This window comes from Engystomops pustulosus, chromosome 2 (assembly GCF_040894005.1).
Source record: "Engystomops pustulosus chromosome 2, aEngPut4.maternal, whole genome shotgun sequence".
NCBI classification, from domain to species: Eukaryota; Metazoa; Chordata; class Amphibia; order Anura; family Leptodactylidae; genus Engystomops; species Engystomops pustulosus.
This window is the reverse complement of record NC_092412.1, coordinates 152,582,046-152,726,224: the sequence shown is the minus strand read 5'-3', so window position 1 is coordinate 152,726,224 and position 144,179 is coordinate 152,582,046. Positions and strand designations below refer to the sequence as shown.

Here is a 144,179-nt window from a genome sequence, read left to right as displayed (position 1 = left end):
GTTTTATGCAATATGCAAAAACCCCCACCTTTGTATGATGAGGACTCAGCCCGTGAGCCCTCTTCATACATCCCTTATACCTCTGTGCCGTAGAGCTACGGCGCAGAGCGTTAAGGGGTTAATAAAGTGATTTACATATTTAGACCATGTCTTTCACCTGTTAAATTAAGAAACTGCACCTTAAACCACATTAAAACTGATTACAATGCAGTTTTAACGGCAACATGTCCATGCATCCTTAGTGTTCACACGTCAATTCGGATGTGGTTTTAGGTGCAGTTCCTTAAACCCTTAAGGTTGCAGCCAATTTGTAGCTTAAGGCTCAGCCCAATTTTTTGGGGGATTCTGACTTGCGTCGCTTTATGTGGTTATAACTTTTGAACACTGTTACTTATCTAAACAATTCTGAGATTGTTTTTCCCCACATGTTGTACTTCATTTAAGTGGTAAATTTTGGCTGATAAGTTTGATGATTTTTTTGAAAAGTTTGCCATTTTCGAAATCATTGCATTTTCAGGCAGATAGATTTACCACCTAAATAAGTTGCTGCATAACATTTCCCATTTGTCTACTGTACATTTTCAAAATTTTTAAAATGTCTGGATAATTTATTTTGATGTCACGCGGCTTACAAAAAGAATATCGCTTTTCCGGATTTTCAGAATTGACTATTTTGGGGATAAATACAGTTTTGAATGAAATTTTACAAATTTGGCATCAAAACCCCCTATATAAGCTACCCATATTCAGAAACCGCTTTTACGAAGATATTATTATTATTAACCCCTTGAGATCTTCATAGTAATTGAATCAAAATGGAGGTGAAATTTAAAATTTCCAAAGGATAAAAAGAGAAAACCCACCATACAATTTGTTTTATAATTTATCCTGAATACAGAGACCCCCCACATGTGGCCGTGACTTGTTTTATGGGCACACAGCGAGGCACAGAAGGGAAGGAGCGCCCTGCAGCTGCCAGGATTTTAGTTCTCAAATTGGCCCATTTTGTAGGCTATAAAATTTTAGCTTTTGCGATATTGGGGCCACGTGACGCCATTTTTTTTTTTTTTGCGCGATGAGATGCCTTTTCCAGTGTTACCATTTTGGGGTTTGTATTCCCTATTGTTGAAAATTTAGGAACATTTTTTTGAGGGCAAGAGTAAAAAAGCATCAATTCTGTAATGTTTTTTTTACTTTTTTTTGGTGTTCACCATTTAGCCTAATAATCATGTTATCTTTATTCTACAGATATACCATACATGGATATTTTTTCTTAGGTTTTACTAAATTTGTGAAATAAAACCCTAATGTGGGGAAAAATCTTTTTCTTTTTATAGCATTTTTTGTGGGATTGAATAGGTAAAAGTCATAATTTTTGGAGGGTTTATAACAGTTTTTTTTACTGCGTTTATCGTGCGGGTTCAATAATTATTTACTGTTATTCTATGGGTTGTTACGGACGCGGTGATACTATATATGTGAGGTTTGTGTAATGATTTAGACTTTTTTTTTTAGTTATATGTCTCTTTATATGTTTTGGGGCTTTTGGGCATTTTTATTGATTGATTTCTTTCTTTTTTATTGAATAACTTTTTTTTTTACTTTTTCACTTTTTCCACCATGGGACATGAACAAGCATTCATCTGATTGCTTGTTCATGATAATACTCTGCAATACTCATGTATTGCAGGGTATTAGCAGTGTCAGCCTATGCACATGCATAGGCTGGCACTGTGCCAGTAAGATGACGTCATAGATGCCATCTTACCAGCAGTTCTTGCAGGTAACACTGGGGTCCACAGCAATGATCGGCGCACCCCGAAAACGGTTCGGGGGGGGGGGCATCGCGGAGGAAAGACCCCTCAGAAGCATGTTAAATGTCGCGGTCGCGCTGACCGCGGTATTTAACGGGTTAAGCAACCGTGATCGGGTGTTACAGCCAGCACCATGTGTTTCCCGATGCCGGTTTGGCTCAGATCTTGAGCTGAGTCTGCATCGGCTTAGCGTCCGATATATTGGACGCTGAGCACTAAGCGGTTAATGTATCAGGTGAAATACATTATCCCACACTAATTAAAGCCCCTGCACCAGGTTTTGTCTGACTTTGCATGTTGTTTTCAGTGCAAAATGCTTGCAAATGTATTTATAAAGTGTTTACAACACATTTGTGTCGCATCTACACTATAACCAATGCAACACACAATTCTGTATTGACAGCGGCGTTCTGGTGCTTAGTCGCCACATTTATCATGCAGTGTCCAACAGAATTGTGTTGCATGCTGAATTCACACGTTGCCCTCTTCTCACCTTTTGTGATGCGTTTGAAAAAGCATGTGTTAACACAAACGAACTGTGTAAACACACCCTAAGGGTGCTGCCAGGGTCAGACTGGCCCAGCAGGGGGCCAGGGTATCCTCCAGTGGGCCCTGGTCCCAGACGTTATTGTAGTCGTGTCATACGACTAGAAATATATGCGTCCGCTAAGATGCTTGATCACGCTGCACTGTAGAGACAGCAGGCCCCAGACATTGCCATCTGCATCGATGCAGATGACATGTCTGGAGCGGGACTGTCACTTGTCTTTTTGGCGCTGTACTCCTATGACGCAGCCACAGTGAGTCTCACGGCACCAGCACCGTGAGTCTTGCTCTCTCCCTGACCCCGGATGTGCGACGCGTAATGACGGCTCTTCATCCTGGACCCGCAGAGCTGAAGACTAGATGGCATGCAACAAGACTGCTAGGTAAGTTTTTTTTTTTTTTCACCTACAGGTGCAATGTGGAGGCCCAGGGGTCAGTAAAAATAATGGAGGTTGAGGGGGCACTGAATGCATGTATGTATGTATATGTATTAACCCCATTGGGGGTTTATATATATATATACATATATATATGGCCCCCAGAGGGGGTTTATATGAAAAAGGGGGTGCTATATATAAGCAAGGGGCTTAAACTCTCTCTGGGGGGGCCCTTTGCTTATATACAGGTGGTCCCCTACTTAAGAACGCCTGACTTACAGATGACCCCTAGTTACAAACAGACCTTTGTATGTTGGTAATTTACTGTACTTTAGCCTTCGGCTACGATAAACCACCACAATTCATTAATTGCTTGCGCCACAAAGTTACGTCCCACTGAAAAATATAGCACGGTTCTAGCGCTACCCTGGCTCATAACAATCACACTTGAGCTATGAGTAGTAGCTATGGACAGATTTTATTAAATTAAGTCAAATTATTGAATGTTGTACAATTTGCAATGGATGAAATTATAGAAATAGGCATTCTTCTATGCAGGATATTATAAAGCTTCTTGCAAACATGGCTTTCTTTTTCCAATACCTCCACACATGGAATATACAGGTATTGCAGCTTAGCCGTTTGGAAATGAACAGAGCTTGCAATACCAGTTAAAGCTGATATGTCTTTCAGCCCCCAGGCAACCCCTTTAACATTTCTCTGTTTGTATTACTAAATAAAAGAAAAGTTAACTTTGCTATAGTGCAGTGGTCATGACAGTTGTATTTATAAAATGCGCTATAATCCACACGTCCATATGCAGAGGCCTAAAAATAATCATTTAATATTTCCATGTAACAGAAAGTGGGCCCCCAGAGTCAATTTCGGTGATGGGCCTTTGGCACTCCAGTCCGACCCTGGGTGCTGCCACACAAGGCGTTCTTGGACAATTTTTAAACTGACTGACAGATATCTCCACGGAAGTACAGAATAAAAGGGCTCAATTCGTAATTCGTACACACAGGTAGAGAGGTAACACAAACCCTTTACGCCATGCTATACAGTAGCTCGACGCAAATGAGAATCGGATTCGTCACCAAAATCCTGAGTAAATATTCTGTGGTGCTCTGCTTTGTAATGAGGACTGTGTTTCAGTAGTTTGGAGGAATGTGAGACACCCATGTCCAACTCTGATTTTCTAGGTTCAGTTATGGTTGTTCTTAGACGATTATGGGTTCAGCTCCAGGGCTATGGGATGCAATACTACTTTCACCCCATATATTGTTATTTTTGTATTTATTTTTCATCTTGGCTTTGAGTATAGTCTTGCGCCCTTTCACTTTCACTACATACTGAAATGACTCAAAGTTGCATTTTATTGTTTGTCTATCTTTGTTGGGGTTGGGGAGGGAAGTGGGATTCTCCAGCATGGGGATAATAATTGTAAGTCCATATGTATATTTCTACTTTATATGGGAAGGTAATCTCTATACATTTCATTTCTTTCATTTGTATATATTGCGACAATTCTAACTGTTCTGGAATCTGAGGGGTCCTGGAGAAGCATCAAAGAAACATGCAGTATTTACTACTATACTAAGTACCATATACACCGCCACTACCAAATAAAAAGTGGTTATTCTTCATGTAGCAGAAACGTAAAGGATAAGTCAAGACTAAGTACCAAGATGGACGCATTTCTTCAAGCTCTCCAGAGCGACCGCTATAAAGCGACTATATGCATCAGTTCTTCTCCCTAAATGCTTTATATAACTGGGGAGGGTCGTCAAAAACTGCAAAGTCAGAGTCGAAAAGCTTGCAGACTTCTATCCAGATATGAATCTCATAGCATGACTCCTTCGCTACTCCCGGTGGTGTCCTCTCCCTCTGGATAAAGCCTCAGTGACCCTGGTCCCACAAAAGCCTCTTCAGTTACCTCCTCTCCTGAAGGGTACCAGCAGCTACCAATGAGTGGAGACTCCTCTTTTCCAGGATCCCACAATGCAGCCCATACACCAAAATACCATGCGCCTTCTATGGCTCCAGCCTTGTGTCTTGCACCAAGCCCTACTAATTCTACATATTCTGAAAAGCAGCAGCCTCATTTGGTGAAATTACTGGTGAGCTTCTTGCCTTCCCCAGCAATGACCCCTTCTTATCTATACAATGTCCAGCCAGGCAGAATCAGAAACATTCATATAAAGAAATGATTGTAGTCCTCAGAGGATCCCTACAACCAGACCTGGCTTTCCTAGCTCACGAAATAGATGGCTTGATGGAAGAATTAGGTGGTAAAGTGGACCATCTTGAAAACCAGGAACTAACCAACTCATATAACAAACCAATCAATGGTCACTATCAACCTGAGGTTGAGGTGCAAGCAATTAGATTCAAGCTGTCTAGAAGATTGAAGCAGGCTCAACAACATAAAGTTCAAGGGGCCTCCGTTAAATAGTACCCCATTGGAGCTTAAAGCATATATCAACGCCATAATAAAACCTTTCCTATGAGTGGTACCTCCACAAATACTTGTTATTAAGAAAGACCCAAATTGATGATGAAGGAAGTCCCAAGGCACTCCATACAGAGCAATTTTTACTATGTCAAACAAGCCTTAATGTATGCTGCCTGAGCAATGAATCCTCCTTATGTGGATATTCATCTATATGCCAATTTATCCTAAGCAACAATACAAGCAAGGAAATGCTTCACTCCATTAATGACTGTGCAAAGCTGGGATTGCCCATAGGTTGGGATTTCCACAAAACTCCTAGTCCACAAAATAGCAAGGTTCAAGGTTAGAAAAAGAAGAAGCATCTCTTCTACATTCCAAGTTTCTCTTTACCACTTGGACAATGCTTCAAAGAGACCATCCCCAGTGGACTCATAGTGGAAAGTTCAATGTCCTGATAAATGGAGCTGCAAGTTGCAACCTGACTCCAAGTGACTTCCCCATTTATACACTGCAAACAGCCTCAAGAAAACTGCAGGGGTATTAATAAAGGGTACCATAGCATTCAAACAGATTGAAATACAAAAATATGCAAAAGTGGGGTTTATTATTTTAGTGTATGAAATCAACTCAGCTGCCTTCACAGTGGTCACCCTATATAACCCTTATAAATCCCAAGTATGATTTCTTAACAAACTGCTTAGAAAGATCAAGAAACCTAATTCCAGAAAGAGGTCTCTAGACTCCTCAGGAACAAGAAATGGCAAGACACCGACATCAGACCCTTGACTCCACTTGGAAGGGTTATTTGATACTTTTAAATGCTTCCCAGCTTCTCCAAAGAGTGTACCTATTACTCCCCAAGATATAAAACTGTTTACATTTTTTTTCCTTAGTCAGTCTCTCTCTCTCTCAATCTCCTCCACAACTGATCCAGCCTCCAGATCCAAACATTCCCCAACTTTTTCATTTCACTACTGTTCCCCAAGAATTTGTCGTAATAATTCCTTCTTGATGAATGTGATGACTTTAAAAAGGTAGGTAATGCTTTGTGAGAATATTTTTCATTCAATGATAACCCAGATGTTATACTATGGTATGCGCGTAACAAAATGCGCAATACCGAAAGAGGTCACAACTAGATAATACAATATAATATATATGGCTCCTCCAGACGTCACCATAGTCAACCTTGTATGATAAATAGTTCTTCCTTATAGGAAAAATTTTTGGGGAAAAAAAACAACTTGCTACATCTCCTATAACAAACCATCCACACTAATGGCAAGCAGGAAAAAACTAAAAGCAATAAAACTTGTATTCCTTATGTTATTGATCCTAAAGAGCCTAACACTCCAATACTAGAACAGATGGCTTGGCCAACAAATATTACTACTCATTCAAAGACAACTTGCTACCACTATACACAGAGTCTTTAACAAGTTAGCGTTTAACACCTGATATTTTACAAGCTACAGTGGTCACCATCCCCAGGCCAGATAAATCCCCCTATAGCTTGGCCGATTATCAACCTATATCTGTCAGGTTGATATCATTGCTTAAATGTGACACTTAGCTTTATGCTTAAGTGTTAGCCCAAGATATGCTGGAGATTCCTACCTCTCTAGTCCATAATGACCAGGGGAGATTCACCAAAGGTGGTCAATACCTTCTCTGCTTTTAACTTTGGAGGCAGAGAGCGCATTCGACAGAATAACGTGGGAATTCACTTTCTGGTACTTCAAGTAACTTCCAATGAACTCTGATTTGCAGGCCGTATGTTATCAGCTATTAAAGTTTATAGTGTCTTCTCAGCTAGAATCCTGGTAAATTACAACCTGTCAAGACCCTATGCTATAACTAATAGGATAAGTCTAGGTTTCCCCCTTTCACCTCTTTCTTTTCCCTGGTGATGGAGCCTGTTGCAGAAAGGATAAGAACTAATGGTATTCACCTCTGACTTTAGACAACATAAAATTGGTATTTTGCTGATTATAGCCATTCCTATTCAGTCTTAACAAGAGATCTGATATAACGTATATATCCCTTAACAATGGGCACATCAATCTATGCCTTTACTTGGCATAAAACTTCTCACCACCTTGAACAAAATGGCAGAAGTCAATATCCTCTTAGAAACAATTCAAGTCTCCTTTAGATCAATCAATACAAGTTTTTGGGCTGCTACAACCCCATCTCTTGGTCTAGAGATTTCTGGAAATCGGTATTGTCAAATTTGGATGAACGGAACATAGTTCTGTTGACCCCAAACAAACATCATGGGAATATTTTGTAGTTTTGTCAATAGTACAGGTGAGGAAAATTACTGTTTCCTGCTGGTTACAAGAGATATTGTTCCCATCAATAGTCAATAGTTCTCTGATAATGTGTTTGGGAGATTTCAATTAACTGGGCTTGTGCATGAGACCATGTTAGGGGCCAAGTTCACATTCTCAATTGGGAAAAGGATTTTGAAGCCACATTCACTCAGGCCCAAGTGGTCTTATGGACCACCAAGGCTAAAGTGATTTGCAGTGGTGCACATGAAACTGCTTACTGGATGATATTACACACCATCACAATCCCCCAAGGATCTTTCCAGGATCTAAGAAAGAGGTTATAGAGAATGTGGAACAATGGGAGAGATTTATCATGAGGCAGGCTCTTTGCTATATTCCTATGGAATTCTGCTTTTCAGATTTATTTAAGTGGCTTTGGCCCTTTGATGTCTCTGGGATTTTTAAAAAAATAATCGCAAGTAGAGTTAAATAATTGCAACAGCGCATAAGCCAGGAGTGGAGTGGCCTTGTAACTTTTTTGGAATTTAAAAATATATATATATAGCAAATAATAAATATGGATTTGCATGGCCTTGCACTAGCAGGGGTTCTGTTTAAGCCACTATTTATGAAAAGGACCTTGCAATTTTTTTGAACTCTGTGATAAATATCCCTCCATTCTATTTTTCCGTTTTATAGAGATGTGTGGGTGCTTGTTATCTCTGGAACAAATTGCACTTTGTAGTTTAATATTCCATGCACAACTTTCTTGTGAGCTTTGTTTTCATGGTGTTCAATGTGTCTGTGATCCAAATGACAAGTCCCCTTTATTCTTTAGGTTGGTACAATCACATGGTTACCAAATTTATATAGGTATCAATAGATGTAAGAAAAAAAGTTGATCTTTTGTACAAAAAAAAAAGTTGCCATTTTGTCTAATTCAGAGGCCAAGAAATTTTAAATATTTATTTTTTGGATGCAATTTTCCATTGTAGTTCACATATCTGGAAATAATAGAACAGACATTTTTGCATATTTTTATGTGTTCTAGGCAAAGGGTGTTTATTTAAACTTTTTAAAATATTTTTCTTTAATTTTATTTACTATTTCAGATTTCCTAGTCAACATTAAAGGGAATCTATCACCATATTTTTCACAAATATAGTTAGTGGCAGGCTCCCATAGAACCCTATTAACTAGCTCACACTCTTATTTTAGCTTAAATCTCAGGTCCTATAGCCTCCTAACATTAGCAAACTGTACAACATGCATATATCTTATCACATGAAATCACAGCAGCATCCATGTACTTCTAATCCTCTCTATGCCTGGAGGCCTTGATGATTTCATGATATATGCATGGGGTCCAGATTGCTAATGGTAGGAGGCTAAAAGACCTGAGATGTTACCCTGGTCACATGACATTACTGCTGTATTCTGAGAAAGGATGGGGAGTACCTGCTGAATTCAGCCCGAGGAGCCCACACTCACTATAGATATCCCTGGGTACCAGGTAAAATTATAAAAATGATTTATGGGGATCTGTGGGATACAATTTTAAGCTAAAATAAGGGTGTCAGTTAGTTAATAGGACTCTATGGAAACCTGTCACTAGCTTTATTTGTGAATGTGGTGACAGGTTCCCTTTAAACCTGGGGGGTGGGGCTGGTCGCTCATACAATATACTGCAATACTACTGTTGCAATTATTGCATGAGCAATTTTACTGCTGATCTCTAATAGCCAATTAGCTCCCTCTGATGATCACCAATCATCCAACCAAGATGGTGGTATCCACTATCAACACTGTTGGTTGCCTTTGTTGTGTTACACAGCTGACATCCACCTTGTATTGAGAGAGCTTCATCATGAGCTCTCTCCATACATCCCCTGCAGCACCGCAATGCTATAGTACATTGTGGTGCGTGAAGGGGTTAATGGTGTGCAAGTAGTATGCCCATGTCACTATACCATTCACAAAGAGTAGGGCACACCTAACCACACTGTCACACCAGCAGAACCAAAGGATTATCTGGTGACAAAAGTGGCTGATGCATTGCATTCTCCTATGTCTCCAATATAGTTGGCCCGTATCATTTCTGCTGAGTGTAAATGTCACATGAGCCGTGCACCTGTGTGACATCACATGACCATGGACTGCATTTATCTACAGGAAGTAAACAATGAAGCTGCTGCTGCATGGCTGCAGGAATACCACAAGCAGAGATCTAGAAAACTGTGTGAAATTGACACAAAGTATATTGGAAAATGTTATAACTTTTCATTATAAAAACAATATAAATTATTTGCTGGAATGTGCGTGACTTGTCTCTGTATTCCCACCGACAAAAGATGCCAGTGAGCGTTGGTCCAGAGCTTGCAGCGACGGCTTTTGAGGTTACTGCCATTTTCTTCTGCTCCCGTGCTAATCGTGGGAGCAGGACCAGGTCTCCGGCAGCCGCTGACTCTAGGGAGAAGAAAGATGCTGTTTATTACCACTTCTTCACCCCACACAGCACTGAAGTAGTGTAATGCATAGAGACAGAGAGCCAACACTGCCGCCGGCAACACAGAACCAGCGTTCATGTGACTGCTGGGTCAGATCAGACCCAGTCGCCTCCCACTCTAACTGGGGCTCTTACAGATGCTCCAATTACAGGTACAAAATAGAATTGAAAAAATAAGGAAAAAAATCAGAGCATCCCTTGTTCAAGCCACAAAAAAATCAGAGCATCCCTTGTTCAAGCCAAAAAAAAACTTTAAAACACTTTATAAAAACATTTTTTAATAAAAAGAATTAAAGTGAAAGTCCCCTAAACACCAATATTACATATCTAAAAAAAGTACAAAACACGAAATCATGAAAAAAAACATACTTGGTATAGCCGCGTCCATAACAATTTGTACAATAAATCGGTAACATTATTGGAGTTGTTTTGCATACCTTAAGGGGTATAGTTTCTATAATGGGGTAATTTATGGGGTTTTACTTTTATTTTGGCCTCTTAACCCCTTCCCGACATTTGACGTACTATTACTGCATGGCGGGAGGTGCGTTCCCGCAAAATGCAGTAATAGTACGTCAAGCTTCTGGCGTCGGCTCCTGAACGGAGCCGGCGCCAGAAGCTGCGGGTGTCGGCTATATATTATAGCCGACACCTGCCTCTAACACCGATCTCCGATCGCGGGTGTTAACCCCTAACACGCCGCGGTCGCGCTGACCGCGACGTGTCAGCTGCATTTTCGCTGGAATCGGACCCCCCCGCAGCGCTTACCGGGGGGGTCCGCTGCTCCGATCGCAGCCCCGGGACTGCCGGTGCCCGGGGCTGCGCGATCCTCCTGCCGGGAGCCGGGTCCGTGCCTTCTGGCAGGACCCGGCTGTGACACACTGAGCATGCGCAGCATGCTCATTGTGTCACATAATACAGTGTAATACATCTGTATTACACTGTATTAGGTGAAGAATAGCTTGAACAAGTGATCAATGGATCACTTGTTCAAGCTAACCTGTAAAAGTAAAGAAAAAAGGTAAAAAAACACTAATAACACACTTTTGAATAAAAATAATTAATTAAATAAAGTTAAAGTCCCCCTAAACACAAACATTCCCTATACACATCTAATAAAGTGAAAAAACCTGAAAATTTCCAAAATACCCCACATATTTGGTATCGCCGCGTCCGTAACAATCTGTACAATAAGTCAGAAACATTATTGGACCCGTACGGTGAACGCCGTAATAACAAAACGCGAAAAACTCGCCAAAAATGTAAATTTTCATAAAATCCCTTCACAAAAATGTTCCAAAAAGTGATCAAAAAAAAGTTATGTGCACAAAATGGTACCACTGAAAAGGACAACTCAACACGTAAAAAATAAGTCCTAAACTAGCTCTGTCAACAAAAAAATATTAAAGTTATATCTCCGAAAAGATGGCGATGCAAAAACAAAGGAGATTTTCTTTATATTTGTTTTTTTCCTGTAAAATATATAAAAAACTATATAAATGAGGTATCACCGTAATCGTAGTGATCTAGAGAATAAAAATATTATAGTATTTTTAGTGTATGGTGTACGACCCCCAAAATATACAAAAAAAAGGAACCCAAAATTGACAATTTTCTTTTCCTCCATACATTAAAGAGTTAATAAAATCTCATCAAAAAGCTACAGACCCACTAAAATGAAGTATTTGTAAAGTTCATCTCATGTCACAAAAAATACGTCCTTATGTCCTTATGTCCAAATTGCCAAAAAAATAAAGATTGTATAGCCATTATAAAGTGACAATGCATAATCTGCTCTGAATGGCGCAGCTCCCCTTCGATGCCCTGGCGTGTGCCCATACAGCAGGTTACCACCACATATGGGGTATTACTATACACGGGAGAGATTGGGTATCAAATTTTGTGTAGCGTTTTGGTATTTTATCCACTGAGAATTTGTACATTTTATGAAAAACACATTAATTTAGTAAAAAAAATAAAAGAATTTTGTTTTACCCCCTGTAAACCAATTAAAGGGTTAACAAACTTCATAAAAGTTGTTTTACGTACGTTGAGGGGTGTAGTTTCTATAATGGGGTAATTTATGGGGTTTTACAAAGTGGCCTCTCAAAGTGACTTCAAACCTGAGCAGGTCCCTCAATAGCAGGATTTTGCGTTTTTTTATGAAAATGTGAAAAATCGCACCTAACGTTCAAAGCCCCATAACATCCTACAAAAATGAGAGTATGTAAAAAAAACCACGGAGGTATAAAGTAGACATTTGGTAAATGTTAGTTATTATGTTTTCTGGTGTTATGACTCATGTGTGGAAAAAGTAGAACATTTTGAATTTCGAAAATTGAGAATTTTTCCAAATTTTCACCAAATATCTGATTTTCTCATAAATAAATGCAAAACATACAACCAAAATTTTGTAACTAACATGAAGTACAATGTGTCACGAGAAAACAATTTCAAAATCACTTGGATATGTTAAAGCGTTTCGAAGTTATAACCACTTACAGTGACACAGGGCAGATTTGAAAAAATGGGCCGTGTCAGGAAGGTGAAAAGTGGCTTCAGCGTTAAGGGGTTAAAGTGACTTGAAATCTCAGCAGGTCCAAAGTTAAAAAAGTTCAAAGCCCCATAACATCTTGCAAAAATGATAGGATGCATAAAAACTATGTCAACATAAACTAGACATTCGATTAATGTTGGTTATCAAGTTTTTTTTTTCAAAAATCAAGAATTTTTCCAAATATTAGTTTTTTTTTTCATAAATAAACGCAAAACATACCACCAAAATTTTTCATATAAAATGAAGTACAAAGTGTCATGAGAAAACAGTTTCAAAATCACTTAGATATAATGAAGCGTTCCAAAGTTAACTAACCACTTATAGTGACACAGGGCAGATTTGATAATATGGGCTGTGTCAGGAAGGTGAAAGGTGGCTTTGGCGTTAAGGGGTTAATACATTTTCAAAAATTAAACTTTGTACAATGAAAAAGTTTGGCCTTCTTCTGACACTATCTTTTTCATACTTTGTACGGAGCGTTTCAATGTAAAAGTAGCGTTTCAGACATTTGGGCGCTATTTTCAGCCAGAAGGGTTCACTGCCGGAAATAACCATTTTTATATTTTGATTGGGCATTTTGAGATGCGGCAATAGCTAACAGGTTTGTGGTTTTTACTGTTTTTTACGTTTTATATCAGTTCTAGGGAAAGTGGGGGAGATTTTAATTTTTTTTTTTTTAAAGATCCTCTAGGGTACTTCAACCCTATATGGTCTGATCATTCCTACCATATACTGCAATACTACTGTATTGCAGTATGTGGCATTTTGACACAGTCACAGCCACTGACTCATTGCAATGAATCTTCAGAAGCCATGCAGCCTAGGGTCTGACAGAGACCTGAGGCTGTCATGGCAACCGATCGCGTCTCTGTGATGACATCCCAGGGAGTGACAATTGGAACAAAGATGGCAGTGGCGCTGTCTTTTAAATGCTGACATTTGCTCCGGCGGCATTGGAACAATTAATACTCGCCATCGGTGCTAGCTTCGATTGTAAGTATTAGCGGTGGGTGTTTGTTGCAATATGCAGCAAACCCCACCTCTGTATGAAGAGGATGTAGCTCTTTTTTCCTAAACCTTTCATAATGTCCACCCTTACCCCAACCTAAATACACAACATACATTATATACAAAATCACACACCAAAACATGCCAAAACACAAAGCCCAAGTTAGGAGCCTGCAAGCCCTATATCACTATATACAAAAATCTATAGTGCCATACAGTCTATGCCCATTCTGCATAGGAGAGACCAGCCAAGCTATACCAACTGATGGAAGTGACTAGGTTCTACACCTCTAGGTTAAATGGGCAATAAAGCAGGAAGAGCTCCATCCTTTACAGCATGTTTCCTCCCCTCTCCCCCCCCCCCCTGAAGAGGATGTAGCTCTTTTTTCCTAAACCTTTCATAATGTCCACCCTTACCCCAACCTAAATACACAACATACATTATATACAAAATCACACACCAAAACATGCCAAAACACAAAGCCCAAGTTAGGAGCCTGCAAGCCCTATATCACTATATACAAAAATCTATAGTGCCATACAGTCTATGCCCATTCTGCATAGGAGAGACCAGCCAAGCTATACCAACTGATGGAAGTGACTAGGTTCTACACCTCTAGGTTAAATGGGCAATAAAGCAGGAAGAGCTCCATCCTTTACAGCATGTTTCCTCCCCTCTCCCCCCCCCCCCCCCCCCCGTTACAACCTCTATCCTCAGAACTCCTGCACCTTTGATTTGTCCCTCACATACAGCTTTCCATGAAAGCAACACCAAGCTAAGCTACAAAACTTCAAAGGAATCCTTATGCTATTCAAAGTCTTAAACCAACCCCCAGATCCGGACTTGGGTAATCCTTGGCATACACTACCACCGTCAGAGTGGCCTCCATTTGCTGCCTGGTCCATCCTTACTCACACCAATGCACCTCAATCAACCCTCCAGGGGACAATTTGGCAACCCACCAGACCCCACCTCAAAAGAGTTGCCAATCCAGCCATTCACAAGATCTTCAGCCACTATCACTCCCCGTTTTATCTTACTTAGGTTTCTGTTTTGGTTAAAGGCAAACAATCCTTTTTTTTTTTTTGGCAATCCACTTATGCAATACGGTATTGTACTCATCCATGCATTTATAATGGGAGCAACCCAAACTCCCCCCAATTCTCTCTTTGACACCTCTCTTGATGCCTCTGTTGGAATTGTGCACTTTCTTGGCGTTATTCCCTGGCCCCTCAGTTTCTCCCCAGCTGTTTCAACATCATGGGCTTCAGTTGAGCCAAGACCATATTGGTGAAAAAACAAGGACAGTGGCGGCACAGGTGACCACAAAGGTTACACCTCATCCAGGGACAACGTGCAGTGAGATGTCTTATCTACCCAGACAGTGCACACTTTTGCACAGTTTAGTAAGCAGTGAAAAGTGTGGGAATGAAATCCAGGAAGGCTGGTGAAGCAATGTGGGCAATAGTTAGCAGAAACCTTTAACTTCATCATTCCAAACTTATGTTGTTTGTTTTCTTCATGTCTCTATACTGGCCAAGTCATTTCATAATATCATAACAAGAAAGTGATTTGATACATGTAAGAACCAGGGGCTAAACATCTGGCATCAGAAGCTGTGATTTGAAGGGGGCCCACATCTGTCCGGTGGTAGATGGTAGGTCGATGAGGAAGGGAGTGTGTCACTTTGCCTATACACACTCTATGACCTGTCACCTATGCCCTGCATTGAGTGGATGTGCTTTAAGTTAGTATTAAGTTTATAGTTTGTTATAGATGGTCCTCCTGAAATCTGCATTAATTTTTAATCGGGGGGGGGGGCTCCTTAACACTGCATCAATCAATAGGGGGGGGGGGCTGAGGAAAGTGCTGAACTCTGAAAAAAATAATAAGTGAGTGGCTCTCCTGAACCCTGGGGAGATTTGCTCAACTCAGTATTTATTGATATAGAGATGGAGAGCTCCTGAACTTTGTGATAACGTGATACCTGGGTGAATGGGGGAATCTGCTATACTAATAGGGGAGCAGCTCATATGGGGGACACTGGAACTTTGCATTAATAGGGGGGTGTCTGGCTGCTGTTCACTATTTTAATAATGAGGGGTCTGCTATGCTCCCTATTAATTACTGAAGGGGTTGCTGTGCTACATATTATTAAATGTAGGTGTGCTGCTGTTCTAATAATAATAGTGTTAGGGATTTTTATGCAGGGCCCCAACAGCCCTCGTGACTTTTGTAAGGTGAGTCTTAATTAACCCTTTCATGATTGAACATAAAGACCAAGACATACGTCAATCTCTAAGTCAAGATCTTCTATCTTTAATAATCAAAATGGATAATATATAACAGAAGAATCATAAAAGGGGTGTGAATAGTATACTCCAAACCTATTGGTCATCAGCACATTCTGGGAAAAACTATTAATTAATTGTGCTCAGTTCTCAGAGACCTTGTACACAGATATTGTTTATACTAGTGCTGAGAAGAATAAGATAAGTGGCTCCAGAATCATATTATTATGCAGCTTCGAGGACAGACTGGCTTCTCATTAAATGTCAAAGGGTATTAGCTGACAGGCAAGCAAACATGTTACATAAAATGAAGTTTGAATCATGACATTAACTTGACAATGGTCAGGGAACATGGCCGCTGTATCTAAGATGGCGGACAGTAGTCAAGATGGCGTCCGAAACCAGTGCGGCCTCCTTAACAATTCCCCCCTTTGAGCTTTGCTGGCCTGTAACTCCATCCTGAGCGACCTCCTCAAGCTCCAGGTACCCACAGGTAGGCTAAGCCCGTACCTGCTGGACTTATTAACTCTTCACCAGATCCCCTGGAGGCCAGTCACTCAGGGGTTACAGGCCTGCACACTCAAATCACATCACTGAGTTCCCATAGTCCATAGGTTTGTAAACAGGCAGCATCATCCTCCGCTCCGGGCACTTCTCCTGTCGTGGTTCTTACCGCCTGGACGGCCATCTGGGACATGGTGGACTTGATGAGGGGGACCACACAGCACGCCATAAGTGACAAGAGCAAAATCACAATCCCCAACATCACCCCCACTTAAAGGAAACCCTTCCAATCCCCCAACCACAAAGTGAAGGACAAAGTGTCCACCCCAGAGTTTCTCTTGAGGTCCCTGGACAGTCCTTCAATCTTTTCACGAGCATGGGTAATGGATCCATAGGGGCCGATGTCATCCGGGATGTATATGCGACAAGCCACTCCCACCATCTTACAGACTCCTCCCTTCTCAGCAAGGGTCATGTCCAAAGCCATGCGGTTCTGGGAAGCATCTCCGGTATAATTCACAAATCTCTGTTGATTACAATAAAAACAGTTAACCCAACCAACATCTTTGCTCATAGCTATCTGGGGAATAATGGTCTCTAGTCATGGGGAATACCTGTCCATATCTGATTGTGGGCCTTGTACTCATCTGGAACCCCCCCTTGGTGCTCCCACTGTATCCATATAAACGTTGTCATCTAGGTGCTTCTCTCAGACCTCCAGAATCCTTTGGGATTCTCTATCTTTTCTTATGTGTCTGATCAACCTTATCCCTGGGGATCACGAGGAAGGAATGCACAAGTGTTATCACCGTACACTCACCTTCCCAGCCTCTAGGCCTGACCTGACTCTCCAATCCCCACAAATCGAGTACACATCAGACACTGCTAATACAGGGTTACCTGTGCTGTCAATGTTAAAGAAGGTCATTGTCGTGTTGCACTAACCGTAGGTAAAGTCTCCTACCCTGGTGGCATCCTGGTCACCCCTATAGATACAGTGATAGTCATGGTTGGGGTGTCCCTGAGCATACAGTCAGTCAGAAGAGACCAGCTAGCAAGAAGAATAAGTAAGTTTGCAATAGAAAGCGTGGAAGCATGCTGACTTCCCTCTAGCTTCAGTCCTGGTCAGCAGGACTTGGAAAGGACCGTCGTAGCGAGGCTCCAGACTCTCACTCTCTCTCTCTGGTGTCTCTCTTCACCACCACGTAGTCTCCAGGCTTCAGGTTATGCGTCCTGAGGTCTCTGTCTGCATCTGAAAAAGGAATCAGAAACACTTTTGCTGACCTTTTTCAAGGCCTGGCTCAACTGTGTGGCATGTTCCACCTGGTTTCCTGCCATCATCTCTAGGGTCTGTGGGAAGTAGGGGCCTGGTCTGGGTGCACAGCCAAAAAGTACTTCAAAGGAGGACAATCCCATCTTTCTGTTGGGTGTGGTCCTAACTGAATAGTGGGCAGCAGGAAAGCACTCGCACCATGGTTTCCCTGTTTCTTCCATGGCCTCCCGGATCTCTAACTTAAGAGTGCTGTTTAAAGTATCTCAAACGCACCACCAACTTGGGAAGGGTATGGGGTGTGCAGGGCCTGTTCTACACCCAGGAGGGACAAGGTTTCAGGTCTTTACCTGTCCAGTGAAGTGGGTTCTGCGACCGGACTCTATGGTCTCTGGAAGTCCAAACCTGCAGAAAAATCTCACTCACCAACTTCTTTGCCTCAGCTCTGGCAGTAGCCTTGGTAATGGGAGAAGCTTCTGGCCACCCTGGAAAGAGATCAATGCACACAGGCACGTACTCCTACGTACCACTTTTTGGTAGCTGGATAAAATCCATCTGCAGTCTCTGGAAGGGATACAGCAGCTTGGGTGTCACCTTCTGTGGGGTCTGTACCACCTTACCCGGGTTGTGGCGGGCACAGACTATAAAGGCTTTCACTAGTCTAGTGACAGGGGTAGTAATGCCGGGGCAAACCACTGGTGGTTTATGAGCACTAGCATGGCCATTTTGGATGTGTATGTGTCTGTAGGCTACTTGACTTACTGTCGGGTGCAGGGCTCCGGGCAGGCACACCCTATCTCCCAGCATCCAGGTCCCATCGGCATCTAGGCTCCAGCTTTCCTCCACACTCCCTTCACTTCTGACGACTCTCGGGCCACCAGGGACTGGAACACCTGTGGATCAAACTTTTAGCTTAGAAATCACAGCTGAGACTTCAGGACAGTCTCTGGGCTCCATCTGTGCAGCTGCCTTCGCCATCCCGTCAGCCACATACCTGCCCTTGGCTTGTGGAGTTACCAAATTGTGTGTGCTTTTACTTTTATTATCCCCACCTCTTGTGGAAGTAAGAGAGCATCCATGAGCTCTTTAACCAGCGTGCCATGCTTAGAGGGGGTCCCTGCAGAGGTGAGGAAATCTCTAGCCTTCCATATGGGTTCATAGTCGTGTTTAGACCCCAGAACTATACCTTGAGTATAGATGTTCGCCCTTTTACCTTCCACCAGCTGTAGCGCTTCCCTGAGTGCCGTCACTTCACCTCCTGCGCTGACCTGTGTGGAGGGAATGGTTCTGCTTGTACTACCTCATGTGCGCCACTGACCACTGTATATCCAGTGTAGAACCGTCTGTCTTCTCCTGCAGACCTGGAGCCATCTATGAGAAAAAACTCAACATCTGGGTTAATTACCCTTCACACCCCCCCTCTCTGAATCCTGGAAGACTGGTGATAGAACGAAGGATTCAGAGCTGTGCACCTTATGAGTGTATCCTGAGGCATGAGGAGTGCACACTGGAGTCTGAGCTGTCTGGCCTTGGCTCACATGCTTGGGCTGTACTTGGGTGAGGACACTGTGCAAGGTATGTGGGGTTTGCACTGTAACTGAGTGATCTAGGGTCTAGGATAAACTCACTGGCCTTGCTGAGCAGATTGCTGGCTGCAGCTACTGACACATGAGGGGCTCCCCTCACGACTGAGTCTAACCGGGCCTAATAGTGGGCCACTGGGGAGGCCACCACGTTCCTGGGCTAAGACACCTGTGGCTTATATACTCAGTGCAAAATAAAATAAAAGGTCTGGTTCAGTGGCATGTGCCGAAGGCCGGGGCAGACAGGATTTGCCAACATAGGGCTATGGAATGCATCAATTGCCTCCTGACTAAGGGCAAATGGGGAAGAGGCAATTCAGTCAGAAAGGGGCAGCAGACCTTATCCCAGGCCTGCAGGAGCTGGCCAGTCCTAGAAACATGTGAAGAGGCTTAGGGCCTCAGGGCAGGGGCACATTCTGGACTGCCAGCTTTCTTTCCTCTGTCAGATATCTGCCTGTGGCTGAGAAACAGTGGCCTAGGAAGACCACCTTCTCCTGGCAGTACTGGAGTTTGTCTCAGGAAACTTTGCAACCCTTCTGGAACAGAAAACACATAAGGTCAGTACATGCATTCCGGCTAATCTGTAAAAATGGAAGGACAGAAACAGTAGGTCATCCGCATACTGAAAAGGAGAACATCCAGTAAGGGGCTAGTCTGCCAGTCTAGTCCCTGTAGGGCCGTGGGGTATTGGCTGGGTGAGTTTTACCCCCCTTGTGGGAATCTGCATCAGGTATACTGGAATAATGAACTGGTAAAGGCAAATAGGTACTGGCAATCTTCATGTAGGGGCACAGAGAGGAAAAGATTTGCCAAATCAATAACAGTTAATAATATGTCACTCTTAGGGACTGCTGCCAGTTTGGGCTAGGGACCACTGGGCTTCGGTACACTCATTGGCAGCTTAGAGATCATGGACCATGCTACATGTATCCGGCTGTTCTTTCTGAGTCTTTTCTTGACCGGGAATGGGCTAAAATCATCATCGCACTAGCAGGGGAGAGTTCTACATCAGTTCTACAATGAAAGGCACTAACTCTGTTTGGGGGGGCTGTTCTCGCTGACATCCTTGTCCGTAACTACCCCCCCTTGTCTTGCTTTGTGGGGGCCGTCTCCGCCACTCACTACAGTAATGTCTCCTCCCCACCAACGCCCACTTGGGTTGGTCGGTTGAGACTTCCGGAGATGTTGTCAATCTCACTTTGGCGTGGTCTGTGAAACATCCTCTATTCCCTCTGTATGTCAATGTGTCAGAGTCCCTCCACCACATCTCCAGTCCAGTGTTCTGTGCTTCCTATAAAGTTCTGGCCAGACTCCAACGTCTCAATAAAATCCAGGTACACTTAAGATGGTTTTTAATCAAAAAGGAACAAAAGTCAGTCATAGGCTCTGTAATACAGTTGGAGGGCTCATTCTTGGTTAGTCTGTCCATGGGGGTACACAGGAGGACATCACATCATACTGTATCCCTGTTCCACAACCAAATAAATTCCTTCAAGTCTTTTTTAGATTGTCAGGGAGAACTCTAAACGCAGCGATCTACCCCTCCCAAATGTAAATGTTCTCACTAGCGTGTAAACCACGAGATAACAGAACACAGATTCCAAGCAACTCAATATGGAGAAATTCAGTTTTCCGTGAACATCAAGGTCACTATCGTCTCTCTCGTAGATCGGGCAAGGCCTTAGACATGTCAGTTCTTCACAAAACGCAGCTCCAACAGCCCTCACCCTTTTGTTAACCCCTTAAATGCCAGAAAGCAGGTACCGGAGACATTGTAACACTTTTTCATAGTAATTTTTCTCTAATTGTCGGGATCAATAAATTTTAATAATACTCAAACAAACAACATCCCTCACTCCAAGACCCCTAGCAGACACCTCAAGCATGGTCAGCTGTTATCCTACAAACCCCCACAACAGCTTTTATGGCTGCCAACAGCAATCAACTTTCAGAGACTTGAAGGGAATATAACTTAAAATGGCCGCCACTGAAAAATAAACTGACTTAAGATGGCCGCCACTGAAAAATAAACTGACTTAATATGGCCGCCACTGAAGAATGGTAGGGCGTGTCATCTTCTCTAACCACCAGCTACAGGGGTAGAGTCTGGATTACAGGGGCCATTTTTCACTCCAAGGAAAATATAATAAAATCTCTTTTTCTCAAATTCTTTCCACATCAAAAACTTTGAAATGTCCCTTATCGCCAGTCTCTTTCTTCATTGGGCACTCTGAAGGATTCCTGTCACTCTGTCCTGGTCCGTCCGTCAAAGTCAGAGGCTATAAGTGTCTGTTTCCAAATCTGATCAAGTTTTCTCACTTGTACAATCATCAGATCATCTGACACATCCCAAAAAACTTCAAACCTTCAATACTACTTTTCATTTCAACACAAAACTACCAGCCCTTATGTCCGATCATGTCAACTTACACTTTTCCATCAGTCTCTGTGCATCTTTCCCCTTCATGTGGGACACAATCTTCCTTCTTGCCTGCAATGCACTTGGCTCTATTCCAATTCACTACTCATCAAAAGTGTCCATAACCACAATACTGTCAAAGGAACCTGTCCCCACAATCTCAAGAGGGTCTCACAACGGATACCGACACCTCGATTTACTGACCCCAAAGAAACTAGACACCTGAGTCTTCCACAAAGGACCCAAGACTAAGTCACTGCCTGACTGGACTGACGCTAAACTAAGTCACTGCCCTCAGACTACCCTGCAGGTCCACAAGGGACTCTACACTAGATCACTGCCTGACTGGACTGACGCTAGAATAAGTCACTGCCCTCAGACTGACCCTGCAGGTCCACAAGGGACTCTACACTAGATCACTGCCTGACTAGACTGACTCTCAGGTCACTGTCCTCAGACTGACTCTCCAAGTCTCTCTCCTTCAGACTCGACTAGTTCTTAGTCATACGAGACCGCTCAGACTCCCAAAGAAAGTCTGTGGGCAACCCTTAATGATAAAATTGTATCATTGACACTATGACAATCACAACAGAATATCTACCACTTTAGCACTACGGACCCCTAAGGGTTACTCTTCCCTGTCCCACAGCTCCAACCAGATAACACCACAGACTGTCAGACCATCCGTCACTGTCCAGTCTCTGTCCAGTCTCTGTCCAGTCTCTGTCCATCACCTTACAAAGTGGTTCTTTGCCAAAAACTCTGAGCTTAGGTTACAGTGAACAACAGTGGCAAATACATAACACAGAGACAGTCTTACCCGGTCCGTACAAGCAGTGAACCAGAAGTGACATATCAAGGTAGACAAGAAAAATTAATATCTTACCCTGAGAGCGCTCTGGTCAGTTCTGTTCACCAAGCCGGCAGGGACACTACACGGAGGCTGTCTTGGTGCTGTTGTTGCTCACTTCTAAGCCCACCCAGAAAGGACGCCAAATACTGTTAGGGATTTTTATGCAGGGCCCCAACAGCCCTCTTGAGTTTTGTAAGGTGAGTCCTAATTAACCCTTTCATGATTGAACATAAAGACCAAGACATACGTCAATCTCTTAGTCAAGATCTTCTATCTTTAATAATCAAAATGCATAATATATAACAGAAGAATCATCAAAGGGGCGTGAATAGTATACTCCAAACCTATTGGTCATCAGCACATTCTGGGAAAAACAATTAATTAATTGTGCTCAGTTCTCAGAGACCTTGTACACAGATATTGTTTATACTAGTGCTGAGAAGAATAAGATAAGTGGCTCCAGAATCATATTATTATGCAGCTTCGAGGACAGACTGGCTTCTCATTAAATGTCAAAGGGTATTAGCTGACAGGCAAGCAAACATGTTACATAAAATGAAGTTTGAATCATGACATTAACTTGACAATGGTCAGGGAACATGGCCGCTGTATCTAAGATGGCGGACAGTAGTCAAGATGGCGTCCAAAACCAGTGCGACCTCCTTAACAAATAGTAATAATTTATAATTATTATTTTTATTTATATAGCCCATCAAATTCTGTAGCACTTTAAAAATCATAGGGGACATACACATTAGGGGACATATAATAATAAATTACAGAGTACAAACATTCATATGGAACAATAGGAGTGAGGGCCCGAGCTTACATTCTATGAGGATGAATAGTGGTCCAGCCATTCTTTAGAAGGGAACAATGTAGAATAATTTAATAAATAAAAATTCTGCTGCTTGAACCAGCCATCAGCCGCCATCTTATTTACAGGGTCCAAGGTGAAAGTGACTGCAGAAAAGCTTGGAACTTTGTATATATCTGGTGTTTGCCGGATAACAGACGGGTGATAGGACACAGGATGGACTAGTAAAGAGAGTTGACATTTCATGCAGTTAGCGAGCATGATAGGCTTGCCTAAAGAGATGGCTTTTAAGAGCACGCTTGAAACTTTGGAGGGTGGGTATTAGTCTGAAAGTCCAGGGAAGGGCATTCCAGAGAATTGGAGCAACTCGGGAGAAGTCCTGGAGACATCAATGAGAGGTTCGAATTAAGGTAGAGATCGAAGAGCATGAGAAGGGTGATAGATTGAGATGAGAGAAGAGCGATTTGGAGGTGCAGCATTATTCAGAGCTTTGTGGATGAGGGTTATTATTTTAAAGTGAATACGGAGGGAGACAGACAGCCACTGCAGTGATTGGCACAATCTGGAGGCGTCCGTGTAGCGTTTGGTCTGAAATACGAGCCTGGCTGCTGCATTAAGAATAGATTGCAGAGGAGAGAGTTTAGTGAGTGGAAGACCAATTAGTAGGGAGTTACAGTAGTCTAGTCAAGAGCATCAGTGGGAATTCCTTACAATTAAAGAAAATCTACCACCAGTATCAAGGATTGTAAACCAAGCATACTGACATACTGGTATGTGCCCCCTCTGAGAGGATCTGGTTTTCTTTGAGCTTCCTATGTCCTGCTTTTTACAAAAAAAGGCATTTATGCAAATGAATTTGAGGGGCTCGAGGTTCCATATGTGTTAATTATTTGCATAATTTTTAAAGCCTTTATTTCTTAAAAACAAGGACATAAAAACCAAAAAGAAGTATGGATCTTGTCAGAGAGGGCACACACTAGCATGTAAGTTTGCTTGGTTTACAATCCTTAATTCTGGTGGTAGATTTCCTTTAATGAGAGGTTGTGCTGCTTTGGTCCATTTAAGTAGGAGATGCTGTGCTGCATATTAAGGGAAAACTGCCATCAAAATCAAGCATGATTAAAGAGGCACATTTGCTCAAAGCTCCAGGCACTATGACGGCTGTAACCCTCTTATATTTGTTATCCAGGGCCTACTCTTTAAAATCAACTTTTTAAATTATGCTAATGAGTCTGAAGTGCTATGGGGGTGGTATCATAGCCCCTCTGTGCTCTGTTGTCACAGGCTGTGGAGAAGCATATCTCACTTTCCTCCTGTTCCTTCAGCATTTCCTCCCTCTGTGTTTATGAAACTTTCTCTGCCACGAGATTACAGCATGGATAGGGGGATACTGTACTCCTGTACAGTGTAAAAGCCTGTATAGCACAGCACTTCAGGCTTATTAGATTTTAGAAGGAAGGTTTCCATGGATAATAAATATAAAATTACCACATCTATGAGTGTCACTGGTTTATTGTGCTTGATTTTGATGGTAGATTTCCTTTATAATTACTTAGAGGCTGTGCTGATGTAATACATATCAATTGATAGAGAGTGATGTGCTACATTTAATTATTAAGGGGGTCTTTGCTACATTAATGTGGGGTACTGCTGTGATACATAAATGACTGGCGCTACATAGGAATTAATAAAGGAGTACCAATGTTGTACACTAATTAGGGGCCAGGAGAAGTAGTTGTACCCGATGAAGAAGATATTTGAGGGTTGGACCAGGATGAAAATGGACCAGTCTAGCAGAGAGATAGAAGTGATGTCTGTCTGCCTGGTTGCAACCTTGCTGTGTATATAGTTTTGTGTGATATAGCCCCTACTGGTATATATAAAAATATATATATATATATTTATTCATGTGCAATATAATCATAGCTGGCATCATATAAAGTCGAAACTGTATATTTTATAATAGTAGATCCAGGGGCAATTGGAGTTTTAACATTTTTTGCTGTAATGGGACCAAGGATTATCAATAAAGCTTCATTACAGACACCTTACAGCTGATTATTGCAATCTGGGACTATATTAAAGCATTCAGAAAGCTTCACCAGAGGTCAGAGGGGTCTGTCTGTAACTAGGAGTTGTCTGTAAGTCGGGTGTCCTTAAGTAGGGGACCGCCTGTATATGTTTTTAATCTATCATTGTTTTGTAAAGATGTGAAAAAACCTCTGGTTGCTGTGGAATTGATGTACAGGATAAATTATATATGGCTGCTTCTTTTCCGGGTAAGAAGGTTGTATCTCTAGTTCTTTGCCACCACCTAGTGGTAATAGTAATGGATATAATATACTGCCCAATGACCTTTTGAGAATCATTTTGTAGGTGGGTGACCATGTTATAGATGTTAAAGCTGCATAGTTTAAGATTTTTATTGCTTTATGATCTACTGTAACATGCAGGTATGTTGTCTAGTAGCTTCCTCCCCCTGTTAAGGTTATTATTTGATACAGAGAACAGCAGCTCTGTCTCCAGGTAAGATTTATTATATGTTAGTGTTGGCTCACAATGACAATAAAAAAAAATTGATATCCATCATATTCCACAGCACTTTACAGATCATGGGTTACATATACAAACAAAATAAGCCCTTACCGAGTAATAGCTAGATGAAACAATAGGAGTGAGGGCTCTCCTTGCATAAGCTTACAGTTCATGAGATGGAACTGGCTACATGACAAGGCCAACACTGCCTTTTTCTACCAATTAGGTGAAAGAGTAACAAGTGCTCTGGAGGTCCCAACAAGTCAAATGGGAAGAAGCCGAATGTGCTGTGCCACATTGTGTAATGCTAATGTTGTGGAATAGCAGCAAAGTAGCTGACTGGTGAGATACAGGCGGTCCCCTACTTAAGGACACCCGACTTACAGACAACCCATAGTTACAGACGGACCCCTCTGCCCACTGTGACCTCTGATGAAGCTCTCTGGATGCTTTACTATAGTCCCAGACTGCAATGATCAGCTGTAAGATGTCTGTAATGAAGCTTTATTGATAATTCTTGGTCCAATTACACCAAAAATTTTGAAACTCCAATTGTCACTGGGGCAAAAGAAAAAAAATTGTCTAGAACTTCCATTATAAAATATACAGTTTCGACTTACATACAAATTCAACTTAAGAACAAACCTCCAGACCCTATCTTGTATGTAACCCGGGGACTGCCTGTATTGCAAGTTTACCCAATAGCTGCCATAGGACCAGGGCTGGGACAAGACATTTAATGCCTTACATAGAAAAAAATCAACAATGAAGCTAGAAGAAAATTGGTTGTATAAAGTCAGGGTTGTATAATCCCTTAGTGGAGAATCAATGACTATAATTTCCACATGCTTGCAACATGGCCTCAATTGGTGAAGTCTTCATAAAGAGAACTTTTCCTCCCTGACCCTAGTCAATCAGCTAAATCCGTTCCCTACACTGTTCTGTAGAGACGTATCCTCATTGAAACAGTGCCGTCTGCAGTCTAGAATAGATATACTGGATTGGCTTTAATCCCACATTATGTCATTAGGCTTCCTGAAAGTCATACTTGATGGTAAGGGGGCTGCGTTACAAGGTAGCAAAAGAGGTGTGGTTTTCAATGTTCCATCTTGGAAAACCTATTTGCATATTTCCCAGGATCCCCTAGCAGAGCATCAATGGCGATAAATCTACACACGCCCACAAGGTGGCCTTCACTAGAAAAGTATCCATTAGGAGAACTCTTACTATCTGGTACTGTATAGCCTTACACATAACAGAAGCAGGATACAGGGAGGGAGCAGGTAGGAGCAGGAGCAGTCAGGGAGCTCTCCCTTTTATGAAATAACTGCCTCTTGTAGAAAGCGTGCCCATACTTTTGTCTTTCAATAAATTTCCCCAACTCTATTTCATAGGAAAAGATTGGCAATTTGCAATGGGAATGTTGTGTTGTTGTGAGACATGCTAAATGAGCTTAAGAATAAAATCAAGGAATGCAAATATAGTTATAAGATGGCACTTGAGGCTTGCCTGGAGGAACAAGACGTTAGAGCAGTGTGGTCAGGAATGAAGAAAATAACTTTGCAAGATACAAAGTCTAGTGGTGTAAAGGGCAACTGTTGCCTGGCTAAAAAGTTCAACACATTCTTTAAAGGAAATCTACCATGAAAATCCAGCAGGATAAACCTGAATTACCTACTCCTAGATCCAGGCACTGTGACTGTGGTAATATTCTTATATTTTTTTATCCATGGCCTCCTGTCTTCTAAAATTCCACTTTTTAAAATTATGCTAATGATTCTAAGGGGCTACCCTAGCCCCACTGTAATCAGCTTGACAGGCTGTTACACTGTCTCGCCCTTCCCCTTACTATCTCAGCACTTGTGCAGTGAGTAGTTCCAGTTTACTGCATAAGTGCTAAGAGTGCAGGGGAAAGGGTGAGACAGTGTAACAACCTGTAGACGGTGAGCTAAAGAAAAGTATTACAACAGCTGGAGAAAATCTTGAAAACCCAGTTCACTCATTTCTTGAGAATCAAATGAACCGTTTTAGTTGCACATATAATCCATTGTTTCTGTTCTGCGCTAGGCTACTGGTGCTGTATTTCTCTTCTGATCTTTGTTTATGGCATTTTATTTATATACTCGGCTTGGTTATGGATGTGTTTATAAACTGAGCTAAGTTCTGGTGCTTTGTTTAGGAATTAAGATTGGGTCTGGTGCTATAATTATGCACTGATATATTATTATTTCACGGGAGGCACTAATATATTATTTAAGGACCTAAATATTTTAATGAAAGGGAGGTCAATGTATGTGCTACAAATTATTTGGTTATCTATACACCTCTCAGGGAATAGGTGTTGAATAAGCTATAATTCATCTTAAAGCATTGTCTTTAATAAAATTAAAGGAAACCTACCACTTGAAGTGGCAGGTTTCAGATGGAAATACCGAGCACCAGCTCAGGGTGAGCTGGTGCCGGAGCTGATTTTTGTTAGTGTTTTAAACCGCTGTATTTCGGTTTAAAACACTTTTTAAACTATATAGCCGGCGCAGGGAGGTATGCGCTTCCTATGTAGCCGCGCGCACGGTCGCGCGCATGGTAAGCGCCGAGCGCGTACCTCCCTGCGCCGGCTATAAAGTTTAAAAAGTGTTTTCAACCGCGATACAGCGGTTTAAAACACTAACAAAAATAAGCTCCGGCACCAGCTCACGCTGAGCTGGTGCTCGGTATTTCCATCTGAAACCTGCCACTTCAAGTGGTAGGTTTCCTTTAAGAAGAGAGGCACAGTTATGTTATAATTTCATTTTGGGGTGCATTGTATATATTTCAATGACTTCCAACGATGAACACATTTTTTTTAGAGCCACCCTGTTAAACAGGGCCCTGGAAAAAAACTCCAAAAGCAGCTCCATTTTGTGGGTGGGGTTAAGATAAGTGGGTGTGGCCAGACAATGTGGGTGGGCTTATAACCAACAAATTGTTCGTACATATAGAATAAAACATTTAATCCTGCCTTCTATATACAAAATAAAACTACTAAAATACGTTCTCCCATATGCAAGCTAACTTCTATAATACTGCCCCCTATGTACAAGAATATAGCTACTATAATACTGCCCCCTATGTACAAGAATATAACTACTATAATACCGCCCCCTATGTACAAGAATATAACTTCAATAATACTGTCCCCCTATGTACAAGGATATAACTACTATAATACTTCACTCTATGTACAGGAATGTAACTACTATAATACTGCCCCCTATGTACAGGAATATAACTTCTATAATACTGCCCCCTATGTACAAGAATATAACTACTATAATACTGCCCCCTATGTACAGGACTATAACTTCTATAATACTGCCCCCTATGTACAAGAATATAACTACTATAATACTGCCCCCTATGTACAAGAATATATCTACTATAATACTGCCCCCTATGTACAAGAATATAACTACTATAATACTGCCCCCTATGTATAAGAATATAGCTACTATAATACTGCCCCCTATGTACAAGAATATAACTACTATAATACCGCCCCCTATGTACAAGAATATAACTTCAATAATACTGTCCCCCTATGTACAAGGATATAACTACTATAATACTTCACTCTATGTACAGGAATGTAACTACTTTAATACTGCCCCCTATGTACAGGAATATAACTTCTATAATACTGCCCCCTATGTACAAGAATATAACTACTATAATACTGCCCCCTATGTATAGGACTATAACTTCTATAATACTGCCCCCTATGTACAAGAATATAACTACTATAATACTGCCCCCTATGTACAAGAATATATCTACTATAATACTGCCCCCTATGTACAAGAATATAACTACTATAATACTGCCCCCTATGTATAAGAATATAGCTACTATAATACTGCCCCCTATGTACAAGAATATAACTACTATAATACCGCCCCCTATGTACAAGAATATAACTTCAATAATACTGTCCCCCTATGTACAAGGATATAACTACTATAATACTTCACTCTATGTACAGGAATGTAACTACTATAATACTGCCCCCTATGTACAGGAATATAACTTCTATAATACTGCCCCCTATGTACAAGAATATAACTACTATAATACTGCCCCCTATGTACAGGACTATAACTTCTATAATACTGCCCCTTATGTACAAGAATATAACTACTATAATACTGCCCCCTATGTACAAGAATATATCTACTATAATACTGCCCCCTATGTACAAGAATATAACTACTATAATACTGCCCCTATGTACAAGAATATAACTACTATAATACTGCCCCCTATGTACAAGAATATATCTACTATAATACTACATATAAACACAGAAGCGGACATGAAAAAAATCAGTATTTATCATATACAGCTACATGAAAAACACATGAGAGATCCTCACCTATTGCATCCAGTGACATCAGGTGACGTATCCTCGGATTGTACTCGTTCCTTATCTTCTCCATTAGTTCCACCATCACCTTGTCTCTTCCTCCAGGTACACAGCGATCCTGCAAAGTTTACCACACAGGATCGTGTTCTTCACTTTCCCATTGTCCCTTAACTGTCCCTTCTTCTGCTACCACCAATACTGTGCCCCAAATACTGTAATAGAGCCCCCTGAAATATTAGTAGCACACAAATAGTGCCCCATAATGTAACAGCCTGCCCATGTCGTAAAATTAATGGCCCACAGCCTGCCCCAGACATAAAATTAATGGCCCACAGCTTGCCCCAGACATAAAATTAATGGCCCACAGCCTGCCCCAGACATAAAATTAATGGCCCACAGCCTGCCCCAGACATAAAATTAATGGCCCACAGCCTGCCCCAGACATAGAATTAATGGCCCACAGCCTGCCCCAGCGTGCCCCAGACATAGAATTAATGGCCCACAGCCTGCCCCAGACATAGAATTAATGGCCCCAGCCTGCCCCAGACATAGAATTAATGGCCCCAGCCTGCCCCAGGCATAGAATTAATGGCCCCTAGCCTGCCCCAGAAATAGAATTAATGGCCCCTAGCCTGCCCCAGAAATAGAATTAATGGCCCCTAGCCTGCCCCAGAAATAGAATTAATGGCCCCAGCCTGTCTTATTTATACAATAACTGCCCCATTCATACAATTAATGCCTCCACTCTATGATTAAAAAGAAAAAACTTAATACTCACCTCTTGTTCTTCGCAGCAGGTTTCTTCCTGTCCTCGGTCTTCAGTAGCTTAGTGTAGGGATAGTGCGGGATAGTGACATCACTCCTCCGTGCCTCTTATACCAAGCTGCGGAGCTACATGAAGGGCCGGAGACTTGACAGCTGGTACGTGTCAGCGGTCCTCCATGCTACACAGGTCGCACAATGACATCAGTTGCGTGACCTGTGTAGCTGCGTGTGTAGACAGAGGCAGAAGCAGTGGTGCTGTACTGCGTCTGTTTACTAATTAATAGTACATGCATCAACATACATAATCCGAGATATTGTAGGGAGGGAGAGCGGACCGGCCCAAAACCAACCAGCCAACCTGGAAAATTCCCGGTGGGTACAATGGCCAGTCCGCCCCTGCTGTTGAGTAAATTTCCATGGAACTGCCCTAATTCGAAGTCTATGAATACCCTTCCTTTCACAAATACTGTAAAATCAATAAACTATATGTGCTCTTTTGGAAAATACCAACTACAGATGTTCTCAGTAAGAGAAAGTGTGGAAAGCTTCCTCTACAAATTTGATAACTGAATAATATCTGGATCCTTTTAGAAATGTTGATGCACGGAGCTATACACCTTGTTATTGTTTTTCTATTTCTTTGTTCTCTCTTTGGATCTTGGCTATGTGTTAGTTTTTTGAACTGCCATTCAAGTGCAAGCATCTTTGTAATTTTACCACTGTTTTATAATGCTGATATATGTTGTATTGCTGAGTTTAAAAACGTAACAATTTTTTGGTGCTGGGAGGTATTTCCTAGTTATGAGGCCGACAGAAATATGAGATATACAGAAATATGATGCATGAACTTCAAAGTGCAGCACCAGTACATTAACAGTTTTTTATTGTACCCGTACTGCAGTACTGCCAGCCGACAGGGAGCCTTGGCATAATATTCTGCCCAACACCATAAAGTCCTCTGTTATTCCTCTGGGTAATGTGCAATACTTGTTTGTAAACAAATTCCTTGACGGGTTCTGAGGACTATAACTTCCATACCTCTATATGGGGGCGTATATACGGCCGATGTATATACGCCGTATATATGTCAACCATATACGGCAATGAGCGGACGGCGCCATACGGGAACGGTACAGCGCCCGTTCCATAGCCAGGGAAAAGATAGGACATGTCCTATCTTTCTCGGAAATCCGGTGCCTTGCACCATACATAGCTGTAGAGAGGGGCAGGGGGCGAGCAGCGCTCACCCCCTCTTCCTCTCCCGGGCACCGACCTGTGCCCACCGTGCTACAGTACGGCAGGCACAATGTTGTGTGAATGTAGCCTTACTGTGATTTATTTCTAATGTATATTTATATATTTAACTATTTTCACCGTTGGTGGACCTTTTCTGTGTTTGCTGTCTTTTTAAATGGATTTAATTAACTCGTTCTAATAAAGTGTCATTTTATGCTTTCTACATGTTTTTGTTTCCTCTTTTTTGTAGTGTTATTTGATTTTGGAAACATCCGTTTGATTTGGTAGGAGCACATTGGGTATGTGCCCCCTATTATTTGTGTCAGTGGTTATCATATTCTGCCTGATGCAAAGACTCCCTTCAGTCCATGAGATTGAACCAACATTCAGGTCCTTTTCAATGAGCTGAACACAGTCATGTGCAGTGGCCTTAAACATATTGGGGCATATTTACTTACCCCGTCCATTCGCGATCCAGCGTCACGTTCTGTGTGGAGGATTCGGGTCTTCCGGCGATTCTCCTAAGGTAGTTCCCCCGATGTCCACTAGGTGTCGCTGATGCACTGAATTCCGTCGGAGCGCACTGAAGTCCACCAAGCCAGGCCGGGTGCAGGTAAGTGCGTGTCAAGCGACACTTTTTTTTTTTAAATGCGGCGGTTTCTCCGAAACCATCGGGTTTTCGTACGGCCACGCCCCCTGATTTCCATTGCATGCACGCCGGCGCCGATGCGCCACAATCCGATTGCGTGCGCCAAAAACCCAGGGCAATTTAGGGAAAATCGGCGCAAAACTGAAAAATTCGAGTAACCCGACGGAAAAACGTGATTCGGGCCCTTATTAAATGACCCCCGTTACATTTAGTGAAGACATTAATTTAGAGCAATTTTGTAGAGCCACAAAAATGTTAAATCATGTACTGTAATTAATACACTTTTGCTGGGTTTACAGAAGTTGTACCCATTGCCTCCCTTTAAAAGGAAATTGCCTTGAATATAGTTGATTCGATGCAAATTGTAGACCGAAGAGTTAAAGATTAATCTGTTCCCCTATGGTTCCTTAACTAAACATACAATTGTATTTATATCATTTTTTTGCAGTTTGTTTTTCTAGACATCTGTAAAAATCGTCTTTTATTGTTTATGTAAATGAAGGATATGGTGCACCTGAGGTGCTGGCAGGAGTGACACCACATGGAGAAAAGTGAAAGGGGCTTCATAAGAATATTTCATATGTCAGTTCACTACATGAGTATCTAGTCTAGGTAAACATATTTTAGTCATCCTATTTCCAGGACTAGGGATAGATTTGTGCTGAGAATTGTTTATGCATCTAAAGCCAAGTCCTCTTAAAGGGAGAGACCAGCAGATGGCAATATGCACCAATGTTACACCTACATCAGTACTCTGCTCCTGTGCAAAGGGTCCAATGCTGGAAAGAAAAAGCTACATTACACTTGTCCTGCAATCTGTAAGTATAGAAGCCTTGGACTCCAGGCCTTTCTGAAGAGAACCCATGAGCCATCTGTGGTGGGTACAACAGAGGTGAGCTGGAATGTAAATATCAGGACTTGATACTTTCATTGAATATTATAGGTATACCGTAATTAATATATAAGATATTACAGTACAGGACTCTTAAAGGGAAAATGTTAGGATGTTTTTGCTTACTCATAAGGTTTAAATAAATAACATAATAAGTTACTGATACAAAAGTAGGACTCGCTGCTGATCTGCTGCCATGTTTAGGCCCCCTGACCTATACTTGTAATTGCCCAAAAGTATAATTTTTGTTTATTGCAGTGACTGCCTTTAGTGTATGCCTAGTATTTATATGCATTTCAAACAATATTAGCACATGTACATTGTATTAGTTGAAAAATTATATTGTAAGTTAAACTGATCTAACTGTTGTATATAAATGAATAATAAGTTTGAGGACACTATATCATTAACCCCAGAGGACCAAGCCACTTTAGGGCTTCCAGATTTTTTTTTTAATCTGTCCAGTGTCACCATAAAGCATTTGAAGGTTATAACCACTTAACATATCCAGGTAATTTTAAGCTTGTTTTTTCATTATGCATGGTACTTCAAATTAGGAAAAATATTTGGATGATATCTCTGGCATTTAATTATGAAAAAAATTTTGAATTTTTTTAAATTCTTTGCTTTCCAAGTAAATGGTTATATCAATCAAATAACTTTATAACTAACATTTCCCAAATGTCTGCTTTATGTTGGCATGGCTTTTAATGCATTCTCTCATTTTTCTAGGTTGTTATGGGGCTAAGAATTGTGGATGCAATTTTTCATATTTTTATGAAAATCGGCAAAACCTATATTTACAGGCACTTGCTCAGTTTTCAATTGACTTTGAGAGGCCTAATAATAGTAAAAACACATAAATTACCCCATTATAGAAACTATACTCCTTAAAGTATACTATAATAGAAACTACACCCTTCAGAGAAACCAACTTTAAGAAATTTAACTCTTTAGGTATTTTACAGGGGTAAAAACAAAATTGAGTTGAAATGGACATATGGGGGCTTATTATTCCTGGGATGAGATCCGCTTTTCAGGTGCATCTTTTAGGCAGCTTTAATAGCTAATTGATGAGATTTTATTAACTCTTTCTTGGTGGGGATAAAATAATTAATTCTGGTTTACAGTTTTTTGTTTTTTCTTTTGTAGGTTGTTCACTGTACCATAAAAATGTTATCTTTATTTTATAGGTCACCACGATTTCAGCGATACCCCATTTATGTAGCTTTTTTTTTTTTTTTAAAGTATTTATTTTTGCAATTTTTGAAAAATTTTAAACAATTACAATAAACAAAACCGAAGAACAAGATTGTCTGTTACATACTTTCTTCCCTACAATACAAAATAATTGAATATCATCCGCGGTAACGAACAGGATCTTATTGCGTTCCAATATTGACTAAGGGATATATCGCGATAAATGTCAGCAGGTAATGTAGCCAGACGTCTTGTTACGACAAAAATAACTATTGACACATAGACAATCAGTCACACACACACACACCAGCACGCTCATTCTCCTTCATCATGGAGAGGAGTACATACCACACGTGATTATAAGGCAGTATGGGGAGTCGCGCACCATCTGGACCAGATGCGGTCAAACTTCTGGGGACACTTCCTGTTGGTATACAGGGTCCGGTAGTGGGGAATGACGCTGTTAATAAGTAGTATCCATCTTTTTAATGGAGGGGGCTCCTGGTCCTTCCAGGTCATCACCACCACTTTTCGGGCGTAGTATAAGACAAACCTAAAGAAAATTTTGTCATAGTGGCCATTGATAACTTCGTTTATGATGCCGAGGAGACACACAGAGGGAGACAGTAATCGTGGGAAATCAAAGTGTAGATTTAGGAACTCCAGCACTTCGGACCAGAAGACATGAACCCTAGGGCAGGACCAGACACAATGCAGGAAGGATCCGACTTCAGCCTGACAGCGAAAGCAAAGGTCATTGGGCATTGCTCCCATGCGGAATAATCTAGCAGGGGTGAAATATACTCGATGGAGGAATTTAGATTGGATCAGGAAGTCCCTCGCGCTCACTACAGATGTGAAGTAGGACAGTTCGACCTCCCTCCAGTCATCATCTGACAGGTCAGGGATATCCTGTCTCCAGCGTTCACGGGCTCTATCAAACGGTCTGGACTTTTGCTCTTGTAGGAGAGCATAGCACTGAGTGAGTGGCTTAGGGAGGTCCGGGGTACTCATCAGAGTCTCTAGTTTGGAGAATTTCACTGTCAGGCTGAAGGAGCCGAATTGGGCTTTGAATGCGTGTCGCAGTTGCGTGTAATGGAAGCTAGCCGTGTTGGGAACAGTATGTCTCTCCCTTATCTCGTTAAAGCTGAGTAATTCTGCTTCCGGGGATAATAGCTGGCCTACAAATTTCACCCCCGCCGCCCCCCACATTGTCCAGCCCGGGAGGGAGAGGAAGTGAGAAAGCCACGGATTGAGCCACAATGGAGTCCTAGGCGAGAGAGGGGGAGAGCTGCTCGGTTCTACCAGGGATTGTGCCCTACGCCAGCACACCGCTACCGTACGTAGGGGAAGTGGGGTATCAGATGGGGACTTATACCTGTACAGCAGGTTTGTAAGGGCCTCGTAGGAACCTACCAGGGCACCAGCCAGTGCAGTAGCTGCATTACCCATGTCTATATCTATCCACCACTGGGCATATACTAGCTGGGAAGCCAGGTAATAAAGATACAGATCCGGGGCAGCCAGTCCACCCCTAGACTTGGGAGCCTGAAGCAGCGCTAAACTGAAGCGCGGGACGCCCCCTTGCCAATAGAAGGATCTGAGAATGCCGTCTATGCGTTTGAACAGGCTCTTAGGAAGCAGTATAGGACAGGCATGGAAGAGGTATAGAAATTTGGGGAGGAAGATCATTTTGAATATGTTAATGCGCCCGTATAGGGACAAGGGAAGAGTGGACCAGGCTTTTAAGCGCAATTCCGTTGCATTTATCAGGGGTGTAATGTTTAGTTCCGTATATGCCTGGACCTTGCGCGACACCTGAACTCCCAGATATTTAAAAGTGGACACCACCTGGACTGGGACGGGGAGGGAGTGTACCCCTGCATCTAATAAGGGAAAAAGGGCCGATTTATCCCAGTTAACCCGGAGACCCGAGAACCCCCCATAGCGTTCTATCAGGGACAGAAGGGATTCCAGTGAGGGGCCCACATCCCCAAGGTATACAAGTGTATCATCAGCATAGAGAGATACCTTTTCAATGATAGAACCTCTAGTAATACCCTTAATGCTATCAGAGTGACGGATCGCCACAGCAAGGGGCTCAATGGCAAGTGCAAAGAGGAGGGGAGATAGCGGGCAGCCCTGCCTAGTGCCCCTGGCCATAGGGAGAGTAGGTGAGATATTAAGATTGGTCCTTACCCTAGCCTTAGGGTCGTTATACAATAACCTAACCAATGCTGTGAAGCGAGGGCCAATGCCCAGCCTAGGCAAGAGGGTCCACAAATAGGGCCACTCCACTGAATCAAATGCCTTACAGTTGTCTAAGGATAATATAAACCCAGGGTCCGAAGACCTCTCTGCCTCTGCTATATTCAGGTGTAGTCTTTGTATGTTTATGTCAGTTCCCCTCCCAGGCATAAAGCCTGTCTGGTCCGGGTGAACCAAGGATAATATTACTTTGTTAAGCCTTGTAGCCAGAATTTTTGCTAGTATTTTAACATCCGAATTTAGGAGGGAAATTGGACGGTACGAGTCAGGAAGCAGAGGGTCCTTACCAGGCTTGGGAAGAACTACAATAAGGGCCTCTCGCATGGAGTCAGGAAGGGAACCGCTGTCAAGCGCATCGGAGTACAGGCTAAGGAGAAGGGGGACCAGAGTCTCACAGTTATCCCTATACCACTCACCTCCCAGCCCATCAAGTCCAGGTGTCTTACCGGGGGGCAACGATTGGATGGCCAGTTCCACCTCCTCCGCCGAGAGCGGGGCATCAAGCTCCGATGACTGTGCCGGTGTGAGTCTCCAAAGTGGAAGACTGTCAAGGAATCTGGAAATCTCGACGGAAGAGGCGGACAATCTGGAGCTGTAAAGAGAGGAATAGAATTCATGAAATACCATGTTAATGGCCCGGGGTTCTGTGATCAGGGCTCCGCTACTGTTAAGGATAGAGGGAACAGAAGCACAAGGACGTTCAGCCCGCGAGAGATATGCAAGCAGCTTCCCATTTTTATCTCCGAATTCAAAGATGGACGCTTCCCTGGCTTGCAGGCGCTTGCTGGTGCGCTCCTTCACTACAGCTAGATGGTTCCTCTGCGCCTGAGCCCAAGTCTTTTTATTCCCCGGAGTAGGTTTCTCTAGGTAATTCTTTTCTGCATTCACCAGTGCAGCCGTCAGCCTTTCCTCCTGCGCATTTAAAGACTTCCTATGGCCAGCTACCCCCGACATGAATGCTCCCCGCACCGAGGACTTGTACGAGTCCCAGACTAGAAGAGGATCAGGATGGGTTGAGTGTACATCCCAGAACTCGCTGTGCGCTGCCCTAACAGTACTCTGGACCGCTGGGGATAGAAGCCAGGCTGGGTGTAGGCGCCATAAGCGGGAGTCGCTGGGGGGGCCTATAAGGAGACTGATAAGCAAGGCGGAGTGGTCTGATGCACTGCGCGGGCAATAGGATACCTGATCAACATGCTGCAACATATCAGGGGAGACAAAGGCCAGATCAATCCGAGAGAAGCTCTTATGAACAGAGGAATAGAATGAGTATTCTCTCTCCTGAGGGTGCTTACAACGCCAAACATCGGCGAGGTCTAGAGAAGTGAGCCACTCGTTTAGACGGACCGAGCCTGTGTCTAGGCCGCTTGTACGTTCCAGAGAGGGATTAGGGACTGCATTGAAGTCACCAATGCAGAGTATCGGACTTGGAGGCATAGCAGCAAGTTTACTGGAGATTAGGTGCAGCACAGCTGGATCAAATGGCGGTGGGACGTAGATAGACGCTATAGTGAAAGTAAAGCCCCACAAGGCACAATGTATGACTACGTACCGACCAAAGTGATCCGGCGCTACCTGTATGACCTCTATGGGAAGCGCTTTGGATATGAGTACAGATACTCCCCTGGCGTAAACAGAGTAGGAGGAATGATAACCTCTAGCCACCCAGGCCCGCTTCAGAGAGAGGACCTTCTGACCCGTAAGGTGTGTCTCTTGGATACATACAATATGGGGGGCCTGACGCTTAATGACGTCTAACATCAGGGCCCTCTTGAATTTGGAATTAAGTCCCCTCACATTCCAACTCATTACCTTAATTGAAGACATATTAGCGGAAGGGAAAGGGGTGTGGGGAAGGAGACGTGAGCAACCAAGCATTCATCCTTTCATACCACAAAGACATAGACAGACAGACAACAGTGAGCATAACAAATATAACAGAACTGAACCAACAATCCCAAGAATACAAACCCCCTGTCTAACACCCTAACAGCAGTAGTGTAGACCTATACCCACTAACAATCAAAGAGTAGAACAGTGGTCCCTAACTCAAGACAAACCTACACCATTTGTCCCGGGACCTCCAACCCTCAAAGTATATATGAACAGGAGGTATTTAGGCAGCCATATTTAAAAAGAGCAAAGAAGGGGATAGGGGAAGGGCAATATGTAGGGGGAGTGGTAGAAGGATAGGGGAGGGGGGGAGGGGGGAGTAGGCGCAAAGAAGGGGAAAAGGGGGGGGGGAGAATAAGTGCCATGTGTGGCGCACAGGCCAGGTTGACCAAAAGAGATAGCACGTCAGTTATGGGGTACAATATACTAGGCGCGAGCCCCAATGTAAGGCAATATAAGAAAATTAGGGCAGTGAATTAGGACCCCTAAGCATCAATACAGGACAAAGTCCAGCAATGTCATAGCTCATCAGATAAAAGGATATATGAGTCCAGTCACTCAGGAGGTGCGGGCCTTCCAGCGGGAGCCCGTGGAGCTGCATCAGCCCAGTGAAGTGCTTCGGTTGGGCAGGTGAAGAATCGAGTCTTCTGCCCGTCCACAATTCGGAGCTTGGAAGGGTACATCATGGAGTATTTATACCCCTTGTCACGGAGACGGGCACGGACCTCGGTGAATTGTGCTCGCTGTTTCCTGACGGATGCAGAGAAATCAGGGTAGAAGGACACTCTGCTGTTGGCATAGAGAATTTCTCCCTTGGTACGGACAGCCCTGAGGATAGAGTCCCTGTCCCTAAAGTGCAGCAGCCGGGCCAGGAAGGGTCTTGGATTGCCCCCTGGAGGGCCAGGGCGGGATGGCACACGATGGGCCCTTTCCACTGTGAAGAACGGGGAGAAGGTATCTGCAGGAAGCATATTTTTGAGCCAATTTTCAAAAAAGGATACAGGGTCAGACCCCTCCACTTTTTCGGGAAGGCCAACCACTCTGACGTTGTTCCGTCGCAGGCGGTTTTCGAGGTCATCAGCTCTGTCGATGGATGCAGACATTTGGCGCTGAAGCTCTCTGATCTGTGTCGGCATAGGCCTCTGGACATCTTCCACCTCAGATATTCTGCGTTCAGTTTCAGTGATCCGCTCTTTAGCTTTGTGGACATCATGCCTTAGCAGAACAAAGTCCTGTCGCAGCTCATCCACCTTGGTGACCAGTTTGGATTGGCACCCATTAATGGCCGCCAGCACCTCTGCAAATTTGCGATCCAACTCCGTGGCCGCGTCAGGCGGATCAGCACCCTCCTCATAGCTTACAAGCTGCGGCGGGCTCTGGGAGCCTTCAAAGAGGGAGGGAGAGGAGTTTGGGGACCCCTGAGGAGAGCAGGGCTGTGTGCGGGAGAATCTCCCTAACTTTTTGGCAGCGTTTGACTGTATCTGTGCAAGAACGGCTTGGGATGTGGAGCATTCCTGCGCATCCAGGGGTTCCAGGGACTGGAATGGAGGATCTTCATGGACGGATTCATCATTCGATGGAGGCGCAGACGCCCCGGACGCTGCTTTGTGCAATTTAGCCGTTCTCCTCCGGTTACCCATGGCGTCTGGTCAGGGGGGACCAGTGATAAACAATCAGGAAGCCTAGCGTCCAGTAGTTAGCAGAGATACAGTACAAACCCACGTGGAGTATTGCAGCGGCACTGCGAGGGTTAATATAAAGCAGAACCCAGGAGCAGGGGATCACTGGGAGTATGGTGGGCTGCACAGCTTGGGGTCCCCAGGTGAGAGGAGGGCAGCAGCAGGGGAATTACTTCCCTACCTTATTCCTGGCTGCAGTCCGGCACGGGAGAGGTTAACCCTGCGCGCCTAGGCCTCAGGCAGCGCAGGGGAGTCCAGCAAGATGGCGCAGGATACAGGGCTGGCTGGAGCGCTGCCACGATCCTCAGAGTGGGTCAGCGGCACAGCGGGTCGGCGGCACAGCACGATGATCGGAGGGGGGGATCTCCCTCCCTCCGCACTCCACACCACACTTATATGATGCCGCGATGTCGGGCGGCTATGGTCCCGCCGCCGCGCGGGACACGTGGGAGGCCGCAGGAGCTGGAGTGCGGGGGGACCGCACGGAGCCGGCGACCGCTGCGATACCGCCACCGGAGTGTGGAGGCAGGTACCCGCGGCACCGGGGAGCAGGCTGGAGGGGGTACAGGTGGAGGATGGCTGCCTGGGAAGGGTGATAGGGTGCCGGGTCCCGGGAGCTCCGCGGCGCACGTCCTCCTAGGTCGGCATCAGGCCACGCCCCCCATTTATGTAGCTTTTAAATGGTTGCCTTGTATTGCAGAATATAAAACTCCTTTGTTGAGGCATTTGCTTGTTTTTGCATCGCCATGTATTAAGGGCATAACATTTTTTTGTATAAGGAGCAGTTTTAGGGCTTGTTTTTTGCAGGATAAGCTGGACTTTTTATCGGTATTATGTTGGGGTAAATGTTACTTTTTGATCAATTCTTATCCTTTTTTTTTAATTAGGCTGGATGTAAAAATATCATAATGTTCCCATTTTAAGAAAATTTTTTTTTTTTTACGGCGTTCACCATAGGGGTTCAGTAACAATTGTATTTTATTCTATGGGTTGTTACGGATGTAGTGATACCCAATGGGGCACATTTCGAAGGGCTTTGCACCAGTTTTCCGATGGACTTTGCACGTCTTTCTAGTGTAAACTGCTTGCACAGGTATTTAAGAAGTGTCTGCACCACAAATGTGTCGCACGTGACCCTTTGGTGTTGTAGCTGCACTATTCACCATGCGACACAAATTAGGGGGCGTTCCGGCACACCTGATTTAACATGCAAAGTCTGTAGCAAGTCCAATGTTATAGGTGTACCACAAAGTTGGTGAACCCTGTCTAGCCAGTGCAGGGAAGCAACAGATTCATGATTTTGCACGTTCTTAATGAATCTGGCGCACCCAGCTTTATACACAGGCAGAGCACCTTCAGTGCAGTTTTTCACATTCTTCATAAATGTGCCCCAATATGTTGTGTTTTGTAAACTTTGAATTTTATATGTGATGAGGCACCAAGGGCTCTTTAATCATTTATTTTACTTTTTTTATTTGCACTTTTTTAAAAAAAAACTTTTTTTGTTACTGTTCTACTTTGTGTGGGACATGAACAAGTGATCATTTGATCACTTGTTCAATGTAATATACTGCAATACGTTAGTCTTAGTCTATGAATTCTGTGTAGGCTGACAGGCACTATGTTAGATCATGTTGAAAGCTAACAGGCACTTGCTGCTGCAAGTCCTGGGGACCTTCATAGGACCTCAGGGCTGCCATGGAAGTGGCCGGCGCCTCCCTGGTGAATACGCGGCTCTGCTTCCCTATAGGGTTAAACAGCAGGGACAGCCGAGCTCCTGCAGCAATCCCACGGGCTCTGCTACTGACCGCATTTCTTGATGTACATGTACGTCATAATGCACTATGGGTTTAAAGGGTATTCCCACAAAGACAAGTTTCTTATATGTACTCAGGATAACAAAATAACACATTCTCTAATTCACTGTTCTTAACAAAAATGCAGCATTTCACAGATATAAGTCAAACCTGTCTTTATCGGTCCCAGTGTACAAAATTTCAGTTGCCCATAGATCCGACCCTGTAACTTCTGACTTTTGGGTCGGGCCGCCATCTTGGATTTCTGTGTGACAGCCATGCTTGCTGAGTTTCTGTGTCTCTCTGCTTTGAGCCTGTAGCCACGCTGCCTGCAGTCAGCGCAGAGCTTACACTGACACTCACTGATCACTTGCTGCTAGGACATCGTGAGCAGAAACCAGATACAAATTACAAGAAGATATGTGATCTGGGAGAAGGGCGAGGGAGGCACATATCTGTGAAATGTAGCAGAGCTGACTATGTAAAAGTCACCCCACAGAACTAGAGGGATTATAATGATCTTTATTGTGTTAACATCACTAGGGAATTGAAATGTGAGAATTTTCTTTAGTGGGAAAACCCCTTTTAGGTAGCAAGTGCTTTAGGCCATGATCATACGCTGCGTTTGGAAATACAATGCAACCCCAGCAAGGAAGGGCGTTTGCCAATCACAGATGCGTCTATACCTAAATTCTTGTGATAGAGAATGAGCACAAGGGGAACATTTATCATTAGTTTGGAAACGTGTGTCATACAAAAGTCTCAAATGTTGAAGAAACCCTTTGTCTACGCCTGCTCTCGATTGGAGATTATTTGCTCAAAAAATAGCACATTTTCGCTGTGATTGTGCAACAATCTGTGACCGTTTTAAAAACTGATGACAAATCAGGTGCTTGAGGGAAAGAAACAACATGACTAACTTTGTAAAACTGCAACTGAAGTGGCAAAATAGAAAAAAAATTAAAAATGTTTTTTGATTCTCCCCCCACTGGAAAGAATTAATAAATATTTATTATTATCTTATTTTACCCTAAAAATTTACCTTTTGGAAAATACAACTCTTGCCACAGAAAACCAGCAATCATATGCCCATGATAATGTTTCAAACTAAACTGTAAGAAAAAGGTGCAATAAGGCTCACTGATATGGTTGTGCTGAGAATAGGCACAACTCTATTTTCATACCTTCGTATGGTACCAAAAGGTGCGGCCTTCAATAGGATGGATAATCTGCCTTCAGTTGCCACACTGGTCAGTATCTACTTTCTCTGGCTCCCCATGTCCCCATACAGAATAGTATGCACATAGCCAAAACGTTTTTTGCTAATAAAACTGGCTTTTTCTGCATGGGCATATTATATGGCAGTTCAATGCCAGCACTTCGGGGGTGGGAGAGACCGGGAGAGGAGTCCTGGTGCCGAGTAGTAGTTTGGGGAAGCATTGGATCCAGTGGCTGCGTTAGAGGCTGGGAAGCTGGGGAGTAAAGGAAGTCGATACCCAACATTCGTATTGATGCAGAGAATTTGGAAGGTCTATAAACAGATAATGGGGATAGGACCCTGGACCAAATATACTCTGCTATGGAATAATCCATATCTGGGGGAGGTCTACATGCTGGAAAATATTCAAAGCTGGAAACAGAAAGGGGTAAAATATTTAAGACATGTATATGACGGACCCAACCTTAAGTCCTTTAGTCAACTGGAGGAGGAATTTGAGGTACCCAGGAATATGTTTTACCAGTATTTGCAGCTAAGACACAGCTTACAGGCGCAGTTTGGATCTGAGGAGATTGAGCTTTCGCCATTGGGAGTCATGACAGGGGTAGTATAAGCCCAGAATATGAGGAGTCTTATCTCAATACTATATGGTGCGATAATAGATAAACGGCTGGGTGATCTAATGGACATAACAAAGAGGAAATGGGACCTTGAGGTCGGGGAATTGCCAGACGATGAATGGGAGGAGATTTTAGAGTCTCCGCATAAATTGTCCTTGAATGTAGCACAGAGGCGGTCCCAACTATTTCTTTTGCACAGGGCTTATAGAACCCCGGTAGTGTTGTATAAGATGGGGTTGAGGGCGGACTCAAACTGCCCGCGATGCTTAGCAGAGGGGGCCGACATACTACATATGTTCTGGACGTGCCCGGAGCTAAGGGGGTTGTGGAATAACCCAGCGTTTGATACAAAAGGTGTATGGGGTTCAGATCCAGCAGGATCCTAAAGTGTGTGTGTTGGGATTTGTGGGTGGGACAGATGTCACTAGGGCAGAACAGACGGCAGTGGCTAAGGTGTTGTATCAAGTACGTAAGACCATTGCAAGGCACTGGCTGGATGCTGACCCACCGAGGATGTCAGAAATGAAAAGCTCACTGAATAACACAATTAAGATGGAATTGGGAGTATATCTGAAGAGAGATGCAGTAAAGAAATTTGGGAAACAATGGAAAAAATGGCTGGATTTGAGGATTTGATTCGGAGATGGCAGAGGGTTTGCCCTGAGGGATAGTTGGAATTGGGAGGGAAAAGGTAAATGGATATTGAAGGAGGTAGCTCTTTGGAAGATGGATTATGGGGTGCTTCTTGAGGAGCATGGTACAGCCAGACCTGGGAGGGGAGTGTTGGGGGGGGGGGATGATTATATGTTGAGAGCTAATGTTTCATTTATACAGTTGAACTTATGATATCTGTATATGTATGCTGTAATAAATATATGCTTTAATAAAAGTTACCTGATTTGAAAAAAAAAACTGGCTTTTTCTGATAAAAAGAAAAGTTAGATTTTTTCAGGTCCAGCTTGTGGCAGCCTACCAAGCCTCAGAAGGCAGGGGCCTTTATTAGCAGCTTTCACCAGCTTCATCAGAGTAACCAGGTGGGCCACTAATACACATCCACCATGTTAGTGGTGCCCCTGCTCTATTCCTGCATCTGGACTTATTACTAAGCTCCTCACCCCCACTCACATTTCCCAACGGCCTCCCCTGTAATGTTCTCCTGTTTTGTCTAAAGCGTACCAGGGCAGAGGCGCATATGCGGATCATAGTGTGGCAAGTTATGCCTAATGAGCCCTGCACCTGACAATCTGGAAACCCTGTTTTAACCAGCACCTGACAGCCCAGGCCACCTGCGAAAATTGCTGCTCGCCCCTGGAGATGACCCGAACCAACAAGCAAGCATTTTTCAGACCCCAGACATGCAATATTGCTTCGATTCTCTCCCAACAACACCAGGCAAGTCATTCTGTTGTGGCTGCTTTAAATTCTCTAGAGCCCAGACATACAGAAGCACAAGATTTGGGGCCTACCTCCTCTTAGGCTCAGTTACTACTAATGAAGACTTACTAACAACTGTGCAGGCCATCTTCAAGGCTGAAACAGTGGCCATTGATAATTTCACTAAGCAGATACAAGATATTGTGCAACATATAACTGATATGGAACAGCATATGGATGAGACAGTTGATGCCCTAGAGCAGTGGTGGCGAACCTATGGCACTGGTGCCAGTGGTGGCACTCAGACCCCTCTCTATAGGCACCTTGGCCATCACATCAGCGCAGAATTCGGCAGACAGGACTCAAGGCCTCCGGCAGTCCAGGACTCTACAAGGAGTCTACAATGATAATCCAAACTTCTTCTCCTTCTTTCTACTGTACTGGTGTAATCAGGTGCCTTTACAATTTAAACCTGTGACACAGCAGGTAGTAATAAGTTACTGCTTAAATTGTCGCATTGGCAATTTGCGAAAAATACATGAGTTTTCATTGTAGTTTGGGCACTCGGTGTCTAAAAGGTTTGCCATCACTACCCTAGAGGAATATCAACGCAGACTAAATACACATGATGCCCACATCGAGTTACTTGAGCTTGAAGATATAGAAAACAGGTCCAGGAAGGAGAGGAAATATTTACATAAAGGGCTCCCAGAAGGCATTAAGGACTTGTAGACCAAGTCTGAACTGGTGACTTTTTTTCCTGCTTAAGTATCTGCAAATCTGGAGGGCCGGACTCTCATGCCCCTGTCCACCCTCCTACTGCCCCTCCCCCTGACATGCCCAAAGACGTGCAGGTTGGAGAAGTCAGGAAACTGGCAAGGAGGGGTAGATTCCTGAGCATAGACAAAATTACAATGTGTACTCTACCAGAGAATATTATTCTAACACACACTCCTCCTCTGCCCCAGCTCCTCCTCTCTGACAGTAGAAAGGATTATATTGGTCAGATACTGGGACTGATATCTCAGCAAATGTGGGGACTAGAAAAAAAAATGAAAGTTAATCTGTGTAGCAGCCCCTACAGAATGGTATGTTAATCTCCACATGTATGCAGTAGTGAAAGGTTCTCTTCAATGTGAGCAAAGCTAGTGAAAAGAGTGGTTTAGCCATGAATGTGTGATAAATATGTTATTTGTTTCTCTTTAATATTAAATGTGACTATTAAACCATTCAGAACAATTCATGACTCCCTTCTACAGCTGCAATAGGGTGGTTTTCCTTATAGCTGAATAAACTATACAATAGACGTAGCCTGTACCAAGAAGATAACTTCCTTGATCATTATAGGGCATCCTGATCATTTGCAGGTGCCCAACAAAATCGCATTCAAATCCTTTGCCCAATATGAATGAATATTTTAGAACCTGTGCAACTCATGTCCTGAAATATCCCTCTAAAGTTGTTTTTATTAGAGTATATTACTTTATTGGAATAGGAAATACTGTTTCCATGGTGATCTCATTAAATCTCACATGTAACCAGCCTTCTCCTTTCACGTGTCAATGGCATGACAACAGCTACCTCTCCGTTATTTCCTTCTCCTACCATCTGTTATCTTTCCTGTCTGCTATATAATCTCTTTATAAAAGATATCTTTTTACTTCCAGCACTGAAGAATGTCATAGTTCAGTTAGAAATGGTATAAACAACCGAGATAAAAATTAGGGCATTTAAAGAAATGCTGTAATGAGACAGAGATTTTCTGCTTGTCTACACTCCTTGCAGATTTTGCTAAACAAATTTTTGGGACTGAAGATGTCATGTCTCTGAATAGGACTTGAGCCTCATCCACACAACTTTAAATGTGCGCCATAATCTAGCTACACAAATGGTGACTAGCTCACAGCAAATATTAATTTCTATGGGGCAAGTTCACGGTGCGGCACATGCATGAGTCTCACCAACACATGAACATGAAAATAGAGCTAGTCCTATTACTGCCCAGATTTTCGGCACAGCTGGTCATTTTCTTAGTGCTAAGCAGGGTATTTGTGAATTTCTTTTTCTTTTTTTTCTAAGACATCTCCCTCTGAAGTTCGCCATTATCTAGTTTTCTGCAGTGTTCCCTGTGAAACGACCAGCAAGACCATCTTGCTTTGTGGCGGGGTCTGGTGAAGACCAGGTGCCACTAAGGCCCCTTCTACACTAGCGAGTGTGATGCGATGAACTCGCATCACACTCGCAACGCAAGCTGCCGGGAACGCACGGCCCGAACGCTGCACCGCGGGAGTGAACTGACATGCTGAGTTCACTCCCGCGGTGCAGCGTTCGGGCCGTGCGTTCCCGGCAGCTTGCGTTGCGAGTGTGATGCGAGTTCATCGCATCACACTCGCTAGTGTAGAAGGGGCCTTAGATTCTGGTCACAGGTGTCGGCTAGTACCACCTCAAGCGGTGGTCCAGAAGGTCCACTGATTCTGAATCCTGACAGTTTAGTTACCTAATATGCTAAATAGGCTCTCTATAGTACAGTGGGTGGTCCCAGATATTGTATGAATTGCATAATTATACGATTGAGAGCTCGGTTGAAATTTTCAGTACACTTGATAATCTGTTTCCAGAATATATATGGAACCGTTAAAGAGAACCAGCCATTAAAATTAACCTACCACAAATAAATAATTAAAAACTATGATTAAAAAGCATTGCACGTATACCTAAATGGTTCCTCTCCATGGCTGCAATATCACAAAAATCAATTTATAAATTTATAAGCAACTCAACAGATGTCAGTCCAATCACGCTAAGCGAGTCCTGCATGGTAAATTTAATTTGCTTTTCCTTGCGTCCTTGTTTTTGATTGACAGGTCTCTGCTAGGGCATGCTCAGTTACATAATTGGGCATCATTACATCACGGTGGTGTCATGGTAATTTACCCAGTAAAATTTGCACTGTTTACCCCATGTATTTATCTGATTACATGAAATCACAGCATGCCTCCATGGAGGATGTTAAATGGAAAACAATACCTCCTTTTGCTACCTTGAAAGGCAGCGCCCTTAACATCAAGTATGACCTACAAGAAGTCTAAAAACATGATGTGGGATTAAGCCAAACCAGCATATTTATTCCATAAGGAACAGACTCCCAACTGTAGACAGCACTGTTTCAACCTGATTAGGTCTCTTCAGTACAGTGTAGGGAACTGATTTGGCTATGTGAGAGGCTATTGACTAGGGTCAGACAGTAGGTGTTCTCCTTAAGGAGACAATGCCAATTAAGGCCACCTTAAAGGCGTGTGGAGACTTAAAACCATAGATGCTCCACTAGGGAATTCTGGGAAGAAAGCAAATAAGTTTTCCAAGGTGTTAAATGGAAAACAATACCTCCTTTTGCTACCTTGAAAGGCAGCCCCCTTAACATCAAGTATGACCTACAAGAAGTCTAAAAACATGACCTACTCTCTGACATAATGAAGGTACATAATGAAGGCTGAGAGTCACCAGGAGATAATGTGGGATGGTGTATATGTGAGTGATGAGAAAGTTTGTCTTAATTAATTTTTTTTGTAAATTTTTTTGTCTTAATCCTGGGCAACCCCTTTAAGCAATACTTTATTTATGTAAAATATAAATAATACGTAACAGCACTAGTAGTACTAGTGGTGTGGAGGAGTAGTAATGGTGCAGAAGAGTAGAGGAGTGCAGAGAGTGGAGGAGTTTGGACTGCAGGGGAGTTTGTAAAGTGCATGTTTGTGTTTGTGTACTATCATACCAAAACTGTGTGGAGGAGTAGTAGTAGTCGTGCGGATTAGTGTGGAGGAGTTTTGAATGCTGAGGAGTAGTTGTAGTGTGCACAAGTTTGTGTACTTTCTCCACCAAAGGCAATGGCATTAGTTGGGTAAAATACATTTGTCACCACAATGGCATATTTGAGAAATTGTAATGCAACTTTGACTCTGCACTATTCACTTTTTATTATATTTGAGCCAACATCTCAGATTATATAAGGTGAGGCCCATATTAGACTATCTGCCAAATTTATGGAAGTGTATTCCCCTGAGAAGCACCTATCGACGAGTCCCTGGTACATTTCAAAGGGAGACTTATTTAGCAGGTACTGGTGGAAATGAAGAGGGCAAGGTATGGCGTGAAGATGTATAAGCGTGTGAGAGTGCATCAGGGTACACTTATAATTTCGGAATGTATGAAGGGAAGGACTTAAAGGGAACCTACCACCCCGATTCTACCTATAAGGTAGAAGGGGTGGTAGGTGGATGGATGGGACGTGAGGAGAGCCCTTTTTTGGGCTAATCCTCACGTCCCGGGTGTCTTTTAGAAAACTTTATTGCAGGTATATGCTAATTTTTTTATGCGGCTACTGGGGCGTGGAGTAGCCAGACATGAGGCTACTAGCCGCGTTACTCCACCTACCAGGTAATTTTGGTGCGCAGCTCCTGGTAGCTGCGCGCCCTCGTCCGAGTCCCCCGGCTACTACGCATGCGCAGTAGTTCCTGCCCCGGAGCCGCGGCCGCGCAGCCGAAGGCCTGCGTTCTGCGCATGCGTAGAACACAGGGGACCCGGACGAGGGCGCGTAGATACCAGGAGCTGCGTGCCGAAGATTACCTGGTAGGCGGAGTAACGCGGCTACTGGGGCGTGGAGTAGCCGCGACTAGTAGCCTCATGTCTGGCTACTCCACGCCCCGGTAGCCGCATAAAAAAAATTAGCAAAAACCTGCAATAAAGTTTTCTAAAAGACACCCGGGAGGTGAGGATTAGCCCAAAAAAGGGCTCTCCTCACGTCCCATCCATCCACCTACCACCCCTTCTACCTTTATAGGTAGAATCGAGGTGGTAGGTTCCCTTTAAGAATAGCTCCCCCAGAATGCCCCCCCTCCTTCCTGGGAATTGCTGGAAAAGTAGTCTGGGATTTGGTGCACCCACTACTGGACCTCCTATGTAGACAATTTTTACACCAGCACTACCCTGTTCAAGAGCCTCACTTCCAGAAATACTGCAGCATGCAGCACTGCTAGAAGGAATCAGAAAGGTCTCACTATGGTCTCGCTGCTATGGAAAATCTCACTATGCAGCGACTCAGTATTGTGTTAAAGGGAACCTACCACCACGGATCGACCTATAAAGGTAGATTGGGTGATAGGTGAATCTATAGGATGTTAGAGTAGCCTTTTAAGGGCTAATCCTATTATTTTTTTAATAACTTTTATTCCCCTAATATGTAAATTTTCTAAAGCAGCTACTGGGGCATGGAGTAGCCAGAGCTGAGACTACACGGCACAGCTACTCCACGCCCCAGTAGCCTCTTTGTTTCTCCTACCAGAAATCTTTGGGCTCAGCTCCTCGTAGAGAAATCTGCCGTCTGCACATGCACCGAACAACAGGTTCGCCACTGCGCTGCTTCAGAGCAGTGACCAGGCATGCGCAGACGGCAGGTTTCTCGGACCAAAGATTTCTGGTCACTGGGGCGTGGAGTAGCCACGCCGTGTAGCCTCAGCTCTGACTACTACACACCCCAGTAGCCGCTGTAGAAAATTTACATATTAGGGGAATAAAAGTTATTACAAAATTGCGGAAAAGTGGGATTAGCACTTAAAGGGGTTATCCAGGTTTTAAAAATTACTGAGGGCTGTGCTGGGGCGGGCAATTTAAACATAATAAACATGTACTGTCCCGAGCCGTGGCCGGTCTTCTCTGTGCGCCGGTTTCATTACAAGGGCGCACAGGGAGCTCCCATCCGACACCGTCTCCCAGCGCTTACAAAGCTGGGAGATAGGGACGGATGGGAGGACCCGGCCACATCGCGGAGCGGAAGCTCCCTGTGCGCGGCTTTTGTGCCCCTGTAAACAAACAGGGGCACGGATCGAAGGGACCGCGGCGAGGGACATCGGCGGCACCGGAGGTGGTAAGTGGATGTTTATTATTTTTAAATAGCCCTCCCCAGCCTGGCCCTCACTAGTTTTTAAAACCCGGATAACCCCTTTAAATGAGTGGTAGGTTCCATTTAAGTACAAGAACGAGAGAGACGTCCTTGTACTAACAAGTGCATGGGAGGAGTTGACTTGTCGGAACAGGTGCTTCTTCCATATGACGCCGTGCGGAAATCAAGGGTATGGTACAAGAAGGTGGTCATGCACTAATGCAGATGGCACTGTATAGTGCATACATGCTACATCGATGTGCAAGGCAGAAGGGAACTTTCCTGGAGTTTCAAGAGGTGGTAGTCAAGTATTTGATTTTTGGAGACCAGGAAGGGGGGAGTGCCAACACTTCTGGAAGCGAGGCTACATCACGCATTGTACCAGGGCAGCACTTTCCAGGAGAAGTTCCCCGAACTGCCAAGCAGGGAAGGACACAAAAAAGGTGCAGGGAGTGCTCCAAAAGGGGTATAAGGAGGCAAACCATCAGCCGGAGTGACACGTGACCCGATAAACCTGGATTATGTATAAAGGATTGTTTTAGGATTTATGACACCTCCCTGGCTATAAAATGTTTTAATTTCCCCGATGTACTCTCCACAGCTTATACATCACGCCGCACCTTCCCTTCTGAGCTTTTCCGTGTCCCCTTACTGTAGGTTGTTGACACATATAGGGTATTGTTGTACCTGGAACAACCCACATTATGATTTTTGGGGTGTTTGTCTGTGTACACACACATAGTCATACATACAACCACTTATAACATACACAATAAAAACACAGTATATTTGGGAATGTAAAAATTTATTTCCACATGCGCAGTTCTTTTTCTTAGTATTTTTTTTTTATTATTTTTTTCTTTAATATTAAAAATGTTCCCATGCCAGTTCTCCTGGCTGGGATAATATATGTTTATATAAAGAGGAATATTATACAGAGAGAAAGATCTTTACTCATGGAGCAGGTCATTTACAGAAATGGTGGTTTTCTTGCATTGAAATACTGCAACAAACATGATTCTATTGTCCATTGTATCTTCATGTACAATAAGCTGACATTCTGTGCTTCACAATTCTCCCACCATTTTATATCCTGCAAAAGCCCCTGATGCATTTCCCTTCCCGACCACTAAACCCACCCACAACCCACTGCTTGTATATACAACTATACAGCACCTTAGCTCGTGCACATAGGAATGTATTGCCATTTAATATTAGGAAAAAGGTAAAAATACCCCTTGCCCGAAATAGGGAAAAGGGAGAAACTTGGCTTGTTTACCCTATGTGTTACAGATGGGCAAAGGATGGCCAAGTAAGTGCAGACATATTAAGATATGAGGATAACAAAGGGTAGGGGACAAAAAGAAGAATAGAAAAGCAGACTTGTGTATGGGAAATATGTATTTGCAATAAAAAAAACTTTACGAAAATACATATATAACAGAAAGTTCGTTCTTCTTACCTATTCAGCTTGAAGTTATTTAGGCCTAAGTAAAACATGTTCTTTTGTATTTTATTTTGGTCACTTATTAAAGTGTATTGGGGGGGGGGGTATTCACCCATGCATGTTTATGAGCAGGCAAGTATAAGGCCCTTAACTCTTTAACGGCCGTGATGCAAGCTAAGAACATCATTTATCATACAAATGTGATGACTAAGGTGCAGAGTATGATGACTTCTTTATTTGAGGGTTATAACCTTCTGGCATGTAACAGCAGGAGTATGCAATGTGCAAAACCATGTCAGATCCAGTGTGAAAGTTATAAAGAGGATGGTTTAAGAAAAGAATTGTTTCATCTGTCAATGATTTTTTTCCATTTTTTTCACATGAATGACTATATTGTTCATATACCAATAATCTGGCTGTAAATGCTGCTAGAAAGAGAAAAGTAACATTATAAACTTTTTATAACCTAACACTGTGCTTATACCTAAAACCTCATCATCAATCTACATGATGGTTCTTCTTTCCGAAGGTTTCTCTGAGGAACACTTTGGTGCCCCCACCATATAGATGTGGTTCTTATCAAGTACCGTGTACATTTATGTAACTACTATTGTAAGTCTATGCTATGCTAATTTTAGAAATGCCAAAATCAGAAATCTGAATACTGCCACTACTTTATAAATAGAGATGACAAACCGATAGTCAAGCTCAACCACCGGACCCAACATATTGTCGGATTGGTGGCTGCCCATCCAGATATATTTATGGGTCAGGAGGACCAACCCAACCATCAGGTCCGCTCATCTGTTAATAAATCTTTATTTCACATTACCTGAATGTCCATCAGCAGTGAGTCCCCAGGGAGAGGGCAGGTGCAGCCTGTGTGTACCTGTGTCAGTCTCCACTCCTCCACACTCATCCAGCTCCCTCCCCTCTTCCTGTCATGTGCATTGGGCAGGCAAGGGATGGAGGGGATGGTGTGGAGGAGAAGAATGCATGTGTTTATAAGTTTTATAAAATAGCGTCAGTATTCAGAATGCTAACAGACAATCAGCTTAGAATAGGCTATTGGAACCTGTCACCAGCTAAAAAACATTCCTGTGACATGTTTACTTTATACTATAATCTTTGTGGGTGATGCCCAGGTATTTCTATGAAGTAAACAAGCACCCTTTTTGTATATTTCCTTATAATACCTTATATGGTTAGCTACAGTCATATATACAATGGTTCCGGAAACAAGTACCAGTCCTACTGTCCATTTTATATCAAGAGTACAGGACTTAACAATTGAAATTTGAGTTACAACCCTAAGTCTTTATAAAATTAGTTGCCCCGTGTTTCAACATCCTAAAGAACTAATAGAATGACTAATAGAGTAACTAATAGTATAGAATGACATTCTTGCAGTTCCTAAACATAAAGAAGGTGGTGATGATGTGACAACTTTGGGGGAAATGGTTGCCTGTAATCCACTAACAATACCAGAAGGCTGCAGTCATGTGGCAGCACTGTATGCATTATATATGTAATTATAGCAATTTTGCTGAGGGCGAATTTTTTTTAGAATACAATTGCATCCAATTGAACATGGTACATCGTATGCATCTAGCAGAAAATAATCCATATTTTTAGGGCCCCTTAGACTGAAAGACAAAGACTCAGCATATGATCTATTCTGCCTGGATTATATCCAAACTGCTTCTTCAGACTTTTAGAACATTGTCAAACAAAACACTACTATTTTTGGGCTGACAACATATCCCCAATAGTAGTAAAATGGATGTATTATAGTAAAAAAGGTTGGAAAAAGACACATCCATTAAGTCCAATCTACAATAATAAATGTCTTCGAAGGTTTGCTAGTATCTAATACTAAAATGTGTTTTTTGCAACATGCCCATATCTAATTCATCTTGGCATGACCTAAACCACCTAGCTGTGCCATCAGAGGGATGAAACTTTTATTTCTCCTTTTAACATGTCATAAATTCTGGACCACTTATGCCAATAACATAAGGCCATATTTTCTCAATTTGGCACTTTAATGGTTCATCAAAGTCACTAACTATATATGGTGGCAGGCAGCAAGTCTGTCAGAATAAGACTATAAAACATTATGGTGGAAATTTATTAGGACTGCCACATGCCACATCTGTGCCAGGTAGACAAGGTAGGACCTGGCAGAGGTTTAATATACAGTCTCTGCCAATTTTCAGATGAAGACTATAGTAGATAGTGAACAGGGCGTTCATATTCCAGCCCGCTCCATCACGTGCCATACATGGCAAAATTCTGACAAAACAGTTGGATAAGGGGCTTATTATATGACTTGTCAGCCAGGAAACTTGCGGACAAGCCAGAGTAAATCTACCCTAGTAAGTGCAGTAACCTAAATAATGGATATTCCTTCAACTACTCCAGTGACCATTACCTCGAGCGTACCTTGTGTCCAAGAAGAAAAGAGCTACAAATATAGCCTGTATTCCACACACATTACACATATTCATTCAATGATTATGACTGTTTGCATATTTTATCAGGATGTATATCTGTATTGGATTCATTGGTATTTTAGGACTGATGTAAATGAAGACAATTCATTGCTTTGCTACATGAAAAGGTGCGTTACTTGTGACCACCTTCTTGTAAATAATGTAACTAGAGGATTTTTGGATTTGTCCACAGCGATCAATAGATAGAGGAGTGCAGTGAATGGCACATCAAGGCTTCTCCTGAATGGCATGACAGTCACTTGTTTTAACACTGTATCATCCATTTAAAAGCCTCCAGTGTGATGATCTGTGTCATCCCACTGTTCGGCACATGTGGGAACCCCACAATAAATGATCAACATTATAAAAACAGACTCATAAGCATTTTTAATTGACCCAAAGAAACAGCAGACAGCCTCCCCTTCCATATAAATACTACTTCACTTGAGGTAGCATGGAGAAATAACACACTTTCCTTCTAAAATCCTATAAAAAAGTGAGATTTACATCAAAATCCTACCAAAAAAAAGTTCAGGTTAACATTGCTTTACATGTATGTTTGCTTACAATGCTGCATGTGTTCTACTATTATACATATACAAGTTACAAACTATTAGCCTAAGGGCACATAACCTTTAACTTAGGTATTATGATTAATATAGGTTAATATGGTAGCTACCACATGTCAGTAATTATGAAAAGAAATAATGTAGAAATCCCCAGAATCCTGATGTCCACATAGTGCAAGCTCCTGTCAAATAGCAGTGTGTGTAACTTATCTAAGCACCAGTTCTACGAGCAAGCATGCAAGAAAAACTCCTCTTGGCTCAGAGCTGGGGCAGCCATGTTTCAGTAAAAGTCAGTTGTCAGGTCACAAATTTCTAAGTACAGAGAGACATAGTGAAAGTGACCACATCAAGGAAGTTATATTGTGTATATCATAAAGGTGGTCATTGGTTAACTCAAATGGGTTAAATGGGAGAACTCAAGCTAAGGACAATAACTAGAAAATAAGGTACTTGATGGCTTCATTGGTAAATAAAAGTGCTAAAACCGTCATCCCTAGAAATATTTTGCTTCCAGGTTCTGCAATAGAGACCACAGGTTTGTATTACAGGGATGGCTTAAAGACTTCCTTAGCCTTCACAAAATAAGCTACAAAAGTGCAAGAATCTAGGGGTAAGGATGTCAAAATATTACTGAAATAAAAGTACCGTAAATTAGGTAAACTTTAGAATAAGGAGGGGGGGGGTAAGGTGCTAGGAGAAGAAATTTTCCGTAAGTGCTTTATGAAAGACTCCCTATTGTATGTGAAATATGCAAATGCAATCAAGAAATCAATATCATAATACACACATTAAATAAAAAACTACCAATTCCCTAATCAGCCCCAAATGAACCCTATAAAGAGCCCCAAGCAAACGGACAACATACACGGTGTGGCAAGTCCATTGACAGTGCCCTGTTCTCAGGTTTCTCACATCCTCAATACTATACAGTGCAGTAACTGCAGCTCTACAAAAGCATTTTGCGTTTCTCCACGTCCTATCAAGTGCTGCGCCACTTTTATCACATTTGAGAAGTGCTGGGTTTATTGACAACATAAAATAAAAATAAAGCTTTTATCTTTTGTACCTAAAACCCTTAAAGCAAAAACAGAAAAAGACAATACAGTTCTAATTAAATAAATGTGTATAAATATCTCTGTACACCACTGTAGACACCTATCCCAATTCAATATATATATAGATATATATTCAGATATATGAGCTAAAAAACAACAACAAAAAACTTTTTTCAGTGCATTTCCTTCCAACATCTCAGGATCACATTATAAGGGGGATAGAGCCAAAAGGGATTCATAGAAATCTGGCTTTCCCCAATAAAATATTAATAGGAGCAGTTGCACATTGGAAAAGATTCACATTTTTCACAGCATAGAAAGTTCCTTTTTTATAATTTTTTCATCTTAAAAGAAAACTGCATATAAAAAGGCACAGATAAACTGCATATGGGGTGCAAGGTGGTGGGACAAAAATGGAATGAAATGAAGTTGTTCCCTTTAGCCCAGAATGGGAGGGAATGGATCTGTATTGTGTATCCTAAAAAATATATATATCATTCTATATAATAGATGTGGATGCATTTGATCCTAACTTCTCATTGTACACATCGGTCAGTACCATAACAGAAAAGAAATTGTGTATGGTAAGAGGGCCATTCATACCCTGGATGCTGAACTATAACTGAAGATCACCAATCCTGAATCCAATCTAAAAAGCTTTCCTCCTGTAACTACACACAGTTCTTACCCTGTATGCTTAACACATCTCACATCATTGTATTTGTACTTTTCAACCCCTACTTATCCTTAGAGGATTTCTTCAGCATCATGCTGTAACCTACACAGAGAGATCATAGAAAGAAGGTTCAGAGAATGGGGTCAGCCCTTAGGTAGAGTCTCGTCACCCTTCCCCATGCTCTTCCTTCTGAGAGCCAGCGCTGGAGTGAGGTGTTCCATGTGGTGAAGTGCAAGCGGTTTGGCAGTAAGTGCTTGGGGAACTGAGTGTGGCTGTGCTGGGAGGTGACATTACCCTGTCTTCCTCTTCCTCTCTTGTGTTAGTCCTGAGTGGCTGCTCATATCCTTGGGTTAGCTCTTTATCAGAACTTTCTACATGTAGTTCAGAAAGTATAGGTCCTACTAGAGAGGGTTGAGGGCTGGGCCGAGCCTGTACCATTTGGATACCCCCAATAGGGATCATTGGGTAGGGTGTCCTTTGAAGATGTTGTGAGTGCAGCGGCAGATGGGTATATAAGTTTTCTCCACTCCTTGGCAAGGCATGAGGTGAAAGAGGTGAGCAAAAGGTTCTTAGTAGAGCAGGGAAAATAGATGGTCCTGGTTTCTGTAAAAGAATAGCATTCTGTGTTAAAATGTGTACAACAAACAAACAAATATGTATAATACTAACTGGATACAACTAAATTTTATTTGTTATTGCATTCAAAATTTATACAAAATACCTAAACTAAAGGTTCTCCTATTAACAGAAATACACTGTATTTTTAAAAGAAATCATCGTCAATATCAAGCATATAAACCAGTCACTGTGATGGTGGTAATCTTATTTTATTTGTTATTCATGACCTCCTTTCTTCGAAAATCAACTTTTAAATTTGTCCTAATGATCTGGCTTTACAGACTGCCTCACCCTCCTACCTACAAAGTGCTCACAGAGGAGTTAGGGTAGCCCCTCAGGCTCATTAGCATAATTTTTGTTGATTTTATAGACTTTTGCCAATAAATGCCAATAAACAGCCAACGATGCTCCAATTGGGTATTGTGGGAAATGCAATATGTAAGGCACCCCCCCCCCTTAACATCAAGGATGATGGGGAAGTAAATACATATTTGCACAAAGTATTTCCCAAAATCTGTCCCCTGCTCAAGAGACATACAAGCCCTTGGTGAAAGACTACGATGTGGAGACAATCCCAATGGACCATCAATGACTATAAGTCTCCACACATCTACAAGGCTGCCCTTATTAGCAAAGTATCCATAAGGAAAACTCTTCCCTGAGCTATATACTGTATATACTAGTATGGCTTTTGTTCTGCATCATGTCATTAGGTTTTCTTAAAAAGTCATGCTTGATGTTAACAGAGCACAATTTAAACATTTTTATCAGGTCCATGAAAATTAGCCTATTTGTCCAATCCGTGAAAAAAATATGTCTTACGCTATATTTTTATAGATCATATTGCAATGTAAAGCCTTTGCAAAAGGCGAATATAATATGGAATTAATCAACTTTGAATTTATTTGTAAATTGGTTGTATAAAGTCATGGAGGCAGAGAGCTCAGCATTGAAGTCAAGCTCTGCTCACCTCAGAATGAAAGACATCTGGTTAAAAATGTGTCTGGATGTAGGACCATAAATTACAGTAAAGAAGACATTCTGAAGTGAGGAAAGCTTGACTTCAGTGTTAAACTCCGCCTCCTTGACTTTATACAACCAAATTACATGTTACTTTAAAGTTGATTTTCTGGACGATGTCACCACACTGGACCATGAAATAGACATGATCTAGAAGGTGTTCAGCTGCTTGATGACATACTCTTAGTGGTTTATTAGGTCAATTTCTGCTGATAGGTTCCCTTTAAGCAAGTTAAAAGGGTCCCAAGTTGAAATGTTTTTCACAAGGACAGGTATGCAATCTCATCTTGACACTCCATTCAAAACTATGAGAGTGTTGAAAATTGCAGAGCACACCACATCCCATTAAGCAATGAACTAGGACAGCTTCATTCCTTGAATGATTTCTTCTTTGACAGCCCATAAGGGATCTCTTTTACCTTCTGCTGAAAGAGGATGTGTGATCTCTCCCTATGCAAGGGAGGGTTCTCTTCTCTCTCTACACTAGTGCTTCCTGCATGATCTCTCCCATAGACTCTTACCATGAACTGTTCTCCAGATTATCTAGCAACGAGACAGGTATATTTTCAAACTCTGTTTTAGAGTGAACTCTGCAGAGGATTTTCGATAAAAATAGGTTTAGGTTCTATGTGCAGTAAGCTACAGGAACCTGTCATTAGGCTGATATGTCAAAACCTGACGACCTGTTCTTTTAAAACATTGTCGTGTACAAACTCCACTACTTAAAGGAAACCTACCATTTAATTTGATGCATTATGAACCAAACCTACCTTGAGAATGCTGTAGCTACACTGATGCAGGCACAAATCCTGTTTAATCCCTGTACTGAGTGGTTTTGCTGGAAAAACTATTAAAAAATTATGAAAATGAAGCTCTCTAGCTCTATCTCTGAGAGTCAGAAGTAATCAATCGCTGCACCATCCCCCAGGTGCTGTGTATGAGTCATCCAGCTCAGGTTGAATAGTTCTGTCTGCACAGTTCAGGAAGCTCTGTGTGTATGTGTTTATGTAGGCACCCTGCTTTTCCAAGGTCCTGAATTTTATAATTTTATTTCAGCAAAAACACTCAGTTCAGAGATTAAACAAGATATATTTCTCAAGCTATGTTTGCATGAAATAAATTGGTAGATTTTCTTTAATTGAAGCCTGTCTTTTAGAAACCTCTGGTTACCGTTAGAGTATAAATTGGTCAGTGGTGCCTTTATGTCCAGGTCAATTATTGCAGTTCTGTTCTGCTCTTATTTAAATGACAATATCTTTGAAACTGCTTCACATATCATCATTATTTTTACTTTGTTTTTTTTTAAATGATATGTGATGTGAGACTTCACTATAATTTCAATTAAAAAATAAAATAAAAAAGTGAAAATATATACTTTTTGTCATGTTTGATAAGTAAAATTTTATAAACCTTTAGCAAAATATGTTATAAACATGTACAGTTTCAATCAATCACCATTGTCTATGTTCAGAGACAGGGGCAGAGGGTGCATCTACTTTTGCAAAGTGTCTCCTGTAGCACCTTCTCCAGCACGGCTGACATGCTGGAGGGGGGGGGGGGTCTCACTTCAATAGTCATATCTCCTGAACCCTGTTACCTAGAAAAACCTTTCCTATGTCCTATATAAAAGGAGAAAATCCTCTTTAATATAATATCGTAAAACAGAAACTGTGATATCCACTTTTAAAGTTACAGTCAGAAATCAAGTATTTGAAAATCTAATTTTTTTTACTGCAACTGGATATTTTCAGTTATGTTTCACCTAGAAACACAATCCTGAGATTACATTAAGTGGGGTATTTAATAGGACATCAGAATAGATGCTGTGGTTTAGGTGATATGACCATTTAAGGTTTGACTTAAGGTTTGACACGGTCATGACTTTAATATCCGTTCTATCTGCACTTTGCGTTGCATATAGGATGTATATAGCTGTATGGCAATCATGTCGAAATTCCTGTGTCCTTCTTTTTCCCCTGCCTTTCTTTCATATTTAAGCAGTTTGTATAAATTGGCCTTCTGTCCAGTACTGCACTAAAGGCTCAAAGATGAAGGAACCTGGTAATGTTTCTTATGATTTTTACAGATAGTTCTGGATAAATATCAACTGATATATGGAAAAATGGTTGATATTTCTTTCATACAAAGTAGTGGACAGGACACAACCAATTTCAAAATAAAGGTTGAAAACAAAAACATTTAAAGGGTATTTGTCACTGGATTTCTATAAATAAAATATATTTCCCAATATATGTTCTTCGTCTATTCCAAATAATTTTAAGATCTCTGCTTACTTACAGTGGATAGAAATCTATCCTGGTCACATAAAGGAAACACAAGAGTGCAAAATTAAAGTGATAGCGCAGTGGTCAGTGATGGTCATAAATAAGTTTGTCACATGACCTGAAGAAATGGATTTCAAAGTGGAATATACCCCTTTACTTAAAAAATTATTTTACTATTATTATTTGTGAAGCTAGAAAGATCCAAGACAGATGACAAGACAACATTATTATCATAATGTAAAACTGTTTGCTTTAGGCTACTTGCACGTAAATAAGTGCTGTTTTTAGGACAGAAACAGCAGATTCTTTGAAATGAATGTGTCAGTGTTCCATTTACAATAAAAACAGACAGGACATGGATAAAAACAACGTTCATGTGCATATAGCCTTAGTTGACAAATGTAAACCTGTGTTATTTACATTTATGCAAAATTTAAAATTTAACAACAGCAAATTGTGTTAACTCAGTAAAATTTCTATTCTTTTTACCTTGTTCCCTGAAGTCTCCAGAAATTTAGAAGTCCCATGAGGTTGGGCTCTGGATGGAAATACTCCATGCTGAGCTTTTGAGTGGGTCTGGGCATCTGACTTTGTAAAATGGGGATCTTCTCTCCCAGGAGATGGGTATCGTGGTGGTGAACCCAGTCCACCTCTAAAAGCTGCATAACGGATATTTGTCACTTCACTGCTGGGGGATAAATGTCGGACTGGTGGTGAAGAACCCCGCTCAGGGGACATATAAGCCCTTGGTGAAAGACTACGATGTGGAGATAATCGCTGAGGGGAGATACATCGTAGGGGAGACACTTCCCTAGCAGATGGTAAACGCTGGCATGGAGACATCCCTCTGCGGGGTGAGGTACAGCTTGTAGGTGAAAAACATTTTGGTGAGCTTTCTTTCTTCTGAAGAAGATGTCTTCTAGATGGACCTGCCCAACTACTCCCCATGTCTTTGCAAGGTGACCATTGTCTATTGGGTATTAGGTCTTGAGACACTGTCTGATCAGATACCAACAGTGCTTGGGGATCTTTTCCAGAAGACTCTGAAATCTGTAACTGTCGAGAAGAAAATTGGCAAACTGAAGTGGTATCTGCACTGTCTGGGTTTTGTCTTGGCTCATTAGGTGAATACGACATGACAGTACTTGGTGAAATATCTGGATTTTTTTCTTCCTGACTTTCATCTTCGTCATCGTCCTCCTCTTCTTCACCATCGGAATCTTCTTCATCATCACTATCTTCCAAGTCAGAGAACTGATGTTCTTCCACCACATCACTCTCTAGCCAACGTTCATCACTTGTCCCTGCAAAATGTATACATAACAATTCATAAAATAATTATAAAATGAATATTATTCTGAAAAACCTTTGATTCCTTACATGTGCATAAAGAGAAGAACAACAAAGAAAAGTTTTTATGCTAGTGCTTGTATCACATTGCTTGCATTTGCTAAGACCCCAACACAGTGATTAAGGTAGTATTCTCACAAAGACAAGATTTTCAAACATACAAAATAACACATTCTGTAATTCACTGTTATTAACAAAAATACAGCATTTCACAGATATAATTCCAACCTTTCTCTATCAGTCCTGCTGTTTACAATTTTGGTTGCCCCTGTACAATTGTAAATCTCCTAACTATCTTCTCATGAATAACTCTTATTTTCATATAATAGTCTTACTCTACAAGCTACAGACAGATAAGGTCTTTATAGCAGAGCTTACTCTGTGTTTTATTGATAAGGTGTGCTAGCAGAGTTGAGAATGTCATTGTGTGTTATATCCATCTCATCATCTCTCATCTCTGAACTGTCTCATCTATCTTTTTTATTCAGATTCTATAAGAATGTTCAGAAGCTAAATAAAAGAGTAGATAAACCCTGTTCTATGACAATATAAGCACATCTCATAGCAGAGGAATCATAATGTGTCTGCTTAGAGAGTCCCTTAGAATGACCTTCACTGAATTATAGGAGCTAAAACAGCAATAAAACTGAGTAAAATTGTAAAGTAAGGGGTAAAAATGATCTTTATTGTGTAAACATCACTAGGCGATTAAAATTTGAGAACTTTCTTTCATGGGCAAACCCTTTAAGACAACATTTTAAAATCACACACTGTTGTGTGTCCCCTGTAATAGGATCTGTTCTTCCTTATAAGCCTAGTTTGGAGAAAATCATCTTTTAGAATTATGAAATGAGCCTCAGGGACTGTCTACAACACAGAAGCCCCTTCTAATTATGACGAGACCGACTCTCTGGCTGTTGAAGAGGTGAGGCAGGCAGACAGGAACCCGATGCATAGTTTTAAAAGACAGTTTTCTACAAAACTAGGCCATTAGAAAATAAAGGAAGAACTGATGCTATTTCAAAGACACACGCTAGCATGTAAGTGTGCTTGGTGTACAATACAATATCCGTGTGGTAGATTTACTTTATTAAATAGGGGATATTTAGATACACCACTGGATGGCATAGAAATGTAAAATTTTGTGTGTCCCTTTGTTCAGAGTAAACTTAAAGGGGTAACCCACTTTAAGTACATAATTAAAGGGAACCTGTCACCAGGAGACCCATTTTTAGCACTCCCCCAGTCCCCACAGAGCATAGTACATACACTGCCAAAGTGTTTTTGTATTAAAAATAGGTTTTACAGAAAAAAAGATATGTTATATTGTACCTTGCTGTGTGACTATGAAATCGTCCACTGGGAGTGGCCGGGAAGGAGCAGTTTACCCCCCACCCTTGGTAAACCACTCCTCCAATCTGTCCTTTTCAAATATATGAAAACACCCATCACTTTCTTAGCAACGCCCCCTACTCCTCTACAGCCAATCCCGAGTGAGGGGAGTTATTCATATATTTGAAAAGGACACATGGAGGAGCTGTTTCCCAAGGGTGGGGCGAAACTGCTCCTTTCCAGCCACTCCCAGGGGACGAGTGCCTAGTCACACAGCAGATGGCAATGAAAGGTACAATATAACAGATCTTTTTTTCTGTTAAACCTATTTTTATACAAAAACACTTTGACAGTGTATGTACTATGCTCTGTGGGGACTGGGGGAGTGCTAAAAATGGGTTTCCTGGTGACAGGTTCCCTTAATATTGTTTGTGTAATGAAAAGTTATCACATTTTCTAATATGCTTTCTGTATCAATTCTTTTGATGCTTGCTGTCTTCTTTCTGTCATGCAACAGGAAGCTTTATACTTTACTTCCTGTAGATAAACACTGGTCCTTGGTGATGACACACAGGTACACGGCTCGTTAGCATCACACAGCCTTGATTACACATTGTTGTAACAAGCTGTACACCTGTGTGACATCACATGACCATCGACCGGTGTTTAGCTACAGAAAGTAATGAATGAAGCTTCCTGTTGCATGACAGAAAGCAGAGATCTAGAAAACCGGGAAGAATTTATACAGAAAATATATAACTTTAATTAACTTTAAGTAAATTTTATAACTTTTCATTACACAAACAATAGCAATAATTTGCTTGAATATGTTCTAACAAAGACTTACATCAAAGATGCTAACAGTCCCTAAGGACAAGGTATGCATTGGTTGAATATGAAAGTGTATAAGATCTCTGCTCTGCCATTCACCATGTACATGGCCCTTCATCCAGTGTTCTGTAAATCATAGTGTGCCAAATGCCTTATATAGCAATAAAATAAAATACTTTACCTTCCTCTGCATCCAGGTCAGCAAGAGATGGTGGCACTAAACCTAGTTCCTGGCACTTTTTGCTATGTGCTTTGGATTTCATATGTTTAGTTAAATTCCCTAAGAAACAGAAACAATTCCACAATTACATACAGATAATTATTGATTCTCTGGTACCTGAGGTTAGAGCTCTACCAAAATTAGTTAATGATAAATCTGTTTATATCAGGGATGCATAACCTGCAGCCAAGGATCCACGGATAACCCCCAATCACCCTGTGCAGCCCCAGTCACCAGGATGGTATTGTTATGAAAAGGAAGCAAATTTTTGGTAGGACCTCTTATGGATCTTCAACAAAAGTGACCGAGTGCAAAAATGACCTTTTACAGTAAATAATTCATTTGATGTGTTTGTGTTTTTTCACTCATCTATAGTCACTGAAGAAAAAACATTGCAAGCACTAAATCTTTATCTGTCTCCTAATCTCTCTAATTTATATCAATGAAGCTACATAAAAAAACAAGTTATCCATGTGCTGTCCTTCTGTTTTGGCTGGAAAAAGGGGCAATGCTTTTTGTTTTGTGCAGAACATACACAACATACACATATCAGGCATGGTACAAAACAAGAATGCGGAATGAATTTTAGGTCATGTGATATCAACTGTATAGGCAAAACTTTAAAGTTTTGTATTTAGTAACTTAAAGGGAACCTATGGGCTTCTGGGTCAGCTATACATTAAACATATGGCCTTGCAGCTAAAGTGTTATGCATTAGAGGCATGCATTTCTTGAGAAAATAAAACTAAAAAAAGGGAATGATAATGAGATGCACACTCAACCAAGTCAAATATAGAAAAAATATAAAAATATTTATTAGAGCCAAAAAGAGCAAAATCAAACAAAATAAAAGCATAACCATATACATAACTCCGTTGTGCCAAGAGTCAGCTATGTAATTAGTAAACAATGTAACAATAATGTGCAATGTTTTGTCATCATTGACTGCTTGAACTTATAACATGGTTGACTCCCTGCAGCAGGTCATATGATAGCTACAGGGCTCTTCCTTTACCGATTGTAACATGAATCTCCCTATTGCAGAATTCCATGAAGAGCTTTATATTATACAATTTGGATGGGGCTGTATAAATATAGCACATATGTCAAACTAAGAGGTCTACAGAATGTAAAAATCTGATTTAGCTTTTACATGCAGAACCACAAATGCCATAGCGAGATTCCCATTGGAGCAGCGGCTCCAGATTTGTCCTAGCACATAATGCTGTCCTTAGACATCAGCTAATGGTTGGTTGGGTTAAAGGAGTTGGTGGAAGAGGAGACATTACAAGAGTATTACATTCTTAGTGTCATACACGTCCAATCCCAGCCATAGGGCATATGTGGCCATAGTATCAATTAAGTTCAAGAACGTTAAATATAAATATTCACATAGCATACGATTAGAGACAGATTACTCAATAATATTATTATGAAAATCACCTTTGGTTTTGAAGGCAAAATTGCAGTGCTTGCACACATATGGCCGGTGATCTGTGTGTGTGCGAATGTGTTTCTTTAACATGCTTGGTTTCTTGCAACGAATTCCGCACTCCTCACAAACATACTTGCCCCGACCGCGGCCTCGTACATAAACATACTCTTCATTAGATTTGTACCTATAGAAATGGAAAGTAAGTTGAAGAAACAAAAAGCTAAGAAATTGATTCTATGGCTTATAGCTGACACTTCTAATAAAACACAAATAAGCAAAGAGAAGGAAATAAAGTTAACAAAATATCTACACAATATAGTTGAAATATAGAATTCTGCATAAAATGTTAAAGGACATCTACCACCAGGATAAGTGATTGTAAAATAAGCACAGTTACATGCTGGTGTGCGCCCCTCATTTTCTGCTCTTCTTCTGCAAATAAACTTGAGGGGCTCTGGCTCCATAGATGTCAAAGGAGCCTTGAGCCCATTAGACTCATTTGCAGAATTTTTAAAACCTTTATTTCCTAAAAACAAAGGTATAAAAAGCTACAAGAAGAGTGGATCCTGCCAGAAGGCGGACACATCAGTATGTCAGTGTTCTTGGCTTACAATCCTGCTTACTGGTCCCTCTATATTACAGTTAGCTCTTGAGTAGAAATCTCCCACAATCCTTGTTGGTTTAACGGGAGTCTACCATTTGTGCTCCTGCAAAACCTATAGTACCCCTCAAGATGAGGAGAAAAAATTGAGGCAATATGACAAAATCAAAGATGAGTATAAAAAGTTAAAAATCTTTATTCATGCAAACATATACACAAATAGACACATTTAAAAGTTGTTGAGAAATACATGACATGGTTATGGGGTAAATATACAGCAGAAAAAAGGGCATTTTTGTCTTAATTGTCTCATTTGTGCTCCTGTACAGCTCTTCCTCCTCCACTCACCATTCTGTGAACTCTGTTTCTGTGAAGGAGCACAAAGGCTGGGGCTGAGAGCTGAGGAGTGAGCCGCACAGACAAGTCATGTCAGGAAGTCAGGTAATTTAAAAAACACGATTATATTGTAATGCAAATGCTTAAAGAAGGCAGAAAGGCACATTTGCAATGCAGATGCGATGGACTTCTGTAACCTGCCTTTTGTGAAAATTAGTTCCCTGGTGACAAGTTCCCTTTAAGAAAAAAGGTTTTAAAAATTATGCAAATAAGTCTGAGGGGCTCTGAGTTCCATAGGTGTTAATGGAGCCTAGAGCTCCTCTAGCTCATTTGCAGGGGACACACACCAGCATGTAAGCGTGCTTGGTTTATAATCCTTCATCCTGCTGGTATAAGTCCTTTAAGCTTTCCAAATTATTATTATTTCTGATAGAGAAAATGTCATGCAAATAAGGATGTGGAGCATGCCTTCTTGTGTGTACCTTCTATACCTTATTTCTAGGAGAGATATAAATTATGGCGTTCTGTGTAGCAATGAGCTGCATAGAAAGAAGGGAGAGATATGGGACATAAGCAGGCATGGCCCTGTCCCAAATGCACCAAGAAGGTATTTAGCATTGTGTAGGCCTCTTTATAAGATTTCCAGACATACTGTACCGTACCATACTTGTTTTCCAGTGATTTCATATTTTTGATTGAAAAATATCTTTATGTAAATTAACTTCTTAGTGCATTTGGGACAGGGGCATGACTGCTGATGTCCCATATCTCTCCCTTCTTTCCATGGAACCCATTGCTACACAGAACACCATGATTTATATCTCTCCTAGAAATAAGATATAGAAGGTACACAAGCAGGCATGCTCCTCAAGAATCTTATTTGCATGAAATTTTCTTTATAATAATAGATTGCTTGTTATCATTAAAGGGGTTATCTGAGTTTAAATTTTTTTTTATGGTCGGGCTGGGGAGGGATAGTTAAACATAATAAACATAGACTTACCTCCACCGGCGCCGCCGATGTCCCGCAGTGTGGTCACTTCGATGCACAGGGAGCTTCCGGTCCGCGTTGTGGACGGCTCCTCCCATCCGTCCCTATCTCTCAGGAGAAGACGGGCCGCGGCGCGGGACATCGGCAGCACCGGAGGAGGTAAGTACATGTTTATTATGTTTAAATAGCCCTCCCCAGCCCGGCCATAAAAAAAATTTTAAACCCGGATAACCCCTTTAATGATAATTTGCAAATCTTATAAAGGTCTGTACAGTTCTCATTTGTGGCAGTGTTGAGGAGATGGTAGACTCCCCTTAAGGCATTGGTGAAGGATTTCTTCCCTAGAAGTACCACACCGGCTGTGTCTCATTTCTAACCTACTGCCTATCCTCACCAACAGCCTTACTCTTGACCACAATAAACCTCCACCAGCAGTTGCCTGAGCTTGCATCTGAGCACTTACTGCTTGACTCCTAGTGCTCTGCCTCAACTTCTTTCTCCAGCTGCTACCTATATCAGGACTAGTCCAAGAGGTAGCAGCCTGGTAATGATGATGGAGTAAAGAAGAGATCCCAGTAAAATTGGATAAATATAAATGGGGCCACATAGAGATACTCCCAAGAGCATAACCTAAGTCAAACAAGTTAGGTGGCACAATTGTTCCATTCCCTACTGCCCATTACATTTGTGTAATTCACCTTGACAAAGGTGAATAGACCGGAACACGTTTCGGGGCAGGTGCTGGGCAATTAATTGTTATGTAATTTCTTTATCTATTTGATGGGTATTAGGTTGAATGAAAGCTCTGATACATGGAGTAAAAGCTGTGCCTGCAGTACGTAAAATGTTGTGAGTTAGAACAAATTCTTGTTAATGATTTGAGAAATGGACAGATCAATGAGAATCTGCATAGGTTAGAACAGATAAGAGATAGGATAGAAGGAATGTAATAGAGATTTTGGTGGACAGTGTAAACAAAGTTACAGGGAAAAAAAAGAGTAGGGGATGTGAAAAGAAGTAAAAGCTTGTGATTAAGGGACAGAATAAGCAAAGAGAATGTGTAAAATAAAGGTTAATGGAAACAAAAATGAACAGATGTAACATGGTAGAAGTCAGCAGACATTAATAAAATAAAATTATTAATCTTTTAATTATATCAATGTTAAGCTTATTTGAAAAGAAGTAATGTAACATTGTAGTACTATGACAGTGGTTGACTTCTCTGAAGTCTCCAGTACTATTACTGGGGACTATGCTCTTGGGTCTGAACTATTTTTGTTTGCTCTGAATGCAAAAATTGGTTTCTGCGTTGGTATTTATTGCTTATTATTTATGCTTTCTGGGGGGAGGCATTGTGTGCTGTACGGTGGGGTTTGGTGCATCTAGGGTGCTGGATACTGAAGAATCAACTCAAATGGCAACTTTAGAAATAGTCCAGGTAACTGTTTTATTTTCTTCCAAAACTTTTTCACAAAAGAAAAATCACTTGCACCAGCATATAACAGAAAAACACAGTCCATATAAACAGGCCTGACTCTCAGTCCTTTTTAGGTTGTGCATCCATCCACCAGCATGAGCAGACAATGTCACTATTGCTGGTCCTTGGCTGTGTAACACCTCTAGCTCCGCAGTATAGCAGACTCCCAGATTGCAAAACACACCACCCTCAGCTCGCCTGAGCTTACTGCTATATCTGTTGGCCAAAATCGGCCGGGATACGTGGGAGTAGTTACCCACCCTGATTTTTGAATACTCAAATAGACACCAGCCTGGATCAATTGCAGGAAGCAGCTATACTACATTTTCTATACTACTAAGGTTTCTGACCAAACACTAGCTGGCTCATATCACTGGCCAGGCACCTCGGTGACACATATCTGCCATCAATAATGGCCGCTTGTGCCTTCTCACAGCTCCTTAACATGGAGCAGTATGACAAGGAGGCCAGTAAATGTAGTTCAACGTTGGCTTTAATCCAGGAATAGAACAGACATTTAAAGGAAATTTAATTATTTTTATAATTTATTATATGTTTGTGGAGTTGGACCATTTAATCATAAATCTGACTCCACCAAAATTGTCACTGACTCTGACTCCACAGGTAAATCACATAACCTACAGCAAGAAGATCATTGAGGAAGAAATACATCCTTCCACCAACTGTCTCTGCTAAGCCAAAGTAATTGCTCATCTAAAAAGGGATGTCCCTTCACAACCATATGTTGTGTTCATATAAGCTATTACAACATATGGAGTTCCCAGGGGTGGGGGCCTATTCAGGACCCCTTCTAAAAGCCAGAGAATCATGTTGTCAGTATGCTTGACAAGTCTAAGCCTCTTACGATGTTACTTCTGTTTAGTTGTGATATACATAGCTCAGTTATCTGGTATCCATGTTTGAGCTTTCTTACCAAAGTGCAACTATTAACAAGTTTAACAACAAATATTGTATTCAGTTCTATTTTAGTTCTACATTACTTACAAAAAATGTGCTTCAAAAAATTATTATATTATTAGACTGCTATGGAATACAGAACAATTCTTTTGGGCTGCTGTATGTATTCTTATAAACAATATGACAGTATTTTTGGGTAAAACTGACCGGTCAATAATAGAAATGGAAATGTTGGTTGTGGAGCAGCTTTGCTCTGCATGGGGCTGTTCATTTCTTCTGGTAAAGCATGATTACATTGACATTAAAGGGGTTAGCCGCTTGTATCACACTTTAACAGGCTAAATATAAAACCCTAATATAGTTTACCCCTAGTATGGTCTTATACCACCCTGCTAAAGTTTAGTATAAGTGGACAGCCCCTTTAAAGTGTTACTGATCATTTGTTCATAGAAAAGATGCTCTCATTCCTTATATTATGGGGAACACATGCATGTACTAAAACAAACATGAAATGACTACTTTTTGATGTCTGCTTCTTAGTAATCTAAGCTCAGCGTCATAAAATGTATTTCCCTCCGACTTTCAACGGAACAGGCTCAGGTACCAACGTATATTTGAAAATTGTGTTGTATGGATTCTTATTTTTACATTTTGTTGTTCTTCTGTTGTCATTTATCAGGCTGCTTTGCTATTATTTTCCATTACAAATAACAAAAACTTCCATTCTTTTACATAAAAGTCTATGCATAATGCAGATGCTTAGTTAATGGTATACATCATTCCCATTTGTTACGTTTATACAAAAAAAATTACAACAGGTAATAACTGAAGAAAATGGAAAGTAAAGTGGAAATTGAAATATAACAATATCAGTTAAAATACCAGAAACGTAACTTTTAGCTTACTTAAGTTTTATAAAATGGATGAATTAGTATCAGATACCAAACGCAGCAGTAAACTTAGGCTAAGGCCAGTTTCACAAAGCTATACAGGCGGTCCCTTACTTAAGAACACTCGACTTACATACGACCCCTAGTTACAAACGGACCACTGGATATTGGTAATTTACTGTACTTTAGTCCTAGGCTACAATAAACAGCTATAACAGTTATCAAGTGTGTCTGTAATGAAGCTTTAGTGTTACTCCTGGTTCTAATGACAACCCAACATTTTTAAAATCCAACTGTCACAGAGACCAAAAAAGTTCTGGCTTGGATTACAATGATAAAATATACATACAAATTCAACTTAAGAACAAACCTACAGACCCTATCTTGTATGTAACCCGGGGACTGCCTGTATTCTGGTCAAAATAGCGTAATCAGTATTAGGAGTATCACCAAAATTAGAAATGGATCCTAAACAAAGAAGATGCACAAATATTTTTCATTACACAATTTTTCTGTAGAATCCATTCCAGGTTATGGCTTCCAAATACTTATATAAAATACTGAGCATACTACGGTAACAAGCTGGCAACACACTTTGGAACGCTGATGTCGCATTGATCATGTGCAGAATCGCATGGACCACAGTGGGTACCCATTTAAATTTTTCACTCTTTATTTTATTGCAGCCAATTGATACACCAGAAACGTATATATATTTCCTGAGATATCACATGGTCATAAGTATTCAGCCCCTTTGCTCATTATTGAGTAGAGGCACCTTTTGAGCTAGTACAGCCATGAGTCTTCTTGGGAATAATACAACATCCTTCCTTGCAGATCCTCTCCACCATTAAGTTGAATGGTGAAAATTGGTGGACAGCCATTTTCAAGTCTCTACAAAGATGCTTCATTGGGTTTAGGCCACTAAAGAATAGTCACAGAGTTGTTCTGAAGCCACAGATCTCTGCTTGCTGTCCTTCTATCACCTTCGTGCTCTGCATCCGATGTATATATATATATGTATATTGGACGCAGAGCTGATGCCGGTTCAGCTCGTAATCAGAGCTGAACCAGCATCATAAAACTGGCACCCCAGTGTAATACATATAGTATAACCACGTCCACAACAACCGGTAGAACAAAAATAAATCAGTTAAAAACCCACCATAAATTATTACCTATTTCATCCCACCAAAAATGCAATATAAACTTATGAAAAAACATATCTAGTCCAGAATGATAGTGCTGCAAAGAACTACATGTCCTGCAAAAAACAAGCCATCAACCAGACAAAAAAATAAAAGTGTTATGCTACTTGGAAGGTGGCGATGAGCGCTTAGTCCCCACCTTTGTGCTTTTGTAACCGGTCCCTGGGGACAGGTTTCCTTTAACATATAAACTGTCTGCATCTTGAAGGGGCTATAGAAAGCTTCCAATGGATAGCAATCTGTCCATGGTCAAGTGATGGACACACAGGTGCACAGCTTATTATAACACAAAGCTCTGATTACTCTCTGTGATAATAATGAGCCATATACCTGTGTGACATCACATGACCATGGACAGATTTGTATACACTGAAAATAAACAATGACATCAAGCAAAGATCTAGAAAAATGTGAGGAATTGATACAATATACTGTAGATATAGTATATAGTATATTGGAAGATAGTATAACTTTTCCTTACACAAACCATATCAATTATTTGCTGGAAGTGGACAATCCCTTTAACAATGTGCTTAGGGTCATTGTCTTGTTGGAAAGAGAACCTTCGACCCAGTCTGAGGTCTAAAGCAATCAAGAAGAGGTTTCCATCCATTCATCTTTCCTTCAATTTCAACCAGTCATCCTGTCCCTGAAAAACACCCATAGCATGATATTGCCACCACCATGTTTCACTGTTGGGATAGTATTTGGCAGGTGATGAGCAGTACCTGGTATTCTCCACACATACCGCATATAATTAACGCCAAAAAGTTTAATCTTTGTCGCATCAGACTAGAGAATCTTATTTCTCATAGTCTGGAAGCCCTTCAAGTGTTTTTTTGCAAACTGTATACAGGCTTTTATATGACTTGCACTGAGGAGAGGCCCATAACTGGTGGAGGGCTGCAATTATAGTTGACTTTGTGGAACTTTCTCTCATCTCGCTACTGCATCTCTGGAGCTCAGGCAGAGTGATCTTGGGGTTCTTCTTTACCTCTGTCAACAAGGCGCTTCTCCTATGATTGCTTAGTTCGGCTGGGTAGCCAGGTCGAGGAAGAGTTGTGGTTGTCCCTGACTTCTTCCATTTAAGGATTATGGAAGCCACTGTGCTCTTAGGAACCTTGAATTCTGCAGAATTTCTTTCGTAACCTTGGCCAGATCTGTGCCTTGCCTCAATTCTGTCTCTGAGCCTCTGGGCAGTTCCTCACAATTCTCATGTACTCTGACATGCACAGTGAGCAGTGAGGTCTATAGAGCATATAGACAGACTGATTTGGCAAGCTCTGTGTACCGCTGCGTAATCTGTAGGCGCTATATAAATAAAGGAATTATTATTATTACGTCTGTGCCTTTCTTAATCAAGCCAATCAGTTTAATTAAACACAACTGGACTCCTATGAATGAGTAGAACCATCTCAAGGAGGATCAGAAGGAAATATGTTAAATATGAGTGGCACAGAATACTTATGAAAAACAAGTTTTTCTTGTTTAATAAAATATCTACATTTCAGTCAAGATGAGGTGCAGAGTGTACATTAATGAGCAAAAAAAGAACTTTTTTGATCTTACCAAATGGCTGCAATGAAACAAAGAGTGAAAAAATTAAAGGCTTCTGAATATTTTCCATACCCACTGCAAGAGTTTGTGTTCAAGAATTATATAATGCATGTGGCTTCTGTATATAACGCTCAATTGTGTAACAAATGCTGAAATAATTGTAAATTGAAAAAAATAGAGACATTAAAAATTGTATGTGATTTTCATATGCAGACTTCATCATGTAACACTAATCTCCCTTGCTTGGGAATCCCCTGTCCTACTGCTGGCAACAACCCTGTCACTCCTCCAACACCATCTGCCAGCATGCACACCATAGACAGGAAAGGAGGGGTAAACGGAGTTAGCTTAACACTTTCATGACTTGGAACCACTTAGTACAGTATATACCAGGGAAAGTACAATATGCAGTGCACATTCATGCTCAAGAACTCTGCACAAATACCATGGGTTAAATATTAACCGTTGAAGATTATGTTTCCAAATGACTGAGTATTATTGTTAATATTAAAGTGTGTTACTTATCTCAGTACCCCTATGACTTGCAGTTGTGGGGAAAAAGAGAATCAGGTTTGTAGAATATTCAGAAAAGAAAGGTTATGGATGTTTAGAGGAGAAGGAGTTGACAGGCCAAGGTAAACTGGGGATAGGAAAGCAAGGGTACCTGGGAAGTAGGGTAGTAGAATGGCAGATCTAGGAAAGGTCAGGAAGACAGCAGGTGACATCTGGGGGATGTGGTCAGGGAATCATGGATGAGCCCTGGGGAAAAGGTCAGAAAATTGTAAATCAGTTCTGGGGAAGAGCTTGAACAAAGTGACAATTGGCTGTGACATGTTCATCATCACAACACAATTTCCAGATATCATTGTAAGAAAAGATTTTATACATATATGTAACGCACAGGAGTGTATTTTCGCGATTTCCAGGCAAAACATAAAATGATGGACAAGTGCCTTAGGGCAACTGCATTTAGAATAATGAAGAACATTTACATATAACCACAGATCGTGCTCCACCGCAGTGTCTGAACCTGATACAGAGATAAAGAAATGCAGAAATATCAGCATGTGCTCATGCTGTCAGCCTTGTTAATAGGAAGCAATCACCTTGAGGACACAAAACAGACTCTGGTGGGTGCGTGGATGTGGGGGAGGGTAGGTGGTGAGATCATCGCAAGAAATCCAGTCTGAGTTAATATTTGTCTGCGGTGGTATGATGTAAGATTTGAGAATGCAGCTTCCTCTACCTCTCACAGGAACAGAAAGAGGACGGAGGAGAAAGGAAAAGAAAAGGGCAACAATGTGGTAGAGGTAGGAGGGAAAGATGGGGGAGTTACAGGGATAGATAGGTGGTAAGAGGGCATACAGTCATCAAGAACATGAAGAGGATATGTATTATGACATCCAGTTTTGGTATATTATCACCAGCCCTTCAAATGAAAACTTCAAAAAGGCAGTGTAGGTTATTAACAGTGTAAGTCATAGCCGGTTACGGCAAAGACACAAGTACATAAGGATGTGTGAAAACATTTAACGCAAAACCTCATAACATAGGTGTCAGAATGCAGCAATGTTTTTTTCCTTGTCCTTCCCTTTTTATATACAAACGGTTGCCTGCAGAGATACCGCGAGAAGAAAGAGAGGCTAAAATAGTAGCCAAGCAGTAAGATGTGAGGGTAAATGGCATGCAGCATCTGAAGTGGCTACACATCGCTTCTGAGATAACAAGCAGTGTCTTATGGGCTAAGGCATTAGACATTGGGGAGATGATACTTACCTATAAAAATATGGACGTCACACAGTTAACAGTAAACGTGAATCTGACTACATTTTTAGTTTTAAATTTGCACTGAAATTTCACTTACCCTCCCTCAAAGATCCGTACTCGTGAAGGCTCTCCCCGCTTAGCAGTTGGCACAGAATCTTCAGGTTTCCCCCTTTTTTCTTCCTCTTTACTACTCCTAGAAGCCTCCTTATGCATTTGACTGGGAATAGGAGCCTGTTTTTCAAGTAAAAATAGAAATGTATGTACTCATTATAGGCATTATATGTACATATCACATAGTAAAATTAATTAGACAAATTATCATTAACTACTATTCCTATGAACAATCATTACGGATAATTGGTCCATCTAAATGTGCACACAACTAACCAACAAACTAGCAAACGTGGACAGGGCCTTGATTGCTACAATGGCACAACCCCTTTAATATGGTAAACACTAGGTAATGGTAGATGCATTAGCAATCAGCATTTTTCTATAACGGGAGTCTACTGCCTCCCCAAGTATTATAATCTGATGGCAGCATTTTGTAGAGAAATGCACTGTTAATTAAAAAAATACCTTTATTATTTCTCTTCAATCCTGTGAAGTTCCCATTTTAATCTGTATGTTAATAAGGCAGTTGGTGTACCAGGGCCATATCCTTAGAACCCTGAGTAATGATATTCCTCATTGGATCACTACCCTCTTTATCAGATAAGCTGAAGAATCATCTTGTGAGAAGTGTGGGGACGCTGGTAGAAGAGGGAAAGTAATTTAGGTGGGAATAGCAGTGTCCCGGTTGGTGAGTGAACGCCCACTGCCTAATTAGCATACAGATTCAACTGTAAATATCTGGAATATCTTTAAAATCACATAATGGACAAAAACAATAAAAGGTATTATGGAAATCGTAATGCATTACAATATGCTACGAGCATTGTTGGAGGAGGTGGTAAACATAATTGTGGTTTCCCATTTAAACTTGTGGTCTTTGTGGACCTGAAAAAATACAGTATCCATTAAGGAATTGAGACAATTACTATACCACGTTGGCTGAAGTGGCTCCCAGCATGGTACACCATTGCCTGTTTAATGCTGTAAAACTTTGTCATTATTGATGCTCCACGTCTTTAAAAATAAATCAAAGGTTTAATCCCTACATAGAAAAACTTTTTTGAGGAATTGTTCAGGAATCACAAGGAGCTCCCTGTGTCCCTAGATGCATATTCAAACAGAGAAACTAATATATGAATGCTATCGCTAACACAAAAATCTAATACCTCATGATCTAATGTATATCTGAACATAATGGCGCACATTTACTAAGGGGTTTGCGCCAGTTTTTTGTAGGTGCAAACTACTTGCACGGGGTATTTAAGAAGTGCCTGCGCCACATTTGTATCGCAAGTGAGCCTTTTGTGCCACACAAATAAGGGGGTGTTCCAGTGTTCAGTCGGACCGTGCGCCAGATTTAACATGAAAAGTCCAACAGAAGCGTGTTGCAAGCCCTATGTCAAAGGTGCACAAAATAAAGTTGGTGCACCCTGTCAAGGCAGTGCAGGGAGCGCCAGCAATCCTGAATGTGGCGGACCCTGTACAATACACAGGCAAACTGCACAGACACTGTTCTTAGTAAATGTGCCCCAATCTGTCCAAATATCCCAGAAACTAATTTAGCTCTGGGAACAAAAAAACTTAAGTCACCTTACGATCGAGCTTAATGTGGTATGAAATATACGTAATTTGGGATTAGAGAATGGAAAAACAGTAAAGGGTAAATCCAGAGATTCTTACCTCTGTCATCTTGGGTTTCTGAGTTTGGGAGGGTGCCACGTTTGAATCTGGTTGTGGAGCATTAGCAATGGTATAAATTTCTGGGCTAGTTTTCTGTTTCGATCGCAATAGAGATAATGCCACACTGGTGGAAACTCCAGGAAGATTTGGGTTATACAAACTAATACACCAGCTTGAATATACAGAAGCCGTTCGGTCATTTTGTTGCGTGTGATTTGGCTTGACATAGTTCAAATAGCACCAACTGACATTAGTGGTTGTGTGTAGAGTTGGAAATTCTGGGACATTTTTTGTTTCTGCTTCATCATAGGCGCCTGTTGCATGACTTGGTGGTGTATTGGTTGAAGTTGGCGCTAGGAAAACTTTATCATCCTTTTCTTCTTTAACTTTTATGCTTTCATCTTTTATGTGTTCTTCATGTAACTCTGATTGTTCCAAGGTTGTTGGCACTAACTGGATTTTATACCTTTCTAGTACTGCTGATTGTTCAAGAGCAGTTGGAGGTGGTGATAACAACTCTGATCTGTTTTCTGGCGTGGAAATAAAAACAGCTACATTGGTTGATCTGCTTTGATCCAACAATGACTGTGCCTTCGGTAATGGCTTCTCGGTTCTGTCTCCTGAATCATCTTCTTCTTTCACTCTTTTTTGCTGTTGGGTTTCCATTGTGAGCTCCAAGCTGCCAGCTGGAGATAACATACGCTTACTCCCCCCAGCAGATGAGGTTCCATCAAACCCCAGGACACTCTCAACTGAAGAAGTAAGAGGAATATAGCTGCTTGGGTCAGTCTTTGGAAATGGAACACGCAAGTAAGGTATTTCACTCACTAAGGTCTCATGTTTTGGTAAGATACGAGTCAGGTCAATGCCATGATCCCTCTTGGATCCCCCATCACCAATTTTATTTATGACAAGGGAAGATGGACTGCAGTGTGGGGCTGTAACAAGCATTTGGGACAGTGTGGTGTACATAGCATTACCATAAGAAGGCATGTGTGTCTGAATTCTGACTGGAACAACTAATGATACAACAGGTTCTGAAATGGTCACTTGTGCAGAAGGTTCCAAAGCCAGTGGATTGTGAGATGTAGGATGAATGCTCTCAGAAAAATAATCTTTGGAAGGTAAAAGGTTGGAAATGGCCAAGGGAGGGGAGATTTCTGATTTTATTTGTGGAAAACGGCAGCCAACTTGTGCAGACACCGGTAGAGAAAATTGGGGTTGAATAGGCATAAAAAATGTGTGTGGTAATGATGACGATGCTGAGTAAGGCAAGTGTAGAAATGGAGAGTGAGGTCCGACAGGAATGTCTAGGGCATGAGAGGTTGCATGCTGGGGTATTTGAACTTGGTCTGAATGTAAAAGTGCTGGCTGTAAAGCAATTGGTGGAGTAGGGTACATAGAATGTGTAATTGATTGAAGAGAAAATGGACCAGACATATTGCTCATAAGTTGAGAGGGTAATAGTTCTGAAGCACGTTGAGGCAAATGTAACAACGGTTGTATTGGAAAAATTGATAACTGTTGTGATAAGTAGCTCTTTTCCTTTTCATCAGCTAAGGAATGAATGGTACTTTGCTTTGGTTGGGAGGGAGAACTTTGCTGCTCTTTAGGGGAAAATCTGGAAGAGTGTTCATGAGAACCCATGCCTAGTACTTGGCTTGAAGTAGATGGTTTATCAGATTCTTTCCAATCATGGGGCAATAGTTCAGGCTCAATTTCAACATGTCTACTTAGAGAGGTCTGCCGAAGTGAAAAGCATTTCCTTCGCTCTTGAGCTGTTGGCATTGATGTTGAAGATAAATTACCATAATCAAAGGATTTGCTTCGATTCTCGGATATCTGTGGCATGTGGGATATATTTGGTGTCTGCTCAGATGCAGATCTCCTCATTTCTCTCATGTGGTGATGGTGAGAAGGGACAGTGAGCATGTGGTGTCCAAGTGCCTTAGTAGTACTCTCTGAAGACAGACCTAATCCTTCAGATTTAGAAGCCTCTTCTTTATCAAATGAGACAGAATGACTGGAGGCATGAGATAGACTGCTGTCCTGACTGGGGCTACAGGTAAGAGACATTGATTCAAAGCTGGAATCTCCAGAGGACTGTGCCATTTCTGCCAAGCGTAGCCTTTTCTTTTTTGGTGGGAGCTTTTCAGCAGGGAGTTGCGCAAGTGTTTGACTCCTCTGTGGCCACTGGAACTCTTCTACTTTCTCTTGTTCTTTTGGTGGATCTTCAATATCAGCATCTGGTTTATCTGGTTCTTCTGTAACTAAGATTTCTGGGACCTGAATGTTGTGCTGACGGACTAACTTATGCTGTAAAGGATGAGATGACTGAGTATGAGGTTTTACAGACATTTGTGCTAGAGTCAAATCTTCATCATCAAAACTACTCTTTTTTTCAACCGACTCAGATTTTTCAAATGAGCTTGTATGTTGGATGACTGAAATCTCCTTAGAGATTGAAGTCTTTTCTTTACTCTCTACATCTGACAAGGATGTAGATTCACCTCGACCACCAAATTGCTTAGTGGAATCAGTGCACAAAGTCAAGGATGTAGTGGAAGTGGCAAAGTGCGATTCTAGTGCTGTGGCGGGTGTTGGATATTCAGACCAAGAAGCCATCTGGGGCTCTTCATCATCTCCAAGGCTCTTCTCTTTCCGTCGTTTTCGCAAGGTAGATAACTCAAGACTTGGTCCTAACTTGTAGCTAAGCACCTGAGTCCATGTTTCCTGTTCTGAAAGTTCTTTTCTGCCTTCTACAGAAGTTTGAGAGGTCACAGATGGAGGTTTCAAAACCTGTAGTTCCGAGCAGTAGTATTTCTTGTGCGTTTCATAGTTACCCCTTTTCTTGTACCGAGCACCACAAATGTTACATTCATAGGTCAACCCCTTTACCCTTCCCCCTTTTTTATTCTTTTTTGGAACCTCACTATCTTTCCCTTCTATGTCTTCAGATGTTTTCACAGCCAATTCTTTTCCTGTTAAACTAGCTTCTTCTAAAGTGTAGTCCATTCCTAAAGGTAGCTCTATTGCTGGTTGTCTTTTTAGCAGACGTGGGTGGGAAGAAAACATATGACTGTGGCTCATAGCTTCTGAATCAACAATCCGATCATCAAATGAGTAACTAGCTCTAAAAGGATGAGGAGAACTTGCAGTGGATGCTGAGGAAGGCATTGAGTGGCTTCGAAGAAGAGGCACTGAATCTGTGGCACTGTGGGATTGCTGAAAGGGAGAGAATGAATGTTCAGCTTTTGTCTTTTCAGATACGGTCTTTGTATCCAGTTGGGAAATGGAACCTGGTGATTTAACATCAAACTGAAAAGGTTCTCTATATAAAGTTCCTTTAGGAGACTCAATGCTGCTTCTCCTGGACAATGAGCTTCTCCTTGGTTTAACACTGTCAATCTCACTAGTATCCACTACAGCCTCATTAATTGTAATGAGTTTGGTAATATGTTCAATTACTTGTGTCCTAGGTACAGTCATTGATGCCATACTTGTCTTTTCCTCTGCAGCACCTAAGAGAGGAGGACTGGCTAACATTGAGGTTCTTTGCCCAATCCTTCCACATTTACCCAGAATAATTTCAGCATATGACTTGGCATTGGTATTGGGTGGACTAATTTGCTGCTCTGCACTTTCTGATCGTGAAAAATAACCAGACTCTGTGCTTCCTTTACTTCCTGGGCTAAGAAAAGTCTGCTCTTCACTGGCCTTTTTTCTTTCACTTAACCTAAGTGCAAGCTTTTGCTTTATACTATGAGTATCTTCTGATTTCTGCATGAGTTCCGATGAAGGTTCAGTGAATGCTATACTCTCCTCAGACATCTGGGTCATGTGTTGTCGGGACAAAGAAAAGGGATCATGGGAGGTACCTTGGTGTCTTGACGCAACTTTGGTATCACCTGCTGACATGTGATGTTTTTGTTGTGGGGACAATTCCACAAGATTTGACATTGTGCTTGTCTCATCTTCAGAGTCTGTGCTTTCACCTTCTGATGGATCATCAATTTCTTCTCCTCCAAGCCTTTCCATCTCTAGACTGGATGGATATGTCTCTACACTAAATTCTGATGCCAATCCTGCTTTGATCCTATGAGCATGAGACTTCCTATGCTTATATAGATTGCTTTTTGTCTTGAAAGAAAATCCACAAGGGACACATGGATACGGACGTTCCCCAGTATGAGATCTGATATGTTTTTGCAGAACACTTGGCTTAGCACATGGTCGGTTGCAATATTGGCAAATATATTTGCCTGGCTTTTGGGGCTTCTTCTCCTTTTTAGGAGTTTCATCTGCTTGCTTTACAGAAACCTGAGTTGGCCGCTGGACGTATGTTTTCTGAGTAGGGTCTTCTGCTGGACTGCTAAACCTGGCATGTGAGGCAGATGAAGAGAAAGATCTGGACGGACCTGACTGTATTGGATCTAAAACTTGCCATACTTGGCCCTCGTGACCATGCTCTGTATCCACACGGGGAGCCATAAATGCTGGTGAAGCAGGCTGTGATTTAGAAACGTGAATTTGCCCAAGCAATGGAACTTTTGGTTTACAAGGCCTTCCCACTCTCCTTGGTGGACCCTCTCTTGCTATCTTAACGGATCCTGGGAAATGTTGTGTGTGTGGTAAAAGCACTTCTTGGCTATGAACGGGAATGTCTTTTGCTGAAGATCCGATGCCTTGAACCTCCTCTCCTTTGTTTGGCCTTTTCCTAACACCTTCCTCCGACTTCCTTGTGCTCTTCTGGCCTTTCTCTGGCTCCATCACCTACACGAGAGGCTCCAAATGCTATTTTTGCAAAGTCCTGTGGTGCAGTATTTACTAACCATGATAAAAAAAGAAAACAATCTGCATTGCACCTGTAAGGGAAAGCCTTGTGAACAAAACAATGGCTTTTGGGTATTTGGTCATAAAGTACTTGTACCACAATGATTTACTTCCAAAATCAACATCTGTTTTCCATGGCCAGTCACTTAAATAAAGGTACAATCTCCAAAAACAGTACAGATTTGTTTCCAGTGATCTCCATAGAAGGTTTGGTTTTTGTCATTGTCACTCATGTCTTGTATTGAACCAAGTAAGAGTTGCTTGATAAACTTAAAAATTCAATATTATCTGGCGTATGACAAGTAAGTTGATGGTTGTACCGCAAATCTGAAAGAAAGAAAATATATAGATAAATGATATATAAATGTATGCAAGATTGTGTTTAAAATTAGAAATTTAAAGTAAGACTGGCTACACCCTTCCACTATTCATTCCCATTGGTATCTACCATTATAAAAAAAATCCTGAAACTAAGCACTGAAATAAAGCCTTTTGTTTAGTGTCTATTACTATAGCTTTTGTTATTTATATATTTCTCATACAAGTTGCAGCAACAGAGAATTGATTTTAGATTAAAGGACATCTACTATCTACCAGAATTTCTGATGGTAGACTGCCCTAACTTACTTGGTCGTGGCGTTTTCAAGTCCCTGGAACTTTTTATTCTTAACTTCTGGAAAATTTCTGGAACAGCGGCAGAAGTCTGAAAAAGTATTTATTATAATATATACACCACCGGAGCACCTCTTGGCTCCACTGTCTAATTACGGTATATATGCAGGCCAAACTCTCTGAATTTTAGCCTAAATCAGCCTGTCTCTGAATCAGCGACGGGACCTTGCTAAAATACACAGGGTTTGAGTGTGCATTTATAATTAGACAGCAGAGCCAAGTGCTGCTCCCGTGAAGTAGGCAGGAGCGCCTCTGGCTCATGAGCATATTTTTATTAAAGGGGTATTCCCATTTCAACAAGTAATTGTTTTAATAAAGAAAAATTATACAATTTTCCAATATACTTTCTGTATCAATTCCTTACAGTTTTCTAGATCTCTGCTTGCTGTCATTCTATTGAATCTTAATTGTTTACTTCCAGTGGACAGAAATCTGACCATGGTCACACAGGTGCACAGCTTGTTCTAAGCACACAACTCTGATTACTCTCTATGATACTAAGGGGCTGTGGACCTATGTGACCATGGTCAGATTTCTGCCCACTGGAAGTAAACAATGAAGCTTCAATAGAATGACAGCAAGCAAAGATCTTGAAAACTGTAAGGAATTGATACAGAAAATATATTGGAAAATTGTATCATTTTTCATTATACAAACAATAACATTAATTTGCCGAAGTGGGAATACCCCTTTAAGGGTGAAGACACACATGGCGTTTTTGGGCCGTTTTTACTAAGTGCGTTTTCAGATCGTTAAAAACGCATGCGTTAAAAAACGCATCCGTTTTTTAAAAACGTATGCGTTTTTTGAAAACGCATGCGTTTTTGTCCGTTTTTCATTGCGCAATTTCGGAAAAACAGACAAAAACGGATGCGTTTTTAAAAAACGGATGCGTTTTTAAAAAACGGATGCGTTTTTTAACGCATGCGTTTTTAACGATGTGAAAACGCACTTAGTAAAAACGGCCCAAAAACGCCATGTGTGTCTTCACCCTTGGTCTTTTTTAGACTTCTGCTGCTGTTCCAAAAGTTCCAGGGACTAGAAAACGCAACAACCAAGGAAGTTAGGGCAGTCTACCATCAGAAATTCTTGCTGATTCTGAGAAATTCTGATGGTAGATGTTCTTTAATAAGCGTTAAGATGCTTTAAAGGGGTTGTCCACTTTAAGCACATTCCAACACATAATTGATATTGTTTGTGTAATGAAAAGTTATAACATTTTCCAATATACTTTCTGTATCAATTCCTCACAGTTTCCAAGATCTCTGCTTGTTGTCCGCTTGCTGTCACACAAAAGGAAGCTTCATAATTTACTTCCTGTAGATAAACAGCGGTCCATGGTCATGTGAACTCACACAGGTGCGCAGCTCATATAAAACACAGTGTAATCAAAGCTGTGTGATGCTCACGAGCGGTGCACCTGTGTGACATCACATGAACATGGACCGCTATTTATCTAAAGAAAGCAAACAAAAATGGTTTCTATAGAATGACAACAGGCAGAGATCTAGAAAACTGTGAGGAATTGATACAGAACGCATATTGGAAAATGTAATAACTTTTATTACACAAACAATATTATTTGGTGTAATGTGGTATAAAGTGAACATCCCCTTTAAGGTTCGTTTTTCATAATATGCTTTTCATGTCATACATCTTACAATATAAAGAGTAATCTCAGAAAAAATAACAAGGATTCAAAACGTTCAGCAGAGCAGAATAGATGAAATAAACAGAATATTGAACATTAAGGCCCAGTTCACACCTGCATCAGAGCTTTCCATTACACTCTCTCCATTTTAGGAGAATGTAATGGAAACTTCAGTATACAGAAGGGTACCTTTCATTCTAATTCTTATAATAAATAACCTGCTCAACACAACTATACAGTATATTCCCTGGGAAACTTAACTTTATAAATAAGCTGTATAATAAAACAGTATAAAAATGTTAGTATATAATGATGCAGCTTTAATCTATCTTGAATATTTCATACAGCGTACTGGGAAGCTTGAATTCTATTTCCAGTATGGTGTAAACGGCAAATATTACCTTTAACCCCTACGTGACGCGGCCTGAAAAGGCTCTAGTGACCAGGCATTTTTAGCAAATATGCGTAAGCAGCGGTTTAAGGGCCATAACATTTTTCTTACATGCTACCTTAAAAATTTTTACGGTGTTATTTTCGGGACACATAGGGGCCTATTTACTAAGGGTCTGCGGACTGCACAAACGTCGGAAAATCTAACAATTACCATTTTTCACATTTAAAAGCATATTGTGGCGCATGCGATTGGATTTGTGTAGCAAACCTGCCAGCTTTTATTGCAACACAAATTGAGGGGGGGGGCATGTCTCGGGCAAATGGGGTGACTATGGTGTGTTCTTTGTAGTGTAGCGGGGGATTTTTTTTATTATATGGGGAAATGTCATTGTATTTGTTATGAATATTTATGACTATTTTGTGTGTATGTGTGTTTTTACTTTATATGTGTCTCAGGGCCTTAGCCCGCAGGGACATCGCAGGGTTAGTTCACCACCACTTACCACTTACGTGCGGCCTCTGACGTCTAAAGTCAGCAGAGTGTCCAAGATGAGTTTAAAAAAAATCTATTGCCTTTCTGACATAGAAAGTTTCTGTGTACAAAACTGAGTAAGAGTACATTTTTACTTGTCAACCTGCCATTTTCATTGCTATAGTTTTGAGCACATGTAATCACTTTTATTATAATTTTATAGGTGGCAGACGAAATGAGTGATTAAAACGTTTTTAAGCTCACCATATAGGCAAATTATTTTTACATGTTAGTAGATCAGTCACAAACCGCACAACCAGACACAAAGAAATAACACTAGATAAAGCAAAGAGAAGACTGAAAATAACTAACACCATCTGAAGGAACTGGGTAGACTGGGTTCAGCTGTCCATCACTGAAGCCACAGCTGTACATAAACGAGCTCCAACAGGCTGCACTCACATACATGTATGGGGGACCTATATACATCCCCCATACACTTCTATGGGCTGACGGCATCGTACGGGAGCAGTACAGTGCAGCACACGTGCGGCACCGTACCACTCTGTAGCCCAGAAAAAGATAGGACAGACAGCCTAACAGACAGCTTTCCCTAGGAAACATCCTGAAAGGGAACTGTCAGTCAAGGCAGTCTTGGGTGTTGTTTTCAGTCACATAAGTCACATAAGTTTTCAGGAAAAGAGGGAGTTTATTTTTTCAATTTCATAGTTGTATTTTAAATTTTTGTATAGGCACTCTAGAGTCTTCGAAACTCTAAGGAATCTGATCACTCATACAATATATTAACCCCTTAACGACTTGGCCTTTTTTTAGTTTTTTCACTTCCATTTTTCACTCCCCACCTTCAAAAATCTATAACTTTTTTATTTTTCCACATAAAGAGCTCTGTTATGGCTTATTTTCTGCGTAACAAATTGCACTTCGTAGTGACGGTATTTAATATTCCATGGCGCATACTGGGAAGCGGGAAAAAAATTCCAAATGCAGTGAAAATGGTGAAAAAACACATTTGCAACGTTTTCTTGTGGGCTTGGATTTTACAGCTTTCACTGAGCGCCCCAAATGACATGTCTACTTTATTCTTTGGGTTGCTACGATTACGTGGATACCAAATTTGTATAGGTTTTATAATGTTTTCATACATTTAAAAAAATTAAAACCTCCTGTACAAAATTTTTTTTTTTATTTTGCCATCTTCTGGCGGCAATAACTTTTTCATACTTTGGTGTACGGAGCTGTGGGTAGTGTCATTTTTTGCGACTTTTGATGGCGTTTTCATTGCTATCATTGTTAGGACTGTACGACCTTTTGATCACTTTTTATTAATTTTTTTATATTTTCCAAAATGGCAAAAAAATTTCATTTTTGACTTTGGACGCTATTTTCCGTTACGGGGTTAAACGCAGTGAAAAACCGTTGTTTTATTTTGATAGATCGGACATTTTCAGAGGCGGTGATACCTGATGTGTTTATGATTTTTACTGTTTATTCATATTAATATCAGTTCTAGGGAAAGGGGGGTGATTTGAATTTTTAGGTTTTTTTATTATAATTTTTTTTTTTAACTTTTTTTTTCTTTTACTTTTACTATTTTTCAGACTCCCTAGGGTACTTTAACCCTAGGTTGTCTGATCGATCCTACCATATACTGCCATACTGCAATATGGCAGTATATGGGGATTTTACTCCTCATTCATTACAATGTGCTGATAGCACATTGTAATGAATGGGTTAAAACGAGACAGCTTCGGGCCTTTGTGAGACCCGAAGATGTCATGACAATGGATCACCGCTCCCCATGACGTCATCGGGGAGCGGCGATCCGCGGCAAGATGGCGGAGCCATCCGGAGCCTCCGGCAGCATTGCCGGCGGCGATGGCCGTGAGCACCAATCGCGGGTGTTACCGGTAAGCCTTTGCTGCAATATGCAGCAAAGACTTACCGGCTATGGAGAGGGCTCGGCCCGCAAGCCCTCTCCATGCACCGGGACCCCGCGCGCGCCGTACTAGTACGGCGTGCGTCGGGAAGGGGTTAAAAAAGTTTACATTATAGATACTGCTTCTCTACTATACTCTGCTCCTAGAAGGCTATAATAGTGTTGTTAAAATGGATTTCCGGTTCCTACTAAATGGAGTTGTAGAAAATGCATTAATCATGTGATCCATAAATGCTAGTGATCTAAAGCTAGCACCAGGACTGTTGATGAACCTAAGGTTAATTTTTTATTGTATACTGTTTGGCCAGCTCTACACGAACATATGAAGTCAGACTTGAAGCACATTTAGCTTCTCATGCCCTTGTTTTTAAGAAAAAAAGGCGTTAAAAATTATGCGAATGAGCATGAGAGGCTCCAGGTTCTATTAACGCCTATGAAGTCCAGAGCCCCTAGGGCTCACTTGCATTATTTTAAAAGCCTTTTTAAAAAAAAAAAAAAACCAGGGCATAAGAATCTAAAAGAGACAAATCCTGTCAGAGAGTTCACACACCAGTATGTCTGTGGACTTGGTTTACGACCCTTGATCCTGGTGGTAGATGTACTTTAAGATTTAGTGACGCCCAAAGATGTTTTTAATCTTTTCTAAATAGTGTGGATTTTTCAACAACAACAAAAAAAATTTTGCTACGCTTTGGAACCTCGACATTTCCTACTGCTATTTTGGTTACTTCTGGCCCCTCATCCGTGCATCGTTGTACCAGAATGCAATATATTATGGGGGTGAGCTGAACCATTCCCCCCTATACTATCCCTGAGGGACATTGGGTTGGAGTATCAAATTGAATAAAGAGCAGATGGTGGCCACATAGTGAATTGCTGGTTTTCTGGAATGAGGTCGGCAAGTATTGAATTCCATGAAGATTTGCTTCATATTTTCTGTGTCATCTGAACAGAGTTGCAGATTGTTGTAGTAAACAGCACAGATTTCAGTGTGGACCAGTGGACCAGTGTAAACTTAGCTTTTGCTTCCCTAAACTAGCAGGTCACAGATATCAGCACCAGTGCCACTAGCCTCCATTCACCTTTGTCATTCACTATCCAAACTGTTTGCTTTCATTGAAATACCATCCATATCAGCACTGTCACTTACTAACAAATGTTAGTGGGTAAGGAAGGAGATGACACCACCTTTTGTCACAGGACATGTAATGCTGAATAGTGAGAAGGCGACATGAAGAGGAGCCACTGGACTTGGCCGAGCAAGATACGCCCCCTCTGACTCGCTGCTGATGCCAGGTAAGAAAACAAAATGAATTTTAACCCCTACGGGACACAGCATCTTTTGGCCTAAAGGACGCGGACCCATTTTTCAAATCTGGCCTGTGTCACTATAAGTGGTTATAGCGTGGGAACGCTGTGAGATATCCAGGGGATTTTGAGATTGTTTTCTCGTGACACATTGTACTTCAAATTAGTTTAAAAATTTGGATGAAATCTTTTGCGTTTAGTTATGAAAAAAAACAAAATTTGGCAAAAATTTTGAAAAATTCTTTATTTTCAACGTTCTAAATTCTCTACTTTTGATTCAGATAGTCATAGCACCCAAATAAATTCATAACTTACATTTCCCAAATGTCTGCTTTATGTTGGCATGGTTTTTTCAGATTCCACATATTTTACTAGAATGTTATGAGGCTCAGAATTTGGGTGCCATTTTTCACATTTTTTGTAAAATCGCCAAAACCTGTATTTAGATGGACCTGCTCAACTTCTAATTGACACTGAGAGGCCTAAATAATAGCGAGACTCGTAAATTACCCCATTGTGGAAACTACACCCCTCAACGTATGAAAAACCACTTTTAAGAAGTTTGTTAACGCTTTACGTGTTTTATAGGGGTTAAAACAAAATGGAGGTGGAGTCTGCAAATTGTAATATTTTTTCACAATACACTCATTTTGGGTGGAAAATTAAACATTTGTAATGGATAAAATGAAAAAAGGCTCCACAAAGTTTGATACCCAATTCCTCCCGAATGCACCGATACCCCATATGTGGTGGTAACCTGCTGTATGGGCGCACGGCCGGGCATAGAAGGGAAGGAGGCGCCATTCAAATCAGATTTGCTATGTCACATTGTACAGGCTATAATTTTTTTCTTTTTTTTATTGAGGACCTATAGGGGCTTATTTCTTTTGCCACATGAGATGCACTTTTCTAATACATAATTTTGGGGCATCTATAGCTAATTGGTGAGATTTAATTAACTCTTTGTTGGTGGAGGAAATGAAAATCATCAATTTTTAGGAAAATTTTTATGTGTTTTTTTTTTTGGCCGTTAACCATACCATGAAAATAGTATATTATTTTTATTCTTTGGGTCGCCACGTTTATGAAAATACTTCATTTATATATATTTTTTTATTTTTTCCCATTTTTACTGAATAAAAAGTAATTTGGCAAAATTGTTGTTAATTTTAGCATCACCGTCTTTCATATGCATAACTTTTTTATTTTTCACCTCAAAAATCTGTTTAAGGGCTTATTTTTTGCAAGAATGATTGCTCTTTTTAGTGGTCTTATTTTAGATTGCGTAACTTTTTAAAATCACTTTTTTAGAGCATTTTTAAAGGGCATTAATAAAAAATCATCTTTATCAGAGAGAGTTTTTTTAGGTTGTTTTTTACGGGGTTCACTTAGCGGATCTAATAACGATTCTGTTTTATTATACAGATTGTTACGGACGCAGGGATACCAAATATGTGGGGGTTTTGTGTATTTTATTCAATTGTACTGAATAAAAACTAATTTGGAGAAAATCTTATTCATTTTAGCATCACCATCTTTTTATATGCATAACTTTTTTATTTTTTGGCAGATAAATCTTGTTAGGGGCTTATTTTTTGCGAGAACAGTTGTTCTTTTTAGTGGGCTTATTTTGGAGTGCATAACATTTTTTAAATCACTTTTTAGAGCATTTTTTATAGGGTATTAATTAAAAATTATCTTTTTTCGGAATGTTTTTTGCGTTTTTTTCCTCCGGCATTTACCGTGCGGGTCCAGTAACAATTCTGTTTTATTATGCAGATTGTTACGGACGCGGCAATACCAAATATGCGGGGTTTTTTTGTGTTTTTATGTTTTTTATACTTTATTAAGTTTTTTTATGGGAAAGTGACATTTTAGGGGCTTATATTTTTATGTATTAATTTTTTATTTATTATAATGTGTAGTGTTAAGTGTTTTGCATATTTTTACTTATACATACTTGAACTTAAACCAGTGATGCTCTGATCACTGGTTTAAGTTCAATACACTGCTCTACAATACTATTTTATTGTAGAGCAGTGTAAACTGTCTGAGCAAGCTTGCGCATGCTCAGACAGTTTACAGCCAGACCCGGAAGGAGTCTGGCTGCCATGGAGACCGGGCAGCTCCGGGGCACATGCCAGTCCTCGGAGCTGCCCAGAAGTGGATCGGACCCCCGGTAAGCGGCACGGGGGATCCGATCCACAACGCAAACACCCTTACACGCCGCGGTCATGTTTGACCGCGGCGTGTAAGGGGTTAACACCCGCGATCGGAGCCGGCTCCGATCGCGGGTGTTAGCGCAGGCTGTCAGCTGTACTAGACAGCTGACAGCCGCTGCTTCTGGTACCGGCTCCGTTCGTGAGCCGGTGCCAGAAGCAGGACGTTATAGAACGTCCCCGTGCGCTAAGCATCTAGCCCCGGGGACGTACTATAACGTCCTGGTGCGCCTAGGGGTTAAGTGTGTCTGAGGAAGACAATTTAGCTAAATGTAGGGTGGCATTTAGTTAATAGGACTCTATGGGAACCTTTCACTAGCTGTACTTGTTAAAAAAATGTGGTGACGGTTCCCTTTAAAGGCTTTTCAGAAGACCAACTTGGTTCTCGGCATTGAGTGTTCTGCATCAGAAGTGTGCCTGTCTTCAGCAAACACTGCTCAGCCAAAAGTGCTGTGTCACGGTGGCCTCCTCAGAGGAAGTGACACCCCGAGGTCTGAGGAGGTCCCATGAATTCTACCACTGATAATTTGGAGAACATATATGGAACATAACCACAACGCTGCAACTGGGTGCGATAGCAGGGTAAGTACACCGTTTTTTGTGCCACCTTGATCCTCAAGGCGTTTTTCTGTAATTACGATATATGAGCTGAACCAAGTATAAGCCAACATACCTAATTTTAACACAAAAACTGAGAAAACCTACTGACTCGAATATAAGTCTAGGGTGGAAAATGCATTTGTCACAGCCTACAGCCAGTATATAGCTGGCCAGTCCCCTTCCCTCCCAGTATATAGCCAGCCAGGCCCTTGCATCCTAGTTCATAGCCAGCGAGCCCATTGCCCCCCAGTATATAGGCAGCCAGGGCATCCACTCTAGTATATAGCCAGCCCAAGTCTAAGATTCCAAACACTAATAGAAACAATAAAAATCGCCATACAAACTATTGAAAACAGCATGTAGGTTTGTTAGCCCTTTAAGTATTTAAAAGAAATTTTAGATATAGTATTTTCCGGACTAAAAGGCGCACCGGAGTATAAGGCGCACCATCAATAAATACCTGCTAAAATGTCTAGGTTCATATATAAGGCGCACCGGATTATAAGGCGCACCTGATTATAAGGATGAATGACCAGCAGGTGGCAGACCTGTGCACAGTCCAAGGCAGCTGTTGTCTGTAAGTATGGTTCATATATAAGGCGCACTGGACTATAAGGGGCACCTTTGATTTCTGAGAAAATCAAAGGATTTTTTGTGCGCCTTATAGTCCGAAAAATACGGTATAGAAGAATTTCAAATACTGTCATTAATCATGGGGGAAATTACAATTTTTGCATCCCGCTCTTCTGCAAATTTTATTCTTATTTTTTTGTCTATTTATTTAGGCAGCATACTAGGCAAAATTAGGATATTTTGGTGTTTTTTAATTTTATTTTTTACTGTGTTCACATTCTGATTTATCTTTAATATACTGGTTGTAATGGTTTGGTGATACCTAATGGGCCAAATTAATATTTAGTCTGTGCCAGAATTCTGGCATAGACTGCACATAAATACATGTGCAAGCTGGTAAATATATAAAGAAAGGGGGCATTTGGGACATTTAAATTAATTTTATTATTTTTTTATTGCTGAATGTTTTTTCCCTTTGTTTTCAGTCCTTCTATGGGACTTTTGAGTATGTGTTTTCCCTAATACACTGCATCCTGTGATCACAATGAGGGGGGCTGTGAAAGGTAAGTATTGCAGAAAAAAAAATTATTTAGATTCTGCGGTTGCTATGACTTCAACAAGTGAAGAATTAACTGAAGCCTTTGGTCTCATTACTGGTTCCATAAACCCTGCTAGTACAATAATAGTATGGGACATGGCAGGAGAAGATTCACCCCAGGATCACTATGCTGAGATGAATCCACACATGCCTTTTCCCATCCTAGTAAAAACTAGGCCATCTGCAGTGAAAAAGGCAGCGAGGTGGAGGAAAATGGTTAAAACTCCCAGTAGGAATAATTTAACTCTGCCTAAAAAAGGTTTTAAAAATGTGATAGGATATTAAAATTTAACAAATAAAAAGTACTTTAAAGGAAATCTACCTTCAAAATTAAAGGGGTATTCCCATTTCTGCAAATAAATGTAATGTTTGTACAATGGAAAGTTATGCAGTTTTTCAATATACTTTCTGTATCAATTCCCCACGGTTTTCTAGATCTCTGCTTGCTGTCCTTCTATAGAAAGCTTCATTGTTTACTTCCTGTGGACAGAAATCTGACCATGGCCAACAGGTGTGCGGCTCATTATTACACAAATCTCTGATTACTCTCTGATACTAACGAGTCAGATTTCTGTCCACAGGAAGTAAACAATGAAGCTTTTTATAGAAGGACAGCAAGCAGAGATCTAGAAAACCGTGGGGAATTGATACAGAAAGTTTATTGAAAAATTGAATAACTTTCCATTATACAAATATTAACATTTATTTGCCAAAATGGGAATACCCCTTTAGGCATGATGAACCTGGGAAACTTACTCATAGATTCAGGCACCGTGACTTTGTTAATCTTCTCATATTTGTTATTTATGCCCTCCTTCCTTCTAAAATCAATTTTTAAAATTATGCTAATACAGTACAATAGCCCTCTCTGTTCTGGCTTCAAAGGCTGATGTTACACAGCAGCAGCGTGTCTCAATCTCCCTCTCCCCCGGAACTTCCTGTAATCTCGGCAGCAGTGAGTATACAGTGGGAGGGAGGAAGTGCTCCTTCAGAATGTAACTGCCTGTGAAGTTGCAGCAAGAAGGGACTCCAAAGCCTTCTGGCTCATTAGCATAATTTTAAAAGCTGATTTTAGAAGGATAAATTCCTATATGAATATTTAGGTTCTCATTAAACCTCAATAGAACAATAACTGGCTTAGATGAGTCATCACAGTAGGTACTTACAGATAAAGAGGATTTTTTTTACATGTTGACAGGCATCAGGTATTAGAACATAACGGGAAGCAGTCCAACAGCAGCACAGAGCAAGTTATGTTTCTTTTATTTCGTATGACCCATTCTGTCCTACTAGAGAAGCTCTATAAAAGTTGGATGGTTATATCTCCTGCTTAAAAATCCTTCAAATCATCAATTCTCCAAGAATTCAAAGAAACTGCTGTTATTTATCATTGGAAAATCCACCCCAAAGATTCCACAGATCAGAGAAACGTGTGACGACACAGGAGATTCCGTAAACTTATGGTTTCACCGTTTTCAAATATATAATTCAACCACTACCACAAACCCCTATGCAAGAAAAGTCATCCAAAACAATAAATTAACAAATGTTTACAGGGTTGGGCCTGACATTTCAAGTGGCAAAAATGTGGAGACTGGCAAGGATGCTCTGAAACTTGTGGAAGATCTCAACAATGTTATTTCTACACTTTAATCTATACCTTTAAAATGGAATTTGTAGACAGGCCCAATAGGAAGAACATATCAAATATGCCAAAGTAGCCAGACCTCATAAAATGTGTGTTGTTCAGTGCACTTGCAGGGGTATGTCCACATGGCAGATTTCTACTTGGATCTTCCATCTGGAAAAATTATCTCCCAATAAAATCCATGGGAGGCTGCAGAGACTATAAAGAATACAGGTCATGTTCGTTAAATCCATGTTAGTAGAGCAGATTTTGACCTGACATTTGACCTGAAGAGTGGCCAAATACTCCTGTGTGAACTGACCCTTATCCTTCTGGATACAGAACCTAGTCACTTGTGACAATTTTTGAGTCTCCACAGGATCAAGTTGTTTTCATCCTGTTCCCAATACCCCAATATCAATGTCTAAATTCACTATGTATACATCCAAAGCCCAATGGAACACCTTCCAAGGAACTGGCGATGTATATAGCAGCTGAAAAAGGGGTAATAACAATTGTGATATAAAAATAGACGGTAGACTTTAGGAAATAGTTAGACACTTCAGAATCCGGTGAGATTCCCCAGCGTTCTGGCAATAAGGACCTCCTATACATCGATAACAAACAGTGCACACTCCTTCCATGCATGCTTTACACACATCAAAGATTAGGTATAGGCAACTAAAGCATGCTGTCCAATCAAACATAACCCCTGGGATCTTGGTCAGATAGTAGAATTCTGTTTGGGGAACACTTTCGGTGCTGAAACAAGTGGCACAACTTTGTAGTTCTGTAGAGCACAATTTCTAGGAAAAGGGAAGAAAATAATTTCTTTCACCCGTCTTTAAGAGGTTTCACTTTTTGTCTATGGAATTGCTAACTTTGGCGAGTTTATCACATGGCACAAGAAACCACATCCTGCAAGGAAGTTTCTAGTGCAAATCTAAATAGTTTCAGAACCGATGTAAGAAATATTGACCCAGGTAGCACCAGCCCTAAAACTGGGATACAATTGTTACACAGAATATAAAGGAATAGGATTTTCAACAAAATTTGCACATACCTGTCCCTATTTTATGTAAGATGGTGTACTTATAGCAACATATAAAGTCAACACAGCTGCTTCGGAAAGTAGAGTAGTCTATGTATAACTTGGGTGGAGGAGGCAAGAGTTTTCCCTATATCCTGACTCAAGCTACTGGTCCCAATGCAGCTGTAAATTGGTCAAATAACAAGGGGGCTTCTCATCCCAGGACAGAGCCCTACAGAGGGTTCCTCCCAAGCACACCTCCCTCTTTATGAAGCACACAGGGTTTCTCTGTTCTCAAGAGCTCACAATCAGAAATTCCTACTCTGAACTAGCATGTGGACTGCAAAACACTAAACGAATATGGCAAAATGAGCTGAACAGTATAAACATAGAAGCATCATTGAAAAGAACTTTACTACAGTCCCAAAGACTAGTAAAGAAAAAATGAAATGTGGACTATTCAATTACAATGTTTAGATAAAACACACTAGATGGCTGTGCATGATGTATTAAGGGTTTTATTATATGTTATATGATCTGATCTACATGTGCAGCATCTACATTTCATGCTGAAATAAAACCAAATAACATTGCACCTGATCGGGTCACACAAAAATAATAAAAACAATCAGACACAAAAGTGTCTCGCACCACTGATGCTGAAAAGAAAAAAACATGGTCAGATTACCCAAAATCACTAATAGCGACACGGAAAAAAGCAGAATCAAATCGCAAGACAAGTAGTAGAATATGGGGGGGACGACGAACATATTGAAACAAAGAGAAATCGTAAACAAAAGGCAAAATGAAGAAGACAAAATCTGAGAAACCAAGACAGAGCCTTGTCATAAGCTGTCACTACATTAGTGACTAATATATAGTAGTGTCACTGGACCACAAGAAACTCTGCATTCCCCGCTAGCCCATTCTCCCTTATTCTGCAGCAGATGGGGGATCCTCGCCAGCCTCCCCTCCCCTCTACAGTCTTAACTCACACAGCGCCTCATTTAAAGAAGCAGTCTGCTGGGGTCCTGCTGGGTTAACCCTTCCTAAAGCGGAAAACAACGTTTCTAATGCACATGTCTTGGTAAAGATAGAAGAAATAGTCTGCCTCACCTTCTCCCTGCCTGTGACTGCACTGCCTGCGGTGAATCTTCAGTGTCAGGAGGAAAGCATGAAAGAAAATAACACACGTTTATTTCAAAGCTCCTTATTTGGGCCGTGATGTCAGGGGGGAAATTGCTAATCTGAGGTCCGCCCACAGCTCCCCCTCCATCTCTGCCACCTCTTCCTCTCATCATTTCTATGTCTATAGCATCTCTCTTTCTTTTGCTATTTTTATTTGACTCAGTTTGTACAGTTTCCTGTTGTAAGAGGCGACGCAGTACAGCGTGAAGGCTCTGCCGGTGATCAACAATAAAGGGTTCATGAGGAGTCACAGTAGAGAAAAAGAGAGCCCAGGAGGGGGGAGCGAGGCAGACAAAGGTTGTCAGGAGATGAAATGTCACTCCTGGGTCACCATCACCTTCACTGTAATCTCTGACTTACCGTACACTGCTAGCCGGTTTATTACCCCCCAGGTTCATTGGTGAACAGAATTCTATTGAAAAAAGAATTACATTAGATGACTCTCTTCTAATATTTCTGATATAAAAATGAAGACATCACTAATGGATAGAAGATGTTGGGAAAAAAGGATGCCCAGTAAAACTCAGTCAGACTGACCATTGAATGGAAAGCTTCAGCACCAAATATACTATATATATACTATACATATCGTATGCTTTGTGTTACTCGCAAAAGCCATGGAAAAGACCTACAAGGAAAAGCCACCTGAGATCCAGAATCCAGCAGCAAACAGTTTATGGGAGGTAGTAATGGAGCACTGATAGTGGTGTGTTATGGGATAGAAGCCTTTTTATTTCCCATCTGCTCCCATCAACTTGCATGTACCTTACACTTACGTTAATTATAATGGCCGAAAAGGGCGCTGCAACCCATGTTTTTATTAATTTAGCTTTACTTACTTTTCCTCATGATTCAAGTTATGGCAAGGTTAGTGGTATGAAATAAGCAGCTTTAAAAAAAATTGTAATGCAAAGGTTTTTCTGGGGTTTTTCTCCTACTAAAGCTGTGTGTCAGAGTGACCCTCTGGACCACCACGGGATATGGTACTAGTCGACATCCGGGACCGGAGTTTAAGTGGCACCTGGTCTTCAACCGAGCCCGCCGCAAAGCGGGATGGTCTTGATGCGGCAGGGTGCCACCAGGTCGTTCTACGGATGCGACTAGCCCGCGGTGGCAGCGAAGGCCGAGGTGTTTTAGTCAGGATCATGCGGACAGCCAGCAGAGGTGCAAGGTCAAAGTCCAAATCCGGAGTCAGTAACGGGAGGTCAAGGCAGATGGGAACGAAAACACTGGAACACAGGAACACAGGAAGGCAGGGACACAGGAACGGAACACGGGAACATTCAGGAGCACAGGAACACTTGAACGCAGGATCACTGGAACGCAGGATCACTGGAACGGAACAAAGGAATGCAGAAGCAGGAAAGGGAGAGCAGGAACACAGAGGGGCTTTCAATTCCAAGGGAATGGCTTGAAGATCCGGCGGGGAATGATGGGAGCCGCTGGATCAAATAGCAAACTCGGAAGTGACCAGCGCCAATCACCTGTGCGCTGGCCCTTTAAATCTCCGAGTGCCGGCATACGCGCCCCCTAGGGAGCGTGGACGCATGCGGGGCCTAGTCCGGACGGGAGCGTGGAGAGGTAAGGTAGGAGAGGGTTGGGGCATGCGGTGGTAAACTGCTGTATGGGAACACGCCAGGGCAATGAAGGGAAGCCGCCATTCAAGGCAGATCTGTATAACTTTTTAAAGGTTATATAATCTTTATTTTTTGGGGGCACTTTGGACATATACGGACTTATTTTCTGCAAGATTAGATGCACTTTAAAAATACTTCATTTTAGTAAGTCTTTAGATAATCAATGAGATTTTATTAACTCTTGAATGTATGAAAGAAAAGAAAATAGTTTATTCCGGTTCCTTTTTATTTTGCATCTTTTGGAAACTTGCACCGCTCCATAATAAGAATATGTTATCGTTATTCTATAGATCACTATGATTACGATGATACCTCATTTATATATTTTTATATACTTTTGCAATTTTACTAAAGAAAAACTAATATATTTTTCCGTCTAGTTTTAGGGCTTATTTTTATGTGTTCTGTTGTTTTTTTCAGTGGTACTATTTTGGCGCACATAACATTTTTTTTTTTTTTTTTTACAGCGTTCACAGGGCAGGTACAATAATGAAACCAATTTATTGTACAGATTGTTACAGATGCGTCAATATCAAATATGTGCGTTTTATTAGATGTGAATACTTTATTAGATGTGAATAGGGAATGTTAATGCTTATGGGACTTTTACTTTATTTATTTAATTATTTTTATTGAAAAACCTTTTTTTTTTTTTTTTTACAGGTTAGCTTGTATTGCACTGTGCAATGTAATACACTAAGAATGCTGCACCTGCTAAGTGTTACAACAGGAGGAGCCTGTCAGGACGAAAGGCCGGCTCCTGAGTACATCGCGCAGCCCTGGCCAGACCCCGGGGCTGCCATCAGAGCAGCAGACCACCTGGGGGTCTAATTGACTTCCGAACCCTCTTACACACCGCGGTCAACAGATAGATCGTGGATGTTAGAGGCTTCAGGAGCCAGTGACCAAGGCTAGATGTAGCACGTCTCCTGTAGACAAGTCACTGCCAACCGTGACATACTACTATGTCAAATGTCGGTAAGGGGTTGAAGGTGTACCAAAAAAAAGTTGGTGCACTCTGCCGCAGCAGTGCAGGGTATGCCAGATTCATGAAGAACGTGCGGCAATTCATGAATATGCCACCCCCCTCACACTAAACAGGCAAACTGTACAAGTACAGAACAGATTGCACTGTTTTTGATAAATTTGGCCACTGTGCCTGAGCCACACTGCAAAAGATAGGGCAGGTCCTATTCCTGCTCAGATTTGAGGCGCTTCCACCCAGCTCCCTATGGACCGGCATTGCAAATGGAAATCGTTTACCTCATAATAGGAATAATTAAATATTATAGGCTTAGTAGATGTACGAGGCTTTATAAGCCATGATTACAGGTGGTACATTTGTTTTTATTTCATATGGACCTTCATATTGAAATATTTAACACCGTAAACTACAATGTATGTAAATGGAACTTAAAAAACTTCATCACCTACGTATGACACGTGATGCAAACCATCGTGTTCAGGTAGCCTTACTCGAGATAACTGCATCCCCTGTTTTAGCCAATTTCTGAAAGAAAACAAATTACCTGTTCCTATGATAGCAGCACACATATCCTGCAGTGTTATTTACATACTGATGCAACAATTTCCATGAAGCCTTGCATTGGAGGCTTTCTGCAGTCAAAAAATCCTCCTGCCTTCCCATCCTTCTCAGCTTTTTCAGTGCAGTCCAGTCAATAAAGATACTCTTTTATTAACTCTCCACCAAGCCTGTGTATTGTACAGCACCTTTCTTCCCACATCACACTCATCTCATGTGTGGTTTTTAAGCTAGTTCCCCCTCCCTTGTCTGTCAGCATAGTATCACTACTATACCAAGCTCCCACTCCTTTTCTAAAAAAAAAGCACAAGCTATTCATCCACACATTGCCAGGCTACATTTATGTTTCAACTTTGTTCTATTTCAGGTATATTTTTGGAAGATACCTGATGTATAATTCCCTCTAAAGTTATAAGCATATAGTGGGAAAGTCTACTTGTACAACCCCTCCCCTACAAAATCAGGGGGAGGAGCTTACCTCAGCATCAGGCAGTGATTTGCTGCTGCCAATGTTCAGGGATTTTCCCTTGAGACACAACATCAATGCAGAACACCCACGTTTAGATGAGAAATGGGATGGATGCCTTACAGTGGTATCCATCTGCTAAAGGCTTGGTCGACCTCCATTAAACAAGATCTTTTTTTTTACAGCAACTAACTGGTTAAAAAATGTTAGTTACTATTCTGTTTTTTATGCGCTTCGTGCTGTTTGGTGATGTAAATTGACTAGAAGGAGGCCAAAAACGATACTCTATTGGCCTCCTTCTGACAGTCTATTTCTATGCAAACCCTCAGCCTGGTGTACACACTCAACATGTGAAATCAATGCAATGTGAACATAGCCTCAATCACGTTCATCAGCTATATTCCTGCCTTGACTTTACACTTTTGAAAGATCATTTCAGTGTTCTGCTACTCTACCTTCTGTCCATCCTCATTAAGTCTATGAAGAGTACAGTCATACTCAAGTATGAAAGGAGGGGCTCAATGTTTCCTTTGGCTTTCCTCCTGGCTCCCGGTCTCTCTACATCACATTGGATGTATCCATCCTTTCAGAGCCAAAACCAGAGAGTAGATCTAATATAAAAGAAAGTTCCAAAATCAGCTCCAGGAGAGGTCTCACGGCCAGCTATAGAAATAGAAATGACCCAGCCGCTGCTTCTGGTGTCGGCTATGTTCGTGAGCTGGTGCCAGAAGCGGGACTTAATAGAACATACTATTATGTCTTGCTACTCGTAGGGGTTAAGAGAAAACAATAAGAGCTAGACAACACATTCCAATAGCCGTAGAACGACACAGGGCATTATATAAAGTGCAAAAGTAAAACAACCCACCAAAAGGCGAAGGATACAAAACAGTACACAGACATATTGTTAAGCACAATAAGAATCTGTAAAGGATAATTAACAGCTAACTTTAAGGTCCTAAGCCAAAAACCTACATAAAGCAGAAAAAACATCTGGTGGAGTTTGGTCTATTATGGGGAGAACGCCAAGTTGTGAAAGTAATTATTCCATTAAAGAGAACCCGTCATGCAAAATAACCCCCCTAAACTAAATATATTTTCATAGACTGCCATTAGAGAGCATTGCCTCTATCCCTTCATTGTCCCTCTACATGCCTGTAAACCTAAGCAATGAGGTCCTAAAGCTGTATGCAAATTACCTGTGAAATGTCCAATGAAGCATTAGCATATTCAAGCTGTCCACTCTATTCATGAGTGGCAGGCACAGCCACACCCTCAGTGCATGACTGACAGCCTGTATAATGATGTGAGCCTGTATAATGATGTGCTTCCTGGTGCTGGTGGCCATGCCCCCTGCAGCCTGTGTGTGCATGTGTGTGTGTTTAGGAGAGATACAGCAGCTCCAGGCAGCCATATTACAGCAGAACATGTCAGATTCATGTGTAGCTGATGTCTGTGTCTCTCACCTGTATATTAGGAGGATGCAGCATGTCAGCAGATGCAGCACACACACTAGCCATGCTTTACTATACATTACACACAGACATGAGCAGGGGGAGGAGAGGGGAGGGGGAACATGAGTGACATCACTGCCTCTGACCATGTGACCAGCCTCGTTTACATGATAAAGAATAGATGATTTTACAATGAATAATGTATGAAATAACTAGATAAAGGCTGGGATGGAATCCTTGTAAGCTGCTCCAACAGGTAGTGGTGACAGGACAAGTGACACAGACCTGATGACAGGTGTCCTTTAAGCTCTGTTCACACATGGTAACTGCCTTTTGGCTCTATTAACTATACACTATGACCCATTTTTTAATGTGTATAAGTGTAGTGTAAAATCCATTTTTATCCATTATCAAAATACATACCAGCCTAAAGAAGCACAGAACACTGCAACTTTTAATGACCAAGAAAATAGTATTTATTTTAAGCATTATTTATGTCCACTAAAGGAATCTGCACCATCCAGTTTACAATCACCAAATTTTGCACAGTCACTCAGGACTAAAATGTCATGTATTAAGTTTTGAGCTGAAATTTTTACCCAGTGTTTTCCAAAATACACTTATTAACCATGATATAGAGAAACCAATGTCTGCTTCTGCTGTGGCAGTTAGAAGCTGAGCCTTAATTGGTTGCTGTTTTGCCACAGGTAATTAATATGATCTCTGAGCTTTGATTGGTTACTATAAGCAATGAGTATAAGATGCTGATGTGTGAGGTAAGATGGGCAGGGATACAGAGAAATTGGGAGATTTATCAAAAATGTCTGAGGTAAAACTGTTCCAGTTGCCCATGGAAACCAATCAGAGATCATCTGTAATTTCATAAACAGCTTCGGGAAAATTAAACTTGAGCTCTGATTGGTTGCCATTGGCAACCAGAACAGTTCTGCTCTAAGACGCTTCTGATGAATCTCTCTATAGACATAGCGACAGTCAAAGACAAATACAAAGACGGTCAGAGAGAGAAAGACAGTCGAAGGACAGACAGAGAAAACCGGAGTCAGAAACAGTCAGAAACACATAGATAGTCAGAGACAGTCGGAGACAGAGACAGTCAGAAACAGAGATAGTCAAAGACAGTCAGAGACAGGCATAGTCAGAAACATTTAATGACAGAAATGGTCAGAGACAGCGACAGTCAGAGAGAGATACATATAAAATATCTTTTGTTAACCCATTCTATTTTGTTATAGCTAAGAACAGTTATTTACTAGCCCGGGCAACATTTTTATATGTAGTTGAAGGTTATCATGTGCAGTATTTTTGTAGTCCATCACCAGACTGATTTTGTAATCGTGGATTAGGGAGAGTTCAAGTCAAATTCTTGGTATCACAGGAATACATACGAAACTATAAACTGGTACCTAGAGGCATTCTTTTCCTTTGTTATATCATTTAAATGATGGTATTTAAAAACCTATTTGAATGATTATAGAAAATATATATGTCATATGGAAATAATAAGATACAAAGTAAAATATGCACAATCCAGAACATTTTGATTTTTTGAGGGAGTAAGCCACACAAAATGATTGAACAACCAACATAAAAGATATACAGTCTGATGGCAGTACAGCCATCTAATATGTCGGGGACAACACATTAGATGGCTGGAACATTTAAATAGTAGATAACCAATATTCTACTTAAAAGACATCTAGCACTAGGATGAAGGATCCAAGCATGCTGAAATACCGGTATGTGCCCCCTCTGGCAGGATCTGCTCTTATTAAAGCTTCTTATACCCTTAATTTTAAGAAAGAAAAGGCTTTAAAAATAATGCAATTGAGGCTCCACTAGCACTAAAGGTACCCATTGTCCCTTGGGCTCATTTGCATAATTTTAAAAGCCTTTAATTGTGAAAACCAGGGAATAAGAAGGTGAAACAAGAGCAGATCCTGTCAGAGGGGGCACACACCATTATGCCAGTGTGCTTGGTTTACAATCCTTCATCCTGGTGGTAGATTTCCATTCATATTCAGAAAATTACACACAATAATAAAAACTAACAATGACAACTGGATGTATTTTATATATTTTTTCTTTAGGGCATATTATATACATTTATATATATATATATGTATATGTATATAGGAAATACAAATATCCTATAATCATTTATAGAGGTTTATGAATTATAAAATTGAGGGGAAAAGTGGTTCTTGAGGTTGAGGTGGTGCCAGTACATGTCAGTTTGAAAGATTAAGGCAGATTCCAGGCAGCTTCATGAAATAGAAATTTTCATGCTGTTCCAGATTTTTTCCTAATCTAAATGGAGTTGGTCAAAGGCCTCACTTTGTCTTTTCATTGGACCTATGATGGGGACAAGACCAGGTGCTCAAGAAAGGAATAGCAGGTGACGGATAAATATTGCAAACTCCTGTGAGTAACAGCTCGGGTATATTTCTTTTGGACCTTACATATTACTCTGAGGTCTCCCGCTATTTTTCCTCAGGTGTGCGCCTCTCTTTTCTACTTTCTTTTTCCTCTTGACATTGACATTTAATTAAAGGGGTATTCCCACAAATTAATGTTCTTGTTTGTATGATGAAAAAGAATACAATTTTCCAATATAATTTCTTTTCCAATTCCTCATGATTTTCTAGATCTCTGCTTGCTGTCATTCTATAGAAAGCTTCCTGTGGACAGAAATCTGACCATGCTCACACAGGTGCACGGCTCGTTAGTATCACAGACAGTAATCAGAGCTGTGGGTTATAATGAGCAGTGCACCTGTGTGACCATTGTCAGATTTCTGTCCACTGGAAATAAAAAATGAAGCTTCCTATAGGAGAACAGCAAGCAGAGATCCAGAAAACCATGAAGTATTGATACAGAAAGTATGTTGTAAAATTTGTATAACTTTCATTATTCAACATTATGAATGAATGAAATCACTGGAAACGTGAAGTAAGGCAGTTCCACACCAATAACCACCACAGACTCACAGTGGCACATTTATCATTAGGTAGAATCTTACTCCCGTTTTTTAGAGTGTCTTGAGCTCTTTTGCACATAAGATTTGTTATAGTGGCTTAGACAGCTTGATAAATGTGGTTTCATCTTGGAACATAGGGGGTCATTTATCAGCCATGTACCCAAGTTTTCTGGTGTACATTGAAATGCTTTTTCCCTCTCTTGCTGTAGTTTGCTATAGTCTATGCCAGGATCGTAGCGCAGGCTATAGCTGAATTCTTTGCCAGGCAAGAACTGGCATAGAATTCGTTTGGGGACACCCCTTAGTATTTTGGCACTTTGTGTGACAGCAGGGAGAATATTAAGACTGGCATACAATGGGGGACATTTACTATGGTGTTTCCGCCAGTTTTGTGGTGCTTTTACCGCATCTTCTGCTCTCCTACCTATTTATTAGCTGTCGGACAGAAAAAATGACTTTTTCCGTCTGCTCCGACTCTTCTCCGAAAAGGGGCGTGGCTTTGGCGGAGTGGAAACTCACAGCCATTTTTGGACGCTGTAAACTGGCGTAAAGTAGTCCAAAAGAAATTTGGTCTAGCAGGCACACAAATCAGTGCTATTGCACTGTTGCCTGTTCTCCGACTGTTGGACACATTTCTGGTTCTCGGGACAGATTTTGGTCCCAGGGACAGAAAATGGTCTCGGCGCCAGAAATTTATCTGCACAGCTACACAATATTAAATGTGTGTCTTCTTACCGAGAGCAGGTCGGTAACAAAGCCAATGCAGACACCGACACTTTATGTAAATGTCCCCCAATGTGTCAGCCTAAGTAAAAGCCTCCATGAGGTATGGAGAGGATATGTGCCTTTTTGAATCAGAAGTTGCAAATTTAGCGCAACTAGGAAGGAGCTGGAGTGGTTTGATGCCACAATTTTAAGACATTCTGAAGACAGAAAACTGATATAACTGAAACATCCCCCCTAAGTCTACATGTAGAACCTCATATTAAGCTACACAGCAAATACCACATCTTCAGTCAATAAAGACTATTGATTTGGGAATTTATTTTATCTTTAAAATGTGCAGTAACAAGGATATTTCCTTCTACTGCCAGGGAGGAAAGAGCTGCTATATTTGGAGCTGAGATGGTCATTTCCTGACCTGTGCTGGTTCACCTGCTGGCAGGATGGCATCAGTCACTCCTCAGTGGGTGTTGCCATGTTGTGTGCACTCCTGGCTAAATTCGGCAGCAGCTCCCCTCATCCACCTTCAGTTTTCAGCCAGAGTGCTCTGAGTGGCTGACTGTTTCTCAGCAAAGTGATTTAAGGACAAGCAGAAACCACCAGTCGAAATATCCAGAAACCTGTTATTAGTGACCACACAGGCTTTAGCAGTGAATGGGTCCACTTTACTGCACCATGCACATGTCAGAGGTTTGGTAAGTATTTATAGAAAGATCCGCTTAAAAAAAACACCATAATGTTTGTGCTATTTAAGGAATCCAAATGTTCCATGTTAGGACAAGTGAATCATATTCTCATTGGGACAAGAGCATCTGTAAGATATTGACAGAAATAACCACCTGGGATACAGATTTAATATTGGATGAAGAACCCTCAGTTACTGTTGTAAGAAGCGTAGATCACACATAGATTAATTTAAGGGGTTTCCCAAATACTTTTATGTGGGTGTTATATATGATCTTACCTTTTAAATGGTCACAAACTTTCCAACAAACTTTGCATAGATTAATAATACAAGCAGGGCCCTCACTCCTATTGTTCCATATGACTGTACTCGGTAAAGTATTTTATTTGTATATGTCCCCTATAATTTGTAAAGCGATATGTAAATAAAGATTATTATTATTATTAAGCACATGCAAGGCATTTTGTAATGTGTCTTTCCAGACAAAAGTGGTTCTCTGGCTCTTGTGCTACTTCCTTTTTTTTATATAGAACTGAAATCTCTGCTGAGTTTTATCTTGCTATCAAGACAGACAGAAGCTTCCCGTGATGCCAGATTACATATCATAGAATATCCATGATTTGACAGTAGCACAAAATAACAATGTTAAAATGTGCATGATTTAGTAGACCGTAAAGGTGAAGAGGATGATCTAGTATAAAACAATAGTGCAGCCCCTGCAAGTGTACACATGGGTTTACAGGGAACCTGTCAGCAGACCTAATAAACCACTACCTCACACACCTTCTAGATCAGCGGTTCTCAACCTGTGGGTCGGGACCCCAGCAGGGGTCGAACGACCAAAACTGGGGGTCGCCTAAAGCCATCGGAGCCGCAATTTTATTGTGTTTTATAATGCGAGTTGCATGGTTTGGGGTCACCACAACATGAGGAACTGTATTGCGGGGTCACAGCATTAGAAAGGTTGAGAACCACTGTTCTAGATGATGTTTCTTTCATGACGTAATATGGTGGCATCCAGATCCAGATGTAAATTGGTTGTATAAAGTCAAGGAGGCGATTTTAACACTGAAGTCAAGGTCTCTCTGTCTCAGAGCACCCCCTTCACTGTAATTGATGGTCCTGCATCCAGAGACATCACCAACCAGATCTCTATGATTTCTATGACAGTGGAGGAGGCGTTCAGAGCTCCCCACCTTCACTTCAGTGTTCAACTCTCCTCCTTCTTGACTCTGCACAACCAATTTACAGCTCACTTCAAATTTGATTTTCTGTTCCCACATTGGGTCACTAAAGAAACAAAAATTAGATGGTGTCATGCCGCTTGACAATATTTTGTTAGTGGTTTATTAGGCCAATTGCAGATGAAAGGGACCTTAAGGAAAAAAAGATTCTAAATGCGTTGAAAATGGGAAAGAATTTGTGACATTTTTGAGTTTCAATGCTTTTGCAGCTTTCACTGTGTGCTTTACATGACACATCTCACTACGATCACATAACAAACATACACTCACCGGCCACTTTATTAGGTACACCTGTCCAACTGCTCGTTAACACTTAATTTCTAATCAGCCAATCACATGGCAGCAACTCAGTGCATTAAGGCATGTAGACATGGTCAAGACAATCTCCTGCAGTTCAAACCGAGCATCAGTATGGGGAAGAAAGGTGATTTGAGTGCCTTTGAACGTGGCATGGTTGTTGGTGCCAGAAGGGCTGGTCTGAGTATTTCAGAAACTGCTGATCTACTGGGATTTTCACGCACAACCATCTCTAGGGTTTACAGAGAATGGTCCGAAAAAGAAAAAACATCCAGTGAGCGGCAGTTCTGTGGGCGGAAATGCCTTGTTGATGCCAGAGGTCAGAGGAGAATGGGCAGACTGGTTCGAGCTGATAGAAAGGCAACAGTGACTCAAATCACCACCCGTTACAACCAAGGTAGGCAGAAGAGCATCTCTGAACACACAGTACGTCGAACTTTGAGGCAGATGGGCTACAGCAGCAGAAGACCACACCGGGTGCCACTCCTTTCAGCTAAGAACAGGAAACTGAGGCTACAATTTGCACAAGCTCATCGAAATTGGACAGTAGAAGATTGGAAAAACGTTGCCTGGTCTGATGAGTCTCGATTTCTGCTGCAACATTCGGATGGTAGGGTCAGAATTTGGCGTCAACAACATGAAAGCATGGATCCATCCTGCCTTGTATCAACGGTTCAGGCTGGTGGTGGTGGTGTCATGGTGTGGGGAATATTTTCTTCTATTCTCATATTCCTTGCATTTCTGCAAGGAAAAAGGAGGTCCTTAGACCCAATTTAAAACTTAACTTTTAATGTTCCTTATTGTTATGAACAAATTATATTTTATATAATATTTATACAGAGGTTTCGGTGCTAGCCTATATTAACGTGAGTTAAAATCGTGTCGTGGTGGGGGTGGGTACTGGATTCTGCTGTAATTAGGAGATAGGAATTTTGGATACTAGTCAGAGTAGATTTGTATATGCGCCCTGGTGTGTGTAGACCAGGTAGTATGGTATATATATCCCTTCAAAAAAGGTAGCAAGTTCTTTTAAATGAAAGGCTCCTTGGAGACTCTCTTGTACTAGAATATGATCTGCTCTCTTATCATGTGGGTGATGAGGTCGCCGCTATTGCTAGGCTGCTCTAATAGATCGTAGTTCCTATAGATTCTCTCCTGATTTCATCACTAGTTGCAGTGTGTCGCTGCAGATCGGCACACTGCTAGGTAGTGTTTGTACCCCTACTTTCCACCACTTCTTTAAAAGTATAGGCGTTCATACAGCCCCCCCGACATGTTTCGCCATATCTATGGCGTCCTCAGTTCAGCCCCGATACCCCCTGAGGACGCCATAGATATGGCGAAACATGTCGGGGGGGCTGTATGAACGCCTATACTTTTAAAGAAGTGGTGGAAAGTAGGGGTACAAACACTACCTAGCAGTGTGCCGATCTGCAGCGACACACTGCAACTAGTGATGAAATCAGGAGAGAATCTATAGGAACTACGATCTATTAGAGCAGCCTAGCAATAGCGGCGACCTCATCACCCACATGAGAGAGAGCAGATCATATTCTAGTACAAGAGAGTCTCCAAGGAGCCTTTCATTTAAAAGAACTTGCTACCTTTTTTGAAGGGATATATATACCATACTACCTGGTCTACACACACCAGGGCGCATATACAAATCTACTCTGACTAGTATCCAAAATTCCTATCTCCTAATTACAGCAGAATCCAGTACCCACCCCCACCACGACACGATTTTAACTCACGTTAATATAGGCTAGCACCGAAACCTCTGTATAAATATTATATAAAATATAATTTGTTCATAACAATAAGGAACATTAAAAGTTAAGTTTTAAATTGGGTCTAAGGACCTCCTTTTTCCTTGCAGAAATGCAAGGAATATGAGAATAGATTTTGAATATAGGTCCCGACCACAATAACAAAAAATATCCCCAGATCTTACCTCTTCCCTTCAGAGATTGTCAGGGAATATTTTCTTGGCACTCTTTGGGCCCCTTGGTACCAACTGAGCATCGTTGCAACGCCACAGCCTACCTGAGTATTGTTGCTGACCATGTCCATCCCTTTATGACCACAATGTACCCAACATCTAATGGCCACTTTCAGCAGGATAATGCGCCATGTCATAAAGCTGGAATCATCTCAGACTGGTTTCTTGAACATGACAATGAGGTCACTGTACTCAAATGGCCTCCACAGTCACCAGACCTCAATCCAATAGAGCATCTTTGGGATGTGGTGGACCGGGAGATTCGCATCATGGATGTGCAGCCGACAAATCTGCGGCAACTGTGTGATGCCATCATGTCAATATAGACCAAAATCTCTGAGGAATGCTTCCAGCACCTTGTTGAATCTATGCCACGAAGAATTGAGGCAGTTCTGAAGGCAAAAGGGGGTCCAACCCGTTACTAGCATGGTGTACCTAATGAAGTGGCCGGTGAGTGTATATGGGATTTATTGTGTGTTAATATATTTTAAAAAATTCAAACATATTGTATAAAAGAAGATAAAGATCTTGCAGTCTTATAAAGATTCCAAGATTATATTGTCCTGGTGCTGCGAAGGGTGTATGGAGAGAGCACACGGGCTGAGCTCTCTCCCTACACAGCGGGTGACGGGCTGTATAATACAGCTGATGCCCGCCTGTAACTGTCACGGTCGGTGCTGGCACCAATAGCGGCAGTTAACCTGTTAAGTGCCGCGGCGGAACCCGACCGCAGCACCTAACTTACCTTTACATGGGTGCCGCCCCCTGTGACGTCATCGGAGGGCGGCGATCGGTTGCCATGCCTACAGTCTCAATGAGACTTGTAGGCTTGCCAGGTGTAATGATCTCTAATAGCCAGCAGATGGCAGGCTATTAGAGATAACCAATAACATTGTTATATACTGCAATACAGTAGCATTGCAGTATATAGTATTAGCAATCGGACCCTGCAGCGTTAAGTTACCCTGGAGGATCTGAAATAATGGTAAAAAATTTAAAAAATATATAAAAAAATAGTAGAAAAAAGTAAAAGTTTAAATCACCCCCCTTTCCCTAGATCATATATAAAAGCAAATAAACAGTAATAATCATAAGCATGTTTGGTATCATCGCGTCCCAAAGTGTCCAATCTATGAAAATATAATAGCGATTTTTCCCGGCGTTTAAAACCACGTAATGGAAAATGGCGCCCAAAGTCAAAAGTGCCATTTTTTTGCCATTTTGAAAAATATAAAAAAATTTGATAAAAAGTGATCAAAAGGCCATACAGTCCTCAAAATGATAGCATTAAAAACGTTGCAAAAAATGACAACACCCACAGCTCCGTGCACTGAAGTATGAAAAAGTTATTAGTGCCAGAACATGGCAAAATGAAGAATTTTTTTTTTTGTACAGAAGGTTTTAATTTTTTTTAATGTATGAAAACATTATAAAACCTATACAAATTTGGTATCCTCATGATAGTACCGAACCAAAGAATAAAGTAGACATGTGATTTGGGGAGCTCAGTGAAAGCTGTAAAATCCAAGCCCACAAGAATATGGCGCAAATGCGTTTTTTCACCAATATCACTGCATTCTGAATTTTTTCTCCGCTTCCCAGTACACAGTATGGAATAATAAATACCATCACTATGAAGTGCAATTTGTTACGCAGAAAATAAGCCATCACAGAACTCTGTACATGGAAAAATAAAAAAGTTACAGGTTTTTGAAGGTGTGGAGTGAAAAATGAAAAGCAAAAACGAAAAAGGGCCACCTACTTACGGGGTTAATATATTTTTAAAAATTCAAACATATTGTATAAAAGAAGATAAAGATCTCGCAGTCTTATAAAGATTCCAGGCTGTCATGGGAATGGATGACGGAGTGACAATCCGATTGAAGATGGCAATGCCCCCACACTGATTGTGATTGCGTGATTGTCAGTGGTGAGTGTTTTCTTCATAATGCAGCAAACACCCACCACGCATGAAGAGGGCTCATCCTTATTGACATTATGAAGTAAATAATGATTTTCATAATGTGCTTTTTTTTACATAATTTTAGAGTTTATTTTATGGAAATAGCTTTTAAACAGAAGTGTCAATCCACTTGGGGCACCTTTGATGTACAGATCTCAACACTATCAGTGCCCCTAAAAAATCCAAAATGGTTAACATAAGAAAGCCTATCTTTCTGCTTGTCTCTGCTTGTGTCAAAACCTTGGTTGTGCTAAAAATGCTATCAGACATGTGTATATTTTAAGCTCACATTGTAAAGCGTGCAGTAAAGCCAGCTCACGTTCCTTTGGGAATGGTTAATGGCAGCACGAGAAGGTGTTTACAAACAGAAAACTCTCTCTGCATCCTAGCTCAGTAGGTCTGAGTTGGACCTACGCCAACAGGCGTATAGGTGGGGGATTAGGTGCATTATCCAGAGGGAGAGCAGCTTCTTACTGCTAGAGGTCAGGGATATCATAAGCGATAAGCCTGTCTGGGCAGAGAAACAAGTCTTAAAACATGTTGGCAATGAGAGATGCAAAGCAGGGTTCAGAAACAGAGGACAAAACACAAATAGGTGTCAAATATGTATTATATATAGTCTTAGCTACTTATCAATTATCCAATAAAATTAAGAAAGAACAAGATTGCGGAATATCAAGCTGGTGTTCTCCTACAAAGACACTCAGTTCCTCGCATTCACAGCAGGAAGAGACAGGGAAGAGAAAATACCAGCCAAACCTATTAACAGCAATGTGTGATATGATAGGACCAGCCAAAATGTGTGTATATACACAAAGAGAAACTGAAAAGCCACTGCATCATACCAGCATGTCATATGTTGGGTCATGGTGTACATGCACACATATATCATCACGTATGCATCTAGATATAGTGCGAAACTAAAAAAAAAAAACACATCTCAGATTCATTGACTCATTGTTTGCTGAAAGGTTGTTTGAGGACAACCCAGGGTATGAGTGGCTGCTCCCTCCTTAATGAGATGCAGTTCTCCCTGAGAGGTAGAGAAGATGCTAAATTGGAGAATCATTGTCATGTCTCCATAGCAACAGTGTCATGGAACTGATACTGCATCCTGTTGTCATAGCAACAGAATCCCACTTAACCCTTTGCTTTAAAACACAAAGCATATCTGTACAGAAAGCCTAATCATAAACTCAGATAACATAAACGGTCAAAGATGGGAATCTTGGGGCTCAATAGACAGGTCTCTTAAATTCCTATCTTTCACTAAGTATCCAGCAATGCCGCCAATCTGCACACAAATCTGCATAAACATATTCTACAATTATAGCATATACACAGACCAAGAAGTCTAAAATAGAGTAAGCATCCTAATAAACGGGGGTAGCTCCAGGCAAGAACAGATGTGATGGGGCTAAATTTATATACTGAGAGGTAAAGTTATACATAGACATAGAAAACTAGAACAACCTTAAAATAGATGTGATTCATGTGTTTTCACCCTTGTTTCCCCTTTTACTGGGTTTGGGGGTTTAAATGTAGCTATAGGAAATGGTGGCTTTTTATAGACCTTAGAAAAATGAGTAATGTCAAAATTAACAGACCCGCTCGGTGCTGTGCACATCTGTACTATGACATAGAAACCCCTAAAAAATAATAAAACATACACGTATTCTAAAAATCCAAAGCGTTAACTACTCCAGCTAAGCCCTAAGGAATAAGTGCCTTGCCTTCACACCAAGTGGCAATCCTCACCAACCTGATGAAATACATATAGTAATTATTATTAATAAATGACGACACGTATACAATCTCATAGGAGCTGCAGGGTAGATATGTCTTGAATACACTGTATTCTTATCTCATTCCCTTGTCTAATCCAAGATATTTAATTGTCTGAATGTAACATTAGCCATAACACGAAAACTGACTGGCAAATACCATTTATTATCTTGTGCCAATTGTACCAGTCAAAAGGAGAACTACAGACATGAGCAATGGAAATGCCAAGTATTGGACGTGATGTGTTGAAAACATGAAAATGGAGAAATGTAAAGATCTAAGCAGCTGTGGTCCATCGTGCTGACTACATGTCACACATCTTTAATACAGCAGGGGTTAGTATCTACCAAACGTAGTTCAAGAAAGAAAAATTGCTATTGAAAGTGTTGGGGTGTTCACGGCTCATTGGCATGTACAGGAAATCAGGCTAGCCCTTGTGGTATAACCCCTCAGAAAAACTATGGCAGGACAAGTTGCTAAAAAATGTATGCAGGTTACAGCAAAAAGCTGACAAACACACAGAGCTTTGCACCTCCAAAAAGTGCTTAACGCTGGCTTCAATGTCATAGTGCAGTGATGGCTAACCTATGGCACGGGTGCCAGAGGTGGCACTCAGAGCCCTTTCTGTGGGCACTCAGGCCATCACCAGAGATGACTCCAGGTATCTTCCTGCAGTCCCAGACAGCCCAGGACTTGCTGTGCACAGAGCTATTTTAAAGTGACAGCTCAACCTGGGACTATTTTCTGCTTTATTGGTGTCCTCAGGGTGCTGGTATCAATGAAAACTGTGACAGAGAAGGGAGTATAAATCACAAATTACATTTCTGTGTTGGCACCTTGCGATAAATAAGCGGGTCTTGGTTGTAGTTTGGGCACTCGGTCTCTAAAAGGTTCGCCATCACTGTCATAGTGTAACCAAACAGGTATCATGGGCATATACAGTAATCCTAGTCTGTGCAGTATTTGATCCATAGTGGTCAGACACATTTTCTGCAGTCCGAAGTGGAAGCAGAAGGCTCCGTCCATTGTAGAACAACCATTGCTCGGGTGAAATAGCGCAGGTCTGTGCTAGGCTTGAAGTCTGTCCCTGACCACAATGGAAGTTCAGCATTTTCTAAAAAAAGACATTATCCAGTATAAACTACACGTCTCCCTTAGGGACTCTAGCACGACAGTCACGTTCCATATCAATACAATGACTCACACAATGTGTCTGCAATGCATCAGCCACCATAACGGCAATTAACCGTTTGTCTAACCTGGTGTTGTGATGCTAATATTGGCCACACAACACACAAATAATATTCTCCACATAGACACATGACCCTGCTTACCTATATATGTTTAAGTACTGTATGTTATTTCTGCACGGTGATGTCCCAAATGAATAGGGGACGAGGGGTGACAGTCACAAGACAAGCTGCTTGCAGAGCTGACAAGGGGATGTGACTGCAATAAAACAACAGCAGATTCCCCTTACACACCCTGGGCCAAAGACAATGCTTACCCTTTGTATCTCCATACCCCTCCCTTCTAACAATGGGGACACTGGAAGAGAATACCTTAGGCTCAGAACAATCATTATTATTGTCTGCACATATCACAAGAGCACAATTTATAAACATGTTTTTGTTATACATGATGTGGGTATAACTATAAGGTGAAGCCAGATGAACCAGCTAAGTCTAGGTTTAAAGCCATTTATAGATTTACAAATGAATAAATTGACCCCTTTGCTGAGGTCCCAGGGGCTGGCACTACCCATAACAAAGGTTTGGGAATCTCAAGAATTAATATCATGTAAAACTCCTTGAAGTATTTCCCAACAAAGATGGCAGATATGCCAACAAAGATGGTCATCCGACCTTGCTACAACATCCTATACCTTTACAGAAATTCAACAACAATCACACTTGGTGGCTTTGGTAACTAATATTTCACTTTGTATCAGGGATCTATGCAGTCTGAAGATATCAACAATTAGTTCTCATAGCTTGTATGATCTGCCTATTTCCACAAAAATATATTCAAGGACCATTTTACATAAGAGGGAACACGTGAATAACGCATTTCAATTGTGCAGTCGGCTTTAAAAGGGTTTTCCCATGAAAGAAGGTTCTCAAATTTTAATCCGCTAGTGATGTTTACACAATCATTTTTAATTCTGTTTTTGATCTGATCACTCCCTAGACAGGTCAGTGTAAGAATCCAGAGTGTGGATGGGAAATCTCTTAGCAGACACTTCATGATTCCTCTGTGCTATGAGATGCTGTGTACTGACAGTGTGCTTAGATTGTCACAGAACAGAGTTTATCTACACAATATTAAGCTTCTGAACATTCTACTAGTATCTGATTCAGAAAGAGAGATGAGACACATCAGAGATGATGAGATCCATGAGATGGATATAACACACAATGACCCTCTCAGCTCTGCTCCCTCACCTATAATGGACACAGAGTCAGCCTGATACATGCATACCTCCCCTGGATAAAGACCCTATCTTGCCTGTAGCTAGTAGAGTAAGTCTCTGTGAGCTGGTCTTGTAATGCAGGGGGAGGGGCAGGAGGCAGAGAGCACTGCAGTGTGCAGACAAGAGAAGCTATTCATAAGAAAAATCATACCAAGGTCAGAAGATTTACGGTCGAATCCAGGGACAGCCAAAATTGTAAACACTAGGACTGATAGAGACAGGTTGGAATTGTATCTGTGACATGCTGTATTTTTGTTAATAACCGTGATTTAGAGAATGTGTTATTTTGTTATCCTGAGTATAATTAATAATCTTGTCTTTGTTGGAATAAGCATTTAATCTTAGCCAAGAGGGCAGCCACATATTCCCTCTACAGTTATGGAATTTGTAATGGGTTTTGAAAAAAAGTTATGAATTTTTAACAACGTTGTCGGGATCTTTCCATGGTTTTTTTTCATGGCTTTTTATTTCTTTGCATGGTACAAAGTGGAATGATGTGGAATTTGCAATTCCAGGGTAGATATAATTTGCAACTAAAGAAGATTTCCAGGTCTTTTGAAGACCAAAGTATAGATATATATGATTCAGAGTATAGAGCATCACATTAAGATGCACATATTGTGGTTCCATTCTTTCTGTATTGGCTGAGCCATTTACTTGAATAAAGAATATATGATCTTAGACCACCACTGGATGTAACAGTATATAATTACAGTTCATGTCCACGACAGTGAACAGTGCCATCCGATCTTTTAATGGACAGCACACAGCTGCACATAATGCAATATTTTTAATGGATCAATGCAGATGTGTCTGTTTCATTAAAAATGGATATGTCCTAGTTTGAACTGTTTATAAAGGGTCAAAATCTGTCGTCCCAGTGGTGTTTGGGGACAGATGCAAGATGGATGTGTTTCATAAGGCTGGGTTCAAATGTTGTTTTTAGTATACACCCAGTGTATATGTCTGGAAAGCCCCCAATGTAATCTCTGAGGCTACCCATTGACATATACTGGCAGACGGAGGCAACAACTATGCCCAGTGTACGGCACGTCTGCTGAAAAAGACAGGATGGGTAGACATAGCAAGTAACCTCCTCCTCCCTCCTGCTAAGTGACATAATACGCTCAGCAGAGTCAATAGAATCCTATGGGTAGCGGATGCTGCGCCAGCCTCTGCTGAGCGGATATGTCACTCAGCAGGAGGGAGGAAGCCAGTGAGGTCTATGTCCATATAAGGACAGTGACATAGCTGGGGAAACACCCTTAACATTGTCAGCAGCCAATCACTGGCTGCTGCCGTTGTTCAACCCTTCCCCCAAATTCAAGATGGAGGAAGAGTGGACCGTGACATATGCCACTGTACAAGCAAACAGTGGAATACCTCTGTGCCATATGTTGTAAGGACACATTGGAGATCTGTCTGATTTGTCCTTGCAACGCATGGGAAAAAACGGCATGTGAACACAGCCTTAGCCAAAATCTTTAAAAAATGACATTAATTTAAGTAATTTAGAAAATTTCAAAGATAAACATTTTTTCTTTTGCACAGAACTCTCTCAAGTCTCATGGGACTGGGTCACTTGTTGAAATGAGATGCCTGCTATTCTTAGTTATTCCCATGCCTATAGACTGCAGAAGAAGCCAGGTGATTTTTCTGTACAGGCTGCCCAGTATTATTAAAGCATATTTGTGATAGGTAGATATTGATGGAAGAAAATTAATTAGTTATAGATAGATGGTAATTATAGATAAAAAAAATTAGTAACATATACGCACGAATATAAGTTCAGTTTTTTTAGCACAAAAAATGTGCTACAAAAACCAAATTCTGCTTATATTTGGGTAAAAAAAAAAATCAGTACTCCCTTTCCGACACCCTCTGAAGGTCCTCTACTTTCATCTTGAGCAGCAGCTCCTTGCGCACTGGCCACGCACACAATATGATGTCTGTCGCGCTGACATCTTAGTGTGTGTGGGACCCTCCGTGGCTGACCCTGCTGCTGCCGGAGCACAAGAAGAAAGAAGACGACCTGCGGGGGCATCGAGAAAAGTGAGTATTAAATTAACTTTTTTTGTACAAGCTGGATGGCTATATACTGGGGGCGGGCTGGCTGCATATATACGAGGAGCAGGTTGGCTGGATATATACTGGAAGCAGCCTGGCTGGAAATACACTAGGGGTGGGCAAGCTGGATATATACTGGGGGCGAGCTAGCTGGTTATATACTAATGGCGGGCTGGCTGGCTATAAACTAGGGGCTGGCTGACTATCTGTATACTGGGGGCTGGCTGGCTATATACTGGCAAGCTGGCTGACTAGCTGTATACTATAGGCTGGCTATACACTGAGGGCAGGCTGGATGGCTATATTCTGGGGACAGAGGCTGGCTGGCTATATACTGGGGGGCATGGGCTGAGAGGCTATATAATGGGGGCAGGCTGGCTATATATTTTTCATCCAAAAATGAAAAATGTGAGGACCCTCAATATGGCTATATTACTGTGAGGACCCTCAATATGGCTATATTACTAAGGACTAGCTGGCTATATACTGGGGGGCCCGGGGGTTCATTAACTTTATACTGGGGGCATGGGGCTGGCTGGCTATATACTTTGGGGCATGGGCTGACAGGCTTATACTGGAGTCTGTCTGGCTATATACTGGTGCAGTATGGCTGACAGGTACCTTTTTAACCTATTTTTTAAAAGGATGAAATAAAAACTAAGTTTTATACTTATGATTTAATATATTTTTTGCCTGGTTGCTGGATTCACCTACTTTTCATTGAAATATAACTCATCTGAATGAAACCATATAACATACATAGCTTAGTACTATACTAGCTGCTAGACAGTGAAAACCCCTACTAAGGGTCAGCAGGGGCTGGTGACGTCATTCTCAAAATGAAGATAATGACAAAAATGTCTCTGCGATGCTGTGAAGATTTCATTGTTTCCAGTTTTAGTGTCAGTGGAGAGGAAGTACCTATATATAGCTGGGTTTTCCTCCCCCGCAATTCTCTCCTGCGCCCACGCACCCTCCTATCACAGCCTATTTATAGCTGCCTGAGAAATATCTCTACCTCACACTGGAGCTGGGTGGATGTGGTCACAACACAGGGGAAGTTCAGGGTGCTGTAATATTACATGACTCAATACCAATAACTGGCACCCTGTACTTGTGATTTAACAAATATTACTAATTTAATTGTAAGATATTTTGAAATCTTTATTATACAGGTTTCTGGGAATGTGGCAGAAAATAATAAGAAATTACAAGGTCATCTAGTGAATACTATAGAATGGTACAGCCTGGCCAAGTTTACTAGCATGAAAAAGACACAGTAATAGATACAAAACACTTGAACCTTGACACTGTCACCAGCTTTTACCCCACTAAAATACCAGCCCCTTTCTGGTAGCATATGAAACCTGTCTAGAATTCCTTCTTTTATGATGACCCCCAAATAAGCTCAAAAGAGTCACTTTCTGGCTGAGAAGAGTCACTTTTACAGGTTGGAGAAGGAGAATCATTTTACATGCCCATATCTTGGGCTCTATGATTCTAGCGTAACTGTAAAGATGAGAATGCGTCCTGCTGCTCTATTCTGTTCTATGGGAATGACGGTGATAACCAAGGTCAATTTACATGGCTGTATTAAGAATGGGAATGGGACTGATACACAATGTTTTAGTCATTCTCTCTGTATAGAACAGTAGTCCCATGGGTCCCCAGGCAGTGGTCAGTCCGGGGAAACATATTGGGGGGCATTTATCATAGGATTACTTGACTTTTTGGCATCAGAAAGTGGCATTGAGGTTTTTTGCTACTTTTTAGTGCTAAACTGGTCTTTTCACACTACTCAAAAATAGTGCTAGTCATAGAACTGTCCCAGGGATCCTGCATAATGATAAATGACCCTCATTGTCCGTATCTCAGAGACTGGACAAATGTTAGATTCCCACAAAGTTTAGCAGCCCTGGCTTTATTATTGTTGTAAAGAGCCCTCTACCATGTCCAGTACCTCATTGTCATTTGTAGCAACATCACCATGGACGAGAGCTTGTCTGCAGTGGTCATCTTTGCTATATAAATCTAAATATATATATACATAAATAAGTATATATATGATATATTCACATGTGTACTGCTTTACATCACATACTACAGTTTATTAGATATAGATAAAAAAATTATAAACATCTTGGGTATGAATAAAAAGGAATTCTACACAAAGACAAAATGTAACAGAGGTTTGCTCAGGGAAGCAAGCAAAAGGGAAATTTTCTTAAAAATGTTACATTCACGAACAACAACCCACATGTCCAACAGCAAAAAAAAACTGCTAGAGCAAAAACTCCTCCAATAAAATCCTCAGGGAAAACATAAATCTTATTAGTTGAAAAGGACTTGTGCACCACACAATATATACATAGAATAAAACCTCTTTGAGACGTCCACACAATTTTCTATATTCAAGATAAAAAAAAACAAATCCCAAAAACCTAGTATAAATTAGGATGGAGTCACTTAGGACTTCACTTAAGCAAAAATAGCAATCGCCAGTAGTTAAATAACAATTATTTACAGTGACAGTATTGGTTATGGGAATTATACAAATCCCATCCACATATAAACCACAGCATAAAATCATCTATGCTGCAGAATAGAATCTGCAACATGTCAATAATTGCTGCAGACTTTAAGCATGGAATCATAGAACCATGGAACGTGGCCTCCTGCTGTCGTATGTCTGTGAGCATGTGCAGCCATTAAATTCTGTAAGCACTGAAAATAGCCAAGTCTATACAAGTTTAAACTTCCTATACTATTCAAAACTTATCAGGCTAAGGACCGTCAAATATATTTTTACAGCATGGGGTACAGGCCACAGGCTTTAGGAGGCAATCTACTGTAGACAAGGCACTGAGTAAGGTCCAGCCACCTGCCACAGGCCTTGGGGCTTAAGGTCTGGTCACCTACTTTCATTCCACTACTCCGTTCCTCTGCTCACCCCATTACCTGCATTAGTGACCCTATCCCCTCACATCTCATACAATCCTCAACAATAAACTGGAGTGGGCAGAGAACATAAACGCACTTCACAGGAGGGGGTCAGAGCAGGCTACACCTGCTGAGAAGGCTGAGGGCATTCAGAGTGAGGGGGCTCTTCTTAAGACCTTCTTCAACTCTGTAGTGGCACCAGCCATCTTCTTTGGCATAGTCTGTTGGGGAAGCAGCATCTCAGCTAGGGAGAGGAGCAGACTGGACAAACTGATTAGGAAAGCCAGTTCTGTCATGGGGGGTCCTCTTGACACAGTGCAGGTGGTAGCTGAGAGGAGGACACTGTGTAAGTTGAAGTCTATTCTGGAGAATAGCTCCCATCCCTTGCATGAGACTGTGGTGGCATTGGGGAGCACATTCAGTGACCGACTGCTTCACCCCAAGTGTGAGAGGGAGCGTTATCACAAGTCATTCCTCCCCGCTGCCATCAGGCTGTTCAACAAACAAGGCCCAAACAGAAGTAACCTGCTCCCCCCACCTAACCAGTCCCTGCAGGTCCCATCCACAGACTAAACATCAAACTGCCGATCATTGCTTTTCTCTTTTTTGTCTTTTTATCCCCCTTTTCTTTTTGTTCATTTATCCCTAATATTATTGTTGTCATAGTTTGTACTTCACTCTCTGCTGCTGTAACGCTGTGAATTTCCCCATTGTGGGACTAATAAAGGATTATCTTATCTTATCCCTCTCCACAGTGGTCACTTTCACCTCACAAACATCTTAAACTTCTCTCTCTCTCTCTTCTGGTGTCTTTCCCTCTTCTCTTAAGCATACGGTTGTAACCCCAGTACTAAAGAATCCTTCCGTTTACCTGTCCAATGCTGTTGACTACCAACCAGTCTCTGATCTCCCTTTCATCTCCAAACTCCTGGAACACCTGGTCTATTCTCGACTATCCGGTTACCTCTTAGCTAACTCCATCCTTGATCCCCTACAATGTGGTTTTCATACTATACTATCCACAAACTGTTCTTTCTAAAGTCTCCAATGATCTCCTCACTGCTAAATCCAAAGGTGACTATTCTCTCCTCATTCTTCTGGATCTCTCTGCAGTGCTTGATACTGTGAATCACCAGCTCCTCCTCTGGATGCTTCACTCCATTGGCCTAAAGGACAGTGCACTCTCTTTGTTTTCTTCCTATCTCTCTGACGACACTTCTACCATCTACTAACTGACCAAACCGTGACCTCTCCATTTCTGTCTGTGGTATCACCATAACCATGAGGCATGTCTCTGGGTTGTGCCACATGGACCTCAAAAATATCTCTAGGATCTGCCCATTTCTTACAATTAAAACCCGCTAAAACGTTAATTGTTGTTCTGCTTCACTCTCATCTAGACTACTGTAACTCCTTACTAATCTGTCATACACTTAAAGGGGTATTCTCATCTGGGCATTCCCATTCAGTTTGATAAATCTGCGATATATAACCATTTTTTCAATTAAATGTTATTAAAAAAAATGTTCCTGTGTGAAGATAATTTCTCATAAATGTAGTCATTCTGTCCCTTAGAAACGAGATAGCTTCCTCGGATACGGCCACCTCTGCCTGAGAGATTGCACGAATAAACAAAAAGGTTTTGTATATGAAATGTCTGGGAGTTACTGCATGTTGCACAGCCGTCCTGTGGTAATGATCCTTGAATCCAGGAGGTCAGGCAGGGCTCTATAGCACATGTCTGGCCACTGCTGCCAGAGTGTGACGTGGTCGTAACCGAGGAAGCTGATCTCGTTTCTAAGGCACAACATGGCTATGTTTATAGGAAATTATCTTAACACAGAAACGTTTTTTTTTAATAACATCCGATTGAAGAAATGTTTATATATGGAAGATTAGTGAAACTGAATATGAATGCCTAGACGAGAATACCCCTTTAATAAAACCTCTCCTGTATAAACAGACCAATCAATACACGGTTGCCCATCTCCTTCCAAATACAGTTTAAAATAATCCCCCTCATCCACAAAGCTCTGCATAATGCTGCAGGTTCCTATCTCTCCTCTCTCATCTCAGTCTATCGCCCAACCCATGCTCTTCAACCTGCCAGTGATGTTAGATTAAAACGTTTATGTTATATTTTATATGTAAAAAATGATAAAAATTCCTAAAGAAATAAATTCCCAATGATGTTGGGGCTTTTGATGCTCCCTCTGCCACGCCATATATACTAAGGGTTTTATGCCAGAAAACATGTGTACCAGCCATGATATATGTTCCACACTAGGTATCACCTTGCGGCTAAATACCCCGTCTATTAAAAAAAATCTAAATAATGATCCCACAAGGTAAAAGATTGTAATGGGGAAAAAAATGTCATCCCTCATGATAATTTTCTATAAAAATTATTCAAAAAGTTAACAAAATGTGAGAATGGAAACATCTGATCACCCCACAAAAATTATGATTTACATCAAAGTATAGGAAACTTACAGATGACATGTAAAATGTAAATGATTTTTTTCTCCAAAGACATACATTTTTATAGATATATATTTGGTAACTGTGTGACTGTATTAACAGTAATGGGAATGTGACAATTGGACAGCAAAGTGGCTGTAAAAATATAGCCTACAAAGAAATCGTGACAACTGAGTTTCTTTTTTCAATTTTTAACATTTTTACATTGCAGTACATTGCACAGAAAACGGAATGGTAACCCTTTATCCCACATACAACAAGCCCTTATACATCCCTGTAAACTGAAAAATAAAAAAAGGTTATAGTTTTAGAAAGCGGAGAGGGATTTGTGCAAATATGACCCATTAACATATAATTTATGTCATATGACGAGAAGAGAATGTGGTGGTTTATACCAAAAATAACACACAGACACAATGAACACTTATATCTATCCACCCCCATTCATCTACATATAGCGACAGCCTCCATAACAACACATAAATGCTTGGTCTGAGTGTGTCATCCCATGGGGTTAAAACTATCACATTTGCATAAACATTAATGGTATCTTTAGCTTAGGAAAGACACATTGTACTAGGTTTGAGCCAATAAAACAGTTTCATTTACAACCACCCCAAAACTGTCACCCCATATATCCTGTCTGCTGTAGCTGATTTTTCCTTAGTCCCACACACTCAGAGAGCAGCTCATAATGAGATGGCCCTTGGCTGCCATCCTACTGATCAGAGGCAATTCCAGCTTCCCTGGAAGCTGCTTGGAGCTGCTGCTAATCTCAGACAACTGACTCAGGAAATTTCCATTTTTGGAAGGAAAAAAAGTTTGAGTAGCACAAGCAAAAAAGTATTAAGTGGGATTGTGACAATGAAAAATAATCACAAATAAAACCAATAGAGTATTCCTGAAAGAACCTCCTAAACCAAAAAAAACACAGAGTATTCCAGTACAATAAATCAATTCTTTATTTTTAAAAATAACATTAAAAACACATAACAAACATTGAATAAAAAGTCAAGAATAGGACTCCAAAAGACAAAATTGCCATCAGACCTAGGATACATTCAGGGGTATATTTCTCAGTATATAGGTGCATAGTGCATGTAAACTTACATAAAGTATGTGGCAGAAAAAAACTGCACACTTGCTTCAGAGGGGGTAACGTGAAGAAACTACTTGCACAGAGAGAGACTTGCACAGTGGGCGTGATTTTTGGCCACCCTTTAATATGGATAGGCATGTATCCTGTTTGTGGTTTTTGAACTGTGTGCACATGATGCTGGTGACAATGGTTGTTGTCCTCGTGGATATGAGCCATCTATGGAATAGGAGTAATATATGATCGTGTGTCTATGTTCACGCGAACCCAGATACACCCCAGTAGTGGGGCAGTGCATGGCTAGGTCAGGGTCACGTCTCTTGTGGCGAGACACCCACCCCGGAAGTGGGGCAATCAGAAACGACCGCATTCAGTGGCGGAACTTGATGCTGATAGGTGGAGTCCATCGCAGAAATGAGATATATAGTGAGGAGAGTCTTAGTCATTTTATGCCCCCTGAGGAAGCGGAGGTAACGCGAAACGCACATTGGGGGAACTTGACCACGACCTAGGACTCAGGATTTTTATGAATGTGTATGTGCAATTAGATAAAAACACCTTGCTGGATATTAGTATTAAGAAAAATATGGACATTCTATTCTATGTATGAGTTGTATGATACATTTACACTTTTACTCCAAGTAATACCCATTTATGTAAGTTTACATGCACTATGCACCTATATACTGAGAAATATACCCCTGAATGTATCCTAGGTCTGATGGCAATTTTGTATTTTGAAGTCCTATTCTTGACTTTTTATATAATATTTCTTATGTGTGTCTATGGAGTTGGTCATTAGAGATTGATGGGAGGAACACTTTTGTCATCCATTCCATATAATTGTCTGTAACATTTGGGTTGACTATTACTGAAAGAAGCTATGCCACCAACAGTGGAAGCAGTGACCATCACTCTTTGATTTATAAAGGCGTTCAAAAGACAAAATATCCAGTGGCTGTATTTAGGCTGTGAATAAAATTCATCAAAGTGCAGAAAAATTTCATAAAGCTATGGTAATTTCCATATGGATTTAGCACTATAGACTATAAATTCTCTCTCAAAATAACATTAAGGTGTTTACAGACATAGGGGAATATTTATCAGGGCCTCTGCACCATGTTAGTGGCATAAAAGCCCTAAAATAATCGCAAATGCTAGCTTATTGCTAGCACTTGCGATTATTTACCCCAGTGGGGTGTGAAGGGGGGGGGGGCGCAGACGCCCGAGCCAGTAGAGATATATATACGCTGCGCAGGTCCCTGCCGGATACATCAAGAGGCTAGAGCCCCTTGATGTATCTGGCTGTGCAAGAGCAGCAAGAGCAGCAGCGGCTATCGTGTGCCAGCGTATCATACATATACCCCATAGTGTTTATTTTTTTTACAAAGAAATGCATGAAAATTGAATTTGATGCTAAAAAGGTTCCCCAAACCAAAAGTGATTTATTTTAAATCTCCTAAATGTAATAGATGAGCTTATGTATAAGTGAGCTCACTCATACATTCACATAAATCATCAGTTCACTAAATCTGAAATAATCAAAAATCTGCTTTTCAGCTAGAAATTTTAAAAATGGTCACACCATGAAAACTCGCACAATTAAACAGATTAAAGAAAATGCATCCCCTAAAACCTATATATTTTTTTAAAGCAGACAACCTGCCAAATGCATTTGTTTTGTTAAACAATTTACAGCTGGTACCACCCTCATGCAACTTTATGTCAAACAAATTAAAAGAAACTTACATCAAAGGGGAGATTTACACCAAAATAGGGATATAAAAATAACAAATCAAATGGAGCAGATTTATATATTCTGCAATATTCCTCATCTGCAAGAAGTTCAAATTATTATAGACTATAAAGCTGGAAAAAGACTAGAAATGTCCATCAAGTCCAACCTTTAAGAACTAAACAAATCTTTTTTTTCCCCATAACCTGTGTTATTTTTTCTCTCCAGTAAGTCATCCAGGCCTCTCTTGAACATGTACTGCTACAGAGAGTTCCATAGTCTCACTGCTCTTACAGTAAAGAATCCCTCACACGTGTGCCACCGCACTGTGCACAGGGAAAAGGTAGAGCATGCTATATCTTTCCCTATGTTTATGGCCGAGTGTGTGAAAGGAGCCTTAGTTTTTCTTTGAGAAGCTCTTCCTACTTTGCACTCATTATATGTAGTGAACTTGTTACCTATATGAAAGACACCGACCCACGCACTGAAACAATCACATTCCAGCATCTCCACCATGGGCAATACCAAAGAGCTGTCTAATGACACCAGGGACAAAATTGTAGACCTGCTTGGATGGGCTACAGGACAATAGGAAAGGATCTGGGTAACAAAGTAACAACTGTTGGCGCATTTAGAAAATGGAAGAAACACAAGATGTTAATCTTCCTCGTCCCGGGGCTTCTGGGATAAGGATAATTCTGAGGTCAGGAATCAGCTCACTACCCAAGAGGATGTAGCCAATGAACTGCAATGAGCAGGGATTAGAGTCTCAAAGATTACCTATAGATTAAAATCCTGCAAGTCATGCAAGACCCCCTACTCACACCAACATGTGTGACCAGGCACGTTTGAAATTTGCTAATGACCATGGTGAAGACATGGAGAGATGACCATGGTGGAGACATGGCAGAAGGTAATGATTCCAAAATATTTATTTTTATATTAACTCGATTTGCCATTTATGGAGGAAGAAGAAGATACAAGAACACTGTCCCAATTGTGAAGCATGGGGTGTAAACATTTCCTTCAAAGGGGACAGAACAGATGCACCATATTGAAGAGAAAAAACAGAGATACAAGCCTTAATAAATGTTCCCCACAGAATGCAATCAGTTCATGTGGTGTCCATGACAAAACACATCTAAAGCACAGCATCCACTGTATCTGTGGTGCACTGCTTGTGGGGACTCGGAGCCGAGAGCCATAGGGTCTTAGCCTGCCAGTACGGGTACTGGGGGGCTGCTAGGTATTGGTCCCTGCTGCCACTATGTATTCTGTGCTTTTTATGCTAAAAACTTATGGATATTTAAACAAAGGTCTGTCGAAGCCCAACCAGGGCTATGGAGTCGGTAAGCCAAACCTCCGACTCCTCAATTTCTCTAAATCAGACTGCAACATACATGGGGCATCTTTAAGTGATACATTTATAGTAATACTGAGGCTTTTTATCACCATTATGATACAATAACCAAGTTATTTAGGTGGAACATAAAAAATATTTATTGGAATACAACTTTAGAACTATAAATTTAATTAATTGTAATTATGCAAAACACTATGTGGAAAAAGAGGCAGTTTAAACAAATATTATTTAGTACATCTATGAATTAGTTCTTAGAAACATTATCGCCTCCATCAGATCCTCCTTCATAGATGGATTTGAACCAATTATTTGAAAGCTAGAGAACAGCCTCTCTACACTGATTGGTGGTGATGCAGTAACCACATGGGTCTCATCTCTAAATTTCTGGATATAGAGGAATTGCCTCATGAACTGTCAGTTTAGGTGAACAGTTTAACTTCCAATATCAGGCTTTTTTCTGGGAACAGCTCCCTAAGTGTTTCTCATCATAATGCTGCACAGTCTAGCAGTACTAGATAACATGAAGGCTTGGTTTCTATACATATAGTATTTTCCATGTGTGTTTCTGTATTTGAGAAATTCAGATGTTCAGTTTTTCCCTCATATTCTATGTATAGTGTATAGAATCCATCAGATAAAGTAACCTCTGTAAAACTGAAAGAGGATAAGCAAACTAAAACATAAAGCAGTATACAGAGAGAACATATAGTGAACATATAGTTTACTATAGGTATCTCCCTCAGGAAACACCCTCGGTGTAAACCAACCAAAATATAGTCAGATACTGTATTGGAGAATGGGAAAAGAGGAAAAGGTTGGAAAAACCTTTTTCTCTTTTCCCACTCTCCCATACAGGAGGAGCTTCACTACTGAGCATGAGCAAAAAGTGCATCCACATTCATCTCAACTAAAAGTCTACAGTCTCAGATCAGGAATATAACAGACATTTCTAGGACTTTCCACATTCTGATGAAAAAAAATATTCAGCACATACTTCAGGTGAACTAATTGTAACAATTTATTATATATTTTTGGAGTCAGAGTCAGTCCATTTGCTTCCAACTTTGCCTCAACAACGCCAACTCTACAGCCCCGAGCACCACGTGAAATCTGCATACTTTGGCCTCATACACACGAATGGGTGCTCGAACATACAGCCGGGCACAGGAGGAAGGAGGGGTGAGCGCTCCACTGCCCTCTCCATTGAAAGCTGAACAGCCACCACTGTAATACGGCAAAATATAGGACACATCTAGGGGCTGTGATATGGCTGTAAATTGTGCAGCCGTATCAATGGTCCCCATTTGTTCATTTGTGTGGGGCTTTATCATTCCTTCCCAATCTGCTTTATACTCTGAAATCACTGCTGAATTTCATCTTGCTAACAAGACTGGCAGAAGCTGACTTCTGCAAAGTTTGTTGAAAGGTTAGATATGCTTAAAGGGGTTGTCCACTTTCAGAAAATATTTGATGTTGTTTGTGTAAGGAAAAGATTTACAATTTTCCAATATACATTCTGTAACAATTTGTCACCATTTTCAAGATCTCGCGTGCTTTGCTTCTATAGAAAGCTTCTAAGTTTACTTCCAGGGGATATAATATGTCCATGTGATGTGATGGAGGAGCAGGTGCACAACTCGGTATAACACACGTCTCTGATTACTCTCAGTGATAATAACGGCTTGTACACCTGCATGTCCATCACATCACCATGGACAGATTTCTATCCACTGGAAGGAGATCTAGAAAACCATGAGGAACTGATATAGAAAGTATTTTTAAAAATTACAAAACTTTTAATTAATCAAATAATATCAATTATTTACTGAGAGTGGCCAACTCCTTTAACTTTCATCTACATTGCTTGACAAAAAACTGCAGCACAAATCCTGGCAAATTATCAAATTCATTTCATGAATTGCCCTATTGGGAAGAGCATTATAATATTTCCAAAAAAATCGCAAAATAGATGTTGGCAGATTTAACGAAGGGGAATCCTAGAAAAAATTTTTACCAAAATCAACTAGCCCTAACTCAAAGTGTTACCTTGCTGGTTGGCAGCATTTTCTTTTGTCAGCCCGGACCACACAAACATGGGACTCATCTTGAGCTGTGGTATACATTGGCGCAGGTAACAATCAATATGGAATCTTCTCATTTTGCAGCAGGGGTTTTGACATTATTTATCATGAGGTGTGCTGGGCCACCTATAGAAATAATAGGGCATGTACTGTTCGGAGCTTGGTTCTCTGAGGCAGCCTTAGTTGTGTCAGGCAGATGTCTTAAAAGAAGTAACAAAACCCAGTGAGAATACATCGATAATAACATATTCCGTCTAAGGCTTCTTTCACCACTTTAGTTATTTATGTACAGCATAGAAGTTTTTGTTAATATACATGTTTAATATATTCCTGGTTTACATGATGAACATTATTTCATATAACACAGCTTTTCATAGTAGATATATCCATTCTTGTTTACCTAATATAAGACCTAACATAAGATGCTGCAAACTGCTGAGATCAGACAAGGAAGGAGGTGTGAGATATATTCCTTTTATACACAGGTATATATGTCCTAGACAACATGAAGATCAGATGGCAATAAAGAGAGAAATAAAACCTTCCTACACCCATCAGACAGAGATCTCGGGGTTCACATAATCCTAACTAAACCTGGACTAGGATTCAAGGTTATGCTACTCTGACCTTCACTTATCTAGTCATCTCCACATCCACATGAACATATTCCTCTATGTGTAATGTTTCTTCCAAGGAGGAACACCATTTATAATAGGGGGGGCGGGGGGAGATCAGCTTTCATTTTCTACAACAGAACAAATCAATCTGAACCTTACCACATTCATTCCTGAGTAACAGCATAGCAGGTTGAGATAATGAAGGTTTGCCTGAAAAATTATCAAACGCTGGTACAACATGCACCAACACATGATGCCCTTCCCCCCGGCATCCGCTGGATATATCCTCCTGATATATCCGAAGGCCATCTTGCTGCAGGACCATTCTAGGCCAAGCAGGTTAGTGCTATAACCACTATAGCTAGTGTGCAGGTACTGTCAGTAAGATCCTGCCCCAGCCCACTCCTATCATGTCCCTCAACGTGCACTTAGCGTGGAGTTTGGAGGAAATAGTTGCAATTCCTGTTTTTTGTGCCAGGATTTGGACTTTTTCAAGGCACATACAGCAGAAAACTGACAATAAACCTTGATAAATCACCCCCATTGGCCCTATGCAATGTTAACCCTTTACAACTTGGCCCTTTTTTGTTTTTTCACTTCCATCTTTCACTCCACACCTTCAAAAATCTGTAACGTTTTTATTTTTCCACATAAAGAGCTGTGATGGCTTACTTTCTGTGTAACAAATTGCACTTCATAGTGACGGTATTTTATATTCCATGCTGTGTACTGGGAAGCGCGAAAAAATTCCAAATGTGGTGAAAATGGTGAAAAAACGCATTTGCGCAGTTTTCTTGTGGGCTTGGATTTTACGGCTTTCACTGTGCACCCCAAATTACATGTCTACTTTATTCTTTGGGTTGTTATTATTATGGGTAGCAAATTTGTATAGGTTTTATAATTCTTTCATACATTTACAAAAATTAAAACCTCCTGTACAAAAATTTATTTTTTTTTAAATTTTGCCATCTTCTGACGTCAATAACTTTTTCATACTTTGGTGTACGGAGCTGTGGGTGGTGTAATTTTTTGCGACTTTTGATGGAATTTTCATTGCTATAATTTTTAGGACTGTGCAATCTTTTGATCACTTTTTATAGATTTTTTATATTTTTCAAAATGGCAAAAAAGTGCCATTTTCGACTTTGGGCGCTATTTTCCGCTATGGGGTAAGACGCAGTGAAAAACCGATAATTATACTTTGATCTGGCATTTTCGGACGCGGCGATACCTAATGTGTTTATGATTTTTACTGTTTATTTATATTTATATCAGTTCTAGGGAAAGGGGGATGATTTACATTTTTAGGTTTCTTTATTATAATTTTTTTTAACTTTTTATTTTTACTTTTACAATTTTTCAGACTCCCTAGGGTACATTAACCCTAGGTTGTCTGTACGATCCTCTTATATACTGCCATACTACAGTATGGCGGTATATGGGGATTTTACTCCCCATTCATTACAATGTGCTGATAGCTGAGTTAAAACAAAATAGCCCCGGGTCTTCGAAAAAAAAGGGGCTACCATGGCGACGGATCGCCGCTCTCCGATGACGTGAAGGGGAGCGACGATCCGCGACAAGATGGCGGCCCCCATTGCCGGCGGCTAGCACCGTTCGCGGGTGCTACCGGTAAGCCTTTGCTGTAATATGCAGCAAAGCCTTACCGTCTATGGAGAGGGCTCGGCCCGCGAAGGGGTTAAGATTCATGCACATGAATGTGTGCTGTAGTACGTAAATCAACAGTGTATAATTAGTTGTATGTCTATGGAAATGGTCAGTGTGTCATCCACACATCATTCATTTTTGCAGATCTGCAAAAATATATGGAAGGTTGGCAAATGATGTCACTAGCTTGTCACAAACTTTTTAAGGGTCACACATAATTGTGTATCTTAACTGATCTGCAAATACGGACTGCATTTTTCACATCTCATTAAATTCCTAAGGTTCAAGAAGCAAACACAGACAGGAATAGTTTTCTACAGCCTCCTCGTGTGCATGGGTCCATTGAAATTATTGTGTCAGTGTCAGACATCTGCAAAAAAATGGATAGCACAGAGACAAAAAAAAAATCATGAGGGTTACTCTTATGCAGTCAAGTGTAGTTATGTAGGGCCTGTACATAGCGAAGTATTAAAAGTAACAAAAAGTTCTATACACCGTACCGCTGCCGGGTCACCATAGACGTCTATGAGGATGTATATCCCGCTGCAAATTTGCTGCCAGATATACATCACCACGACGGCCGTGGGAATGGGGCCGAAGCTAAGGATCACATTTTTGCTTATATGTTGTAAGGACATGCCAGGGGGATTCCGACATATCCCACTGTATGCCTGAATTAAGAGTGTACATCGGCAGCAGCTGGCGATAGGCTGCTGCTGATATAAGGGATGTTTCGACAGTGATGTCACTGGGTCCCTCCATCTTGCTGAGCAATGTATCCACTCAGAGAGCCTGGAGGAGTGAAGCGATATGCTGTATCCCCTCCCCAAACACGTCTATTGCCTCCACTGAGTGTATAAGTCGTTCAGCAGGATGGAAAAACGTAGCTTGCTACGTCTTTCTATCCTGCCTATTTCAGCAGGTCAAACGCATAGTGGTCAGACGGAGGTATAGTAATTGCCTCCGTCTGACCATTATATGTCAATGTATACGCTCAGCGCATCCATTGGGAGCCCAGCCTATGAGGGGGCACATTCTCAACCAGTAACAACCAGTTGTAGGCACACAGAGATGTAGGGTAATAGAGCATCTCCTCAAGAATAATAAGAGGAACACAAGCATAAACTAAGATGCGATAGTTCTACTTTTTAATTACAATATCCACATGATAATGGTATACTTTCCTGAATCACAAGAAGGGTGAATGGAGATTTCTCCTCTCAACAAAGCGGGTGGCTGTTCATATGCTGAGCCACACAATCAATGTCTATGGCCATCTCCAGAAGCCAATAGGGAATGATTGGAGCAGCAATGCTTGACAAGCCGCTCTATTAAGGTGTCAGGATCACTGTTCTTGTGATACTATGGACAGGGAACAACATTAGAAGCTTTAAAGGGAATCCACCATATGCAAATACAGTGTATAGCATTTTAAAGGACATCTAACACCAGAATGAAGGATTGTAAACCATGCACACTGACCTATGGTGAGTGGCCACCTCTGGCAGGATCTGCTCTTCTTTTAGATTCTTAGGACATTGTTTTTATATATAAAAAAAAAAAGGTTTTAAAAAGTATGCAAATGAACCCAAGGGGCTCCAGGCTCCATAGATGTCCATGGTGCCTGGAGCCCCTCCGTCTCATTTGCATAATTTTTAGCACTGCTATATGCCTCCCTTCCCTGGATTAAGACCTTATCTGTCTGTTGCTTGTAGCCTTACTTGCATCAGGCTGCCGGCAGGAAAACAGTGTGTGTTTGTGGGAGCTCCTCCTGGAATGCAAGGGTAGGGGCTAGAGGCAGATTGCAGCTCAGTGCAGTGTCAGACAGGAGAACACTATGTCTGCCGACCCTAAAGTTGAAAGATCCAGGGTTGGGTCCAGGGGCAACCAAAATTGTGTATATCTGATAATCCACAGGGATGAAGTGAGCCTCCGTTCCTTATGGATGTGAAAGGAAAAAATAGGACCTTTGTTCTGGCGCAACCCGAAAAAGTTTTATTAAAGAAAATACAAACAATAAAATATAATAAAAGACAACGTGTTTCACGGCCTAACCACTGGATGCTTCATCAGGTCTATGTACAATGGCATTCATTAAGCGTTTATATATCAATTGTACAGGAAATTATGTCATAGCTGTCATTTCCTTTTTTTTTTTTTTTTTTTTTAAATAACGAATATACAATAACATACAATAAAATACCATGAACATTATATTTACATTAATGCCAAAGACCAGTATGGACAAAGATGTAGAATACCGCCCTATCTACTGTGTATGCTTACATGTTTGGCTCCGTTAAACTGCATAGTGAAGATGCAATGTCTGGCTGTCAGTTGATGTAGCGTAACGTACCAGAAGACAGCGAAGTGAATGGAGCGCACGGCTCGTAGACCAGTGGCCGTTCGGTATGTACGAACTGACGGTGGCCGTGCAGTGACATATCTAGAGCCGCTTGGAGATGTAGTTATCCCGACACCAGAAGGTGCGGTAAGCAGTATCATCTTTTTCATATACATTATTGTCGCTAAATTATTAGCAAGTCCATAACCGCGGGGCTTAATTATAACGAAAAAGAGAGAGCAAGAAGAAAATGGGCAATGGAATGGTATTAGTTAGAATATTAAATAATGTACACCAGGACTTACAGAGATAGGTTGGAATTATATCAGTGAAATGCTCTATATTTGTTAATAACATTGAATTAGAGAATGTGTCATTTTGTTATCCTGAATACAAGAAACTTGTCTTCGAGGGAATACACTTTAAGTTGCTTCCGTAACGTAAATTTATTTCTATGGGTGTTACAGAAACAGCACGACACAACTCACTTGGGCAGTGTTGCAGTTCCATCATGGCCATCTCTTGATGTGCATTTTTAAGCGTAGCTTTTGTCTTTTTGAATTAAACACATATAAGATCTCCGAGCTGATCAGCTGTATCGAAGTCTGTCACAATATTTTAGTTCTCATTCCCTATGGCATTTTCTAATGGCAGTATGTTGCATCAGTAATTGGAAACCAGAAATAAATTCTAAACATGCTATCTTCCAGATATGCTCCCCATCACTTACGCCAGTATAATACAGCAGTATGCTGGTCAGTATTTTGCATAAGTATTCAGTAAACTTTTCATATCTGTTTGATCCCCTTCTGGTCTCATTTACCAACACAGAAGCAAAATTATGAAAAACAAACGCCTTGCGATACACTGGCCTTCTACTAAGAAATTGCTACCCTTTACTTATTTCACACGCTCTGGTTTACCCCCCTTATATGCAAGGACACTAATGACACCTCTACCATGGCTCCTGTCCTGGCCACACACTACCCATCTTCTAATCGCAGATAAGAGACTGGACTGCTCCGCAGGGTCACTACTGTAGAGCCAGTGCTTGGCCACACGCTCTGGTTTACACCCTATGCCCTGGTGTATACAAAGACACTAGTGACACCTCCGCCATGGCTCCTGTCCTGGCCACACACTACCCATCTTCTAATCGCAGATAAGAGACTGGACTGCTCCACAGGGTCACTACTATAGAGCCAGTGCTTGGCTACACGCTCTGGTTTACCCCCTATGCCCTGGTGTATACAAGGACACTAGTGACACCTTGCCATGGCTCCTGTCCTGGCCACACACTACCCATCTTCTAATCGCAGATAAGAGACTGGACTGCTCTGCAGGGTCACTACTGTAGAGCCAGTGCTTGGCTACACGCTCTGGTTTACCCCCTATGCCCTGGTGTATACAAGGACACTAGTGACACCTCCGCCATGGCTCCTGTCCTGGCCACACACTACCCATCTTCTAATCGCAAATAAGAGACTGGACTGCTCCGCAGGGTCACTACTTTAGAGCCAGTGCTTGGCTACACGCTCTGGTTTACCCCCTATGCCCTGGTGTATACAAGGATACTTGTGACACCTCCGCCATGGCTCCTGGGGTCACTACTGTAGCTTTACCCCCCTATGCACTGGTGTATACAAAGCTGCTGCATCCATGTGATGTCACACAGTCCTAGGCATTGTACCAGCATGCATACCAGGAAGAAGGAGGGCACAGGGCTCTTGTAGCTGATCCTAATAACTGCCTTCATATTTACAATGTTGTATATGATCCATCTTGCTGTGGAAGCGGGATAAGAGAATAACCGGTGACAAATCTGTTATTCCCTTATGATTCTGCCCTAGCAGCTAGAACGCTAGTAATGTTACTGCGAACATGTGCCATGTGTGGCTGCTGGCGTGTCACGATGCCTGCTAGTGCCCCCTGCGCCGCATACAAGCGGGGACATATGACAGCTTCCAGTGTGTGTCATGCACAAGAAAACACGGCAGTGTCACAGGCCCTGTCAGGCTGCACTCACCACAGATGATGTCATGTCTCCAGCCCTGCTAGTCGATGACGTCACGGCTCTGCAGACGTCGTTTCCCAGGCAGCCCCGGGCAGTGAATCTGTGGGAGCCGGGGCTGGCATTGTCACCCTCTCACATACCCACTTCCCACCTTGGAACCGGCCACTACAACCAACACCAAAAAAACCCCTGTAGGTGGGACGTGGTACAGCCCGCCTTGAATGCTGTCAGCCAGAGCCTAGCCGCGCCCACTGTATAGGCGGGGAGGCTCAAAGCAGGCCTCTGTGTGACAACGTACAGTAGTTGGATTCTCACTGCTCACAGGGAGACATGGTTTGGACGCGCCCACTGGAAGAAAGGGGAGAGTCGATACCTCCTCGTAGTAAAAATGGTAGTGCTCAATCACACTCTCTAGCAGCGAGTGCTAGGTCGCGCCCATTTGCCAAGAAGGGGAAACTTAACATTTCGGCACCTTTGTAATCTTGAGGTCAATCCTCAGCACAATGTAAACGGGTCGCTTCCCATTTCTGTGCTTCCGACTACGCAGTTGGAGGTATGTCGTCAAGGCTGTTCTAAAGCCTGTGAATGTCATTTCTTTACCTCCTAAATTTCTAGAATCGGGAGGCTCATTCTGACAGGATAATTTCGTTTTCACACCCTAAACTTACATACTGCACAGGACAACAATGGAGGAAGACAGGTATGCTCAAGAAAGGGAAAAGCCCGTGTGTCTTCACCTGAGCCTGCCACAATATCATCCATTGTGCTACTATCACCAAGTAGTGAGGAACCACTACACTGGAAGTACGGAGCGCCCCCGCCACAAGCTAATACATGGGGTCTTGTGTACGAGCCCATACATTTCTCCTTGCGAGATCGCTGTGCATCCTCTGGCCGCAAACAACTGCCCTATGGGTGGTCACTGAGTAAGGTCCACTCATGCTCATCACACAACTGCAAACTCCAGCAGGATGAGGACTTGCTCTGAGCTTTGTGACTCTAGCAGGCAGTCATGTGTATGCGCACACTGACATGCATTTGTGCCTATAAAGGGAGACTTAGATGTAATACTTGTTAAAGGACAACGACTTGAGGTAGCAGCGCTACCCTAAGGGTGTGTTCACACGGTCAGTTTTTCAAGCAGTTGTGGATCATAATGGGACTTATCAGTGTGAGAAACTGCACCTTCTTTTTTTCACTTCACTCTTGGTTTGGACATCAAAAACTACAATCTGAAACCTACAAAACGCAGACTCCTCCCTGTGATCACCTATTGAAGTAAAATTACATTTCCATCACATTTGGTAAATGGGATGCAGACGCAATCTTACAATAATAGGTGATCGCAGGAGGAGTCCATACATGAACGCAAGCTAAATCTGCAGCGCAAGTCACACAAGGATGGATTTATAACTTATTCTAAGTTGCCATTGGTTAGCCGCTGATATATTGGCACTAGCAAACTAAGCACACTTGGTGTAGGGATACATGATGTATCCAATACTTTTGTTTCAATACTGGGTGTCTGTCATTTTCAGTACTGACTCCTAGTACAGGCATGGCCATAAGTTTTGAGAATGATGCAAATGTTAATTTTTACAAAGTCTACGGCATCAGGTTTTATAATGGCAATTTGCATATACTCCAGAATGTTATAAAGAGTGATCAGCTTAACAGTAATTAATTCAATATTTGCCTAGAAAACGAACTTTTTACCCCAAAACACATTTCAACTTCATTGCAGGCCTGCCTTAAAAAGAGCGGCTAACATCGTTTCAGTGATTGCTCCATTAACACAGGTGTGGGTGTTGATGAGGACAGGGCTGGAGATCAATTTGTCATGATTAAGTAGGAATCACACCACTCGAAACTTTAAAAGGAGGCTGGTGCTTGGCATCATTATTTCTCTTCTGTTAACCATGGTTATCTCTAAAGAAACACGTGCATCATCATCATTGCACTGCACAAAACTGGCCTAACAGAGAAGAGTATCGCAGCTAGAAAGATTGCACCTCAGTCAACAATCTATCGCATCATCAAGGAATTCAAGAAGAGAGGTTCCATTGTTGCCAAAAAGGCTCCTGGGCGCCCAAGAAGGACCAGCAAGCACCAGGACCGTCTCTTAAAAGTTTTTCAGCTTCGGGATCGGGCTACCAGCAGTGCAGAGCTTGCTCAGGAATGGCAGCAGGCAGGTGTGAGTGCATCTGCACGCACTGTGAGGCGGAGACTCTTGAAACAAGGCCTGGTGTCAAGGAGGGCAGCAAAGAAGCCACTTCTCCCCAGAAAAAACATCAGGGACAGACTGATATTCTGCAAAAGGTACAGGCGGTGGACTGCTGAGGACTGGGGTAAAGTCATTTTCTCTGATGAATCCCCTTTCCGATTGTTTGGAACATCTGGGAAACAGTTTGTTTGGAGAAGACAAGGTGAGCGATACCACCAGTCTTATCTCATGCCAACTGTACAGCATTCTGCAACCATTCATGTGTGGGGCGGCTTCTCAGCCAAGGGAATCGGCTCTCTCACAGTCTTGCCTAAAAACACATCCAGGAATAAAGAATGGTACCAGAAGAGCAACTTCTCCCAACCGTCCGAAAGCAATGCCTTTTCCAGCATGATGGAGCACCTTGCCATAAAGCAAAGGTGATAACTAAGTGGCTCAGGGAACAAAACATAGAGATTTTGGGTCCATGGCCTGGAAACTCCCCAGATCTTAATCCCATTGAGAACTTGTGGTCAATCATCAAGAGAAGGGTGGACAAACAAACTATCAGTCCGGATTTAGTCCAGAAGTTGATTGAGAGCTGCCAGGGAGAATTGCAGAGGTCCTGAATAGGAGATGGGTCAACACTGCAAATATTGACTTTAACTCATTGTAACTGTCAATAAAAGCTTTTGTTACTTATAATATGATTGCACTTGTATTTCTGTATGTTATTAAAACATCTGACAAACACATAAAAAAACAGAGGGCAACAGATCATGTGAAAATCTAATATTTGGGTCATTCTCAGGCATCAGGCAAGTAATCCTTTGTATAGAAGTGTCCAACCAGCATTAGGGCAGGGACCACATCAGGGGAATACCATCATCTGTCCATGTATGGTGTGTCTACATCTTCCAGGGTTTCCCCAGACACCAGGCTGAGAAATTATTTCATGTTATTCAATTAAATATTTTTTGCCCAGCGGGGATTTAAACTAACAAGCTCCACTCTCTACCATGAGATAGAGACTTGAGCCACTAGATTACACACTTACTGGTCGTCAATAGGAAGATCTTATCTAAAGATCATGAATAGTGTTACACCGACACAAGCTTAATGCAATACAGAGATAGACCTTGTCACGGCGAAGACGCCGCCGCCTTGTCACGTGACTTGGGGTGCAACTGTACGGGTTAATTTAGCCTACTCAAACTTGCGCTCACCTTTCACTCAGGACACAAATTGAGCATAAATCACACCTCATACAGCTCCAGCACCAGCTCCGCTGCCACCACTTATTGCATTTATACCGGGACCAATAAGTATTCCACTCTTGCTCTCAAGCAGTCACCTTGTTACACCACTAGACATGCACACTCAGAACTTTAGCAGTAACACAGCTAACCACACTTCACAAGGCTATGAGTTCGCAGAGCATACAGGGACCAAAATTAAAGTGAAAAGCTTTAATTACAAAAAGTTGATCAGTGCATAAAAAAAAGATGTTAAAAACAAAAGAATTACAAAATAAAATGACACACAACACGGCAAAACAGTTCTAAAATAAAAAGGGAGAAACATAACAGAAACTTACAACTTAAAGTAAATCCTGATTCCCTGGAGGTGGGAGAAAAAAGAACACACTCAGCTTGTCAAGCAGCCCCCAAAATGTGAACACCAATTCTTGGATTTCATACTGTTTTATAACTTCTCAGTTTGGTTCAGGTTTCAGAACCTCCCATTCATTAATTAGTCCAGAGGGTCATTCACGATTGGGCAAAGTGTTAATGAGGGGGGAGAGTCCAGGAATATTTAAACAGTTCTTTGTTTCCAAATCCCTAGATGTAGGGGTGGGGGTAGGTGCAGAGGAGAGGTGACCAAATGGCTTTTGAGGTCACCACAGAACATTCTGCAGGTCAGAGTTTAACAGGTTGTAAGGATCTCCAGGATGTTGTAAAAGAGGCCTGGACGCTTCAATGGATGCCACATATTTCAACCTAGTTTGTAATTGCCCAATAGTTCAACAAATCTTACACATTCAAGAATAATATCTCCTTGACAGACCTCCTCAGAGATCTCTGTATACATCATAACATCCTTTTTTTTCTTTAACCCCTTAACGCTCTGCGCCGTAGCTCTATGGCGCAGAGGTGCAGGGATTGTATGAAGAGGGCTCACGGTCAGAGGATCTTCATATAAGGGTTGGGGTTGTTGCATATTGCAGCAAACCCCCACCGCTAATAACCGCAGTCGGTGCTTGCACCGATCGCGGCTATTAACGCTTTCATTGTCGCCGGCGGCATTTAAAAGACAGCGGGCGATCGGTTGCCATGGTAGCCTCGGGTCTTTGTTTGACCCGAGGCTATCTGGCTTCTGCAGATTAAAAAAATTTATAAAATATTAAAAATTCAAATCACACCCCTTTCGCTAGAACTGATATAAAACATAATAAACAGTAAAAATCACAGACACATTAGGTATCGTCGCGTCCCAAAATGCCTGATCTATCAAAATATAAAAACGGTTACGGCCGGCGGTGACCTCCGAGACGGGAAATGGCGCCCAAATGTCCGAAATGCGACTTTTACACCTTTTTACATCACATAAAAAAATGATCAAAATGTCGCACAGACCTCAAAATGGTAGCAATGCAAACGTCGGCTCATTTCGCAAAAATTTACTCCTCCCCCAGCTCCGTGCGCCAAAGTATGAAAAAGTTATTAGCTTCAGAAGATGGCAACATTTTTTTTTCTTTTGTACACATTCGTTTAATTTTTGAAAATGTATTAAAACACAATAAAACATATATAAATTTGGTATCACCGCGATCGCACCGAACCAAAGAATAAAGTAGGCGTGTTATTTGGAGCGAAGAGTGAAAGTCTTAAAAACTGAGCCCACGTGAACGTGACTTTTTTTTTTCAATTTTTCCACATTTGGAATTTTTTTTCAGCTTCGCAGTACACAGCATGTTAAAATAAATAACATTACGGGAAAGTAAAATTTGTTAGGCACAAAATAAGCCCTCACACAGGTCTGTACACGTAAAAGTGAAAAAGTTATGGATTTTTGAAGGTGGAGAGCGAGAAATGAGCGAAAAAACCCTGCGTCCTTAAGGGGTTAAAGGACACCTGTCATCAGGTCTCTGTCACTAGTCCTGTCACCTCTACCTGTTGGAGCATCTCACAAGGATGCCATCCCAGCCTTTATCTAGTCAATTCATACATTAATCATTCCAAAATCATCTTTTCTTTATTATGTAAATGAGGCTGGTCACATGGTCAGAGGCAGTGATGTCACCCCTGTTCCCCTCCCCTCTCCTCCCCCTGTTCATGTCTGTGTGTAATGTATAGTAAAGCATTGCTGGTGTGTGTGCTGCATCTGCTGACATGCTGCGTCCTCCCATACATACAGGCCGTCCCGGGTTACATACAAGATAGGTTCTGTAGGTTTGTTCTTAAGTTGAGTTTGTATGTAAGTCGGAACCGTATACCTTATTATTGTAACCCCAGTCAAAACTTTTTTGGTCTCTGTGACAACTGGATTTTAAAAATGTTGGATTGTCATCAGAACCAGGATTAACAATGAAGCTTCATTACAGGCACCATTGATAACTGTTAAAGCTGTTTATTGAAGCCTAGGACTAAAGTACAGTAAATTACCAAAATCCAGAGGGCCGTTTGTAACTGGGAGTCGTATGTAAGTCAGGTGTTCTTAAGTAGGGGACCGCCTGTATGTGACATCAGACATCAGCTACACATATACCCGACATGTTCTGCTATAACATGGCTGCCTGGAGCTGTCTCTCCTATACACACACAGGGTGAAGGGGGCACCAGCACCAGGAAGCACATCATTATACATCACATCATTATACAGGCTGTCAGTCATGCACTGGGGGTGTGGCTGTACCTCCCACTCATGAATAAGCTGGACAGCTTGAATATGCTAATAACTCATTTGACATCTCTCAGGTCATTTGCATACAGCTTTAGGACCTCATTGCTTAGGTTTACAGGCATGAAGAGGGACAATGAAGGGATAGAGGCAATGCTCTCTAATGGCAGTTTATGAAAATATATTTAGTTTAGGGGTGTTACTTTGCCTGACGGGTTCTCTTTAAAAACATAATACAGTTACATTGAATTAATAAAAATGTATAAGACACAAAATAAATTCTTCATTTTAAATGAACATTACACGGAAAACCTTCACACAATACATACAGTAAACTGTCATAAAAAACTAAAAGCTCTCCTTGCAAAACGCTGGTTAATTGTTACTGATTGCATGTGTTTCATTGGAATCACATAAGTGATTGGGCAGAGCCTCACCCCCAGACATTAGCATTGTGTTTCTAAATGCAATGTAAATGCCCCAAGTGACGCACTCTTAGTGTTGAATTCATATAATACTTTCGAGAAAAGAAAAGAAAAAAAGTATTGTATTGTACTTAAATTTCTGGAATCTGTGCAACCCTCTGTGGGCCTCCTGGCAGGATCTGATCTTCATTTAGCTTCTTATATTCTTGTTTTTGGAAAAAGGCTTTAAAAATTATACAAATGAG

The 144,179-nt window shown here is 41.2% G+C and overlaps 1 protein-coding gene across 3 annotated transcripts; it reads right to left on the bottom strand.

The window, feature by feature from the left end:
- Positions 1 to 52,536: 52,536 nt before the first annotated feature.
- Positions 52,537 to 137,703, bottom strand: HIVEP3 (HIVEP zinc finger 3). 3 transcript variants are annotated; one of them, XM_072136954.1, is made up of 8 exons: positions 137,419 to 137,703; positions 130,729 to 130,963; positions 78,610 to 83,769; positions 76,913 to 77,046; positions 67,079 to 67,254; positions 65,597 to 65,695; positions 62,392 to 63,206; positions 52,537 to 58,582 (listed from the first exon to the last, which is right to left on the bottom strand). In XM_072136954.1, exons 3-8 carry the CDS (start codon positions 83,377 to 83,379, stop codon positions 58,145 to 58,147), a joined length of 6,432 nt encoding a protein of 2,143 aa, XP_071993055.1. In that variant the 5' UTR covers positions 83,380 to 83,769; positions 130,729 to 130,963; positions 137,419 to 137,703; the 3' UTR covers positions 52,537 to 58,144. The 3 variants fall into 3 exon arrangements, with proteins under 3 accessions (XP_071993055.1, XP_071993052.1, XP_071993054.1); XM_072136951.1 differs by lacking the exon at positions 130,729 to 130,963; XM_072136953.1 differs by lacking the exons at positions 130,729 to 130,963; positions 137,419 to 137,703 and adding an exon at positions 97,659 to 97,728.
- Between the last annotated feature and the right edge of the window lie 6,476 nt (positions 137,704 to 144,179).

Excerpts from the sequence above, each read along its gene's own strand:
- HIVEP3 (XM_072136954.1), bottom strand. The coding sequence starts at position 83,379 with ATGGAGCCAGAGAAAGGCCAGAAGAGCACAAGGAAGTCGGAGGAAGGT. Across the intron at positions 65,696-67,078 it reads TTTTGCCTTCAAAACCAAAG|GGAATTTAACTAAACATATG; the intron begins GTGATTTTCATA and ends TCTGTTTCTTAG. Across the intron at positions 63,207-65,596 it reads TGACCTGGATGCAGAGGAAG|GGACAAGTGATGAACGTTGG; the intron begins GTAAAGTATTTT and ends TACATTTTGCAG.